The sequence below is a fragment of the Lagopus muta genome, chromosome 3 (genome assembly GCF_023343835.1).
Source record: "Lagopus muta isolate bLagMut1 chromosome 3, bLagMut1 primary, whole genome shotgun sequence".
NCBI classification, from domain to species: Eukaryota; Metazoa; Chordata; class Aves; order Galliformes; family Phasianidae; genus Lagopus; species Lagopus muta.
In genome coordinates, this window is record NC_064435.1 from 79,329,392 (window position 1) to 79,473,570 (window position 144,179).

Here is a 144,179-nt window from a genome sequence, read left to right on the forward strand (position 1 = left end):
TGTGTTTTCATCTCCTTAAGGTTTTTTGGAGCCATTCTGAATGCTCACACTCAATTTTAGCGAGCTGCTGTAAACTAAGAACCACATGATCTTTTCTTGTCTGTGCAAGTCAGTCTGTTGCAGTGCACAGATCTTGATGCCTCCTCAGAAGGAGTTCTTGATACCAACGTGTTACTTATGAGCAAAAGGTAACTCCTGTTAGGGTCAGATATAACACAAAATTTAAATGGCAAGCAGTTATCCAGCAGCCGTTCACACTGGAATAAATTTCATTCTCATTAAATATTGAATAAGCTCAAGAGACAACAGCAGGTACTACTGGTACTGCCAGGCTGAGAGCCTGCTGTCTCAGAGGGACTGCAGCACTCTGCCAGCAGTGGAACTTCTCTGAGGATTTACAGTGCTTGAAACCATTGGTGTGCATTTTGAAGAGGGAGACCAGCAAAGCTGGCTTTAGAAGTGCTCCTACCAGTGTGATTTTCAGATGCCAAACCCCTCCCCAGCTATCAGTCTGGCGTTCATTTCATCTTTCTTCTGACCTTTTCTGTTCTTCTCTGCACACTGTGCTTTGTCCTGGTAATGAGGTAGGTAGGCATTTAATCACAGGTGCTAGCCTTCCAGCTTTTTACAAAAACTGGAACGTCTGAACAGGCAGAAAAAGGAGTCTCACTAAATTTACCTGGGCTTTCTAACTTAGTTTACCTCCATAAAGAGACTTCAGCACACCTTCCTTCCTTAGGTTTTAGCTTGAAATAGGACAGTGCTGAGGATTCTTCCCTCCAAGTCCTTTCAGTCTTCTTTCAGTCTCACAAAATAATCAGGGAAAAAATGGCAGTGCGTGCAGAACTGCGGATTTGCTTGCCTCCTGACTTCTAAAGGAATTTGCAGCCTTGTTCTCTGCTCAGCAGAACTGGAACTAGGAGGACAAAATCTATCGCATTCTTCTGCTGTGGCTTCTTTCAGAAAGCTTCAGGCTGCCTTCTACCACCTTCTCTGTCTTTGAGGATGCAGACATAAGGGCAGATGTTTGTGCGTGTGTGTCTAAATTCTTCTTGGAAGGGATTAAACTACTAACTTGAGGCACTCAATAGCTGGGCATGCATGACAGCACACCTTGCATGCTAGGCTGCAAAATCCCCTCAAGTAGTTGGTTAAGTTCCTAGAGTTAAATACTCATTAACAAATTCAGCTATTATTTTGTACATGAACTACAGCCACAGAAGGTGTGTGACAACATCGGCAAATTAAGGGCCAGTTAAAATGAGCCTTTTAGAGGCAGATTAGCTAAACACCTACCCGTATATAAACAGCACTGTAAAAAACCTTCATCAGTAATGAAAATGCTTAACTTTTTTTTTTCCTCTTCCCTCTTGAGATTTGCTGATATGCTTTTACAGCTCCTTTTTACCAGGATGGAAAGTAGTTCTGTAAAGAAATAGAAGAGTCTCATGGCACTTGTAACAAGACTTTGGAAACATTATATAGAGCAGGTGGCAGCATCCTCAGGTCTTGAGGTATGTTATATACCTGTATACTGCATTTCACACTTAGCAAAGCTGGGTTACTTTATCTTGAAGCACAGAGACCCATGAATGCTAGGGAATACTGATTGATTGTAGCTCTTTCTGGAGTTTTTTTTACTTTCTTGAACCAGTCTAAATGCAGGTCCATGGGGTTTTGTCCTCAGATGTGATATTGGATGCTCTTTTTTGGGATCAAGAGAAGGAAGAAAAGTAGCAACAGATCTTAACTGCCTGCACGAAAGCTAAACCCTGTCCTTTGTTGGCTGCTGACAGTACAGATACTTCCAAAGCATGCCTGTAGTGCATAATTCACATAGTGTTCACAGAAGAAGCCTGCTGGTGCTCTTCCAAGTACTGCCCATAGTAAACCCCGTTTAGAAGTGATTTTGCCCCAAAGTGTCATTTGGAGCTTGCAGTCCTAAGTGAACCTGCCTGAAAGGAGTGACGTGAGCTGACAGACTCACTAAATCTGTGGTTCCAGCCAGCGTGAACTACAGCGAAGGAAAAGACTATGTCAGAGCTGCAGATAATCTCAGCTGAGGTGCTGACTTGCAGCCCTACAGCTCTGAGTGTTGTACTGAGCATGACGGGGTGCTGTGAGAGGGAGTTATAGCTATGAAACATGAAGCACCCGATTAACCAGTCTGCTAATGGTCAAAGCAAGCAGAGAGTTCTTCCATCTTCTGCCATGACAGTCCAGGCAGACCAAGGAACCACCTTAACTACTCCGAATATCAACTCTCCCCCAGCCTTAAGGGCAGCCCCTAGACAGAAGCACGTTAGACCATCAAAGATGAATGTTATAAATACATTCTTGCACATCTATTAAACGTTTTGATATTAGCTTGAAAAATGCCACAGCATTAAAAAAAATAAAAATTTAAAATTTTGCTTATGTGCCTCTGTTGCATAAATCTCAAAGATGTACACTTTGTTTTGTTTTGTTTTGTTTTCCTTTTTAAAGCATCTCTGCTGCCTTGAAGTTTAGCAAGGGTCATGTTTGTTTTTAGGAAAGCTCAAACTCAGTTGCCTTCCCAGTTCCAGGGGGGCTTTACAAAATCATCAGATATCTTAGATTCAGAGAACACATGTGGGTAAGCTGTACTTCAACAATGTCACTGCAGCCTGAAGACGTTAACACAGAGCAGAATGTCAACAGAACAACCAGGAAGGAAACACTACATTTCATTGACAAGACTGCCCTCATAACTATTGGAGCTGTGTTTTATCAACCAATCCTAAACAAGTCCAATGCAAAACAAGTCTTAACTCACAGTGTGCTTTATTATTTTTTCACAATATTAACTAGACAGACATGGAAAGTTTAATGGCAGCATGTTCTTATAACATTTTAAAGACAAAGAACGACATAATCATATTAAATGATGATAAACTGACAAACTACATTACCGTACATACATCATCCAAAGGTACTGGATAAACGATATCTGCTTATGTACATTTATGCTGGTGATAATTAAAATTCAAATATTCAGAAGAAAAAGAAAAAAATACGCTAATTAAATTATAAAAATATACATTTTTTTTTTCCTGTGGAATTCTTAATGCTGTATAACTTGCCAAGAAAGGTTTCATTGTGTGATGAAGCTGCATTAACTTAGTATAGGAGTGTGATTTAAAAGAAATACAGATTAAATTGGCTCTTTGTCTTCCTTTTGTTTAGCCTTGATTGAAAGAGAGAGAGGAATGAAAACCAAAGCTGGGCCTTTGCAGTGAGAAAGAATTTTTATACTCATAAATCAGAAGATGTTTAAATTTTCGAATACTACTGAGCCATTAACTTGTAATACAAATGAATCATTTTGCTAGCTTGTTTAAAGACAGAGAGAGGAAAAAAGACAGGCTTTAAACATGCTACTTCACTACACTTATAATCAATAGGAGTTCTAGGCTGGTGAAGTCAGATGCAGGTGCATGGCTAACCATAGTGTCATGCTTTAGGGTCAAAGCATGCAGTCCTTGTGCGCATCTGACTCCCACAGACTCAGCTGGGGAGACTGTGTGCAAGCAAGGCTTGGGTGTCCTGAATCTGTATTCTTTGAACTGTACCACATCAACGTTTCCTCCGCACATCTGGTTTCAAAGAAACATTTTTCCATTATTGTTCTCAATTAGTGCAATCTTACTCAGGCTGTTTAATCTCAAATCACAGCAGCAAACAAATGAGCTCTTGTAACAAGTGGATACTTTTAGAATAATTTTAAAATAATTCTGTAGCTGAACATTCTCAGTAATTGCAGTCACATCATAGTGCACGGTTTTGTAGCTGGTTTTAGTTAAAAGTCATTTTCAGACCATCACAGGTGGACTCCTGCATCATCTGAAACTTGAGATTTTCGTACACACCAGTGTCATTCTCCATATCTTCCAGCCCCCTTCCCTATCTGTATGTTATTCTCCATTACCTCCAAAGCCCTGTTCCTCCTTTCTTAGATCCAGTGCTTGTTCTATTAAGAAACGTTCTCTGTGTCAGCTCTGATTCCAGAACACTGAACTTGCAGATTATTTCCCTTGTTTTTCTGTTTATTCCCAAGATACTGATCTGTAACAGGTCTTAAGTGACTGTACAGATACTTTTTTTTTTCCAGGGATAAAACGTTTTCCTTCATTATTTTCTTAATAAATGAGGTGGAAAAGAATTAATGACAAATAAATAAAACACAGTCAAATAAAGTATTACTCTCAAATTTCTAAGGATTTTCTGTTATGCAAAAGACTGCCTTCAGCATTAATGAAGTTTTACACTGAAAAATAATTGTGATGAGTCTGTAATGGGTTACTCTGCCCTTGCATCACCCTTTTTCAAGGGAAAGAATGAGAGATGAACCAATTCCTTGTAACAGTCATCTTTAAGCAGGGAGATATTTCAGTGTTCTCTTCACTTCTCTCTACTTCTTGACCTCTTCCTTTGTTGTCCTCTGGTCTTCCACATCTAACCATCTTCAGAAGTCTCCCTCTTCTCTTCACTTTTTGCTTTGACAACCTGGATACACTGGGAACATTCAGGAGCGTGTGTTCACATGGTGACAGAGGATGAATTGTCACTGAAGTGTAGTCTTAGAGCATGCAAGTCTATAAGGCAATTTGTGGGAAAAAAACTCTATGGGAAGATGTAATGAGGAACAGAAAAGACAGGAATTATTGAGAAAGAAATGCAAGAGTGAGAGGAGAGGATTTTATTAAAGAAGTTCAAGCTTTTATATACATTCAACGTTTCTACTATGTTCCTTAATAAATGTATTATCAACTACCATTATACCTAATGCAGCCACAATACTGTACTATTCTGCAGTCAGGATGGGAAAACTCCGTTAACTCTTTAATAAAATAAAATCATCAACAGTCATCGTGACTCTTCTTTTTGCCTGGTATTAACTAATACACTGGGTAGTCCAGTGAGTAGACACAGCAGAACACAAATCCTCAATATTCATTTAAATGTGTCGTCATGTGTCGTCTTCATATTATTTCTAAAGCAGCTTTAAAAAACTTTTGCCATTGGAAGGTATTAAAAATAAAACCCATTCAAATTATCCTGGTAATATAGCAGCACTGGAATTGATAGTTACTCTTTTACTACTTTTGACAATGTAAACCTTTAATAAAATAAACAATTTTGAAACAATTTGAGGTCTAATAGTTCATGAACTTTAATGGGCGTAGGGGCACAAATTGAAACGAAGACTAGATTGTGAAATGAAACATTAGCTTGATAGCAGCCAATTCCAGTTTTGAAATCAGCTTCAGACACGTTCAGCTTCGCAGCTGAAAAAAACAAAGCCCACACTCAATCCGCAATACTTGGTTGCTCCCATTTCAGATATTTCTCATATGAATCCTGCACACATATGCCCACTTCTGACAGAAGCTCTAAAAACAACGCAGGTGTTTCTGGTTCTATGAATTTTTTTCTTTCCTCTTTTTTAAATCAATTCTAGTTTTAGTCACACTTCTGTGATCTTAGAAACACTTCCTTTGTATGTTTCTGTGAAATTGTAAGTAATTTCAAATTGGAAAGGCAAGCTCGTTCCATCTTTGCTCATACAAAGTGTAGGTGCCATGACTAAATAGCAGTAAAAATGCTGAGATGTACAACTCTTAAAACAAACAAACAAACAAAAAAGCAGCTTTGAAGACACAACATCAACTACAGCCTTAACATTGAACACATTACATTCCCAAGTTAATGGAGATATTTTGCGTATAATGCCACAAAGTTATCCATCTGAAATCTTGAGGTTGAATCTACAGTTTATTCACTGCATTTTTTTGTCACCCTTATAGCACTTGTGTTGTACGGTACGTTTCATTCAGAGCTTTAAAACCTTTTCTTTCTATCTCTGAATGTCCATTTACCCACAAATCCCAGGTTTCAAAAGTTTCGTAGAAAAAATAGGAGCGTTTGATTGAAGATGGTGATGTCCATTACACAGAGCAGTCCATGCAACGCACTCGGATTCTTCTGCTTCGTCAGCAATTCCGGCCCCCTCCGAGCACATGGAAAGCCCTGCTCTGACATACATCAACACACCTGGTCTTAGAACACAGGTCTGCTTACAAAACTGTATACCAAGGTATTCTGCACTAACTGTACTTGAGTTGCATTTCTACGAGGGGCAGATGGCTTCACCCTCCCCTTTTTCCTCCACCCTGTTTTCGCTTGAAACGACAGTAGGCACCTGTGCGATCGAGGTGTCAGAGAGTCTCTGTCCAGATAGAGGAGTTGGAGTTTCTTCTTCATCTTTTCTTCAGTAGACAGTCCTAGGAAATTATTAGCATGAAATGACTTTGAGGGCGAGGGGCAGGAGGATAAAGCTCACTTTCTTTTTGTTATGAAAATGAACTTGATTTTGGTGTCTGGTTTGAGAAACAAGGATAGTCAGAGCTAATTTGCAACTCAGCTGAGGTCTGTTTCTTGCCAAATAAAATTAAAATCTTTTTCAACTTTCAGGGATTTGGAGACCGCATTTAATTGGTTTCAAACCCCTGGAGGAACTCCGTAAGTAAACAGGATTAGTTGCAGATATGAGCCCTAAAGTGGGACGCAGGTCAGGTCTTCAGACTCCAGCTCTGCTCTGTAGAAGCAGGCACTTAAGGTCTCCTGATGTTTCTGTGTCAGTAGCCGTGAAAACTTTTTACTGCTAAGAAAATCACTGGAACAGTAACTTCCTGCAAGCCCCAAAGATTTAACTTCACACATCTATAAAGAAAAGTATTTGAGTTGACACATAGTAGGGTATAGGATGATACTACCATGACTATGATGCGATGGCACGACTGGTAACTTGCAAATGCATGTCTACAAGGCAGAGGCAATTGTATTTCAAGCTGTAGGGATAGCCAAGTCTCCTTCAAGAAGTTGCCATTTGGACTGCACACACGTACCATGTTGAGTCGCTTACTCTGACCGCTCTTGCTGGCAGGACAGGATTAGAACTTTGTTCACGTTGACCTCATCTGTCAGAGCACTCCTGGCCATCCAAAAATTGCAAGGAAATCTACACAATTACACAGCCTTTAGCAGCTCAAGTAACTGCCTTCCTAAGTGTAAGCAGGTAGGTCTTTGTCAGTATACTTGCTCTTTGCAGATAAAATAATCCAGACAACTGCATTAATTAAAAAAAGAACCTAAGATACTTTGGGGCTCATTAAAGTTAAGAATAACAACATGATGTGATGACAGATACAACTTGCAGAGTTTCTGAAAATAGCAGGTTAAAATGTAAATATATTTTAATAAATAATTTTCCTGCAATGTAAAAATAAATGATATTTCCTTTGGCAGTAATAGCTGATTTAATCTTTAGCCAGGAAGTTGTTTTGCTCATAAAATACCATTGTGCTACAGAAAAAAAATATTATTTTGCTGTTTTGAAAGACTTTTGTAATCCACGATAAACTGGGTGACTCTACTTATGTCCAAGATAAGCGCCAAGAGTGATGCAAGCTCCCACCAGAACCAGGCTCAGGATGGTCTTCAGAGAGATCCAGGAGAAATCAAACAAAGGCCTCATACTGTTGCCGTACAATTCCACAAAGGCATCCTAGAGAGGGAAATAAAGGAACATCAGAATCACAGTAACTCTCGAAGAGAGGGAGGTGAGCTTCCACATGCAGCAGTCCTCCAGCAATCCCTCCAGTAGAAAAAAACTCACAACACATCAACGTATGAAAATAGCGATTCGGGAGCTATGTTTTTACGTGGTGCTTAGCACAAAGACCTCCTGCCTACTTCTTAACAAATACTGCTGTAATTACTTGCACTCTTGCATCTGTTTTAAGCATGCCCTGTCCAATAGCAAATATAGTAAAAGCATTTTTAAGCATGAGTAACTCCCCTTTGGCTCCTGAATGTGTATACACAAAAACAGACAAAGGAAGGAACGGAAGAGATTGAAACTTCATTCTCCGAAACTTTCACTTCCACTGGAAACTGGGCATCTATTTTGCTCATCAGTATTTAGTGAGTTCCTTAGGGATGGATTCCATGTCGTAGTCACTGAGATGTTTCTTCTGTGTGAGTTGAAGCTGTTAGGGTGCAGTTCTGTGTTACGTCACTGCTGGTCTTTCATGACTCTCACCGAAAGGGGTGACACCTCACTCCTGTGTTCCTCATAGTCATTCCTTTGATGTAACAGTGGTCTGTTTTTGTGCTCCATAAATACAATGGGATTTTGACTGGGTTAGCGATCAGATCGGTAACACTCTGTGCTTAATGTGTTTCTTTCAAACATGAAACCTGAGAACACTCAGAGAGGTAAACCACACTGCATTGCATGAAAGCAATGAATAATGAAGCTGAATGACTTAAAAAAAAAAAAAAAAAAGGGAGAAAAAATAGCAGAGTTTAGGACAACTCTTTCCTTGTGCAACCAATTAAGGTCTGCACCCAAACCACAGAGATAAACCCATCAGACAGCTATCCATTGTAGGGTTTACATCATTCTCTATTATCCTAGGCTTCCAAATTTTTGTAAAAGCAAACATTCTCTATTTCTGTTATGTTGCCTTTAGACATTTTGTCATGTTACTATGCTAGGCGGTAACCTGCCTTCTGCAAATGCATCCATGTCATGGATTACAGCAAGAATGAAGAGTAACAGCTCTCTGCCATTCTCAGAAACCTTTCAACCAGATGCATTTCCCATAAATTACATACATTACATAGCCTTCATCATCAGCCTTTTCTAGATATTGTTAAAATAAGTGCATTTATGGTTATACCACGAGAGGGCGTGTAAGGGTTTTTTATATCGTGCCATTTTGACTCCTGTCCACTAGAGCGAGATGCAAATAAATAAAATGTTTGTAATCTCAACATGTGCTTTTATATTAAGTAATACTGGTGCATGCTGTAGGTAAGAGTGAGTGTGTCAGTAACAGAATAGCTATGGGGTTTGCCCAACAGTTTGACCCAAATCGTCTTCCTCCTGATATTTCTCAATGCTTCTTCCTCCAGGTAATCATTTTCAAACCTGAGTATCCAAGACAATATTGTTAAGTGAAGGCAGTTTAACCTTTGGGGTCAATGTCTTAATGCAAACTGTTCTTCCCTGTAAAAATTCAGCAACTTTTGCATAACTGTGTTGTGTTTGAAATAGACATTGCCAAACCCTGGCCTCAATATTCTGTTGTGCTGATGAAGAGCCGAGAAGTACAGAGTTTGCTGCGGAGTTCTTTGGACGGCTTCCTTTATTTCTCCTTAAGGCTATGAAGTAACACAATATCCTAAAATGTTACAGACCGGGCTAAATCCTGTTGCCGCCAGTGCAGACTCACTGACTTCCATGGGAGCTTTGTCTGGATAGAGAGTTCAAGATCATGCCTTATAAAAATACAAGAAGGGTAAAGTTCAAAACTTGGTGATATCATAATGGGTGGAAAACAGAGGAAATGAAAAAAATAATACCATGGAAATGCAAGTCATGTGAAAATATTTTAATGTTACATTTCCATGGTTTCTTTCTGTGGGCTGAGTCTCACTTCTGTATAGTTATGACAGCCGACGCACACCCAGTACCAACTGCAAAATGAGCACATTTTGTGCCTTCTATCTACCCATGTTTAGCAACGTTCAGCCCAGTTTGCCTGAGAGGCCATTTCTAACAGGTTGGTAGAACCCTTGGAATCGCTGTGAGGATGGATAGAGGGTTACAGTGGAACTTGAAGACAAGGCAAACGTATGCTATAACGTGTGGTTCAAAAGAGGAATGCTAACAAAAAATGTGCAGCATGCAGTACTTTTTTTTCTGAGATTATACAACAATAACATGAACCCAGCCTAATGGTGTCTGCACTATATATTACAAGTAGCTCTTTATGATCATTCTCCCTCCCCTTCTCAAACATCCTGATTAGGCCTATTTCCGAAGCTTGTTTGAACAGCCTGTCACTATTTGTTTAAGTTTCAAACCTGTTTTAAATAAACACATGTCCATTTTATGTACTAAAACAAGGAGAGGGGGAGGGACCCATTACTGAAAATTTTTAGCACAAGGAGAACCCTAAACAGAATCCTGACTGTTTCATAAGGTTTGCCTTCTATAAACCCACGTATTGGTCACTGGATTTTTGTCACCTAAACCAGCCTGTTTAAAATAGGAGCCTCTGCACTAAAACAAATAAGCTTAACAAAATTGCTTGAAACACTTGATGTCGTCTGAAAAGCACTCTTTGTAATGAAAGCAAGGGTCCCCTCGGCAAATGGACCGAGGCAAGTTTTGGCTTGGTCAGTCCTTCTGGAAATCTCACACGGTTGGAAACAAAAGGGTTGTAGGCCTTTATTTTAAGACCTGACTATTTAAAATTTAATGGAATGTTATATCCTGGATGTAAAATTATATCAGGGCAGTTAAAAATTATATGGAAAAGAGCTCTTCATTCGGACCTGTAAGTTGCTCGAAAGTAATTTCTTTAGAAGCTTTTATGAAGTCAAATCAGCCTGTCATTCCTTTATGGCCTGCATTCACGCTGACCGTTTCAACACAGCAAGAAAGATGGAAGTGGTAAAGGGAAGAACGCTCTGCTCAGCTCCTCATGGTCCCCGTGCAGCGAGGTGCATGCCTCACCTGTCTGGGTGCACATGGTGGGCCAGGGCCAAGAGCCCCGCTGCTCACCGAGCTGCCCATGGGGAGGGCAGGTCCCGATCAGACCCTGGTGGAGTTTGGCACCCACAGAGGATAAGGAGGCGTGATGGTGATGATGGTGTCCTGAGTGGTGTCCTGGTTCAGACCAGAGGCTCTCGATTGCACTGCCCCTCTCGCCTGCTGGCCCAAATTTGGCAGTGCTGATCCAAGAAACAAATATCATCCGTAACTGCACAAACGTTTGTTACTTGCATTTGGGTTTTAATTAGTCGAAGTCCTTTTGCAGCTCGGCCTCCATCCCTGCCTGAGAGGCAAGGCCTCGCCTCGAGGCTGCAGAGGAGTCAGTACTTCCCATATGCTGAGCCCAGCACTGCATTACTGGCACGAGTGCTCCCCCCGTCAAGGCCAAGGGAAAAGCCAACCTCAGCGTGGCATTATGCATTTATGGCTGAGGGGGTGGTAGGGAGAGCAAACATGAGGAAGTAAAGACTTCCTTTTTCTACCTGAATCAAACAGCTGTTGAGGAAGTGACTTTATTTCCCTCGTTATCATTGGTTTGACAGGATATCCTCTTGAGCCACATTGTACTGAATGAAGAGCTGGTGAGCCTTCCATTTTACTGAGCGGGAATTGGCTCGCAGCTATTCTCTGCTGCCCTCTCTTTGACTCCAAAACAAACAAACAAATACCAGCTCCAGACTTTTGAAGAAACCTGCCCAGGTCTGAATGACACCGTGCTGCCATCTGTCACGGCGGGAGAGGGAATGACATCCACTCCAGTGCCAAGATTTAGCGGCTGAATGACTTTTCACTCACCCCTGCCTCAATATGAGTGACAAAAATTCTCATTAAAGCCTTCGTTCCTGCACGGTTACTCATTCCAGAGGTGATTTGAGGAGGGAGGGAGCGAACAGAGCTGCTTAAATCGTCTTGTATTTTTTATGCAGTGAAACCTCATTAAAATGTCATCTTGAAGCTAATGAGAAAAGTTCTTGGAACATAAAAAAAAGCAGACAAATCTATCGCTGTTCTTCTCTTGAAGAGCTCACGAGTCCTCTATGGAAACCCAAGTACTGAGGAGATGCAAATCAGGGCAGCTGAGCCCCTAATGGTGTTGTGCCAAGGTGCGGAGTTTCATACGGCTGGTGTCTTTAGACAGGCTGGTGTCTTTGTACGCCCGGAGTGCTGACATGCTGGCACTCCAACCTGGTCTACTTCATCAAATCATAATGTGCAGGAAAGGAACTGTCACCACTGACCACTGGCAGAGATCGCACCCAGGGACTGGCTTCGGCACAGCTACACCTGATCAAATCCCCATCCATGTGGGGCTTTTTAACCCCTCACCTTTTCCTGTGGTAGAAATGGATCCGTTCCGGATTCTCTGTTTTCACAATACAATACATAGTCCTAGAGCTGCAGCTTCAATCAGTTTGTGTCTGCATACCCTTTTTTCTATCCAGTGATATCTGAAGTTTGTGACTGGACAAAACTGGTTCTTGTCACAGCGGTCTCACATATCTTCTTCGTTCCATGTTTTTGTCTTTTGTTTAAATACTTACATGGTGACCCTATGTTCTGGGGCACGTCTTGCAGCTCTTATTGATGCCAGGCTCTCACTGAAGAATATGTAAATTCAAATCAATGGAAATACTATTTGCATAGGGCTGACTAAACACAGCACTCAGATGCAGACATTTATGGGGTAAGGAATAGTCGCGGTTAGATTTCTTCATAGGAACTGATGCATGTGCTTAGAAATGCATAAATAAATCTGACTGGGTATAGCAATGGGGGTGACTGTTCCAGTTCATGCTGCTGGAAAGTGAACCTGTTGGCAGATAGATTTCCTCCAGAGCTGACAGAGATGAAGGATAAACCTACACTATGGGGAATGGTCAAGCTATTTCTCTTTAAATATGGGTTTAGTAAGGTGCGGATCATTCAGCTTGCATGGAAAGCCATGCAGTGTTCAGACAAGGCTGCATTCTTGTTAAACCAAGTCAGCATGAGAAATGTTTCAGCAATTTTGTCTTGGCGTCTCTGCTTAATTCAGTTAGACGTGGCCCTGCAATATGCAAAAGCCCAGACCTAGGGGAGGTTGCCTGGTTTTCTTATTCCTGGAAAGGCCCACACTAAACTGAAGTATTTCTGGCATCAGCTGTGCAACGTCACTGCAGCAGTTCATTGGTGGTATTTAATGGGTGCCACTTATGGAGAAGCAATATTAGCATTAAGGAAAGAATGAAGGCGAGGAGGCAGTCTGGAGAAAATCCTCCATGTTCAAACTGCTCTGCTCCGTCCTTGACAAGTTCTTCTTTTCTGCAAATTGGTGAGCCCATTCAACCAATTTTCTATTTCTTTATATTGATATATAGCAGCCTTAGTTTTAACTTCCGAAGTTACACTACTTGGGCTGAATGGTAGAAGCTGTATATAATTCATACACAGAAAGAAATCGCAATGCATTTTCACCCATCTCAGCTGCACCAAGAACCATTCAATTTTAGGCCACCTTCTTCTTCCAGTCAAATTTATCAAACCATTTTTAAGAAGTTTACATTCACATACAGAGGTAAACTTAGGAAACGCCACAGAGATTTGTGGACCACTGTGGAGAACAGGACAGGCATCACAGAATTGGTAAAGGAGCTCATGCTCTAACATCACAAACTTAATGATCCTTGGGGTTCCTTCCAACCCAAACCATTCTATGATTCTGTGCACACTTTGCAAAGAAACACCGTGCACTGGGACCATTGACACAGCTTTAGAATGATTCTAAAGTAAAAATAATGACAAAATGGGTCTCAAAGATGACAGGCCTGATTCTCTCAAAGTCTTGTCTAAACTCTCAGTAATTTACTTTTAATGTGAGTGACCTTACACTGGAAATAGTCTACCTAATTTAAAACCCCAAATTTGAACATTTGGTTCTGGCAGGTATTTTGCTAGTAATAAAGGGAAATACGTATATGTGCACACCATTATGTTCCCCACATGCTCCAGCTGCCAGCATCTGTCACTCTCAGGATGCAGCATAAGAGTTAAATCATGTAACAGTCTGAGAAATGGGAACTGAAAGTAGCTGCTTGTAGAAATGCTCAAAGTGTTTGGCACAGCTTTTGTCATCAACCCACCGCTTGGGCAATGGAGGGCTTTGTTTAATAAATTTATCCTGCTGTGCCGTGAAAGGGCTCAAGGCACAGGTATTAGCTGAGGTAAACAGGTAAAAAAGAAAGACAGAAGGAGCAAGGGTTTGCCAAGGCAGGGCTCACTCAGAGTGGTCTCTGCCAGGACAGGCAGCGCATGTGAATGTGGAGGGTGGAATCGAACTAGTCTGAGCAGGTTGTGCCATCAGCTGAGCCACGAGGGACCAGCCACGCATTTTCCCTGCTGCTTGTTTTAACATCTCTTAGGGAAATACTCCATCCGCTGTTTGCTGTCTAAACACAGAGTTCTGATCCCCAGGCCCCTTGGCTTGCCTGCCTTGCACTCCGCCTTGAGTGCAGCGCACAGAAGCATTGCTGTGGCCGTAGCACTCCGGCCCCACACCGGCCAACACTGCACTGCTGCAGAACCTCTGGTAAAAGTTCAGGCAAAGCCACTGGCACTGTCTTCAGAAATGCCATGCATTCCTCACATGGCTCAAAGTAGGCTTTTGCTGCTGTTTTTTTTTTTTTTAAGATCTTGTGACAATCATTTGATTTACGAAGGGAAAGAAACGGCGAAGGTTATCTTATGATAAAGTGATCTTATGATATATCTGCAATTTAGCAAGTAAGCACCAAAAAAAAAAAAAAAAAAAAAAAAAAAAGAAAGAAAGAAAAAAGAAAAAGAACGAAAAAAAGCTTGAGCAATATAAAAAATGCTGTAGTCTTAAATGGGCAGGTAGAAGCTACCAGGGACCATGTGGAAAATATGAATGTGCGTGTGTTTTCTTTGGCGAGCAGCACCTCATTAGCAGCCCAGTCCATTTTTGCTCACCTGTGAAAGCCTTATTTGAGGAAGGGACAGGCAGAGATTTTTGGTAGTGGATTTCCCATGCCATTTCCTACACCTACCCTCGTGTGCTGTGCCCCAGCTGGTGCTGTAGGAGCAAGCTGTAAGCCCCCTGCCATTGCCCAGCACACAAGGGGGGGAAGACCTCTGGCATCAGCACACAATGCATTGCTGGATCACCTTGTGGGGCTGCTCTACTCTGTGCTGTTCCTGAAGGCCTCTCAGTGGCTTGTTCTATGTTTTCATCATGTCACAGCCAAGTGGTAATGGGGAATTAACACAATGGGAAGTTCCTGGCCTGCATTGGCTCAGAAGAGATTTTTTTTGGTCCGAGTGCCTCCATTCCACTCCTCCTGTCTATTCTGTTCACCACAAAACCACAGGACCTGGGAGACTAGTGATGGGTGACCAAGCAGGGAAGGAAGCTAGAGGCTGTGCAGACTGAGGAAAGTGGGAATTTAGGCAAAGTCAGCTGCCTGTCACCTGTTGTCAAGGCAGCTTTATGAGTTGCCTGACAGGCACTCATAAGGGCGGGCTGGGAAAACCTCAAGTATTCTGTTCATCCAGAAAGCCGTTTGGCAAGTACTGTCAGGTAAGAGCTAATAGGGACTGTATGAAAAGAACAAGGAAAATCAGGGTGTGAGGATATGGTTCACAAACTGATTGAAGGGCTTTGTTTTGCTATTCAAAACAGCTCTTAAATTAATTTGCATACACAGTTGTAACACATTAACGACAACCATCAGGTTTATTTAAATGCCACCATGCAAAAACAAAGTAAGAAGGCTTAATGAAATGCAAATAATCTCTGTCCCTCCATCTCCAAAACCATCAGCAAGCATCCCACAGGAGAAGTGCTAATAATTCCCTTTCCCAGGACCCACCTGCTCTTTCCTCCTTTCTAATCCTTCCTCCCACCCAGAAGCAAGTACCATAGGGATGTTTGACACAGACACACCTCTGACCCTTACGCATGCTTTAATTCCTCTGTAAAAGGTAATGATGTATAGCTGATACATGAAAGGGCGCGAAGTCTGTGTGTTTCCTCCCAGTGGAAAGCTCTGAAAAATGTCAGACATTGGTAGCAGGAGAAGAAGGGTCATTTTCTACAACAGAAGCTGTGCCAGTGTCACTGCTCTGGCCAAATCCCTTGATGGAGACAAGGCTTACACCATCAAAGGAAGCTCCAGCATGCTTGAAATACCTCCCAGACAACATGAGCTGCACTGACAGAAAGACTCTGCTACCCCGTGTTAAGTCCACATAAGTCTACCTAGTGGGAAGGGGAACCGTGCCAAAAAGTTCTCTCTGCAGACTACCATAGTGATTTTTTCCCCGTGAGATAGTTATGCTGGCCAGACTTCATCAGGTAGTCCTAAGGAACCATTAGTTGCGAAATAAGATTGTAATTTATTTTAACCAGATGTTCAGCACTGATCTGTGTCTGTGCACTTGCTGTGCACTCAACCTCATTTTTACTGTGAAAGAGATATACCTTGGGCACCAGTGAGGTTTTAAAAACTTAATGCTGAAATCTAAGGCTGTAGCGGGTTCTTCTTTTCTTTTAGTGTTTATGCATAGTTCCCAATGAAGTAAGCAGGTGTTCCTGAGCTTTGCTGCTATCAATCGGATCTCCTGCAGGTTTTGCAGGGCAGAAGTCTCAGCTCTCCTGTGTACCAGATGCTCGCATTAATCACTGGAGCAAGTCACGTGCTGCTCCTTACAACCTGGCAGCACTGGCTGCTCAGGGTGAGGGCTGAGGCAATCTAGAATGCCAGCCCTCTGAAACAACAGGTCCCTCGTGGTTTTCTTTGGAGCCCGGTGCTTCTGAGAAGAGACAGAGGCTGTGCTGCTGCAGGATGATGGACACAAGGGTGGTCACACTGCTGTCACCGGAGCCTGAAGCACCGCTATCAACAAGTTACACATACACATCCTTGGGAACAGCTGAAATACAGCTCAGCCTGCATTCCTATGGCCAGTCATTCAAAACAGAAACTAAAGGATTTGGTTAACTGCTTTTTTTTCTTTCCTTTTTTTTTTTTTTTTTTTTAAATGCCTGCATGTCCTTGCAGATCATTCACAAAGAGCTGAGCGTTTTTATTTCCTGTTGACGAACTTTGAAAGGGAGAATGCCATTGGAAATTGGATCTCTTAATGAACGAGTTCTGTGGACAGCAAGTCAGATGCAAATTCATGAAGTATTTAAATGTGTCGTTGTGACCTTGAACTAACACTGCTAGGAAGCAGAAAGCCCTTCACTTAGGCAGGAAAGACTGGTAATTACTTGGTGCGTCGGTGTTTCCAAGGGAGCAGAAATGTCATGCTAAAGTTCAGATACTCAAAGGAAAGACTGAGAAACAAAATCACGAATATCAGCCAAATAAGAAAAGAAAAGAAAGATGCATTACCTATGAAATCAGTGCTTGAAAGCTTTCCCACTTTTTAAGATAAATACGACTTCACAGATTGGAAGCTGCAGATCAAAATGGCTATAGGGTCCAAAAGCAAGCCATTTGCTTTTCTGAAAACTTCTACATGCAGGTGGGCCTATATGGCAGAATGCAGTTCTAAGGAGAAAAGAGGGAGCTGACCTCATGCCAAACAAGCTGGCCCGGGGGCAGGTGTATGGATGCAAGTACTGTAGGTGCATAAGAACAGTGCAGCGAGCAGGCTAACTACTCCTGCTGTGAAACTTGTGCAATTACTGCATAGGCACAGTTCATCTACCAGAAAGAATTGCTGGCTTCATTTGTGCACAAAGAACTACAGCACTGCCTTCTCTGCGTAGCAATGCGCACAGTGACTCCTGCCCAAGCAGCTGCTGCTGCAAGGCCAGGTTCTCTTGCCCAGGCACTTCCAAGTAGCCTCAAGAATTTCATTAAAGCATTCACCTGCCCTCAATGAAATGCCAGAGGAAGTGGTTGCAGGAGCTGAGGGATTCATGTGTGGTGGAGGGAAAAGGGCCAGATCTGGAAGTAGGTTTTGCAGTTATCTAGAGGATTAACCACAAATAACTCTTGTTTGCCACATCTCCTGTGCCTGTCTCTCTTCAGATGATGACCTGTGTCCATCTAGACCCTCTTTGCATCACAGTTCAGCTATTACAGTCACCTTGCTTTTTCTTCATCAAGCCTTCCATCGCAGATGTCTGCTGCTTCTGTCCCAAAGCGGGAAGCCACCAGGTCTGTTTCCACTGGCTTTGCAATAAGAGGAGCTTCCTGCCACAGCAGCAACCCTCAGTTGCTGGCAATGAATGACTGGAATCCAGAGTATAAGTGACATAACCCCCCTCGGGAGATGCCTTCAGAATCTCCTCTAATTAACTGTTGCTGCTATAAGTTTAGACAAATCCAGGAAATCACATGCAAAATGCTGTCTGATTTTCTATCTAATCTTCTTCTATCTAGGTTCTTGTACCACACACATTGCTGTGGTATCTGAGCATCTTGGTGCCTGGATGCAACTCAGTCGAACCCTTTTCAAGCTAAGCTTCTGGCCAAACACTACTCCTACCTGCAGCCAACTGTTTTGCTATGAACAAACGGCGAAGAAGCATCTTCAAAGACTCCCCCAACGTACCAGCTTCTCTTGTCTTCCTTTCCCAGATAATGTAAGATTGGGAACCTTGCCAAGCATCACACTAAACCGAAAGAGACATTCAAATTGCTGCAAGTATAAGAGCCAAGGGAGCCCAGTCTGCCAGAATGTTATTGCAGCAGTCTCAAGGAGCTGACGGCATTAAGACTTCATTTTGTTGTGTGCCTGCCTGTCTAGGAGATGCTTCACTGGAGGCCAGAAAAGCATTGCTTCCTCAATATTAAATACTAGCGACTTGGACAACTGCAAGTCGTTTGTTAGCTTCAAGCTTTTGAATCAGTTTTCTTTCTTTTAAGATTTGGAGGCATCTGATCCTGTGGTTACTGTTGCTTGAAACAGAATAACTGCTTTCAGGGGGGTTTCAAATACACGCCTTTCTGGTGAGCATATAATCAAAGCAGGAACGCAGAAAAGGACCAACAGTCAGAAAGGTGATGAAAAGAAGCTGTGTTATATCTGGATGAGAAATACTAGACATAGGTTTGACTGATTTAAGCCCCAGTAAAGGAAAAGTTCAGAACTTATCTACATTTTAACTGCAAAGAAGCAATCCTCCCCCCAGGATGAACAGTTTATACTGTTTATATATCAAAGAGTATTCTGAGTCATTAACTATGTTGTGCTGGTAGAAGACAGTTATATCAGCAAGATTTTGCCTACATAAGGATTTGCACCAGCATAGTTTATATCCCTAAAAGAAGTCAAATGATGAACCAATACCAGCATAACATACAGTGCAAACAAGGCCTGAAATATGGGGAAAATTTTGCAGGCCAACGTTTAGGCTGTGCGTTTGTCTTTACAATTTGTGTTTTAAAAGTTCCTGTATGTGTATAAAGACAGCAGTTAAAATAAAAAGCAATCACTTAGAGCAACAAGAAACTAAAAGTAATCTAAAATCCCTTCTTTGTTTTGTCTATTTATTCCCACAGCTTTATTTGCAGAGGTGGTGGGAGTCAGCAAAAGAAGCTGAGATGAGCCTATGATCATAGTATTAAGTTGATTTGACTATTAGATAACTTTAATTTAAATGTTCCCCACGGGGTTTCTGGTATTTTTTTTTTCCTTATTTACTTCTCGAGACTATTTAATACTTTGACCTGAAGGAAGAAGATTTTGTACAAGCAAGAGGATTAAAGGTTCAAATTAGTTAAAGATGAAACAAATCTACTGATTCAATAAAGCCCTGTGTTCCCAGTGTCACCAATAATATTATCATACATTAAACTGTTAATGTGCTTGAAATGCTGAAAAAAAGGCATTTAAAGCATAGGCTACAGGTAGCATTTGCTTCAAAAAGAAGTACTGTTCCATTGCACACTTCTTAATCAACTTCTCAGAATCACAGAATCACAGAATGGCCAGGGTTGGAAGGGACCTCAAGGATCATGAATCTCCAACCCCTCTGCCACATGCAGGGCCACCAACCTCCCCATTCAATACTAGACCAGGCTGCCCAGGGCCCCATCCAATCTGGCCTTGAACACCTTCAGGGACGGGGCATCCACAGCCTCTCTGGGCAGCCTGTTCCAGCACCTCACCTCTCTCATAGAAAAGAACTTCCCCCTGACATCCAACCTAAATCTTCCCTTCTTCAGCTTTAAACCATTTCTTCTTGTCCTGCCATTAACAACCCTTGTAAAGAGTTGATTCCCCTCCTCCTGTTTGCAGGCTCTCTTTAGGTATTGGAAGGCTGCAATGAGGTCATCTCGCAGCCTCTTCTTCTCCAGGCTGAACAAGCCCAGCTCCCTCAGCCTGTCTTTGTAGGGAAGGTGCCAGCCCTCTAAACATCTTCGTGCTCTCCTCTGGACCCTCTCCAACAGCTCCTTCTCTTTCTTGTACTGCGGGCTCCAGACCTGGACACAATACTCGAGATGGGGCCTCACAAGAGCAGAGTAGAGGGGGACAATCACCTTCCTGTCCCTGCTGGCCACCCTTCTTCTGATGGGAACCAATGGGAACTTCTATTCCACCCAAGTGGACATCCTATATATCTATAATAACCATGGGATGTTAAATGGGCTCTTGTCATCCCTGTTTCACCTGGTATACTGGTTTTATCATCTTTGCCACTGATATCCACTCCTAAATTGTACCTCTAAAACTTCACTCTTTTTGTATCTTGGGTTGGTTTGGGTGTTTGTTTCTTTTTTTTTTTTTTTTTGCATTTTCTGTCCAGGTACTCACTTTCAATGTGTTTCTTCAGCTATGCCACGTGTGATTCCCTGTTCCCTATGAGGACAGACTGAGAGCTGAGGCTGTTCAGCCTGGAGAAAAGAAGGCTCCAGGGTGACTTGATAGTGGCATTTTAGAATCTAAAGGGGGACTATAAGAAGGAAGGGGACAGTCTCATTAGCAGGCTTTGTTGTGACAGTAGAAGGGGAAATGGTTTCAAAGATTTAGATTTGACATAAGGAGGAAGATTTTTACAGGAGGGGTGGTGAAGTACTGGAACAGGCTGTCCAGAGATGTGATGGATGCCCCATCCCAGGAGACACTCAAGGTCAGGATGCATGGAGCTATGAGCAACCTGATCTCACTGTAGGTGTTCCCTGCAGGGGAGTTGGACTAGGTGGCCTTTAAGGGTCCCTTCCAACACAAACAATTCTATGATTCTATGATTCCTTCCTTCTATGCCTCTGTGACCTTCCTTCCTTCCTTGCCTGTTTTTCTTATTCATTTCCACGCATGCAGTATTGCCTTGCACGGTTTCTGCAAAGTATGCATGCATACAGAAGTTACACCTTTTCATGCTGATATATTGCTCTACAGAGTCGAACTTAGTACAAACACAAGGTTGCCATTGTGCTAGCTAATCGTGCTTAAGCTGTGATCCCATCAGGCTTTAACTGCAGCTGGATGCCACAGTGCTGAGTGCAACTTAGGTGAGCGTAATTGCTAAGTCCCGTGCACTGTGAGGCTGCACAGTTCTAGTGGGACTCTTCAAAGTTGTGTTCTGACACAGACAGGAATTTAACGGGAAGAACAGCCCTGCGTAGTTCTCTGTGAGGCTGCAACATACATTTTGCATCTAGCATAAAGCTAAACTGCAATAAAGATCCTATAAAGGGAGGCAGAGTTGGGCACAAGTGTTTGAAACCAGTTGTAGTTGGTTTGCTGTGAAACCAGCAAAATACCCTGCTGGAAAGCAGGAACATCTGGGCACTGAATAGCTGTAGTCCAGCCCACTCAGTGAATACCCAGCATACAGCAGGTGAAACACAAGTGGTAAGCTTTATCGTTAAGCTGGTAGCCACTGAACTACATGATCTGTCCGAAGGTTTTCAGTCTCCTGGGTAAGGGAACAGCTTCTCAAGTCCTTCTTTTCTGGTCATTTTTTAAGAGTAGACTCAGAAGGAGAAAGATGAAGTTGCTCCTTGTTTGATTTCCTAGGTAGTACAGTATGTTCTTATGTAACAGTTTTCAAAAAAATTGAAGTAATGCCACTTTGAAGAGATGAAAGTTTTGATCTACGTACATAAGAGCTGCTCAACTGAATCAGCCTTGTGATCCATCTGGACAGTCAGACTTATTGAGCCAGCTAATATCAGACTGCGAGTAATATCAGAGTTAAGACTACTTTCTTCCTTTTGGGTTTCACTTTTCCAAGAAGATGTTGCACAAGGTGTCAAGAAATCTCTTCTAATACATGTTCCTCTTGACCTGATCAAGCCTAGGGGAGTAACTGAAGTTCAAGTTACTACAGTTTTGTTAGCAGTTGGAGTTCTACACTGTTCACTGTTTCCTCTTCTTAAGTTGGAGATTATCAACAAAGACCAGCTAAAGTCTTTACTTTCCTAAAGTTGTTAAAATGCTTCTGAATTTCTAGTCTCAAATTTCTTTGTCTTTGGAGATTCAGTTGTGTAGTGCTTGCCACTTAAAGGTCATCTAAATAGTGTGTATGCTATGCTATGCTTCCATACAGAACTATCTCCTCTGCTTCTATGGACCAGCCTTTCCTTCCTCAACACTTTGTAGGTCAATATAAGGTCAATATAATGTTGTAGCACTATATTTCCCTACTGCCCACTATAATTGAAATCATCCTCCATGGCAAACGCTCCGATTGTTCTTTTGCTTTTAAGCTTGTTAAATTTGTTTAAATACTTACACTTACTCAACTCTTACATCCAATACCTTCCCAGTTTTACTGAATTCCCTTTTATGCTTTTACCAAAATTACGACTCTCTGATGATTGTAACTGGCATCATGTTCTCTGAATTCACAAGGTGCTGCCATATACACAGATGTCTTTAATAGACATATCTGACTAATATGTTCCCCAGATCCTCATAACTTCTCTCTTATTTGCCACGTCTACTTCTGTTCTGATTCTCTCCATTTTCTAGGCTCTCCCTTCCCCAGGTTCCCTCATTATCTCTCAGGGTTAAATGCCACCTCGCAAAATCTTTTTGGCCACGCTCAGAAGTGCAGAGCTCCCGCTGCTGTGCCAGGCTTGCAGATGAAATCAGGAACGACTTAGTCAAAGCGCTGTCTTGGACCTAGAGTTTGCCCATCTATCTAGTCAAATTAAATTAGTTCCCAGACAGCCTCCTGTTCTAAGCCAAATTCCTGTTCTTTTGACTGCGTTCCCTGGGATGACTGCGGGTGTTTGCTTTGCTGGTCTCATTTTGACCGATGGGAAACCATCTTCTGTGATAGCATCTTCAGGAAGGTGATCTAACCCTTGGCTCTGGCTTCTTAAAACAAAGTCTTGGCCAGGCTGTATCTAAGGGCCACCCTCCCCTCCCATATGATGTTAATCCTCTGAGCTTCCTCAATTTCTCACAGACATTTCTGGGATTTTAGAATATTTGAAAGCGAAGAAGCAGAAGTGCTATGAGATGTAAGGTCCTTAACAGAAGATAACATGTTTTAAGCAGTTCCCTAGTCAAAATAAGAATTGCTATCTTTTTATCTGTCCCCCTTCAAATAAAATAATTAAAAATAACTAAAAAGTGAGCTTTTGGTTGTGCAAAAAAAAAAAAAGGTCAGTAGCAGCATTTCCCAAGAGAGTTCTTTCTCATTCTCACTGTGATGTATCTCATTTCCTTCAACCTTCAAAAAATAAGCTTTCAAGTTAGATTCCTAAACGCATAAGTAGGCACTTAAATGAACAGACTGGTTTTCCTCTTTTGGTTGCCTGAGGACAGTTAGATGCCAGCCTTTGAAAGTTTTGGATGAAGGAATACATATCAAAGCTACAGTTTGAATGGAGACAACAGAAGCTAAACTCATGGTTCCAATTCTAAAATATTCCGCATTAATAAACATTGCATTGATAATCATGTAATTAAAAATTGTTGAGGCATTAAAAATCCTTTCTGAAAATCATGCTTGCATTTCCTGCACTATTTATTTAGCGGGTACCAGAATGGAGAAATGAGATGATGAGAACAGAAAAAACTTTTCAATGGGAAGAGAGAGGGAACTGGAGCTAGTCCTATTAGTAAGTAACCAAATAACTGAACAAGGAATCCATTGAATAATGAGTGACAGGGAGAGTGAACATAGCTATGGAGTCTCCACACTCCCAGTCCCAGGTATTTCAGTTACATAAAGGAATGACAGAAGTTCAAGACTGGTAAGACAAAGTATTTTTTGCACAGAATCACAATTAGACCATCAGATTCATTGTTACGGGATGCTGAGACAGTGAGTTTAGCAAGCTTCAAAAAATATTACATTTCTTCTAGAGTGAACAAAACCTTGTAAAGATTAGTCTAAAATCATAAAAATTGGGAGTCTTCTGCTTGAAGGATTTCATCAATCTCTGAGTTCCTGGGATGAGTTCTTCATGAGGGCTATGCAGGGCAGAGGAAGGGCTGGGAAAGAGATTACTCTACATCTGCCTCTTGTGTGTACACTGTGGGTACAGCCTGTGCTGGATGGATCACGATTTTGTTGAAGAAGGTATGTATTAATACTTGTGTATTGGCTGGGCAGGGGAAGTTTGTGTTCCTCAGTGTTTAAAGAGTATTTTCCAAACTTTTTAGTATCCATCTGACTAAAAATGGCTCTGGCTGAGACTAAACCCATGGGATCCCTCAGTTAAGATTCATACAGAAATTTTAAAAACTAAGCAACATTGTACTCTTAAGAAAAAAACAATATATATGTTTATCCAGAAAACAAGTATTACTATTTAGTATTAAAAAATTAAAAAAAAAAAAAAAGACTGCTGGAAGTTAAATGCAAGTCATCATAACAGGGTCAAGAGAGATTTTTTTAAATGGAAAAGTTTTTTAATCTTAAAGGGAACACTTTATTAAAATCCATAATGAAAACTAAACAGTTAACAATAATTATTTGTTTTTATCCAAATGGAAGAAATAATAATTAAACATATAATGAAAGTAACAAAAAAAAAAAAAAAAAAAAGAAAAAGAGACTGCAGGAAAAAAAGATAATTATGCTCTTGATTTATTTGAAAACAAAGCTCAGCAACCTGCTAATGGATCTTCAGCCTGTGCCAGGGCATAAAAGCTACTGTTCACATGTGGCTGCCCTCACTTTTTTGGCCATCTACAGCTGGAGGCCACCTAGAGAGGCCTCCCTGCACAGTGTGGGGTCAGAGATAACGTGTGGGTGGAAAGCCCCAATGCCACCAGTTGTCCCCTGGGCAGCCTGGCCAGTGGCATCAGTTAAGGACACTGGAGTACATAAGGCTCCACCAGCCCTTGGAGGGGCAGCCAGACCCTGTGGACCCAAAGCTAGAGGGGAGGCCTGAGTGTGAATCTCTGCCAGGAGCTGGTGCCCTCATGGAGATCATCCATAGGATCAGGACCCTAGACTGCCTGCATGTGATGGTACTGCAGAAAATAACAAAGCCATGTTGAAGTCTACAAGGCTGCTTCAGTCTTATGCTTGCTCTCTACTCTCCCAAGGACCCCTCTGTTTATTTTCATTTTTCAGACTTCCTTGAATCTCCTTCACTTCCTCTCCTTCTCAGCTCCACACTACTCCGTTACGTATTTTTGGAGAGATGCATGTGTGTATTTTTAATGAGATGAGCTATTTCCAGAGAATAGAAAACGGGTGCACAGAACTGTGTCTGCAGTGTGCCAGGGGCAGCACGCTGGTGTCTTTCTCACTGTCGGCAATGCCTCCCCAGCTCCCTTCCTCCCTGTGCAAGCACTTTCACTCCTTTCCTTTCAGACCACTAACCAACCACTGTTGATCACCTCTCAAGCCCCAGCCCACCACTTTCACTCTCAGTCACTTGCCCACTACTGTCTCTCTGCCATGGTGCACCTCACCCAAGCCTAGCAGACGCCCACTCTTTCTTGCTCGCCTCTTGAAGCTTTTCATGCAGGCAGTGATATTTAACCAGAGGTTCAGAGAGAGCTGCTGGCACTGTGGTAGATACAGACAAAATTCAAAGCACAAAAGGAGAACTGAGTGATGGTGGCACCTGGGGACATGGCATAATGGGCATGGTGAGGAGGGACTTGATAATCTCAGAGGTCTTTTCCAACCTATGATTCTAAGTGGAAAATTCCTTATCCAGAAGCTTTGGAAGGTATGGCTGTGTTAGAGGAACTGCAGGGGTTCAGCTGCTTCAAGCACTTCTGCAATGCAACAACTACACCCACAGGAAGATTCCCTCAGGTTCAGTGAATATAATGACAGAGAATGAGGTACTCTTCCAGAAAGTGAGGCTGTTCCAGAGAAGAGGGAGCCTGACATGGGTATCCCCAGCTGCCTTCTGGAGAAACCTCTCCCTCTGTTGACTGTACAGGGAAAGTCCTCGCCTACATACCCGAGTGTGAATGCCGCACGTAATCTCTGTATCTCCGTTCATCATCTGGGGATGGTGGTCATAAAATGCTTGACTGAGGCATGTGGAGGAGTGTTCCTGGAAGGTGAGTGTTACTGCAGCTGTAGATCAGCTCCCACAGTGGGAAATTACAGGTTTCTCTGCATGTGCACAGAGCTGGGAAGTCCCATGCAAAGATGCTGTCCATGCCTGCTTAGACTAATGATACATATGAACTTCTCTGTTAGTATGGCAAAAAATGGTCATCATATTTTCTTTTGCAAGTTATATATCACAGCAAATGTATTTGGTGGTTTTATATTCCTGTATTATTTTGCTCCAGTAAAATAAAGACTTCCATTTGCATTTGCATCTCTCATGATTTTTGCATGTAAAATAATAATGAAAAGAAATTTCTCAACTACTCGTCAATCTGAACACTGCTTATCTTTTCTTTTAGCTTGCCGTTAAATGAAATATCATTTCAAGTTGAGGAAGGCGTTATTTGAAAAAACAATAGCTATCACTCAACACCTGTCAAGTTAAAGAGTAACTGGAAGTTACTACATTCTGATCCATTTATTATGTGTTACGCAGAATCCATATGTACTTTTCCATGTAAATAAATATTTAGACTAAGTACTAGAGATATATGTACATAAATATGTATTTATATATACTTAGTTTTGTAAAACTGTGTCTATATATGTTTACTGCTGAATAGATTGAACAAGTAAGTGAAAAATCAAGATCACTGTAAAGAAATTATTGTGTTACTGTTTTCCCAGCTAATGACCATGCTCTGAAATGGTAGGTTGGTACTGAGCTGAACACGGAGTGCTTATAGATGCAGTATATCCATCTTAGACATTTTAAAGGCTGAGAGCTGAGTTTTAGAGCCTGCACTTTCCTTATGCATTTGTTTCTTCCACAGATTTGATGTCAACAGAAAGAGCTCCCCTGTTTTCACTTGGATTTGGTCAGATCTTCAACAACCTAAACTGAACTTATCCAGAGTTCAAAGAAAACTCTCTCATATATGAAGAAGACCCCAGAACTATGGTTGCTGTGTTAGCAGGGTCTGAGTAGCATCAGCAAAGACAGCAGGCAAATTCTGGGAGAGGTCTGTCTTGGAAAGCTCATGGAGGCTTTCCATTATGAGGTTCACTTGACCAAAAAAGAAAAGATGTTTTCTTAATCTTCCTTGATTCTTCCTATATTTGCAAATATCACAGAGCCATCACACGTAATACTGGTTTATTCGAGCTTCCGCCTGGGACTGTGACCTGACCCCAGACCACTGAAGAATCGATCTCATCCCAGCTAGCAATTGCCTGCGTGAGACCTTACAGTCCTTGTCCTTCACAAACACTTCTTAAAACTACTGTCAATTAAATTTCCCAGAGCGAGGCAAAGAATGATAGCAGCATTTTATATGTTCACACATTCTCCAGACTGATAGAACGCTCAGTATATATTAAAAGGGAGCTCAGTCCATTCACAACACACAATAAGTGCGCAATTCAATTAACTAATGCAATTCATATTTCATTAGGACAGAAGCTGTTTGTGACCTTAAACGGACAACAATTTCATGACAGCATTGTAGAATTTTAATTAGATAGGAAAATAACAAAGAGAAATGAAACAGAGGGAAAAAGAGCTGCCTGGCAGAATTGTTCCAAGGAACTTAAAAACAAAAGATGCATTTGTTCTCCTACGTCCTCCTCCTCCTTCCCCCTTACTAATGATGCAGAGAACAAAACGTTATTGCCTTTATTTGGCTCTGATTAACCATTTGTAGAGAAGGCTGTCATCTCAGCATTGAGGGTATGCACCTGGTGGCACCAAAAGACACAGAAAAGAGAAATGCAAGGTCCTGCCTTTACCTTTTGTTCAAGAGTGTCTAAGTGAACAGCAACTCCCTTAAGAAGAATTTTATACCAGTTTTATACCAGTTTTTCATTTGTGAAGGAAAGTGGTAAACTGGCAAAAACAACAGATGCGATTAATAAAATCAAATGTTAATACGGTTGTTACAAAATAGCACACAATCACTGTGCATGAAGGGCTGTGATTAAAACTGAGATGGATTCCAAAGTTAAGCTGCAATTGCTTCAATATTTCTTTCTGTGATACTCTTAAGAAAATGAGAAGAGATTAATAAGGTTAGTTATTATGACTCTGTAGTAATTTAATATTAAATCTGAAGTATTCCCATCTATGCTGACCCCTATGTGAGAAAAATGGCTTCCTGCAGTCTGTAATTCAGTTTCATTAATTGTATATCGCCAAAACAGTGCCCTGTATTACAGAAACATGTAGGGAAGGTATCCTTTTTGTTTTATACAGTGCATTTAAAAAGATGGTAGAAGAATGAAACTACCAGGTCAGAGTTCATGGTCTGTCGGACATGATCCTCTCCCCTCACCCCTCTCCTGGACAGTGACTTCTGCTTCTAAGATACAATCAGTACAAAAATTCTGTCAGATTTTGCATTAAAGGCAAGATGCTGCAATAGAAAGCCAAAGAATAGCAAGATATGTCTGTTCAATCAGGATATTTGTTGATCTGGGTCAGTAACAAGACGGTTATTTGTCCCCGACCAGTGGGTGGCAATGGCAGCAAATGGCTTAGAGGAGACAAGAACTGATTTTGATAAACATGTCCAGATGGGTATGATTTAAATCAGTAAATATATTGCTCTGTGGAAAGAGAGGTTTTAAAAAGTAATTTTAAACCAGTGTTTACAGTAAGTTGCTTGTATCTATCAGTCACTAAATGCTATAGATACACTCTTAAAATTAAATTTAAGCCAGCAACGTGATCAGCGAAGAAAAAGAAAACAGCTTTGCCTTCTCCGATCCTAGCACCTCCGATGTTTTTTTCTTCATAATGTATTATATCAAAGACCCGTCGTCTGTACCAGGAAGTCACAAATATCAATATTATTTAGTACTGTTTTTCTCAAACTCACTCTGAGCTAAAGCTCATTTTACTGGAATGGACTTAGTTATTTTATTGGCAGTATCGTCAAATAACTTCTTAGTGCAATGAAAGCATCAAAAAGTACAGCTGCTAGATGAGAGAGATCGTGAAAAGGGAGTTTCCAGAGCTCACTGATATTAGCTGCTCACCCATACATTCCCTTCCTCTCAAGTTTCAAGATGAGATTATCATTAAAAAAAGGCCGACTTGCCAAAAAAAAAACAAAAAAAGAAAAAAGAAAGAAAGAAAAGAAGAAAAAAAAAAAAGAAAGAAAGAAAGAAGGAAAGAAACTGTCTGAACAAATCTACAAATAAACCAGCTTGGGGAATTCCCATGTCTGTGCCTGACCTCCGCGATCAAAATAAGGCATCCTCAGTGCGATAAAGCATTGCCGCCATTTGTTGCCCTTAACTCTTCCCCGACGCAGTGTGTGACCAGCACAGCTCGTGCTTCACCAAAGCTGCACCTGAACTGTGGGCAGCCCAGCCTCTACCAGACCCACGGCTGTGTGGGGGTGACACCAGCAGGGCCCAGCTCAGGGACAGAGTGGTAATGCTGGGACCTGTGCAGGAGCCCATCCCAGGCTACTGACTGTAAGGAGAACTGCTGTGCTGCCAGATTGCTCTGTACGCCTTCCTTTTGATCTTTGTTCCTCTTATGTTTTTGGCTTTGCTATTGGAGGAAGTGCATCCCAGCAAAACCATTGTCTGTCAGACCTGCTGGCCACGGCTGACCACGATGGAGACACCACAGAAAGCTGCTGTGTTAGCTGGGTAAGAAGAACCGCATAGGCTCAGCAGTACTATGTCATTCAAGTCTTCTTTTTAATTGTTTTTTGTGCCTTTTGTATGCTGGGATTTACTAATTCAATGTGTAGCTTTTCTTAGAGCGTTGCAAAGCTGGAGTCAGTCCCTGCTGCAGTGTTGGGATCTGCACCGAACAACCACTGATGCCACCGACGGCTTTTAGAGAGAAGGAAACTGAGGCTAAAGAGCAAAGTACTTCTTGCCTTGCATTGTTCTTGGAGACTATTTCTGGTGCACAGGAAGGACTCACAAAATCACTATCATACTTATTTTTGCTAAGCCCGTACGTGACTTGAAGTATTCCAGAGGTGTGTGTCAAGCTCTGAGAACTGATGGCAAATTTCATTCGCTGGTTAGAGGTAGGAAAAGAAGTATGGCACTCCTGGGGCTGGCTGGAAGAGCTCTATTATAAATGGAGGGGAAACAGCCTTCAAGCGCTACACGACAATATTAACGGGAGTAGCTCCAAATATTGTAGTCTAAAACGAACACTTTGATAATCACAACAATGTGGTTTGAAAAGCATCACTTTAAAAGGTCAGCTCTAACACCCTCCGACTGCACATTGAAAGCATAGTGGATATATTGAGTCATACATATTGTTCATTGTCATTTGCATTTGGTGAAATCCCTGTATTTTACCCAATTTAGCAAGCACCGCCTCGGGCTCCCTTGGCAATACTGAGCCTAAATGTTGTTACTGTTTGTTGCTCTTAAACAACATCTTGTCCCAGCCCACTATATATCACTCAGCGTTCTTTTGATAAATTTTTGTCATTTAAAGCACGTGAGTCATCGTGCATAAATGGAAAGAAGGGCAGCGGCACACTAAAGCGAGATGGGTATTTTGGGATTCACCGCTGGGATACTTCCATGCACACTGCTCGGAGCAAAATGGCCATCTATGGCAGCCTGCAGGCAGCCACCAGTATGTGACAACGCAATAACCCAACTTCGCAATTGTGTAGATAAAGACCTTCTGCTTAATTCTACAAACACCACGTAGCTTCAGGCTGTACTTCGAGAAAAGGCTCTTGAATTCAATAAACACTTTATGCATTCCAGCAGTTTTCTTAAAATGTACTCAGGATTTGACCTCACGCTGTTTTCTCCTCATTTTTTGCATATTGCCACGATTAGGGACTGCCTGACTTTCCAGCCATCATGTGAGCAATGTTTCCAACCAGAATACGGCGGAAGCTGTCCTCACCCTTCCGGGGGCTACACCTGAAGAGTAAGCAAATTTTGTGGGTATTTTAAACCTTTTTTTATTTTCTATGAGCAACGTGAAGATGACTCATTCGTGCTTGGGCCGGAATATACAGTTGGTAAACATTGGTGGCGAGAAATCCTATTGCTACATTTGTAAATAAAAACAGTGCTGGCTGCAGTTCTGTTAGTGATGGGAGTTTTGGGTAGGAGAGGCAGGAAACACTGAGTGGCACACACAGCTGGACATGACTGCTAGGGCACACGATCCCAAGCCATCTAGCCCAAGGGAGATAGCAGGGGGAGAGGTGCTCCTCTGTGTCACCACACTGACACGAGCTGTGAAACAGTTCTGAATGAAAAGAAACATAAAAGGCCTTGTGCAGATGAATGCATACAGAGCAATGCAGAGCCTAATGCAAAGGCTGCTGAAGCTAAAGAGAGACTTGCATTCTGCAACGAGCTCTGTGCACTTAGTTTACCCTCCATACACCTTGCCTTAAACTGATGGTTTGAAGAAGACATTAGCCTTTATCATGGAAAAGCACGTGTCATGAAAAAAATGCTCAGGAAAGTAATTGCCTTCAAGTGCATCTGCTCCTGTAAAACATAAGGCTTGTCTATCATGATGTTTGCAAGGATTACATTAATGTTCTCCATACACAAGTCATGTGCCTCAATATGTACAGAAAGACCAGCACTGAGAGAACTTCATGTAGACCCCTAACCCAAGCTGCTCAATCAATATGGAAGGGAAATGTGGAAAGGGAACCTGGTGGTTCGCTCCTTCTCTGCTCGCCAACAGGACTGCACAGGACTCCTACTGTGGCAAGATGCTGAATGCCAGTTGTGGAGCCTTCTCGTTTTCCTGGCTTTGTTGTGTTGGGGCTACTCCAGCGCCGTCCTGCCCAGCAGGCCGAGTCTCCCTGTTCCCACCCAATGACTGCAGCTCTGCATCACTCCACTACTGCCTGGCCATGCAACGCATGTGTGAGACTCAGCACATGCCTCCAGTGACACTAGGTTGGAGTTACCCTGATGAGTAATAGCGTGTAAAAGTCAATTACATTCAGATTCATAGGCGCCTGCTACTTCAAATGCTGAGAGTGGGGAAATCTGCCCTACAGGAATGAGATGGGGGCAAACTTTTATTAGTCTCATGTTGGCTTTATCTATTTTAAATGTTTCATTATCGTAGGGAGAGAAGTGCCATTGTTAACAGCAGTACAGGCAGTCAGCTGGACTCAATTTAAAATTAAAAGGGGAAGAAAAAAGAAATGAAAAGAAAAAAAAAAAAAAGGGTCTGCTTGATGTACTGCAGTATGGCAGGCGATGGTAGCTTGCCCCAGAAACGCTTATTGAATCCAGCTCTTCTGTACAAAAGAATTTGTTAACCTCCTCATGATGCCAAGTTTGCTAAAATTGGCCCAAGTAAGGCTGCTTCCACAAGCCGTAAGGGCTGTGTTCACTGATCAGCATTTAGTGCAGGGTTGCATCTAAAAGTAAATATTGTCAAGCTGTGCACACAACAGAGGTTGTCCTGGCTCTGATGCCCTGCCACTTCCCTGCCCAGGGCAGTGCTGCTGAAGTCAGGAGCAAAGCTCAGCTGAGCTCAAGGCACAGCTATACATGTTGGGTGAAAGGATGGCATTTGGGACTGCAGAAAGGCTACTGGTGAGCTAAGAGACCCTTCTCCTGCCTTGCTCCAGTGCAGCACCAGTGCCTCCTGTGGGCACCTGATCCTGCCAGGCGGGGTGTACCTGCCCTCAGGGATCCTAATGCAGCACAGGTCCACTCCAATGAAGGTAGCTCAGCATAAAGACCAGCAGATCCAGATGTGTTCTGCTTGAAAAGTAATACCGCATGAGTACAATCCTTCTGTTGCTTGGGATCTTTGCTTTTGGAAACGTTCTTTTACTGGGCTTATAAAGCCCTGCTTTACACAGCCCCCGGGTCTGCCTCATCCTGCAGTGCCCATTCAGCTCCCCTGCAGCCTCAGTGTGAATGAAAGAGTCCCTGCAGAGCAAACAGATAAGGGTTTGGAGGAACCGGTCGATATATTTAGATAAGGTGCGACAAGGATACGTGGCAACCCGCGTCTTTGTCAGCTCTCAGTGGTGTAAAGATTACAAGAGTGGAAAATAGAAATCCCCGTGTTAGCTGCTTCAGGCTGAGTCCTTCTCTTCTGCACCGCTGTTAATCGACACCGCTGTAACCATGGAGCCGGCGTACAGTGCGGATAACGCGGTGGCATTATTCGGAAACTCAAACACAGATACAGCCGGAAAGTCCTGAGCCTCCCCAGCAAATGAATCCGCTGAGCCCGGCTCAGCCACCTGCCCCACTGCATACACTGTCCTTACCAAGGAGATGCTGGAAGTTTAAAAATAATTCAGAAGGTGTTAGTCATGCTTGAAATGGCCAAATGAAGATTAGAGCAAAGCAGCAAAAAAAAAAAAAACAAAAAACAAACCAACAACAAAAACCCAACAGCTTAACTAAACATAATGTGACATTAAAGGGTACGTAAATATTTATGTGTAATTTTGTAACAGTAGACTATATTCTGCACTTTTTTTTTTTCTTTTTTTTTTTTTTTGCTCACATTAACTGGAACTTCTTGATGGGGCCAAGAGGGAAAAAAAACCTAGCACAGCATCGAATATGAAACAGCTTTTGAGAGAAGAGCCACTTGCATGACGAAGGCTGTATTCAGTTGCCTCTGCTGCTTTTTTACAGGGAAGCAGCTGAGCAGTTTTAAATAATGGAAGAAAAGGGTCTGTTTACAGAACAAACTGGAAATGAGACTCTACCTGCATCTGCAGAATACATGGCCAAAGTCTCCTCTGGCTACACTTGAGCTTGAGTTTACTACAAACCTAAACCAGACATGTTTCATCCTTGTCTTCTCTCAGCTATGTATATATAAATATGTACACACAGAGGACAAAAAGTGCAAGTCAGTCTATATAAAATCCCCTCTATCTTTAGCAGAAAATTTTTCTGCTGTGTCAAATTCAGAATGCAGTGCAAAACCAAAATCTACAGAAGAGTATTTTGAGACCAATTTAGTTTTGAGGGGATTTTTTTCTCATAGATAAACATGAAATTCAGTCTATAAACTTACCTGTCTTGAGTATAACACTGTGTGTTGTAAGACGATGCATTTAGCATTGGAAATTCACCAATTACACATTATAAAAAAGCTGTTGCTAATCAAATTTTACAGAAAATCTTATCAAAATGCTTATGGGGAAAAAGAAACTACCAACATCCCATAGCATCTGCGCTATGTTCCTGCTGGCAGCTCACACCGCACTATTACCCACTAGCAGAATGCCAGTCAGCCTGCATCCAAGGGCTGATGTGTAAGCACAATGACAGGTGCCTCAATCTACCCAGTTTCCTTAAAAACAATTCATAAAAACTTTCTTGATAGCTTAGGCCAAATGTTCAGCTGTGATTTTCACTTGGGTTTTCATCCGCTGAGTCCACCAGATTTCGAGTGGTGTTTTGGCCTGAGGCACACCTCCCACCCATCTGATGGGAAGGCTTTCCAGTTGCCTCCAATAGGTAACACTGAACCCTTCAACAGCTGGAACAGTTGTGCAGGCACTAAAAGACCCAGGCATCCACACAGATCACTGTTAGGATCAGGCCTTACAAAAAGAGAAGTCTATTATCCTTGTGCTACCACTCACGTTCTGATGAGAACCACAGACCTACAAGGCTACTCTTCAGGAGAATATCCCTCTATTAACGGATCCCCCTTCTGTTGATGTTTTCCTATTAAAAAAAAAAAACAAAACCAAAAAAGCAAAAAAGCCAAACAAACATTTAAAACTAGGCACTGGAAGAGGATGATCCCATCTCTCTCCCATCCCATCTCTCATCCAGTCCAACTCAGTTTGCAGTGGTGTCCAACACAGCCAAACAAAATGGCTTCCAGATGCAGAAGAAACACGGCGTCTGGGGAATCACTACCCATGGGAAGGTGCCTTGAAGGAAGTCATGGCTGCCCTCAGCCAGCTCCCTGTGAAGACCAGCCCAATGCATGTGGTGGTAATGCCTGAAGGTTGCAGGCATTACTCTCAGTGCTTTGCAACCCTAACATTTGGACTGGTACCAGAAAGAAGAAGCTAATGGCCAAGTGCAATTGTAAATGCTGCTTACATTTTGGCAAAGTGTAAGTCAACAGATAGATCCCTACAATCCAGGAAAAGATGAGCTACAATGTCCCTGCTTTGCCTGCAAGAGCCAAGGATACTGTAATAATCATGAGCTTAATGGAAATCAAGTACTTTTTTCCCTGTAACATTTGCTTCAAAGAATCCTGAATTAACTCTAGACATAATAATGATACAAATAGTCCTGTGATCACCTAGGGCAGGCACATGCCAGCTGTCAGAATGTAACACTGTGTACAGGTTTTTCCCCTAGGTAGAAAAAAACCCAACATTTTCCAGCACAAAGTCCTGCAGAGTGATCAACAGCTGCGACGGGGTGGTAGCAATATCACCTGGTTAGCAAAGCCTAATGCCTAGCTTCAGAACTGTTTCCAGCGATCTGGGATTTCTGGTGCACTTCCCACACTGATTTTGATGCACTGGAGCTTTAGATAGGAAAAAAATAGCACGTCGCTTAGCAAATATCAGAGACATGCAAAAGCAAAGATCCTGTGGAGAGGACCAAGTCACCTGCTGTTCCTCTGCCTCACCTAAAGCCCCAAGAGCATCTCTAGACTCTCATGTCCCAAGACAAACACTTGAGGAGAAAGGAGCCCAGCAGCATCCTTAGTTGCATCTGCAGAGCCAAAGGGGCAAACCCTGTTTGGAGAAACAGAGAGTTTAAGCAAGTTCCTCTGTTGGTGGGGCTGCCCAAGTTGTCATGTTACTGCTTGCAGACAGAGAACACCATGCTAAAGTGTGTTTCACCTGCATATCCCAAACACTCTGCATTTGTTCTGCTTGGATGGATTCGGCGGTTCAGTTCACGTAAGCTCAGGCTAGTCTGAACCTGTTAAGTGCTCAATTACGCCTGATTCGCTGCACCTCTTGCTTTAATTTGTGCGTAGCTGGATTCTGCTTTTTTTTCCATGACACAAGCATTTCACCAGTCTCTTGGAAAGGGTGTTTAGCTGAAAAGCACAGAGCGGTAGGAAATTGTTTGCTCTCAGTATGCTTTGACAGAAACATGATAGATTAGTACTGAGCAAGTGGAAGTTACCACTCCCAAGATGTCACACTCACACTTCAGCAAGGAGTGAACTAGAGCTTTGAATAAAGTACCAGCAACATCGCCACAATATACATCACTTAGAGCAAAATAAATGCCACAGAGAAAATTGTTATAAGCTCGTGCTGAGCCATACAAAGCCCAATAAATGTTGCTTGTCACAGAGCAAAGCAAGCAGAGGAAATTATGTCTGCACCGCAAAAGTGTGTGTCTGGATGTAAAACTAGGTGGATGGATCAGTACTTCATCTGGTGTAAGTCAGAAAAGCTGCAGAGATTTCAGTCAGGTTTTAGATCATTATTCCTAACGAGCTCCTGCTCCATAAATTCAGCAGAGACACTTGGTTTACAAGGCCACTGCTTTGAAAATTCATAATCTTCCTCTTAGGTTGCTCCATAAGGAATTCCTTATACAGATTTGTTGTTTGATCCTCCACAGGAGGAAGAAAGCGGAATAACTCCCCTCTCATTTGGCTCCAGCAGACAAATTGACATAGGCACCAAAATTACAATTCTGCTCAATTCAATTTGGAAATGAAGGAAGAACCTGACTAGGGAGGGAGGGAGAAAAAAGCCCCCACAGCAGACTGCCTCTAGCAGCTGTGCCACAGTAAAGCACACCTCCCAAAGCAGGAGTGGTGGGGAAGCTTCCCTTGAGGGCTGTAGCTGCAGCTGATGAACATGCAACTTCATTAGCAGCTGGTGACCCCATTGGATGGGGCTCTTCATGTCTTGGCTGGGACAAAGATCCCCAGGGACTTTTGTGGTTGTGTGCTACATACAGGGACCTGGCAGCTGGAGTGAGGGAGGTGGCTTTCAAAGTCACTTTCAGGAAAGGCTGTGTAATTCGAAGATCATCCTGAGGACTTAGGAAAAGAAAGCATTTTGTTCCGTGTTTTTGTTGTTGTTTTGCTTTGTTTTTAAAATTATGTGTGTGTGAGTGCATCTGAATACAGCTGCCATAACTTGTAGAGATACCTACTCTGCAGAGTGTAACCTCTCAAAGTCCCAGGTGAGGAGCTGACACTGAAAATCACATCAAGCATAACAACGCTCCTCTGTATAATTAAGTTAGATGTACGAGGATCCTTATTTATATCATGACTTCATATCCTTTTTTTTTTACTTTTTTTTTTTTTTTCAGTGAAAAAAACTGAAAAACAAAGAAAGAAAATTAGTAAGCAGCTGATGACCTGATGGCGGTAGATCAGTTACAGAAGAGCAACTGTGTTCTCCTCACAAAGGACTTTTGATACGAAGAGCAGGCAAGCAGTGATTTAAGATGGGCTGGAGCTGAGGGTGGTAATGGCAGGGGACATTTGTGGCAGGCTCGAACTCTTTGGTGATTAACTCAATCCACCACAGATCTTGGAATGGGGCTCTCCAGGGTAGAGGATGTTTGAGAAACTGTGACTGCACCCAGCTAGCTGGGGGATGCTGCTGACACCCAGCTCTGCCACCTCATTCCTTTACAAAGCAGAAGAGAAGGAAGTAATGGTGCTGATGGGATCTTTGGTGACCCTGGTGGGATGGATAGAAAGAACTAAGCACAGTAGGCACCGACTAGCAGGATGGTAGAGGTTCAAACACCTGTTTAGAAGAAAGGAGCTGTAAGTGCAATGGGGAAGGAAGGGTCACACTGAATGTCTCCTTTTTCACTATTCAAATCTGTCAGATTGCAGATGCACTCGAGGAGCCTGTGATGCTTTTTGTTGGCTTGTTCAAATAAGCACTGCCAAAGCTCTGACCTGAGTTTAAAACTTGGTCACAGACATTAGCAATAGAAGTAGCATTCAGCCAAAGCTTACAATGACAAAAAGATGTGGCTAACGCTGTGCTGGCAGTTTCATCAGCATGCTCTGGATGCTTCTGTAAGCTTCCTGCATGCATTTGGGAGAGAAAGGAGATATAGATGTTGTCATTTGTACATGCTGTATCAACTGCTGTTCCTAATGCGTTAGTCTGGCATGATTTTCGGTTTCTTTCCTTCAAATTTCCTTTTATGGCTGCCATGCAGTAGATTTGTTATTTTTAAACTACCGCATTTTTTTCTCCCTTAATACTCATCTGATTGTTCAAAGCCTAACCATGAATTCTCAAAATATACGTCTGTGTTCTTCCACAGTTTCATACTGAGTTCACTCTAGATTTTTATCAGAAGGATTTCAGCCTGGGAGGTTTCACAGCATTCACTCGGTGGCTACAGGTGGGAAGTGTTGATTCAGCCATGAGCAAGTCTGAAGGCTGCAAGACAACCTTCTGCCAAGGCACTGGGGCTAAGCAGTAAGCTAGCTGATGTAATGGAGTTTTCAGTGTATGGTGTGTTTCGGGAAGCATCAGCAGTTTTGTATGGCTGGTAACACTTAAGGGTAGTTTTTAAACAGTCCCAAACTCGCCCCTCTTCCCACTTTTGCACTGATGTTCTATTCTGGAAACTTCTGCTGATTTCTTTGCGTTGATGCTCTCGTGCATGAGAGCTGCTTTCAAGGCAGGGCCATGGCCGAGGTGAAGCGGTTCAACTCCACCGACTTTTGCTGGAGATGTGCCAGTTTGCACCACTTGAGATGGAGCCCTCTGAGCACTTTCAGAATCAGATCTGCTGTATTTAGAAGCAAAAAATCGATTTCAACAGTTTCTTAATCTTGTTAGCTCTATAAAATCACGCAGCAGGGTAGGGAATGGCAGCTGGCAGGCATCTGTTACAGAACAAATTTTACCAGTGAATGGAACATCTCCTTAACCATCTGTTTGTAACACATAGAAAGAGGAATTACCATCAGTGGTGACTTCAGCCTTGGAGATATTTACTGGATATCTTATGTGGTCATTCAAAAATACCTTAGATAGTCATGCACTCAGCATGCTTGAGATAAGTACTGATCTCACTCAGATGGGCAAAAAAAAACGAGCTTACAGCCTTTCGAGTTAGCAGGTGGCTGTGCACAAAGATGACCTTATTAGGATCAGACAGAATGATGCACCAACCAAGGAAATGTATGACAGAAGCTTAAATGGGTTGGTATCTCAAAGCTTGAAGTATTATAGTGATTGGTAGCATGAGTTACAAGTAGAATTACCAAAACACATTTTTATAAAAAGATATCCACAATTCCACAGGGAAGTTCAAAACAAAAACAAAACCAAACACCTAAAGCTATTAGTCTAGACAGAAGGACATTTCTACTTAAAAGAGAGAGATAGAGGCAGTGATAAAGCATACTAAGTGAGGGGACAAGGCCAATTCATATAGAAAAAGCATTTAAAAGTCAGTACAAAGTCTAGTGTGAAAAGTCTAATACCTGTTTCCACAGTCCCAGCCCAACAAATGCATTTAGAATCACAGAATATTCTGAGTTGGAAGAACCCACAAGGATCAGAATCCAGCGCCCAGCTCCCAAAATTCGGACCACATGTCTGAGAATGCTGTCCAAATGCTTCCTGCACTCCGGCACTCGGGGCTGTGCCCACTGCCCTGTGCAGCCCGTTCCGTGCCCACCGCCCTGTGTTGCAGACCCTTTCCCTGACCCCAGCTGCCCTCCCCTGACGCAGCTCCATGCCGTTCCCTCAGGCCCTGTTGCTGTCACACAGAGCAGAGCTCAGCACTGCCCTCCGCTCCCTGTGAGGAGCTGCAGCCGCCATCAGGCCTCCCCTCAGCTGTGCTGAGCAAACCAGGAGCCTCAGCTGCTCTTCATACACCTTGCCCTTCAGACTCTTCACCACCTTTGTAATCCTCCATTGGACACTCTCTAACAGCTTTATGCCCTGCAGTACCCAAAATGAGGCTTACCCAGAGGGGATGCCCCACATTCAGAAGCCACACGTGAGATTGCCCAGGGCAGCACAGGATCATGCTGATAATGGAGCCTTGCTCCAGGACAGGAGTGGTGAACGTCTCTGTCCTGATCTGCTCGTGTTTCTGAACCCACAGTTAGCCTGGAGCTCGCACAGCTGCCCCACACATGCATGATACACAGGCAAGTAGTGTAGATGAGCGTAGCTGCTACATCCCCAGCCAATACAGACCTAAAGAGAAGCGTACTCTTCCCACTGATCAGAAACACATGTAACTGCCCTCCAGCCAGCTCTGTCCTGGGCAGTGTGCAGGTGGCAAGACCTCCTTCTCGTAGCAGAAGTCCCTCAAAACCGCACTGTGGTAAGTTCAATGGCAGAGGAACTGCGTCAAAAAGCCCTGAGGAATGAAGGCTGAAAGGTATTTAAATACATCTGCAGGTATAATGTCATAAGCAGATAACTTTTGTTTGTCTGTGTAGCAAAAACAAAGTCTGGTATTTTCAAAGCGCACGTGAGATAACAAGCTCTGCTACCCCACAGAGTCTCTGCAGGGAAAGGAGACCACATGCTCTTGAGGATAAGCATATGTGGGGCAGAGGAGCTCCTGGAAAGCAGATGAAGATGCTTATCACCATCAGAGTTTACATCAGAAGAACTGTGCCCCTCTACATCCACAAGGAAAAAAGTCAAGGGCTAGAGAGTTTGGTTGTGACATTTCTGTGAGGAAGAAGAGCCTAGCAGATGCTGTAGGAGACTGTGTATAGCTCCTGGGCTGGCCTGGCAGTTTGGTTTGGGGAGGAGGATAGTCATACATTTTAGCATCTGAAGGCTGAAAGGTTTTGCAGTGACAGCCCAAATCCCCATGTCCACTGCTCCAGTGGGGTAGAACCTAGCCAAGCCCACACGGGGTGCCAGTACTCCTCTGCTTAAAGCAGTAGGAGTCCAAAACATGTAAGAAAAGATCAACTGGCTGAGCTAGCCCAGATGAAATGTGGGAGACAAACCATGCCCTCATTCCAAGGCAACAGCTGTGTGAAGTTGAGATTGCAGAGTGATGCCTTCATCCTGGGGATGCTGAGACTCATGCATTTGGAAGCAATTACTTTCCCCCTAGGAAACAAACCCAGAGGCCTGCACACTCCTCTTCCTTACTCTTCTGAGCTAACCAAGAGGCTCTGGGCTCACCCCATGCTGTAAGCTTATGGGAGACCTGAGATCATTCCTCAGCCTGAAGGGACAGCAGCCCACTATTTCACTTTGCTTACAACTCAGCATCATGGGTTATCCTGAGATGATGAGGTAGCAAGCTCCTCCTGCTGAGGTTTCCTCAGCTCACAGCTAATTTAGTGAGACAGAGGAGCAATCCTTGTGATCCAGCAGCAAATGCCCTCATCCAGGAAGAATCAGCACTATTGCAGTAACTTGAGAAAGGTGCTGCACTCCCTACAAATCCTGCCCTCCTCTAACATGAGCATTCACCAGGGTAAGCAGCAAACTCCAGATCTCTGCATGCTCTGCACGGGACCTCAGGCTACAGAAATGTCAAATTATCACTGGACCAGTTCCTTTAGAGGTATGCACAATACATCTTCTTTCCTTTCTTCAAAAGCCAGCATGAACATTTAAAGGAAAATAATCCTTTATTTATTCCACTTTTGAAAACAGAAATCAACTTGTGTGTCTAGAACTTCATGTAAAACAAACACAAGCTCTGATTCCTAACGCTGTGAAGAGGAAGGTAAAGGAATTAAGGGAAATGGAAAACTTTTGAAAAATCAACATTTTTCATGCATCTTTGAGAAAGATCATTTTATGCATTTGTTTCTTTGTGGCATGACAAATGTGCTATGAACCAGTAGATCTGAGCAGCGGGGTTTGCTTGGGTTTTTGATGTTGTTTTTAAAAAAAGAATGTCCTGGATTTGTTAGGTCTCCCCACTTCCTATTGCTTCACTTGGCTTAAAATTAGAGCTATTGCACTTTGACCTAGGACTGATTGGTTTTTCTAGACTGCTGCCCTAGATGTTTGTAATACAACAACCCAGGTTATCCAGTATCTAATTAAACACAGGTGGAGCTTGAATTTCTTAACAGGAAAAGAGCAGAAACCATTTTAAGCAGCCTGTAAGAGTCAAGAATACATTAGTAGAGAAGTGTGGAGAACACAGTGGGGGAAGGCAGATCACTTTCCTACTGAAGTCAGTAACAGTGAATCTAGCCTCTTCCAGAGTGATACACAGAAGATCAACTGTGTCTTCTACTACCAAACATATGCCTATCTATTAAGCTGGTATATATTAAATTGCACATGAACTATTTTTTGTAGTATCTGTTGCATCAAGAATTTCTTTATGGGTGAAGGGCTTCATCCGTAACCTACAAGCGTCCCGCCAGCGCTCACTTAGAAGACAGAGCTAGCTAACCCTCAACAGCACCTGTTTTTTCTGAGCCTTGAATGAACTTTGTATTAGGTTACTGCTCCTTGTAAAAAGCATTATGTTTCCCACCTGCTGCCTGTAACTTCACCATCAGCAAAGTTAATTTTGAGGCCAATGGCTTTCTCTGAGCCCCACTTGAACACACAGCCACCTCGAGGTCAATGGCACGGTGCTGGCCTCCAACAAGCCTGTCCCATGCGAGCAGTTCCACGCTCTACCTCCAGATGCATCACCCACATCAACACATCGTCCGCACATCCTTGCCCTTGCCACGACCCATTCCACAGTCCATTTCACGCCACTTTTGCTGGGACTGCCCCCTCCAGGGCACGGAAGCAGCAAGAGTTGGCCAGTTGGAGGCAGCACTGCTGACAAGTACTCAGCCAGCCAACGGGCTCCCAGCTCGCCTTTTGATGAGAACGGGCAGAACGCCGGTGCCAAGCAGCATGAACGACGGCAGAGGCAAAGTGGTGGCGGTGGCAGCAGAGGTTTCTCCCCTCATGTTTCCCTCTGCCTGCCGCAGGAAGCCTCTCGGATGTGACAGGGACGCGGCGCCCGCCCCCGCTTCTCAGAAGCCCGGCTCTCACCACTACCGGCCTTCTGCGAGGCCGGGCGCCGTGGCTCCGTTGGCGGGTACCCGCCCCTTCTTTTCACTGGAATCCCCTGGTTTTGGCTATTTACAGCTTTTTCTTAGAGAGAGGCAGGAAGCTGAATGAATCAGAGCCATCTACGGTTACCTCCTGCACCACGTGCTTGTGTTATGGGGCTGAAGCAGACTAGAGGGGTGATGTACAGAAGCCTCCTCCATCCTGGGGCTGCAGATCTCTGGGGCAGGGAGAAGCCGGAGAAGCCCGGCTGCCCTCTCGACTCGTGGGAGAGTGGAGCCATGTCAGCCTGTCCAGAGGGAAACAGAGCAGGGATGTAAGCCTGCAGCAAGCTGCAGAGAGGAGAGGTCTCAGGGCAAAGCTGAACATCCTCTCCACTGGTTGCCTGTGCTAATCCTGAGCACATGGGAGTGCAGGTGGGAGGGAGGAAGTGCTTCAGGGTAAGATGGGCTGTTTCCACGGAAAAGGAGAAAGCACACATTCCTCAGAATGAGCGCACTGTATACAAAAACACCGCGTGTCTTGTCAGAGGAAGCGTATCCTTTGCTCTTCTCTCACAACACCTGGTTTACACGCAACACAAAATGCTAGCAAGCCCTGTGGCTTGTTCCCTGGGGACAGGCCTTCTTCGTGCCCAAACCTTGAAGCATAAGTGAAGGAGGCAGCAGCAGCTTAATGCTACTTCTCCCCAGCAAAGACACAAACCCGCAGAGCAAGGACCAAGTTCTTCCTTTGTGCAAGGGAATCAGGGTTACCATCTTTGCTGCCCATCAGATAGAAGAGGCCCCCTCTGAACTGAAATGATGCATTTGTGGGCTTGCTTCTGTCAGCCTTGCTGTCAGACAGATGGGAAAGCAGACAGGGGAAGATGAGATGGCATCTGAGGAGTAGGGAAGCCATGGGTAGCTGTTGTGCTCGGCCCCTGACATGCAAGTGGGCCACACGGAGCTGCCAGGAAGCAGGGAACCAGAAGCCTCCGTGGCCATGCAAGTGCACAAGCTACAAGGAGAGCCAGGTCCTTTGTGCCAACACAAGGAGCTGACGGTTGTGCTGGGAGGACTAGAACAACACGCCCTTTGTGTGTCTCATACGAAGTTGCAAAACAAAGTGCACGTCTTCTCTTTTCCTTAAGGGGAAAAAAGTATCTGTCAGTTACAGCAGCGGGACATCCAAAAATACCTTCTCCAAACAGAAGAACATTACATTTGCGAAGGCCAGTGCACCAAAGATAGAATATGCCAGAACTGAGGCTGCTGTTCAAGCACAGAGGAAATGGGCAATACCAGTGAAGGACAGACACTGTACTTCATCGATGGAGAACTGGATTTGCAGGTCTCCTCTGGCCACTGGGCACTGCTATGGAGTAAAGAACAAATCCAAACGCTTCTTGCAGCAGTAAGGGACCAGTAGGGAGAGGTGAAGGCAAGCAGCACCAATTCAGTGGACCGTGGCCTCTCTTGTACCAAAGTTCCACTTAGTACCAGCAGGAAAAAAAACAAAGCTCAGCAGCCAGTTTGGTATCATTTTAAATCAGTTTTACAGCAGCTCAACTCCACTACTTGAAAGTAGGCAAACACCTCCCCTATGCATCAGATTGCTTTTTCTTTTTTTTTTGGGAAGGGAAAACAGAAAGAGAAAATGAAGTACTCTTCACTGATAACCCACTGTGTGGAGGCATCTTAGGGGAGCTACATTACATAAAATAGAGCACCAAGGCAATATTTTGGTCTTTACTGAACTGATGCAGCAGAAGATGCATTTTATTAGCATCAAAAATATCAAGCTATGTTATTTAGAATTTGCACTCACATATTTTTGCATTGTGAATGCAATCAAAATAGTTTGGGTTGTCAATTGCTTGGCCCCAATACTAATTCTGAAACTAAATATCCGTGCTTACAAACAAACCAAAATATTCTGGCAACCCAAACTCATGCAACTACGCAGAGTGTGCACTCTTTATTTTCTTAATCTAGCCTGCCTCCCAGCAAACAACTGCTTCAATAAAAAGGTGTCTTGTTTGGGAATTCAACATGACCGTCCTTCTGGAAAAGTGTATGCTCCAGATGTGGGTCAAAGTGGGTTGTTTTGAAGTTTCATTTCTGTGGTTTCAGTTTATCACGGGGTGTGATTTATTAGAAAAATACAAACAGTGATAGAAATAAAATATCCGATGACCTTTCACTGCAAGGAACAGCAATTTCACAATGCATTCCTGATTAGAAAAGAACATCAACTGATCCTCATGCTGGTATAGCTGAGCAATCCACAAAAATCACGGGATATTTTTTTTTCACTTTAAAAAAAAATGCACACAAAAACATAAACACAAGTCTACACATGTGTTCCCAAGTGGAAAATGTCTAAGGACCTTATTTACTGACTCAAAAGCAAAGGAAAGATCCCTTAGCCTTGTAGCCAGTTTTAGGAACTTTCAGGTTTTTCTTGGCAAAAGCTCAAATGCAACACCGATGCCTTGCTTTAGTCAACACGATTTCTGTTAGACTTACCTGCTTCGTGAATTGGGCAATTGTTTGGCCTTATTACTACCAAACAGTTATTTTAAATAGTAATCCTTACAGTTAACGAAATGACAGCAGAGGCCTTGGCTTAGATATGCACCAGGAAGAGAGCATTTTCTTAGAAAAGCATAGTTCTCAGTAAATGATAAACCACAGAGCTACTGCTGTGCACATTAAACCACAAAGCTACATTCATATAGAATTAAGGGTCTTAAATCCCACCTCCACCTTTGTTTCCTAGCTTCTGCCATCCAAAAGCATGGATTTGCATCTAGTATTCTAACACCCAACGCAACCTCTCGACCCACCCTATTAAGCACCCACCTTACAGCCACATGGGATGTAAGACCTTTTTCCATATGCCTGTTTAATTTAAGGCATCTGAAATGTCTCCACCACGTATTATTACTGATCTTTTGGGTTACAGTTGAGCCCAGAGGCCCTTCTGTGCCAGAGTCATAGCAAAGTAAGAGTCCCTGCCTGGCAGGGCAACAGCTCAGCGCAACCACAGAGACACCAGGAGTCAGCCAGAGGAAGCAAGTGTTGTGATCCCAAACACATACGGGGAAAATAAATCATTCGCCAAAACAAGAAAGCATCCCAGAACACAGTTCAGGAATACGTTTAAAATGCCCCACATTTGGCCCTGAGCAGAGACCATGAGGACTGGCGATCTCCCCAAGCCGTAGTTTGCCTGGGCCACGTGTTGTGCTGCTGCTAGGCTGGCCAGGACATCGTGGGCTTACTTGGTTTTTTTCCAGTGGAGAAGTACAGTGTGTACAGTGTGCTGGCATCCAAAGCCAGGTCCCTGTGAGCTAAGCGGGTACAAAAAGCATTTGACAAAGCACCTTCTGTCCTGGGTGAAGGGCAAGGCTCATCAAATGGGACAGTAAAACAACCCATGAAGATGTTTTTCTGTGCCTAATGTAACAAACTGCCCGTAATGTTACCTTTGTGGGTTGTTTTCCCTATGTCAGTTAGGCAAGAAGAAATGGGACTTAACAGCCCTGCACCTGTACAGTGTGAACCATATCCAAGCTCTGCACACAGAAACAGTTCTCAAGAGAAAGAGACTTGTGGAGCACAACCCACACTCCTCCAGCCTCACGTATTTCTGAACCCTTCCCATGGAGTATTCAGGGAGGAGAAAAAGGGCACGTGGACCTTGAGTGAGCACAGCCTTCAGACACTGCTGAAGACCTGCTAGCATATGGTAGTGTTTTAAGAGCAATGCAGAGCTTTTCAGGTGCCTTAAAATCCTTTTAGCCAGTCTGGGTTTAAACCTGCTTTCACCTAGGAAAAGTAGCTGAAGGCAAACAGCATCTTTCAATGAAACTATTAGTGGCAGGGCATCTTGGCATGCAAGGGGCACTGTGCTTCATTGAGCACACTCCACTATCAACCTGAAGCTGCAAGGACTTTGTTATCCCCCAGCTGACAAAGGAAAGTCTCAGGATCCCCTGGTTAGAGGAAGAAGATCCAGGTGGTGATAGCTGGATAGTTTCTGGCCTTCACTATTAACTGAGTATCAGGATTTTGCCACAAGTCCAAAAGAATTGAAAACTAAGTACTTCACCAGTAAAAGCCAAGACACTCTTTGCAGAATAAAATGGCCACAGGTTGCACCAAATCCTCAGAAGCACTGCTGGTATTTTCCCTGAATGTATTTGCAATTTTGAGCATTATCTGCCTCAAAGTGACAACTCCCTGAACCTGAACTGGTACAGAGTGATTCAGGATATCCAGGTAGATTGTATCAAATTCATGCAGTTCACAAAGCAAACAATGATTTTCCTCCTCTTAACCCAGCTGATTCATTAGGGCACCTGTTATCAAGTGAAGTCAAACACGAGGGTCTGGGCTGAAGGCAGAAGTGGTTGTTTGACCAAGGTTGAACAGGCCAGAATGCTCCATACTGCAATTTCCAGACTGCAGAGGAGAGAGGCAGTTGTGAACTAAAAGTACTTAAATGTCCCAGTGTGGAAATAAAAAAATATAACTCTGGTACTGATGACTTCTGTATTAATAACGTATTAACTGGCGGGAGGAGAGGAACATTTCTGTCACATATCTAAGGAAAATGGGAATGCATCATTATGCTGGAAATATAAATGCTGCTTGAATAACCCTTGCTACAGTTAAAGGGATTTCTGTTTGGGCTAATTAACTAACTTTTCCCCCCAGGCACTGACTTATGTAAGTGCTTTCAATAACACAGAAGACAATGAGTGAAACAGTCATTGTGCTTTGTAAACTCATGTGCCCTATAACCTCCTACTATGAGACATTTTGGACAAGTTTTATTCCCCGATTTGCACATACAGCTCCCACTGAAGTCAGTGAGAGCCCCGCTTATGCTTCTTAAAGACAATTTTCCCCTATAACGTCTAACTGCAACGAGTGTGAAACAAATCCATTTTTTTTTTTACAAACCTGGTGACTGGAAAAATGCACTAAGTATTTTTAGAAGGCAGTTAGGAGGACGCTCCAAATCTCTGGCTTTACAGTGGCTCAGCTCTAATTTATGAAGCAAGAGTCTGGCGAGGAGAACAAAAGCACGTGGATTTACCTATTGTACATCTCATGATTAGTTTTTAAATGGAAAAACAGGTGAAAGATACTTGATTTTGGAATAAAGCTAGTTCAGTCAAGGGTTTACATAAACTCAATGGATCTTGAAACACTTGAAAGCATTACTTAACATGAAGGCACTGTTTTAACGTTACATTTCTATACACCAGGCAGTTATCATCAAAAAAGGAAATATCTGCCTTTTTGATACTGCACAAGGGAACACGCGCATCCCATTTATTCAAAATAAATTAGAAGAAAGAAAGAAAGCACCAGAAAGAAAACAGCAATTAAAAGGTGGGGAAAGGCAGAACAAGACCTCCCACTTGTGGCTCCTACACTGCATGTTGCACAGAGCAGATCATGGGAGCAGGACTGGCTGTCAACAGCAGCCTCAGATGATGGAGTAACCAATTACTCTGCCACTCTGATGAGCTGGCATCTAGGACAAAAAGTTTAATTGCTGCATCAAATTAGGGGAACTCCCAGATATAAATGTAAGAGTGGCTTACATCTGCAAAAGAGTCAAATGCAAGTGCCTGGGAAAGTGATGGGTTCAGAACGGGTCTTAGACAGAAGATATGTGAAGAAATGTGAAACGGAAAATACCCAATGGAATTGTAATGAAAGCCCTCCTGATAAGATCAAGTTAGCTATAGGAATAAAACCACTACCACTAGATGCATACACACTTTCACTAGACTGTCATAGATGTCCTGCACCCTAGGTCGCAATCATTTCTAGTAAGAGCTTTCTTTGCAATAGATGAGTAGACATGTGGGAGCAAGGTACTGGTACTGAAATGCTCCCACTACCAAAAGTGAATGCATAACATAGCAGAGGAGTTTTATTTCACGCTAGAAGTTTAACAAAAGCCACCACACCATGAGCCTTTTCTGTGAATGGTACTGATTTTGCACAGAGCAAAGGAGGCGATTTCACCTCACTGTTCAGGTATTAATAGAGGAGGTTTCTGGAGGAAGAGCTACCCAGACAATGCTAGAAACCTTAGTGGCTCGGTTCTATTCCATCCAGCACTCCTGGTTCTGAATACTCCTTCCATGCTGCTGGTTGTTTGTCAAAAAGTGCATCTCCTGGAATTGGGGCAACCAAAAGCCCAAATGTTGTATCATTCTCCACTTTGCACTGAGAATACACGGCTTCAAGAGTTTTCATGAAGGGATTTTTTTTCCTCCTCTGGCTTGCACAGTGAATGGCAGAGCTCCGAGTCTGAATAAACAGTGTGGGTGGTGACTGCTCTGTGAGGCCCATGTAAAGGATGCAATCATTTTCTTACTCTGTTCAGCATTAAATCATGTGAAACTAGCTTGATTACCACACATAACATTGACTCTGTTACAGACTATAACATACTGTGTATCCTTTCCTAACTTTGCAGGGAAAAAAATAACAATTAATTCTCCCAGCTTCAAGTGTTTAATTGTGTATAAAGTTCATTGACCTCACTAGTTGCTGTCAGATGATCTTGCTAAGGCCTGTGAAAAACATCCCAGGAATGCAGTGATGTGGGCAGAAACAAAGTGAGTTCATGCCACAAAATGCTTTAAATGGAACAAAATCAGCAACCATCCAGAGAGACTGCACTGAAAACAGAACTTCAGAATAATCACTGGTTTAACCTCACCTAAGCACTGCTAGTCCTTGAAAAAGGGACTGTTATAAATCATACTCTTTGAAAAATAAATCCTTCAGGGATCCTGCATGTGACTACATGAAGTAACCTTGTTTACTGGTGAATCTCTGCAGCTGACTGGGAGTCAATGCTTTGGAATGATTGGGACATGCAGGAGATAAGCTGGGAACAGGGAACCTGTTCTTACACTGCGTCCAATTCCAACCAAATGTGACCACAGATAAGTCACTCGGCCACTGTGTGACTCGATTTCTTCTTCTATAAAAGTGGAAGTAGGACTGCTAATCTACATGCTTGTTTGTGATGCTTTTTTTCTATGCAGGGAAACCACTGTCAACAAGAGGAGTTATCACACATTTGACACGTACGTGAGTTTTCATACTGCATTTTTTTAATGGCTCTGCTGAGTTCTAGCACAGGAAGTCTCTTCCTGAATGGCTCCAAAGCAGCTTGTTGCGATGTCTATTTCATATGTTACTACTCAGGAATAAATAAAATCAGTATGAATTCTGTAGGTCGTACTGATTAAAGTATGCACTACTTCCATTACATAGTTTTCACAGTTGACTTACGCAATTTCAGAAGGATGTCACAGCCTAATTTTCTCAGGAAGCTGTTTATGAACCACTGATTAGATGACAGCTTTCCTTAAGCCCTGAATGTTAGCAAAAGTCAAAAGCACATCTGCTGAATCTCTACTAGTGATGTCTTTGAGACAGAGGCTGGGACTGCCTTTGTGCTTGGATAGAATCCTGGTGGTCTCTGTTGAGCCTTCAAGGTGATGCTGGTGAAGAAGCCTTGCATCCCACCAGGCCTGCCTGTGTGTTGCTCAGTTGAGCGGAGGTCCCTGCTGCAGAGCTCATGATGTTTCTGGTGTTCTTGTTGGCACCTCTTGCAAAGCCTCGTCATGCAAACTGAGTTCAGTGTTCATCCAGCGAGTCTCACAGCGGAGAAATTCTTCAACACTGTCTCCTCATTCTCCTTCCTTCCTCCTCTCCTGTTAGAGACTGTCCAAAGATGGGGAAGGGTCTGGAGGGCAAGGTGTGTGAAAAGCAGCTGAGGTCCCTGTTCAGCCCAGAGCAGAAGAGGCTGAGGGGAGGCCTCATGGCAGCTGCAGCTCCTCACAAAGGGAGTGGAGGTGGAATGGCATGGAGCTGCATAAGGGGAGGGTCAGGAGTGGGGTTAAGAAACGGTTCTTCACCAGAGGGCAGTGGGCATGGAACAGGCTGCCCAGAGCAGTGGTCATGGCTCCGAGTGCCAGAGGTCAAGGAGCGTTTGGACAGTGATCTCAGACATAGGGCTTGATTTTGAGTGGCTCTGTTTGGAGCTGGAAGCTGGACTGTGATCCTTGTGGGTTCCTTCCTCTGGATATTCTATAATCCTCTGACTACACTGCGGTATATTGTCTGGCAGCAGTTGTCTTTAGTTTGCTGGGGAGACTTCTGGGTGCATCGTGGTTCAAATATACTTGTGGTATTTTGCATTTCTGGTGATAGCCACAGAAGATAAGCTCCTGAAGAAATAATTCCAGTGAGATTATTTTCCTTTTGGTTTTTTGGTTCATTTTGGTGATCGTAACAGGCTTGGATTATAACTTCTACCATCTGGAATTTAATCTTCTTCACAGACAGATAAAACCAGATAATAGCCATATTAAATTGTGGATTATGATTTCTCTCGGTATTAAGTTCTAAAGTCTTACCTCGGAGGGGTACAGGATTAAGACAAACTACACTATTAAATGCATTGAAAAAGATGTAGTTCATGATTTCTCAGATCAATTCTATCCACTCATTATCAATGATAATAGTGTCCTTTTAAGAAAATACTCCAATCATACTCTGTAGCCAAAACAAAGTGTATGTGGGAGAAGAGGGTTTAATTAATTTTTGCTTTTCTTTCCTTAGCTGCAAGTGTTTGAGTGGGAGGAGGATGGGGAAAGAGGAATAAAAACCAGAACATGTGATGCAACTTAATGTTTATGGGAAAAATATTCAGAGGACAAGATATCTATGAAATCAATGGGTTCCAGGCCACAGCCAAGTGTTTCATGCTTTTCACAGATGCTGACATATAAGACGACAAAATGGGGTTTCTGCAGCTGCAAATAAGTATGAAAACTGTAACCAAATGCCTCAAAAACCTACAAAATACAAAAGCAATTTTAAAGCACATTTTAGAGAGCATTTGAAAGAAAATGACATACCATCCTTCTGGTTTGCATTTTTTTGTAATAATAAAGCAAAATACCTAAGCAGCAATAATAAGAAATAGGTTTCTGAGCAACACCCACATATTGAAAGGTACCCACAAAGCCTTGGGTTTAGTTCAGTCATTTCCAAAGTTCAAGATAAATATTCTGAACAAAGGACTTAACGTAAGTACAACCCTATTTCATTACTCAGAAAACTATGCCCCACCAGAATAAACTGAGAAAGAATTCCTGGGTTTCACAGTTTGTAAAAAACTGAGATAACATTAAACTTGCTTTAGGGGAAATACACACATGTGGCTGTCCACACACACACACACACACACACAGCGATAGAAGAGCACAGAGATTTCTTCTTACCTGAACATGTCATTCTATTCCATTTGGGCCTGAAAAACACAACAGTAGATATCTACCTCTGAACAGCTGGTGAAAACCAAATAAAGCTAGGAAAAGGTCTGCATATGGATGAAGAAATTCTTGCCATATCACTCCCTTCAGTTAACATTTTTTCAGGAAACCTAACTGGTCCTGGAAGCAAGAGTTTTATCTCAAATAGCAGCGTCCTTCAGTCACATTTGATGCCAAAGAACACTTTGAGGCCTATCATCTTCCCACCTCCTATCTGCTGCAAAATTCCAAAGTGACTTTAGCAGCCCCCTAGTTAAAACTGCCTAGTTCACTGGACTAGGCACTCATTGCTTTGTACCATCTGAACACTACGATTTTGGACTGTATGAAGAACAGGCTGTGATATCTAATTGTTCCTGACAAAAAGGACAGCAAAAGCATGTTAAAATTTGAATTAAGATGACAAATATTATCTGTACATACATAGATAAAGACCTTTATTTGTATAAGTTTAGTACCCTCAGATGTTATAGAGCTAGAATATTGTTTGGATACTGCTGCAACAGTATAATCTTGGCGTTCCCGTGGGATACAGCATGTGTTTCTATCCCGGGTGATTTATGAGCTATTGGACCTTAAAACTCTCACTGCTTCTTTCCTCTAGCAATGTTTTGCTGGCACACGTCCAGCTGTGCATACAGCAAGTCCTCAGCCTTTGACTGTTAAGCATATTCCATGCCTCCTCATTTTGAGGTAATGGACCCGGAAAATCTGCACAAGTGACTCCGTAAGGTCAACTTCTGGATGTGTGTGTGCTGTCACAGCTCCGCCACGTTCAACAGCACTGTACTGGTTAGGATCCCTCCAATGCTGCTCCTTCAACATATTAAGAATAAACAAACATTTCAACTCTGAATTCCCATTAAGATAAAAATGCGAAATCACCATGAAATGAAGGGAGATATTGCTGTCACTTCCCAAAGTGAGGATTAAAGGATTCCTGTCTCATCAGATAAGACTCTGGATTTTCTTGTCTAGCACTCTTGTATTAATCCATTTTCCAGTTCTATATGAAATGAATTACAGAGAGATCTGCGCAGTATTTAAAGACATAAATCTATCCTACCAAGTATTTGAATTTAAAATATACACAGCCTAATATCTTTCATGCCTGAAAAAAATGGAAGCAAAGTCTCAGGGGGAACAGAGCAATTACCTATTTCAGTCAACGTGTGAAGATTAGTCAAATAAATGGGCTAACAGGCCCACCAGCTGGAAAAATTAAACTGAAAGCCTACTTCTGAATATATGCATTATATCACCCTTAGCCAGAATGGCTTTAATTATTCTTAAATTTAGCAGCAGAATGAGAAATAGGAAAATCTTACAGACCTTTTCTCCCAAAATGCAGAAAGAGATTAAAAAAAAAAAAAAAAAAAAGCCATCATAATTTTTATTGCCTTTAGATAGATAGGGTAGTCTTCTCAATCGTGGTAATCCTTCTTGGTTTCATATATCATCTATTTTGCCCAAGGATACATTTTTTAATGCTCATGAATTCAGTCGCTCACCCATCATCTGCTGGGTATGTAAACAGCACTGGACCCATTTTGCAGGTGGGAATAAACACCGCTGTGTCAGCTGCAAAGCATGATCGCTGAGCTGTCAGTGCCAGCTCCCTGCTCTATTAGGCCACTCAGAAAAAATTCAAGAGACATAGGGTAAGATTCATTTTACCTAACCTGGGTTGTCTTAAAACTACAAGTCTAGACTAAACTAATCACATAGATTTCTCCCCTGGATGAATCATCTAGCTTTACCCTACCTATTTTAGGACAAGATGAATCACCTTCTAAAAGCGTCTGCCTGCTGGATGCATAATTTTTAGATACCTCAAATCCATTCTGTGCAGAGAAGCACAATCATCTCTAGCTAGTAAACAGTTAATAAATGCTATAGTGGATCCACCTAGGGCTAATAACATAACGGGCTAACAACATAATGTCTTTTATCTTTTATTCTTTGAATGTAATGACAAAATACAGAGCTCTTAATTTTCATAATCTCAAAAATCTCTCCTGAAAGAAAACAAACAAAAAGCCACTACATTTCAACATAATATACTCAGAAAATGCTACTTTGTCAGGCACACCACACAATTGAAACGAAATATCTCAGTCAAGATGGTGAGGAAGGGAAAACAAACACATTGCCAGACTTCACAGCAGCTTGCCTTCTTCCCTAGTTCTAGCTTTTTTACATAGGTTTCTTCATCCATGTTTAGTGAGGGGCTGAATTTACATTTGTATTTTCTCTGTAGTCATCTGCTAGATAGGCTCATCCTTAAGTACATGTTGCCTTGGGAGCTAGTTTTGCCTGAAACAATACAGAGGAGTTTCTGTGTTGACTACACCTTGATGCGACATCTGGACACAAACTTCTGTTGTCCACAGAAACCCGCGTCTATCATCCATTTACTCTTGGTGTCCAGTACCAAAGAAGAGAGCAGAGCTCAGAACAGATCTCACTGTAGGAATTAATTGCTTTAGGATGACACAGATGACAGTTTCCCCTCTGGAAAACTCCCCAGTGAATTCCCATGTGAGAGCTAAACCCCATTTAAGCCATCAGCTTAAAAATAACAAGTTGGGTTTGGAAAAAATGTAATTCTTGGGGGTTTATGTAGCCTCTGTTTTTGACCCTTTAAGGCTGTACAGGGGCTGAGCTTGCAGAGAATGTCTCTGCAACCAGCTCCAGGAGCAGAGACCTTAAGAAAATTAGTCAGAGCGAGACTCAGACCTTTAAGACGTGGCAATACTGCCAATGTAAATGGCAGCCTGAAAAGGCTCTGAAACCCAAGAGGCCCATCTGAGCAGAATTATAGACACAGCGCGTCTCTGATCCCACAGTAACAAGTGCCTTGGAGAAACCAAAGGCACTTAAAACAGCAAGTCAACAGACAGACTGCATCAAATTCAAACTGGTGAGTCTATTTCACAACTGATTTCACTCTTGCGGGTAATCCCCAGGGTAAAAATTCTCCCCGTTTAATGCCAAACTGTTACCAACGGGTTTTAGGGAGGTTGTGCATAGCTTGGGGATTTTTCTTTAAGTATTTTAAAGCCCTGTATGATGGAAAGACACAGTGACTAAAACTGAAAGCATGGGCATTCTGCACTATGTGCAATTGCCATAGAAAACTTCAGGGTCTTAGGGTTCACAGCTGGTAAATGATGATCTCCTTTGCATGAAGTCGTAAGCATTTAGCACGCTCCCACTACTGCAACATTCATTTTTTGATTTCACAAACAGAGAGAATTGAGGTGTTTTTTTTTCTTCAACCTGTTTCCCTAAAACTTTTTTTAAACCTCTGAGCAGAAATGTATTGAGCGGATGGGCAGAGATCATAGAAGGACATCATGTGTAGTTCCAAAGCATAATTTCCCTGCCTTGAGCAATTAGTCAGCTCTTAGATGTCTCAGTTGCAAAGAAAACCTTCTGAATGTGACCTGATGCAACAGTATTACTCTTGAGCCTACCAGCCTAGTGGTGGAGAAAAGATCAAAGTTTTGGGAATTGCTCCTGGACAACTTAAATGATAACAGCAGCAAATTACATTGCTGATAATATTAATGGAATAATCACCTTTGCACGTGTAAGAGCAGAGAAGTGGTTATGGGTGAGCGTGAATAGAGTTGTACTTTTTCCAGCTGACCTCTAACCTTATATTACCTCCTCTACCCAAACAGCCGACAAAAATAATGAGGATCTCAGATCTTCTTATACTTATGAAATGAAAGCAAGGGAAGAGGTCATGTAAGAAAGGAACTGTTTTACCTTATGATGAGCTAATTCCACCTGAGCGTGTCCATGCCAGCACCAGGCTTCTGAAGTGTACTGTCACCGTTAGAAAAATGGATAGGGATACAGAACATAATTTGCTTCTAAAGAAGTTATTTATCAGAGAAAACAGCAAGAAGGGGGTCAAAGATCCCAAAATACTGTAGCGCAAATTCTTTTAAGATATGTATGGAAGCAAAAAGCAAATAAAGGGTTGTAAAATTGGAGGCACTTTCTCTATTCTGGGTGATGAGATTATTTGGGATTAACTTCTGTATTGGATGGATGACTCTGAGTACACTGTGGGTAAGGAGGAAATAATACACATTTTTGTGGCTAAAAACACTAAACCAAAAAAACTAAACTGTCTGGCTTCAGACTGCTAAAACACAGAGTTGTGGAAACACTGCTAAACTTTTGTTGGTACAGACCATTGTGCTGCTCATTGTACTGTCTCTTTCACAATTTCTTTATCTCATGCCTAATCTTCCACTTACTTTCTGTTTTTTTCCTTTTCCTCTCCCTCCTCCTCTGCCCATTAGCATTTGTTTTCTTTCTTTCTCAGGTAGAGAAAGGTCAGTTAGCAAGGAAATCCTGATGCAATTGTGATGCTTTCCTGTCACCCTTCATTATTCACTATAACTACAAAATCATAATGAACGATATCATGATTACTAAATAATAGTCCCCCTATGGCACCTTCCCCTCTGGCAGGACCCTGGCCATCGAGGTGGGCAGCTGCTTCCTGGAATTCCTTTAGAAGACCTCCTGCATCCTCTGCCTTCCTACACCCACAAGAGGAACAGGAACCACAGCTTCGCTGCCAGCAAGAAGCTGCTGACACTCAACAGAGGTGATGTCCCTGCCCTGGGATGAGAATGGAGACAGGCTTGCTACGTTTCCCTTCCCTTCAGCAAATAACATGGACATAGATAACTCAGACCTTTGAGAGAGCTGCGGGTGGTGGGAAGGGTTTTGAAACTCTATCCTAGGCTTGAAAAGCAGGTCCTAGCTCCTTCTTTCCATCTGCCACCTGTGCAAAGTTGTAGCCACGATAAGATTGGTGAGGTAGAAGAAACGAGGCATAAACAGACTCGGTCTAATGATTCCTCCATGGCAGGCTGGTATGACATCCAACCTCATTTGTGCAAGGAATATGTAAAAACAACGTAAACCCTTGCCAGCTGTGCATATAACCATGAGATTTGAGCTATTCCAATTTTTTCCCCTTTAACCTAAAAAAAGGGAAATTTAGGGGAGATGTTAAGAGGAAATTCTTCACCCATAAAGCAGTGAGGCTGCCCAGAGAAGCTGTGGGTGCCCCATTCCTGAAGGCACTCAAGGCCAGGTTGGCAGCCTGAGCTGGTGGGGGGCAGCCCTGCCAATGGGCATGGGGTTGGGGCTGGATGGGCTTTAAGGTCTCTTCCATCCTCATCCTGGTTCTATTCTTCTATGATTCCCAATTTCAGTCACTACCGACATGCGCAATGTGTTTGCACCTCAGAAGGTGCTGAATTGGAGCCACTATGTGCCGCATGCAGGGGAAACGCAGTCCATCTGTGGCCATGTGCCAGTCCCAGCCAGATAAGATCTGGTATTGTCACCTGATGAAGTCTGCATGGCAGGAAAAAAAACAAACACAGCGAGCAAGTTGTCAATGGCATGTTCAGGCTGTGCATATACTAAAACAGATGAGTCCAAGTTCCCTAAAAGCCTAAAAACATATAAGACAAAGACATGGATGAGAGAAGGCAAAAATTTCAGAGCATCCTTGAGTGCTGAGAGCAGCCAAAGCCTCCAGAACAGTCAAACTTCAATCAAGAACAACTAGATTTCTCTCAGCTCCTCGTATCCCCCCCATAATAATTAATCAACGTCTGTACGGAATGGACAGCACAGAAAACGCACAGAAAGACAAGGCAGCTGTTTCAAATACTTTTTCATGTACAAATCACCAAATGCTTCCACAGCAAATTGTTATGCAGACCGATGCTTGATGGAATTGGGACTAATTAAACAGTCTTATGTCAGAGTTGGACTCACAGAAGAGCCTTATATGGGAACTGAGCATTGCCCTAATGAGCACGCATCCTGCTAGCACTCCACAATTAACGACTGAGGGGGCTTATTAGAAACAGCCAGCAAGGCTTTGGGGTTTGGGGGCTGTTGTACCCCATGGCATGTGGGGAGCAGAGCAGGACACAACACAGGGAAATATTACAGATGTCCTGCGGTGCTCCTGCTGTGTACCGCCACAGTCAGTGCACATTCAGTTAAGTTGTTTTTTGTACACAAAGAGGGTTTCAGCTGCTGCAAGGCAGATGGAAGGCACTTTTGGCTGCACTGAAATGTTTAGTACAGCCCGTGCTCGGAAGCAGGCATGGGGCAGGAACAAAACGCACTACTGTGCAATTTGTCTGGTAAAAATCTAATTCAGCACAGAGCTGATGAACAACAGGAAAACAAGAGAAGCAGTGGCCTGTGCTGCTGCTCTTTGTGAGGCACTGGAACAGGCTGCTCAGGGAGGTGGTGGAGTCACCATCCTTGGGAGTCTTCTAGAAGAGGGCAGATGTGGCACTGAGAGACACGGTTAGTGGGCATGGTGGTGATGGGTTGGCAGCTGGACTACATTACCTCAGTGGTCTTTCCCAACCTTAATGATTGTATGATTCCATGACTCCACTTTTCCCATCCCCCCAGGAGGGAACAGCTCACCTGGTGGGTCAGGAACCAAGGATCACACAGGAAGGTGAGGGCAGTGGCAACATCACATGGACATGGGCTTCAGAAAGTCTGAGAATGTCTTTACTGGAGCAGCAAGCTCATACGGTGAGGGTGATTGCATCACTGAAATATCTGTTTGCTCAGAGTCTTAATTGGGCAAGTGTTTTTCTATTTAAATTTGCAGGTCCCCATGGATTTACCTTCCAGTACCCCTGGCCTGTTAAAAATCTTTCTCCCAGTCCGTTTTTGCATGGTGCTAACATCAACCCACATCAAAGTCCGCAGGAATGCTGCACATGTGAATCCAAGTTTAACCAGGAAAAAAAGGGCTTGGGTTTTTATTACGTGAATTTTATTGGAACATTCCCTTCATGTCCCTACATACAGCAGAGCGTCTGGATCCAGTTACAGCTGCACTCACTCCCACACATCTGCTCGCTCATTGTTATAGTTACCTTTTCTCAGGGGATTTAAGAAACTCCAAAAAAAGCCCTTCACCTTTAGGTTGGCGAGGAGGAAGATCAAACAGCTTCCAGCATTCCTGCACCATGATACTCGGTGTGAATTATGCTTTGAAGCTGTTTAAATATCACTCCTAACTCCTGCCTTCTTAGCTGAGCTGCTGGCATTACTGCTGGCTCTCCACAGACCCACATGGACAGTGGGCCCATGCCACGGGAAGCTCTCCCTTCCGGTCCCCATAAGGGCATGGCTGTCAGTTACACAATGAGCCAGTTTCACCCCGACAGCCGTAACACAAGGTACAGTGCAGTTCCCTAGCAACAAATGCAGAAACACCACAATACACCCTGGAAGTGTGGGGCTCCAATTATTGCACAATTGCTCAGCAGCCTGTCTGATGGAGAGCACTGCAAGGACAGCTCCGACTGGTGCTGGGTCTGCTGTCTGATGTCCATGGGATAACGGGTACTCAGCACATAAAAAACATGAGGAGATGATAGTGGCAAAATCATATTTTAATATATTTTGATCACCAGCTGCTACGGTGTGATGCGAGACTCGTCCCTCCTTTAAACATTGCCCATGCAGCCCCTCCACAAGGTTTCTGTGTCCGTCTCCAGCTGAAGGCACAAGGGAAGCTCTGGTTTATGTCAGCAGTATAAAGAGCGGGCACTGGAGGAAAAGACAAGGAGGATGCCAGGGCCATGGGGCTGCGGCACCACAGCAGCACGCAAAGTGTGTCCCTTGGGACAGGGAGTGGGGCAGGGGGGAGTTCTGAAAGGTGGTGAAAGGATGAACCGCTGAGCTACTGCAGTGATGACAGCAGGCATGGCTGTTACTGACATGGGCACAAAAACATGAAAAACACAGTCTACTCTTGAGTGCTCACATTAGCTCGTTAAGGCCAGCTAGCATGTCCTTGGGGCTGCAGATTGAATGGATCTAGAGACTGGCATTGGCCATGCTTCCCAGGCAGGAAAGCACGATCCAGGTCCCAGCAGCAGTCACTTACACAGGAGGTAGTTTAAAACAATTTTAGCTATGGATGGACATGACTTAGAAGAAGCAAACTGGCGAATTGAGAAACACCTCCATGGCTGGGATAAAAGCTGAAAGGAGGCATCACTTATCCAAATGATCTCCTAATAACTGTTTATGAGGGTAGATAGTGATAGGACAAGGGGGAATGGTTTTAAACTGAGACAGGGGAGGTTTAGATTAGATATTAGGAGGAACTTCTTCACTCAGAGGGTGGTAAAGCACTGGAGCAGGTTGCCCAAGGAGGTTGTGGATGCCCCATCCCTGGAGGCATTCAAGGCCAGGCTGGATGTGGCTCTGGGCAGCCTGGTCTGCTGGTTGGCGACCCTGCACATAGCAGGGGGGTTGAAACAAGATGATCATTGTGGTCCTTTTCAACCCAGGCGGTTCTGTGATTCTATGATGATTCTATGATAATCCCAGCAAGGCTCACCAGGACCCACCATGCCATGCAGTTGTGGTTCTGGCTGCATGCTGCCCCGCTTGCAGGTGCTCTCTGGGACAATGTGCGTGGCCATCCCATTGCCCTGGCTGTACAGTAGCAGTCCAATCTGAGCCCTGTGAGCAAGGAGAAACAGCCCACTCCCCAGCTTGTAAATTAATTTAATTCCTGGAGTGCACTTACAGAGTAATGCCTGAGGCTTACGAGCACAAAATGGAGCGAGAGACAGCACATTAGTCTCCGGAGAGACGCACCAGCTGTTTCACGTCCCAGCCCCTCTGATGGGGGTAGGGTGGAAAACAGGGCTGAGCACAGGCTGCGCCATCCATCTGAATTGAGAGTGTTTTCCCCTTACTTTCCCACACTATTTAATAACCATGAACCCAAATAAATATAGGAAATAAGCAACTTCTTGGAAAAGCATAAAGTCCAAATCGTGCTGTACACTTGTAAAGTAACATGCTGGAATAGGAATGGCAGGCTTCTCCTCTTACAGAACATTACCAAGAAATAATTATTCTCTCTGATGAAGAAACAGATTAAAAAGGAAATTAAACTACAGATTTAATTTCAATAGCAGTGCACCCCAGTCAATCTGAAAATAAGCCAATTGGGCCATCTAAATTAGGCATCAGCAGAGAATTAATGTTGACCTATAGGAAAATTCTAAGCCCTAAAAAAAGTAAAGAGTGGATGGCTGTCCTCTCAAATACAAATCTAACACCAATCCTCAAAAACGGAATGAAAATTATGGCCGGCAAATTAGATTTAAGAAAGCAGATTTAAGAAATATGTAAAGGGTTTCATCTCAACTGAAGGGGCAGGGATGGACCCAACCCTTGGATCTCAACGCTCCGTAATTTTGCACAGTCCTAAATCTGTGTATGGGCACTGCAAGCAGCCCATGCATTGTGAATATGCTTCCCTGAGAGCCTGCATTTAGCCACCTCATCAGGCTGCTGCACCCCAGACACTCGGAGCTCTCCCCAGGCCCTTCCAAACGCTTACATAAACTAAGTGCTGGGGGTTCTCTCTCGGGCATTCTCATTTCTGCCTCCCAGAGGGTGGCAGTTTGCATGACTCTGATTGGAATATCACGACTGCAGCTCAGCTCGAAGCAGCCAGGTAAGGCACAAAGCTGCCAATGGCCTGGAGCACATAATTACAGTGTCCCTGAGCTGCGCACAGGATGCTGGCACTGAGAAAGTGGGAAAGGCTAAAAGCATCATATTAAAATGTCATAAAACATTAATTTTGCATGATTAGAGAAACTGGTAATTAGCATTTTTGTTTTAGCGCTCAACTTTTTATTCCAGCTGCTCTAATCCAGCTTCTTTCTATGGCAATTATTGCCAGGAAAGCTGAATTTGGCATTCTTTCCATGTCCACTTTAAAACTTGCTCTGTAATCTGTCAGCGAGGCAGGCCTCATGCACAGCATTTGAAGAGAAATGAGGGACTTTTTTCCCTAGTCAAATTATGTCCATAGTAAACTTCAATTGTTAAACACTGAATTGTAGGAATACGTCCATACTGCATGAAACAAATTATACAAATAGGTTTATCCTCTGTTAGACTCCATTTGTCTTGCCAAGGCTGAAGTTTTGTGTAAAAGGACTGACCCCAGGAGTGCGTATCTCAAGCTGAATTAAGAAAAAAAAAAAAAAGAGCCATATCTAAACTTCCCAAGAATAATAGGATGTTGATTAAATTGTTAGAAAGTTAAATAAACAAGGGGTTTTTTTTAAACTGACTTTTGAATGCCTGAGACTTTCCGCTTGCCCTGGCTTTCCCTCAGGGTGAAGAGATGACACAGACCATTTCCAGAGGGCAAGCAAGTTTCAGGAGGCAGTTCTCTGCCAAAGCCTTTTGAGTGAAGTTGGGCAACCCACTGCAGCCTGGGGTATTTTGACATCTTATTTCCATCCCCTTAATTCAGTTGTTGTAGGAGTAAACACAGAATGGAGCGGGAGAGGCTAGAAGCAGAATGGCTTCAGCAGGACCTGAGAGCTGCAGTGCTGTTCAGCGCAGGGATGCTCACTGCTTGTGTGCTGTCCTCTTGGAAAGCAAGTGCCAGCACGAACCTGCTAGGAACACAGCTAGAAAAGAAGGGTTGAAAACAGCTGAATAACATGAGCTATTGCGGGGATCTAGCTGTAATATCGCTGCTGCTAGGCATATCAAGAGAAAAAGACAAAAACCAGTACCCATTTATGGTGGCGGCTTCACAGCATGAGACGGCCATGTGCACAGGCTTGGGTAACATTGCCATGTGGGTATCACAGGCTGGGAACCTCTGATCTGAGGTGTGGGGTGGGTATCCCCACAAACTTAAAGCAATCATCCATCTTTCTCCCGCTTCTCAAGGTTCTTCACTTGGGTATCACTTTGGCCAGGTGTTAAGAGAGCAATCCAGCTTCACATTTGCAAACATTTGGCAGGGGATAACTGCAAACCTTAAAAGTTCTTAACCTTTCAGAGAAAAACCTCCTTGTTTTTTTCAATGGCTCCGTCAAGCCCTTAGCATCATGTCTCATGACATAGGTCATGCCTACCTCAGTGGCTTAGGCCACCCATCAGCTGAACTGCCTCCATTCTGTTGAAGAATCATGCAGAATCCTAGAATCATGGGAGGAGTTGGGAGCGACTTTAGAGATCCAGCTCCAACCCCCTGCCACAGGTAGGGCTGCCACCATCAGCTCAGGCTGCCCAGGGCCCCATCCAACCTGGCCTTGAGCACCTCCAAGAACGGGGCACCAAAGCTTCTTCAGACAGCTTGTGCCAGTGCCGCACTGCCCTCTGAGTGAAAAATTTCTTCTTCCACGTGAGAGTGGCACTAAACTCCAGGCTCTCAGCAATCTTGGGGCCAGCCTCACACTCATGTTTTCAAAGGTTTTGGACAGGAACTGGTTTAACCTCCAAGCTGGATGAAGTGAGATTACCGCTGGGTTGTCTGCATCCCCTCACTGCAATCCACAACCTCTTGAAAAACAGAACACATATTTTCTCATAAATGCCTTTTTAGCATACCTCAACTAACACTTTTTATTCTTTCCTGAATCCCTGCAGGGCTATCAATCCCTTTCTGACAACAAGTTTCATTTTTTTCCAGTTCTTGACAAACTGGGCATAAACAGGATTGCATTTCTTGGCTCACTGATAATTTCAGAGAGGTAACCCCATTTCTTCTGCTGCATGATTTACAGTTTGGTTTGTGATTTCATATTACAGAAAGGCATGTTACAGGATGGCATTAGCCAATTTTATTTCCCTAAAATGGCACATGAGATATTTTGTTATATATTCATTATTATTAGATATTAAATTAAAATTCCAATTAAATTGGAATTAAATTAAATTAAATTAAATTCCAATCACCTTCCAGGTGATAAAATTCCTACTAAGAACAGCAAGCAATAAATGCTCTTCTATAAATGCCAATAAGAAGTACCAATATTTTCACACATTGCCAGAGCTCCTTAGTATTGGAGAAACTTAGAAAGTCGCTTTTATTATTTTATCTACAAAAGGATCTCATTAGTATTTGAGAAGGAAAAACATGAAACTCCAGATGTGGAGTTCTTAGTACAGGAGGGGGGAAATGTGGACCTGCTGGAGCACATCCAGAGGACGGCCACAAATATGATCCAAGGAATGGAACACCTTCTCTGTGAGGACAGAGAGCTGGGGTGGTGAAGCACTGGAACAGTTTGCCCAGAGAGGTGGTGGAAGCCCCATCTCTGGGGACACTCAAGGTCAGGCTGGACAGTGCTATGAGCAACCTGATGTAGCTGTAGGTGTCCCTGTTCATTGCAGGGGAGTTGGGCTACATCACAGCCTTTAAGGGTTCCTTCCAACTCTAACAAATCTATGAATCTATGATTCTGTGAAAATCAATACCAAGAAATACAAACACAAACAAGGAAGATATTAAATTAAGCCACACTTGAAAAGTTTCCTACTCCAAAGAGTACATGATGTTCAGCCAGAAACCTATTTACATACTACAAAAATATTTAAGTGAGCACATCAGCAGCGGGCTTCTGTGGGAACACATACTGAGGCTCTTGTTCACAAAATGTATGCAGGTAAGGTCAGATTTAAGCAGCCAATTGAGCACTATGAGACACCCTTGCCTGCTGTCCACATTCCCTGTTACACACAGCTTTGGGAAGGCGATTGAGGCAGACTTGTCAGCATTTTCAACACCTCCATACATACGGCTGTGGATTGTCCTACTTCCTCTCTGCTTTTCCCAGACTGCAATTTCCAGCATACCTGTTTTTTCCCACCAGTTTACCACAGCAGGCAGGCAAGAGTATTTCTTGCTGCCTAACCACACCTTCAGCCTGTCAAGCTTATCTGAAGCCATTCCCTGCCTTTTTGGAAGCCCTCACCTCCCTTTGGCAGGACTGACACAAAGGGCCCTCAGTTAGCAGGCAGCATCTTGACCACAGAAATGACTCTAGTATAGCCAAACATAATGCAGTGCCCATTCTGGGCAGAACCATCTTCTGTCCTCAGACGTAACGGCACAGCACTCTCCTGTATCCAAAGCAAAGTGGAAAGGTGACATCAGACCTCACAGGTGGAACTGGAAGAGCAATACTCTCCTGGGACTTAGGTCTGAGCAAAACCAGCCCTTTCAGTCACTCCTCTCTTCAGCTCACAGAAATGGTGAGCTCTGTAAATGGTTTCAATAGGCTGCTGTTCCTTTTGTGCAATTATAAATATTTTAACGTATGACATCAGTACAGTATGTTTTCATTGTGTTTAGATCTCTTTAATTAGGATGGGGCCTGAGTTCTCCTTGCTGCCTTTGGTACTTAGACTTGGCAACTAAATTTGTTTTGTCTCAACTTACTGATCTTTCTTCCAGTGCGGGAGGAGCAATGTGCACTTCTATTTTATTTATTGTTCTTGATAATTGGCTTCATTTTTAGTCAGAACTGATCTGATCATCATGGAAAAAGAAATAAAACACATAAAAAAACCATTAAGGAATATTTATCTCCAAGTTAGAAGGGCAGTGAAAATAACCAGAAGGATGAGATAAGTGGTATTCCTAATCTAAAGGATAAAATCCCCACTTAAACATCTACAGACGACAATACGGCTTTCAAATGCAAATATTTATGTCCTTTTATTTCTGGACTTTGCACTTAATATGGTGGTTAATTTATAGCGAGCAGAGGCTTAATTTATGGGATTGCAATGAGCCAGAAGCACAACCCTGATATGGAAGAAGTCAACAACATGCCATCCCTTCCCCTTCATCAAAAGGGCAATGGCTGCACACACGGCTACACCTGGGCAATGTCACCAGCCACCATTTAAGGTACAGACCTTGGGGCGCTCCAAGAACCCAGCTCTTCTTCCCTTTGGGCTTTCGTCAAAGAAAAGAGACCCTCCTCCCATCCTCCCTCAACGTGCTCCCAGTGCCAAGTCCTGCTTCCCTGCATCAATGCTGGGAAACACAGGGATTTGTTCACTCCCAAGGCTGGGAGGCTTGTGTGCTGCTTCATAATGCGAGAAGTACCAGCAAAGGGTGCTTTCCATCACTTGTTTAATGTTTACTGGCAATTGCTCGCCATGTAGAAGGGCCAGAGGGGCCCAGAGGCTCAGTGCTGTTGGCTGGTTAGCCGGGGGCTTGGCGAGCGGCGCAGCGCAGGCGGGAAATTTCTGTTTGGGTACATCCAAGTACCAGAATTAGTCTGCAACTTTTGCTTGCTCATTTTGTGGTCATCGAAATTACGCTGCCACACCGCATTATTAGTCAAAGCAGATACTAAAACAACCGAATCGCTAGAACATGGAAATAAGCTAGTTAGAGCGGAAGATTACAAATTACTAAAGTACATGGAGTAAGAATGCAACTCTCTTTGTAAGCCAATATGGCAAGGACAACCGTTTTTTCCCCCTAAGCAAGCTAATAAGGAATGTTAAGCAGGGCTCCATTTTCTCCCAAGAGAGAGTCTTTTTAAGTAGATTTAAATGTATTAACTAACATACCGAGATGCTTTATGAGAAATCCTGGCAATAGAATTACAGAGGTTGACAGCAAATTCGAAGTGAAAAATTAAATCATAACTGGTACGTCCTGTCTAATCCCATTCATTTCAATCAGTGTGAGAGCAAAACTTGTCATCGGAAGAACGAGAACTAAATGAACAAAGTGCTCAGGGACTTTCTGGCTCTTTCCCTGATGTCTGTCAGAGACATGCAGAGTGGGTTTCACCCTATGATTCAGCCAACTGGCTGAAGACTGCAGCATTTAGGTAGAACACAGGCACAGCAGGTCTCTGTGGGGCCCACAGTGAGAATCAGAGAGCCCATGTCAGCTCTCTGGAGCTGGCAGAACTTGCTAGGTCACCACACTTTTATTTTTCAAAGCTGCCCAACCCAAGCAGGTAGGGACCTATTACCCATAGAGCCAAACCAGTAGAACATGCAGAGGTCCAGTTTCTCACACATGATACCGCACCTCTCTTTTCTCTGAGTGCACAGGGCTGCCTCCTCCAGACCAGCAGTGAGCACTTACCAGGAACTGGCTTTCTCAGCCTTTACTCTGAAGGGTTTCAAAGTTTCCACTGACAAAGAAAGCAGCCTAACTACATGAACATGGGCTGTCCTCCTTGGTGGAGGACAGTCTCCCATCCTTCACTGTGAAACTGCCCATCCCAGTGAGCAGGAAGGACAAGGGGAACCAGGAAGACAAGAAGATACGTGGGAATGGGTTTGGGAGTCACACGGGACAACATGTCCAGGTCTCCACACCAGTATCATACTGCTTTGGTTTTTAATCCAAGATCAACTGGAGATACAAAAGCATACGTGGTTCTGGTGACAAGGATCAGGTCCCAGACAATTGAGTTGGCCTCTAAATTTACAGGAGGGTATCCTCAGCATCGGGCCATTTTGTGACAGCAGACATCTCAGTTCATGGGTACATCCGTGTAAAAAACATACCACTGTATAGAGGCATCGAAATGCAATCTAAGAACCAGATTTCAGATGCAGGAGCTTACACTCAGCCTTACACCAGCAAACTGAGCTAGTTTCCTGCACACAAAGAAGGCTCCAAATGCAGAAGCTGAACTTCCAGAGGTACTGTAAATGATGCAGGAAAAATCTTCAGGACTGTGTGTCTTTGAAGTGCTACTGGGAGGATCAATCCTATTACAGTCCTCCCGAGGAAGCGTTAATCTTCCACACAAAGAAACCAAGGCTCACTCCTCATGAAATGACACGTAGTTTTGCTTGATTCTGGCTCACTTTATTTGCTTAATGAAGGCACATCGAACCCAATCTTTTTCCAAACAACTAAGCCTACAGCTCAAGTAAAAGGCAAATGGAAGCTACTAGCCAACATCGGGACACATTTTTTAGGAATTTATGGGCCTATATTTAACCATTATTGTGGAAACGCTGCCCTTGAGGAAACCAGCAAAATACCCCATGGGCAAAAACGGCACTAGGATCTTATTTTTGATTTAGAAATTGTTGGCTATTGTAGAAAGACAAGAAGAGAAAGAGCATGTTTTGAATGTTCAAAAAAAACGATGTAAGAAAAGAGGCAGAATGCTAGGAGATAAGCTACATCGATAAAATGTAATCCTTTTATGTTGGAATTAAAAAGGATTCCAGGTTTATATATCCAGTGCTTCAGACTGCATTTATCATAAATAAGCCTAAGTTAGTACAACATGGTTGCATAGTCTGTTGGGAAAAATTTACAAATCAGCCCCTTTATTAGGATTACCGTTACTACTTTCAGGGCACTCAAATCCAAACTCAGGGCTTTTTTTTTTTTTTTTTTTTTTTTTTAAATCTACCAGAGACAGATGAACAGCTTTTGGTTGGGGATTTTTTTTTTTAAAGTATAAAAACCAATTACTGGTTTTGACTGAAGCTGAATTCAATTCCTTTTTTGATGTTCTGCAGTGTACTTCTGAGCATCTTTTGGAAGCTATGACTAGCGTACAGCACTTGCAGTCCCTCCAAAAAACAGAAAATATATTTGTAAGCTCATTACTAGTGGCACAGACACGATTCGCGCAGTTTGTTCTTGCAGAGGTGATGAAGAAAATTCCTAGTATGAGTAAGGGGAAAATCAGAGCCATCAACTTCTGATTTATTCACTCAGAATTGTTTTTAACACTTAGGTGTAGATTCTTCAGATTGGATGTTTTCCACAACTTGCATCTTCTTGAAGGCAGGTCCCAGAGAGCAGCATCCTACACAAGCCTCCATTTGCTTTTCCATTGTACGGCTCATAGCACATCATTTGCAAGCTGACCCTGGCTCTGGCTGACCAAGGCATGGGTTGCTTATGGCTCGCCTGCTGATCTCCCCTGGGGCCCGTCTCACCCCTGGCCATCAGACCACAGAGAAGGAGAACAATTTGTCATCTCCAGGAGTGCTCCATCTAGTATCCAAGACCAAGACTGGGGTAGAAAATGCAGTACCTGTGTTTGTTGTGGAGACAATGGTGCTCTGCTAATGCATCTGCTCCAGTTGGATATTAAGAGGGAAAAAATGCTCCGTGGAATTGAGTTATTACATTAATTTGATTTTGTTGAACAGAAACGGGAAATAAAAAGAGACGTACTAGAACAGCTTCAGACATAAACAAGGAGTGTATCCCATTTTGGACAGCCTCACACGCAGCGTATGGCACAACATGTAGTTTTCTTCTTCTTGTTTGTTGTTTTCAGTTTAGGTTTTATCCAATTATATATCTATTGTGTGACAGGCCTGGCATGAGAGATTCCATTTACAGGAAATATTTCTGAGATCACGGGCCCTGCAGGCTAAATGCAAACACTGGAGCAGATGGTAACTGATCCAGTAGAGCCGTACCTAGGGGTGCTGGAAGGGGAAAAGACTTGGAAAGTAAAGCTGCTAACAAAATAGCCTCGCGTTATTAAGACTTAAAACCACATTGGTCCAGTGAGCAGCGAGGGACCTCATTAGGGGTGCCTCTCACCACTGCTCGCAGTGAGGGGCCATGCTCTAAGCAGAAGCCCAAGAATCAAGCACAAGCCCACCTTTTCAGGTGGTGGCTCCCAGGCTTTCCCCTGGGCATCCCACAGGATTCTGGGGATCACCCTGCACTGTGGTCTGGGTGTCAGGCATGGACATTCGCTCAAGTGGTGGATGAGCAGTGCATATTCCTCAGGGGGGTGGCACTGGCCAGCTTGTATGGGATGGACTGGGGTGATTCTGAGAGAGGGTGAGGGTGAAGGAAGGAAGCTTCCAGCAATGTACTCCTCACCACTTTCTTGCAGCAAAAACACCCTCTGCGTGATGCTGGGGAGGCTGCAATTATAAAACTGCCACGATGAGAAATCACAGCCCTAAGGAACTATATGGAAGCAGGAAAACAATAACAGAGCAAAAGTAGGTGCTCTGTCTCCCCATGTATGTAAAGTAGCATCTATTACAGTGGATTTCCAACCTTGGTGCTATGACAGCTTCTCTCAGTAAAGATGGTAACTGCAGCTTTTAAACAAACAAGTGGAAGTTCGGAGAGACTGGATGGTACAAGTGAGATTCCAGACCAGTAAACTGGAACAGCTGACCAAAACCCTTGAGAAACAGTGACTCATTCATCATCAGTATTTTAAAGGTTGGTAAAAGTTACATCACTTCAGAAGGCGGAGTGCAAAATATTGGTTGGCTCCAGCAACTTCACCTACTTTTTTTTGCTGCAAAGGAGGGACAAGCTGAGTTAATTTACTTACAAGACTTGTATTGTTTCATTACTAAATATCTCTGCAAGCTTCATTACACTAGAGGGAATGCCTATATCATCTCTGACAATCCTGCTCTTGTATTGTTCTGGCTGTGGAGTTGCCACAAGACTAACCCTATCACCCTTTAGCCCTTCTGCACTTTCACAGACCAAGTGAGCAGAATTTGCTTTGATTTTCCCCATGAACTACATTCCCTGGGGCCATGGGGAAGGCCTTTGGACTCCCTCTCAGATTTTGTCCAAAACTGGACTCAGTCTGCAGCTGAGACCTTACCAGCATGAAGTCTCTGTACCATGGTTTCTCCACACACCCTATATTTCACTCCTGTCTATACATTTCTCCAAGTGACTTCTTCACCCTCTGGGATGCAACAACAGGCCTTCATTTACACTAGCCATCCAGTTTTACCAGGATCCTTTAATACCAGCCCCCGTGCTGCTGCAGTGTCCTGTTTAAATCAAGGGACCTTCACGTAGCTGAAGATGTCTTACAGAAAGATTGGGATGTAACTGTCACAGTTATTATGATTTGGTAACATTTAGCAGCTGCGATTTTTTGCTGTAAACATCAGCATTTTACAGTTGAAACTGCTCCTTTAATTTTTTTGCAAGACTGTTTAGCTATTTTTTTTGGTCTTGTTGTTTCCTGGACTCCTAAATATAGCCAAGTGGAATTACTAGCACCTCTGTAAACTGCTGGTTAAATGCCACGGTAAGTTTCATTTTGCACTCTGGAAGGCCATTTAAAACACATCAGATTTGTACAGCTCAAAATTTAGGAAATTATTTACATTCTGGGAATAGCTTGTAACCATTTCCTCAGGCTTTTCTGCCTTTAATACATGTTAATGCTATTCCCACCAAATAAAAATGTGGCTTGAAAAATATCAGGTGTCAAAATAAACGGCACTTCAAAGTTTAAAAAAACACAACTGAAAAATGAAAAGCGTGAAAGGTTGCTCTGCTGTCACGAGGTGTTTTGTTGCTGTGATGTTAAACAGCAAGCTGATCGCTTTGGACGTCACGGATAATTTCAGGCATAAGAGGCAAACTCACTAGCAGCAAACGAGGCCACTGCTACAGTTAACCCTATGGAGCTGAGTTCATCAGTATTATCGCTTTTTAGTACAAAGACATACTATCTCAAAACTGAAAACATGGAATGAAGTGTCTCATCTCTGCACAAAGAGGAAGTAAGATTTCCATCCGTATAGTGTCTACATGCCACAAGACCTAAGATGGCAAACGACGTGGCTCTGGAGACAAGAGATGAATCCTTTACTCCATCCCCACAAAAACAAAAAAAAAAGCCACACACGCAACATCAAGCTGAGGTACAAGGGTCAGTATCTGAAAGCATGTTAAGTCCTCGATGGGCCAGAAGCCCTTACTACATCCCTTGACTCCTAACACACTTGAATAGAAACTCTGGAGTTCTTTCTAAAATGAGAATGCTTGACCAAAAGAGATTTAAAAATTGCTTATTTGTTCACTCTACTGTCAACATTTCAAAGGAATTGTTATCCCCTTTCTGCAGAAATTAAGCAGCTTGCCCAAGGTCAAAGAATGAATTAACTTTAAACTAGATTACAGAATATCGTGGTTCCCATTCCTGCGGTCAATCAGCTAACATATGATTAGGTCACCCCAGCACATTTAATTTAAAAAGAATGTTGAATCTAACACTCTGCCTAAGTGCTCAGGCCTTCAATAAAAAGTCATGTGAAAGTGAGAGAGGGAACAATAAACAAGAAGGCTGCTTAAGCCTCCGTAACTTGCAAACCCAAGGAGACAAAGAGCAGTGTTAAGTAACCGTACTGAAATACCTACATTTGCTGCACAAAGATCCGCAAATACTCTCAGTCTTTGGGGCACAAATGCATCCTGCAGGATCTGCACCGTTGTGGCACTGGGTAGGCTCAGCTGCTGTTCTCTGCTTAGCTCAAGCAGTCCCATGAAACTACTGCCTCCTCAGCTTCTGCACAGATATCACAACCTGGCCAGGAGGAAGGCATCACGACAATTAGGTGTCATGAATCACCTGTAAATAACTACCTATCCTCACAGACGAGCACCTGTAACCTATACATTTAATATCCTCAGATCAACCTTCAACTGTGAAACTGTACTTTGAAGCAGTGGGGAACTAGCAAAGATTGTGCCAAAAATATATATTCAACATAATTTATTGACAATTTCAAACATCAAATAGCCTTCTGTACCTTTTTGGTTATTTAAACCAAGCTCATTCAGTTTGCAGGCCAAACTAAATGTTTCTGAAGTCCTCTTTCAGACAACCACTAGGTAACATAAACTGTGAAGACAGGTCTTCAGAAAAAATAACCAAAGCATCAGCTGACTGTCAATCCAAACAAATACCATCTAGTCCAAAACCAAGCCTTGCAGCACAACCACAGAGCTAAGTGAAAGAAGAGAGCTTGTATTTTCATGGGATGGCTGAGGAGCAGATATTTCTGAATCCCTCCATGAGCTGACCCTCTTGCTCTACAGTGAGTGGTTTGTTTCTCTTTAGCCGAAACCAACTCCGCAATACTGTAAATACAGGAGCCTCTTTCCAAAAAAAAAAGAAGACTGGTTCACAAAGCTATTCCTTCAGGAACAGCTGCTCCTCCACACCTGTTTCTGAAAAGCACCTCACAGGCAGACAAATCTTGAGAAACCTGTGTCACCAAACATGTGGAACGATGGACTCACGCAACGTTAGCCACCTACATGCAGGTTGTTGGGCACCAAATTTAACAGATGATAGAATCACAAGGTTGGAAATGACCTATAAGATCATCCAGTCCAACCGTCTCCTCATCACCATTGCCACCACTAGTACTAAACTGCATCACGCAGCACGTCGTCCAGATGCCTCTTGAACACTGCCAGGGACGGCGACTCCACCAACTCCCTGGGCAGGCCATTCCAGATATTAAACTAGCCAACTGCCTCGGATCAACGGTATGAAAAGCTGCTTATAAATAGAAGAACAGTCATTATAAAACCTTAGAAATAAAAAAGAAGAGTGTCTGCTGGCAGAACCACTGTGGGTTTTCCAAAAGACTTGTGTGGAGCTGTCCCTGTGGCACCACATTCCAGCTTGAATACAACTACATCTCTGGCGAATTTTATGGCTTATCAATTTGTATACACATAATCCATCTAGAGCATGTCTTTTAAGACATAAAGTGGTATTCTTACATGTAAATTTAGCCTTTTTTTTAGCTAATAACTTCAGCCTTCATGTAAAAAAATGACAGGCAAACAAGCCCATGAAAATTAGTGTCATGTTTTCTAAATTTAATTACAAAAGCACATTGCACAAGAAATAGCAAGAAGACATACCGAAGTACAATTCTCATAGGATACTAATTTCTTTTCCTACTTTTGTCTTTCTAGTGACTTCTCCCGTATCAGTGGAGATAATACACTTTACTTCAAAACATCTGACAAAGGCTTGTGTAATAAATGCACAAGATGTGCTTCCCATAAGTTGCACGAGTGTGGGTAGGGCTTCATTTCAGTGAAAAGAATTGTAATTATGACCTAAAGAAATCTTTCTTTATGAATATGTAGCAGTGAAAAAGAATGTATTCATTCATCTGTGCAAGGAGGTCTCTGTACATGAAAATCCAGTGAGGTCCCTTAGTTGTATAGGGAGGATGTGGGATGCCTTTCTTCCTGTCTGCTTCCCCAGGTTTGCATACCTCTGAAACTACCAACACGGCTCTAGAGCTCTGCTGGTAATTTCACCAACCAGTTTTACCAGCCCTCTCCTTTGACGCCCACACAATAGAAGTATCCAGCTTGCACCCAAATCTTGGATGCTAGCATGGAAGAAAGCCTGAGAGCTACTGCTACACCCACGGCTGTATTCCACGAATCCAAAGAACACCATCAGCCTATTAGTTTCTTTGAAGATAGACCATCCTTTTCCTGTGGCCTAATTTAGACTGAACATTAAAAGTACATAAAGCTAAAGGTGGAAAATCACTCATAGTTGAACTTGTAAAATGTAGACTCCATTTTTTCATGAAACAATTTCACACTCTATTTTTTTCTTATACAGACGGCTCCCTACCTCAAACAGAAAACACTACACCAGTGGCCTACTCCATTACAAACTCCAGCACTTTTGGTCCGTAGCAAGTAGGACACAAAACAAGGTGAAAAAGGATGGCTTCAGATCTGCTTCAAAGTGTCCCAAGGTCAAGTGAGAGTCCTCTGAGAATGGACTCATGCCTGCAAGAACAGCAGGCCGGGACAAAATAAAGTACATGACAGAAGAGCGCAGAGGCAATTGCAGGAGGCCAATAAACCTTTTCCTGAAAGTGAGCAGCTGTTGGGTGTTACAATGAGCCATTACAATAATACTGTTTACTGCCAGTGAGTAAGCAGTTCAGAGTATGCTTACGATCATGGAATGTTATACTAGCAGTGCTAACAATTTTGAAACACAAAGCACCTCCATTCAAGGGGAGAAGCTGAAGATGCGATATACTCAGTAACAAGTTGGTCTCAGGCCTTTGGGTCTGGGTTGTGCCCAGCTGGCAATGCGACCTCCAAACAAGGACTGGTGTGCAAGGAGCCCCCAAAGAACAAGTCTTAATGGGTCCTCACAAATCCCGGGAACTGTGCAACCCATTCTTCAGCACCATCTACTGGTACCGTACCTAGCATCAAACTATTTATTTGCTTGTAGGTCACAGCCAGCTGTCCCTTGCCCATTCCTGTGAGAAAACCAGGAGCCCCATCAGCTCTAGGATCCATCTGTCACTAATAACAGCCTTTCCCTCATGGTGGAAATGCTCCAATTATGCTTCTGGGGCTTACCAGGCTTCTTCCCATACCAATACGCCCACAGCTTAGATTTGATCCAGCTCATATATACCTGGGCCATGCCTTCAGGCTGTTGCTGCTCAAGAAACGAAACAACATATTCCCATAACCAAGGCATTGTGGACTACACTTGCAAGTGTTGGCCTATAAATATCCTTAGATCTGCTGGCCATGGAGTACCATTTGATCTCTGCTCTTTTTCATGCCTCTGCCACCTTCTGCTTCTGTTGTGTCCAAGTGGCATCCTCACTCTGGAGTGCCTCTGACAACACTGTGCAGTCAAGAGTGGCTCAAATGAGACAGAAGACAAAGCAGCATCCCAGAGGATGGTTTGCATGCTAAGCACACACAAATAGGCATGCTTAGCACAAGGGAAGCACAGACAGTCCCAGCTGAGCATCTCTGGAGCAGTAAGGTGTTTGCTTCCCACCACGCGAGCTCTGAGTAGCACTTGCAAAACCAGAACCCAGCAATTACTAGCAATGCAGCTCACAGCTGGTTAGACTGCTTCTGGAAAGCAAAGAAGCTGAAGGACATGCTCTCATTAATAGAAAGAGGCTTTTTTTGAGGTAGTGTGGACAATTCTGGAGACTGGAGGCAACACAATGCCCAGGCTCCCATCCCTGCTTCAGAGTCCTCAAGCCCTATTGGTTTCACTGTTTCAGCTGAAAGTTGGGGAAGTGTTGACAGGGGTTTCAAAGGGAAACTACGAGTCAAAAACACTGCCGAATCCAAGCCTTTGGTAGCTGTTTTGTTGCACAAGAGAAAGGAGGGAAAACATGAAGAAAGAAGCCCATGGCAGGCAGTGTCCCAGGGCACAGGCGCAACCACAGAGAGCTGAGGCTGAGCGCCGGGAGCTGCTGGTTCTGTGCCATGCCCACCCACCATGCCCACCCACCAGCCCCTCAACATCAACACCACCAAACTGGTCAGTGTTGCTTGTTTAAGCTGTAATTGCATGGTAGCTGTGCGGCATTGCCACTCGCCAGGCGGCAGAGCAGACATCCTGCTGCACCTGGAGCCAGCCCTGGTGGCACCGAGCAGCGCATCCCGCACAGAGCTGCACATAACGGCAGGGCGCTGCCAGGGAACTTGGCAGAGCACAGAGCATTGAATCACAGCTGGCAAGAAAAAAAGTCATGAGTCCCAAATGGAATTTTTCACCCTGCTCTGCACGTGCAAGGACAAAAATCATCTTTCTTATCTTCTTTTGCAGGGCAGCACCTGTGAAGATTCAGAATGAATTTGCCAACAGGAGAAAGACCGAAATACAGACGATAGCTACTGATGTTCCATTTAAGCCTAATTTTTAAGTCTGAATGTAGCATTTAAACATATAGTACATACTGTAGGCAAAAATTAATTTCACCCTCTGCTCTCCCCGCTTTTTTCCTTACTTGGCTCAGCTATTTAAAGGGAAAACTTTCCCCTTGAACTCTAATCATTTTCAAATGAATTATTAAAAACTTTACAAGCAGCCTCCCTTTTATATAGAACTGCACACAAATAAAAGAGGAAACTGATTAAACAAGGACCGTGGCAGCATTCACTTGACAGCACACTGTAAAAACCAAATGGTGCACGTGTGGTGTGTGTGCATACATCTGCCTGGGTGACAAGGGGTGGCTTTTTTCTTCAGGCTTCTCATTTAGAATAATCACATTCTGGCATTTTTACTGTGAATACAATGAGCTAATTATGGTTTATTCTTTTTTAAGTCGGTATTGCCTTTTAAAGAGAGTAAATATTTCAGCTTGCATTTTTTTTCCCTTAAATTTATTTCAATTAATGGAGCTTACATTGCATTCTTGAAAGGCTCGTGTTTCAGCTCTAAAAAATCCAAGTGATTTGGGAATACTTCACTTACTTCTTCTAGATTATATTCATCATAAAAAAAAGGGATGCTGCCAGCACTCTTTCTAACAGCCATGGAAATAAGATGTCTACACCTCGCTACTTCGTGTACTTACTCACGACTGACAAAAGACTTCTTTTGAAGTAAATTATAAGCGTGCAGCACCTTGAAGTGATTAAAAAGAAGTAAAATACTCAAATATGCCTATTTTTTGTGAAGATGATAACGCCTCTAACAGTTAGAATGCAGTGCAAATGAGAACAGCTCTCCTGTAGCTCAGCCTGGTGAAGCAAAACCTTTCTGGGGATGGATGGGGCCAGGGGGCTGTGAGCCCCCGCATCGCTCTGCTGTGCTGAAACGCCCATGGGAAGAGAAGCAAGAAGGAAAGATGTACATTTGTGCCCCCCCACCAGCAACTTGGGCGCTTCGCACGCCTGCTGCCCTTCCACCAAAGACCTTGCCAAAAAGAACAAGCGACCCCAGCATGCTGCCCGTGAGCCAGGCAGTGCTCATGTCACTTTGCTCTTGCCCTGCAGTGTGCTTTTCAGATCCTTGCTGCCCATTTCTGTGGAGGAGGTACATACTCACTGATTTGCACATTTGGCTTCTCTGGATACTACTAGCATATGAATCCCATTTAAAAAAACTATATATATATAGGAACATGGACCGAATTAGGTTCATAAATAGGAACAGAAAATTACAAATTCAAGCAAGAATATGACAACAAGATGATTTTGAATTAAAATTGAACCAGAATAGCCTGAGCCTAAGTAATGCCTCCTCTGATACTAACAGCACAGAAAACCAAAGCTGACATTTTGACATTTTCAACTAAACTATGAATCTCAGGCCACGTGGCTACCCAGAATGACACCAGTTACCTCTGCAAACCTCCCCTGCTGTTCAGAGGACAAGCGCAAGCCCACACATCACATGAAGGCCAGCTGAGGCTTCCTAGAGAGGAACCACAGAACTGCTGCTGATGCTGTGCGCCAAATCTCAGCGCTGGGCTGAGTTCTGCCCAGCACAAGTGACTGGAGGGACACATTCCCAAGCGATACACCAGAGAGCAAGCAGCCAGGTCATGCACTCAGTTATGTGCTAACAGCATAGGGGAGACAGCACGTAGCCCCTCCAGCATGTGGCTCCGCAACCTCTGGTGACGCTGACGTCCAGAGCCTCTTTGCCAAGACATTGACTGCTGCACCGGGCCCTTGGGTCATACATCAAATGTTCACATGCACTGACAGATGTTTATGTTGGTCATCCTGATTTAATGCCCATTACATCACTTACCAAGCCGCTGATGGTATCATAAGTGCTAAAACAAGGCAGCAAAGGAGACTCGGATACAAAATTGATTCCCTCATGATATGAGGGTATTACACCCCAGGCTGCATTTTGCTCTTAAACTGGACAACTCTACTGATCCTTTAATTCATTGAGATTTTGTGTGGAAAAGAGCCTTTTGGTTTCAGAAGACTGACTTCATTCATCGTTTGGCCATCACAGGATGAATGAAAGGTACTAAAAGGTAACATGGGAGAGTCAGACCTTGGATCACCATCTACTAAGATAAAACAAAAATCTGTTCTATACTTTAATTCAGGCTGGGATTCACATTAGCTACGTTCACTCCTGACTGCCTACGGCTTAGCACTTCCAGCCACTTCTGTTTTGTGTCTGACCAGACTATTTTAACATACTGAAAATCAACTCAAAGTTGCAAGGGAGCAAAATTAATAAGCACAGGAAGTCCTCAATCTATTGTGCGTGCATGCATAGCACGTTGGCTGCCTACCACAGAAGTACAGCCTTATTATCAAACGTAAGGGGTTAAATTTAAACTCCGTGACAGCCTCTCTGTATGCTTGGTTGTTGTAGATGGGGCGGGGGGGGGGGGGGGGGAATAGGAAACACTTCACACATCTTGTTTTCCGCTTCTAATACATTTTTGAGTTTTCTAGTACAGCCTTTACTTGGATGTGTAATCACTGTGGAATGGCTACTATACCCTCGCTGCACTGCATAATACTTTCCCTTCCTCATTCTGTAGGATTCCTCATGAAAATAGGCACTTTGTGCTTTTGGCCCTAAGGACAGAACATAATGTACTGTCTCTAGGAAAAAAAAAAAAAAATCATTAAAACATTTTCCACTACTTAAAAAGAAAACAACACATGAAGTACTACTGTATTTCTTTTATGCGCATGACCTCATAGATACATGTGTGTGCACACACACACAAATGCATTCAATTTAGCTATTTATAGAGTTGTATAATTTTTCCTGGCTGAAGTTTTAGCAAGCTCCTCCTGATGGGGTTCGGTTCACACGGTTTCCCAGCCCATCCATGTGGATGGAACATCCCCTCCCAATCCCCGCCTCCTCCCAGGATCCTGTTTAGCGTTTTGCCAGTGACACTGGCCACTTGCTTTCTGGACTCATCAGGAAAAACAGAGGGCTTTTTATTTCCCAACAGGCTGCATGTATTTAGTCACTTTTCCTTATAGTCTCCTAGAGGCAAAACTCATGGATGCAGCCTTGGACAACCACCTCTGTTTTGTTGATTCGATATTCAACTTCAAGAGGGTCTTAGACCAGTTGCATGAGTCATTGGGCCTTGATAGGCACCTATGTTGCACTTACTGTTTTCTCACTCCACTTACAGTGAGATGAACGCAGGCATCAAGGCTGGGAAAACTTTCTCATCTTGGAGGTAATCTGCTCTTTGGTTCCCCCTTTTTTCATCAAATGGACTCGCATGGGTGAAGGGTGCCCCTGGCTGATACAGGACAGTGGGTTCTGCAGGGTTCTGCACCAGGGGAGGTTCAGGTTGGACATTAGGAAAAATTTCTTCTCAAAAAGAGTGGTGAGATGCTGGAACAGGCAGTCAGGAAGTCAGTGGTGTCAGCATCCATGGAGCTGTTCGAGAACTATGTAGATGTGGCACTGAGAGACATGGTTAGAGGGCACGGTGAGGATGGGCTGACAGTTGGACTAGATGATCTTAGAGGTCTTTTCCAACCTGAATGATTCTATGATTCTACTTCATCTCTTCCCTTCCCTTCTGGCTCAGCCCAGAGAGGCAAAGCCTGCACTAAGGGCCGAGAGGCACAGCTCAGAAAGTAAAAAGCTATTAAAGCAAAAACCCATGAGGCAGATTACAACTTATGACAGACTTCTCCAAATTTAAGTGTTGATTGTTCAAAATTTATGCCTAGATTTTTCTTAAGAATGCAATTTCCTGGCACATGGTACAAGTTGCTCTAGACCTGCATGTCAGCACCGCAGGCATCCTGTTGCAAAGGTTATTATGGAACTATTGAATGTTTTCATGCCAAATTTGTCCAAATTAAACCGAAGGGAATGGAAACACTTTCCCTGGATAGGTGGTGGTTGTTTTAGGTGGGTTTGTTTATAAGGAGAATGAAAGTTACAGCTAAATATAACAGCAGATATATCATAATATTGTCTGAGAACTTGAATAACATGTCATTCAGCCTGTGTGCTGTGGAAAGAACATTAAGGTCAAGTCTAAAATAAGATCAGTGACTGTTTGACAATAGAAACATGTAGGAGGTAGAACAGGAGAATTTTCCACATTTTTTTAAATGACATTTTTCTGTAGAAAAAAAATTCTTGCCTGTCTTGCTACAGGTCTGATGTAAACCCCATTAAACTCATAGCAAAACACGCAGTTGGATTCAGCATGTTTTTGCTCACCCCCTGACAAACCTGCATTAGTCATTTGTGCCAACTGTTTACTTTTTGCATTATACTCAATTTGGAAATAAGAGGAGGCTTCTCTGTTGCATTTTTGTTTTTAAAGACTTTCACTTTCTGCTTCAGTCCTCTGATCCTGCTCCCCTGGAAGTCGATGACTTCAGCAAGGCTCCTGCTATGTTTTAAAGGTAAGCACATCTGTGTTTGCAACATCGGGGATCTAGCAGAATTCCTGGCAAGGTCAAAAAGAGGGGGAAAGTAGGGAAATAAAAGGCCCAAACTACTCCTTTAATAAGTTATAAAACACAAAGCCTCCTTTTTCACTTAATTCATCCACGCAAACCTGGGTTAAAGGTATGACTTCAGGCACCTGGCATTTCCAAAAGCAAAACACCAGCGGGATGCCAGCTTCTCCAGGAAGTCAAGAGCCCTGGGCCCCAGCCTCCACAGGGACACCCAGCACTCTCCCTTCTCCATCCTACCTCAGTCTATTCACTGTTAAGTACACTTACAGCCATCTACAAAATGAACCTCCCTAACCACCTCACTGACATGAGCCCATGGTTTAGAAGCAAAGGCAGAGCCAGGAATAAATCCAAAGCCAGGGGCTGATAGCAATGCCTGCTGCCACCATCTCACTGCACGGGCTCCTAGGCCTCCAAGAGGAGGGTCTGGGGCACAAGAGGGAGGTGCACAGAGCATAGCATCCTCTCATGTTTCCCGCAAACCACCATGGGCCTGGCTGCAAGGTCCAGCTGCAAGAAACTGCAGGAGCAGGAGAGCAGCGAGGGGCCAGTGGCCACCTCCAGCCTGACCTCTGGGTGGACACAGCCAGAATTAGTATCATGCCGAGGGCTGGCACACGATGGATTTGACCCTTATCTATCCCGTTGGGAGCACAGCATTGTTCTGGCTCTATTAACTATAATTTGCATGTTGTCTAATGGCCCCGGGAGCAAAAAATAAAAATAAAAAGGGTGGTAGGCCTTGAGCGAGGAGAAGAGGAAATGGGAGCGCTGCCACGTTTTTCTGAGAACTGGCAAAATAAGAAGGCTGACTTTCCTACGGAGCCAGAGGTAAAACTAGTCGCTGCAAAGTTATTTCGTATCTAACACATCGCTCACCCTCCATCCCCACAGTACAGGGCACTGAGAACGTGGGTCACTCAGTTGCATGGAAGAGCTCCTGTTCAACCAGACTAGCATGGATCTTGACCACAACAAGCTTATTCCAGAAGGACTCTGAGCCTCTCCCAAGGGCTGACAACGATTCACTCTGAAAAGAAGGGCCTGAGCTACGGGGAGAGAAAAATGAGACCTCTACACACTATGTTCCTCCAGCTCCCTCAAAGCTTTGCTTCTAACAGCAGCCAACAGCACCAAGTTGCCCTGGTTTCGGCTGTTTTTGCTGAAAGGTTTTTCTTTAGGGATCAAAATGTCCTTAAAAATAAATGCTGGCTGTCCGTTGCTTCCAAGGGAACAGGTAGTTTATTCCAGCTGTCAGTGACGGCAAACCAAGCAGCTCCTCTCTCACTGTCAGTTCTAGCTCTAGGCCAGTTATTAAAATTAAAGAGTTTCATTTGTGAGAATGATGTATTTGTGTCTGCAGGGGGCAGAGAAGGCAGCAGAGAGGGGAAAAAGAGAGCAAGCTTTCTAAAACAAACCCTAAGCCCATTTACACAGCATAACGGCATGCCAACGCTGTGTCTTCGCTCAGCCCATTGAACTGTCACAGCAGCCCCAGCCTGCAGGATGTGTTACCATACTCCAAACATCCTTCTCTCTAGGTTGGAAAGATGGGAAAAAAAAAAAAAAAAAAGAAAAAAAAAAGAAAAAAGAAAGCAAAAAAAATTCCCCATTGATTGCAAAATCAATACACAACATCCCAGTGAAACAATCGCCCTTGGAAGATAAGAAGAAAGGAACAGAGATGCCTCAATGGGTTTCCCCCACCACTTGTAGCACATGGAATGGAGGGTCTGCCCACGTGCTGTATGACACTGGACACCACTGTGCCCTGGAGGGAAACTTGGAAAAATGTATCTGTTGGCTGCAATGGGGCCAAGATGCCATGCACTCACTCCAGAGTCAAGAAGGTGATTCTTTTAATGCAGGACTTCTTGCAGATAGCCTTGAGCTACTGCAGGAGCCTGAGTGCACTCCAGGCTTGGTCATTTATTTGCAGTCTGACTGCCACCTGACAATTTGAATGGAGGGTGTCATTTCCCCTCTTCCTGGTGTGCCCTGCTGCTGCATTCTAGCTGGGAATGAGGAAAGCATTTCCCTCTGCAGGCTTCAGAGCTGCACTGCTATTTATTGCTGTGCGTTAGTGGGTCTGGGCAAGGAAGAAGGGAACAGGCCAAGCTAAAATTTGCAATTAATATGTGTGCTAAGTCTCCTTCTGGGTTATACTTGGGACCTTTCGCATCAGTCAGCAATTGGAATTAAGCATTTAGCATAATTTAGTGCAATTTGCTAGATGACTTCAGTCAAGAGTCTTTGGATGTGACTAGCTGAACTTAAATTTGCAGACACTTGGAGCACAAATGCAGGATTTACTTTTGTTATTAATCAGGGAGTTTTCTTACTTCAGTTTTTTCAATGTTGTTTTTTACTTGAGCTGTGCAAATGATCTTGATCAAGAAATGTTACTAATATTCAACACTGATCATCTTATTTTGCTAAGTACAATACTAACACATTTAGTATGTATATGAATCATAGAATGGTCTGGGTTGAAAAGGACCATAACGATCATCTAATTTCAACCCTCCTGCTATGTGCAGGATCACCAACCACCAGAGCAGGCTGCCCAGAACCTCATCCAGCCTGGCCTTGAATGCCTCTAGGGATGGGGCATCCTTCTCCTTTAAGTAATTTTTAATTCTTTTTTTTTTTTTTTTACCTAGAAACAGGGCCCTCTCCTACATTCTATATTACATGCTCTGACTATATGATGAATTTTCTTAGACAAAGTTGACAAAATCTACTCCCTCCTGAAGACACAACACAGGACTCCTGGTACCACAGAAGGAGGCATTTCATCAGCTTCTAGTCCAAGGACCTGTCTTCCCAAGGACTCATGGAGTTCTCCCCAGCACATGCAACAGGAATTCTGTCTCATAAGCTTCAATACAGAAGGACAGTTCTGAGGACAATCCATGGTCAATCCCAAAGGTTTGACCACTTAAAAAAAAAAAGGTTTAAAATTGTTTTTTTCTGACCATATCTGAATGCTTACTAAAGCTTGCAAATGGAAGCAAAAGAACAAGTGTGCACAGAAACACTGTGCATCTCTGTATGCAACATAGCTTATCTGTTTCCTCTGAAGTGCTGTAGCTGCTGTTACATGAAAATTTTGTGGGAATGGAAAAGGGAAGAAAATCTCCTCCATTAAGTGTCTGATGAATTGTGCTGATACGTAGAGGGAAAAACTAAAGTAAAATGCCATTCCCCATGTTGTTTGTCCTTTTCCTGAATACAGGAAACAGCCACAGACCAACAGCTGAAACAGATCTTTTTAATCTGTTTGCCTCACATCCAAACAGCAGATCAGAAAAAGTTTAAGTTCCATTTCATTTTCAATTCTCTCTTCTTCCTTGCCTCTCTGGTTGACCTCATCACCAGGAATTTTCACCACTGGACTCACTTTGGTCTATCCTAGGCTGGAGAGCTCCAGCAATGATGATGTTCAATGTTATCCATTTTGAATACTGGTACCCAAAGTTATCATGGCAGGTATTTTGTTCAACATTGTATTTTGCGTGACTTTCCTTCCCCCAATTAAAAAGCATGAGCCTAACTCATGATACTGTAATGGGCAACGCCATATCTCCCAGACCTGTAACAACATATACCAGCAGGATTGCTCATTTCATAGCTGAGCTGACTGGAAAAAAGAGCCCTTAACGATCTGCCCCAAATCACACAGTTTACTCAGTGCTAGAACCGTGCTGAGTTTTGACTCTCAGCAGCGTTCTCTAATAACCAGGTGACAGCCTCTGAATCACCGCATGGGGAAAACTGGGGCCTCTTCTTCTTGACTGTAGCTGGCACACCTACTTACATGACTCACTGACGTACCCCAAAGCCCTCCAAGTTGGCTTTGCAGATAGCAAAATGGAATCATTCTTTTGGTTCCTCTGGTAAAATAAAATAGCAATTAAATGATGCAGCCACTAAAAGACGTTGACTATTTCCTCTAAATAAGAGATCCTCAGTAAGTCAGTGCAGGAGTAAATCCAGTGGTGTGGCATGCTTAACCAATAGATAACTATGAAATAACACGCTCTGGAGAAAGGCCTACCCTCAGCACTTAGTGATCCAATTTCACCAGGTAATGTTAAATTTATCTCGTTTCATCAAGGTGCACAATTGCCCTTCAAAGCAGTATTATTCAAACTAAAGTTCAGACATTCCTCTTACCCTTATAAATACCCAAACTTTCCTTTAACCCAGCTTAGTACTTCCCCCCAAAAGCTCTTCCATGGAAACAGCTACCAAAGGTTAACCATGCATTGCAGTAAAGGCTATTTTTTTTTCTGTTAGTTGAAAACCTGTGGCTTTTTCATTTGATCTTATTTTTCTTGCCGCATATACAAAGTAAACACAACTACAATTGTCCAATTAAGTGCCTCTTCCTGTTCCTACTGAAGTCAATGGCAACACTTTCTAAAATCAGGTTTGTTTTCTTATTCATTAGCTGTAAGATCCAGAAACCTGCAAAGAACTTTCCAGTGAGGGGAATTTAGCTAACTCTACCAGTACGCAATCATTGTAAAAGCAAACCAGCATTAGTATAAAATAACAGAAAATAAATTCCAGACTTTTAGATGCATTTGGAAAAGTTATCTGGTTACACAGTCTTTCATGAGCCAAAAAAAGAAAAAGCAAACAAAAAGAAAAAAGAAAGAAAAAAAAAAGAGAAAAAAAAAAGAGAAAAGCCATCCGATTGTTAATGAAACTTAAAGCCAGAGTAAAATGAAAATCCCTCAGACCTGTCATCAGCATTCGTGTTTGCCAAGAAGGCCTGGATGCTATCTATCTGCAGAAGAGAAGATTTATGGCACTGCACACCTTCATCCATCCTATTATTATATACAAAATGGAAAATGGAGCAGGCCAGCACTGCCCTCAGAAATAATCAGTATTTTGCTGCAGCTGAGGAACACGTGTTATCATCATTGCCAGGTCACCAGGTACGAGTTGCCGTGAGGCGCTCATACATACATTAAGACAAAACTCAAAGGAGAAGAGCTGTGCTCCACCCTGCCCACACAGCCACAGGCAGGGTCTGGCCCCATGCAGCTCAGTGGGATGGAGAATGAGCAGGAGCTCATTAGCAGCTCTCCTGGAGGCTGCTACAGGATGCTCCTGACAGCACTGCTTGGCCAACAGGGCAGCTTCGTCCAGAGCCAGGTCCAAGCTCTGCTTTCTACCACTGTATGCTTTGGTGACCACCTCATGGGGATCCAGCACTGGTGGAGACGATGGCAAGCACAGCCATAACTTTGCATCATGGCACCAGCAGCACATACAGGAAAGGAAAGGAGTGGAAGGTCTGGGAGAAGCTGAGAACCACCAGCTGCAGATGGAGCAAGAACAACAGAACCGACAAACAATCAGAAATCAGCTGAATGAATCTGTGCAAGGGGAGCAGGGACCTCGTTCTAATAGCTTGTGATCAAGCAGCTGTGCTTTCATCAGCACAGTCACATGCTTCACCTTCACCTGCATTACTAAATGGGATGAAAACAGAACAGCCAAAAGGCTTGGAGATCTTCAAAGTTCACCTGGACATGGCAGCTTGCTCTGAGTAGCCCTGCATCAGCAGGAGTTGGACCTGACATCTTGTGGAGGTGCCTTCCCACCTTAACCACACTGCAATTCTATGACAAGCTGACGTTGCCATTGGAGATTTGTTATTTAACCCCATCCATCATGCCATGTATTAGTCATGAGTCTCCACTGCCAACACACATCATGCTCACCCTTGCCCTAGGCCAGAAGCTGCAGCATATGCCACCACCAGCAGTGGAAGGCCACCAGCAACATGGCCGGACGGCACTGAGGCCAGTAAGGCCAAAGGAGAACAGGGATGCAGAAAAGCTGGCCTGCCTGCATGCCACAGACCAACCATTACACCAGACCAAGCCACAGCAGAGGTTTCTAAATGACACCCAAGCATCGCTTCCATCTCCCCATCCACCACGCTCCACCATCCCAGGTCCAACAGACCTAAGACCAGTGCAAGGACAAGCCACAGGGCTTCATTTTGCTGCTAACACAGCACACGGTCTCTGCATCACATTAGAGAGTCCAGGCCCTGCTGCATGGCTCCTGAGAAAAGGCTCCTGCTCCATACATACATTCACACACTGCTGCTCCAGCCTCGGGCCTCTGCACACTCCTAATTTCAAGAGCAAAATGAAAGAATTTATTTTTCAGCAGAGCCAAGGCAGAATCTCAAGAGAGGCCTGCCCCAGTGCGGACAGAGAACTGTCTTCTATCTCAATACTGAAAGTAAAGCAGAAATTTTTAATAGGATTGCTGTTTGAACTTCAGGGTTCTTTGCAAGATCAAGGCAAATGACATCACCTCCATAACTGAGACCAGTGGCTCTGAAATTTTAAAGGTCACAGTCAATACATTTATGTAAAATAAAGAAAAGACAAAAAAAAGATGAGACTGCTGAAAAAATACGCAACCTGACATTGTCTCAGGTTACACAGAACGCTGTCACAGCGACAAGAGACCAAGAAATACCCATCATTTTCTCTCTCTCTCCTGGTTCTTTCCTCCCTACTGCCACACAGCTTCTCCACAGAATGGATTTCTCTCCAGCAACAGCAAAAAGAAAAATATTTTGATAATATTTTGAGAATTCGATTATAAACCCACAAAGCCACAAAAACTGGCAAAAGGACCTAGAAGGTGCAACACTTGAAACTGCCAATTCATTTACTTCACTCAGTGGATTTCAGATCGCTTCCTTTCGACAGTCAAACAGTGACTTGGGGTTAGCCCCAGTGGGGATTCAGCCGAGGCCTCTCACTGCCACAACCCATGGCATCTGCGTGGCCGCAGGGCCCTGCCACGTGAAAGACGAGGAGACACACAGGAAAAGCAAAGCCAAGGTGCTGAACACCAATGCGGGGTTGGTACTCATGCATGGGCTTCAGATGGTCACCTCAGAAAGCACAGCAGAGCACAGCAGTCAGACATCTGGCCTCTTCCTCCTCCACCACGTGAAATCTCACCCCTGCAGAACAAGGAGCCCTGCTGCCAAATGGGAAGATATAGTGGCAAAACCACCAGTCATCTGGCGGGCGAAGCCTCTTGAGATGCTGGAAACGCAGGAGTTAAATCCCATAGGCTGCAGGAGGACTAACAGGAACATCTTGGGAGAGGGCTCCACTGAAGGGGCCGCTAGGCAAAGCAGTGGCTTATCCACAGCCATGTTTATGAATGATGTTGGCATGCATGCGGTGATGGCTGGGCTCAGAGGACGCCTGCTGGGTTTGGGACATCGTAGGTCATGGGAACCTGTGCTGAGCCAAGTGGTTCCCCTCTCCTGCATGACGCTGGGGCCATTCCCAGCTGGCTCTGGTAAATACTTAAAGGAACATGAGGCACCTAGTGGAAGCATGCCCTTATTGGCCACCCACAGTCCACTTAAGGCATCCATATCCTTCTCTATATCAGCCTTGAACTGCGGAACAGAATAAAGAGCTGCAATCACAGAAAAGAATTGGATGGAAACACACAGCTATCACATCCCTGATTCAAATGACATTATTTTTATTTTAAATGATTTTATTATTATTTTTTTAATTTTCAACGCAACACTGCTTCTCTCACCTGGGCCTCCTTGCATTAGCATCAAAGATTTATCTGCCTAAATGCATGATGGTGCCCATGTCTCCTTCCACAGTTTCTATATTCTATGCTAAGTCCTGCTTTTTGTTGGAAAGCTCGTGGAGGAATCATAAAATAGGTTGGGTTGGAAGGGACATTAAAGATTGTCGAGCTCCAGCCCTGTGCCATGATCAGGGCTGCCCCCACCAGTTCAGGCTGCCCAGGGCTTCATCCAACCTGGCCTCGAGCACCTCCAGGGATGGGGTACCACAGCTTCTCTGGGCAGTTGTGCCAGGGCCTCACTGCCCTCTGAAGGAAGCTGCGCATTAGACTACCCTGAGAAGGGCTAGTGTAACAGTTACGTGCCCAAAGTGGGAACCTTTAACTGCAATAGAATTGCAGTTAGTCCCCACTACACCAGCTGCACCACATTTCATATTCCCTCCATCAACATGAAAGCTACAACATGTGCTAGTCCACTGCAAAGCCTGCAGTACTGCAATTAAGACGTCAGGCAGTACAAAAGAAAATGAAGCCATTAAGGTGTCAGTCAGAAAGCACACATTATACTGGGGACCACAAAATTGCAGAGATGAGCTGGTCCTCTTATTTCTCTTGTAACACAAGGAAGATGTTATTAGGCCAAAGTACAATATTGTGGCATCCTGACCTATGTAAAAATCTTTGAAAGCTGCATTTATTTGCCACCAGAACCACAAGCTCATAACAAAGCCTTCAAGCAGACACTCTCTGTCTGTTGCTTGTTCCATGTTTTGAACAAACCCCAATGCTGTGTGGGCACCATCAATTCCCAGGCACTACCAGCAGTGTATGTCCCGTGATTGCTGAAGTAAGCACTCCAGTTACACCCTCTCCACACCAGTTACATCCTCTCCAACCTGCATTCCAATGTCCTTTTTTTTATTGTCTGTTTTCACAGAATCATAGAACGGCTTGTGTCGGAACGAACCTTAAAGATCACTATAGTTCAAAGTCCCTCTCTAGCTCCTTGTAATAGAAAGGATTCATATTCTTCTAAAAACAATGTCCAGCAAGCAGTCAGAACAGATTCAGACTGGGCAGATTAAGGCCTCAGCCCAGCATCAAAGGTGGTGTAAGCCCCAGGCCCACACAATACCCTAAAAGCACATGCTGTCCAACTTGCTGCATAACACGTGCTCCTGACTAACTGTGACGCTCTCTCCCAAAGTTACATCCTGCTGCCACACAGCCTCAGGACCACACACAACATGCCAAGGGGCCACCCCATGACCACAGCAGGCAGCAATGTTTGCTTCAGGAACCTGGACAACGCAGAGATCTCATGGACACTGAGGTCCTATAAAACACGGTCACCTATTAGGTGAGCTCAAGAGCAGCCACTGATACTCTGTCATGAGGTTTGCATGCAGGGCATGGTGCAAGTGCCAAGCAGAGGACTGAGAGCTTTGTGGAACTGTACTAAAGCATACTTTCCCACTGACGTATCCTGAAAACTAGAAAAAGAAATGATCCATTGCTGTGCCATCCTTGATTTCTTCTGGCTGCGGACAAGATCCTAAAGGCTGTGCTTGGAACTTTGTTTCACTCTTTAACCCCTTGTAATGAACTAGAAGGCTCCGCATGTGCTTAGCAGATTGCTTGACTTGGAGGTACCAACCATTCAGGCAAAAACCACAGCAGGGGAGCAATCTGTACATCTTCCACACGTACACTGCAAGTAACACACAGCAGTAAATGGCATCACATGCATCACCCCGAATAAGGAGCTTTTGTTTATAAGAAACCTCAATAAACAACGAAACGGATAGGAAGCATTGCTGCCTTTTAAAGGCATTTAGTGTTTCCAGTCTGAGTTACTTCTAACCATCCAGAATGAGCTCCAGCATTTGCCTGCTCTGGCCAATGACTCCTGCTAACACCTGTCCTTTCACGGTCTCATTTTTGCTCACCACTGACGTTTCCCCTCACACACTGCACCCACAGGACAACATCTCAGCCTGATCACAGATCGGATCCAGAGCTCACTGCAGTCAGCAGGATGACTTCACTGGCTCTGCAGCGAGCCGAGGGCCCCAGCTCCGTGCACGGGCTTCCAGCCTGGAGTGGGACTTATGCACGAGTAAGGCATCCCAGCCCAGACATGCAAGCTGGAAATCCCTAACCCTTTCACTGCTCGTGCCGTGTCTTAACCAGCAAAGCTCTCTGGCAGACTGAACTCTTCACAGATTTATTTTTGTTTTCCTCCCAGCATCTGCTCCGTGAGAAAAACAGCAAGCAGCAAACCCTCGGCACACTGATGTCCCTGGGCTCCTGTGCCTTGGCTCAGGTGAACTCAGCAGAGGGAAGGCAATGCATTTGATGTTAACAGACAGCCAGCGTGGGCAGCAAGTTGAGCCTAACACCAACCTAGCAAGAAACCAAGCATTCAAAAGTTAACTCTTTGCAACACTGGCCTCATAACCATGCTAACCAGGCCACACGCACTGTATTCCTTCACACGTACTGTGCAATCCATTCCCCTAACTGGCTGTGTTCCACAGGAGAACACCCCTAGAACAAAACACGTCCAGTGCCAGGGGACTGGCACTGACTCCAGCTGTACGCCGAAGGTTCTCCTTCAGTACAGATGTTGCTCATCTCCCTACAAAGGCACTGATAGCACAGCCTTCACATGTACAGCAGACTTAGTTTGTGGGAGAGCAGCTAGGACCACATTTTGTTGCAGTGTATCAATTAATACAGGAAAAAGGAAAGAAATACCCTCTCACTTCCAATGGGGTTGTTTATTTTGGAAAGAGAGAGAGAAAAAGGAAAAGCACTTGATCGACCACAAGCATAAAAGCTGTCCATTTTCCATAAGTGGAAACCCTCGTGTCCTGGAGGATGCTGAAACCAGCCCCAGCCAGAGGTGATTTCTACCCTAGAAACTCCACAACAAACACCATTTTTTCCAGAACAATCCCATGGACACATCTACCAGCACCTTTGTTTGGTGGTGAGACAAAGACAAGTTTTAACACTGGGCACAACCTCCAGCTGCCACTGCAGCACCTATGGTCTAGCATCGGTCCCCACTCTTGCTGCACATTAGTGTGCCGATGAGGAGCACATGCCTGCACACCTGGTTGCCACACCGGGACCCCACCACCCCTGGTGCTATCCCCAGCCATGCTGGAACCGTGCCACGTTGGGACCTCGTTACTGCCCGGCTCACTAACAGGCTGAGAGAGCAGGGAGCTCCGATCTCGTGTCCCCCCACTGAAGTGACCCCAGAGCCCACCAACCACCGGTGGAGGAGAGCGAAGCGCAGGCACGTACCCATCCTCCGTTGTCCTGGATCCAGTTGTGCAGGTGCCTGTTCAGGTACTCGGTCATCCAGGTGGCAATGTTGTCCACCAGCGGCGACATCTCCCGGTTCACACTCTCGACGCACATCACGCCGCCGAACTCAAAGAAGGCGACAATCCGGCCCCAATTGACCCCATCACGGAACAGCTCCTCCACCACGGCCACGAAGCGGCCGTGGGCCGTGAAGGGCGTCAGGTGCAGCTGGCCCGACATCTGGGCAAAGTCCCTCTGGTAGCGGCGTGAGAACTCGTCCCCGGCCTGGCGCAGGGCGAGGTGGACGCCGGGAGGTGCGGGGCGCAGCCCTTCAGCCGGGGGCACCTCACTAGCAGCAGCCGAGCCGGGGGGCTCGGGGCGGTGGTGGGAGGAGGCTCCAGTAGCAGCCACCGCAGCAGGAGCAGCAGTGGGAGCCAGGGCCGGGGGCACGGGCGGCCTGTCCTCGCCGGCGGCCCAGTCGTAGCCCCGCTGCGAGAGTTTATAGTGGATGTACTTCAGCACTATCTCGCGGTTGTCGTAGCCTCTTCTCCCGGGGTGAGCCATGGTTTCCGAGGGGAAGCAGCGAGTGGGAGGGAGAGAGGAAGGAGAGGAGTGGGACGAACCCCCAAAAGTAAAGCAGCCAACGGTAATAAAATTAAGAACAGCAACAATTATAATCCAGTTAAGGTGTGGGGCACGGTTTCATTCATGGTGAGGCGGGGGGCTCTCAGAGCGATGCGCGTCTTCTCGGCGTTGCCTCCTCAGATGGAGATGCACGGCATAAATACGGACTAAAACACGGCGAACGCTTTACTTCCAGACGCACGTTTATTACTTATTATAAATCTACTTGAGCAACGCTTCCTCCTGGCTGTCGGAATACATGTTAGAGGGTGTTACGCCTGCCGGGAACCAGGTGCATGTTCCCCTGTGCTGAGATCCCGCAGACACAAAGGAGCAGGCGGGCGCGCTCCGTCTCAACGCCGACACGGGAACCTCGGCACCGCTCTGTTAAGTTACACAAACTAAATTTCCTCTGAAAAGTACTTACTCGGGGCTATAAATATGTTCCTCTGTCAAGTTTCCTCCGCAAAAAAAAAAACCAAAAAACCAACAGCGACACAAAAACCCAAACATCCCAAGTCTTCAGGAACGCGACACTCTGATGCTTCGGGTCACCGCGGGGATGAGGACGGGACCCAGAGGTGGTCAGCACGCTTCCCAGTGTTTTTCCCCGGGCATCTCCGGCGATCTGTCAGAGCTCAGCGATCCCCGGCCCGCAACCCAGCCGGGCGAGCGGCCCCGCGGCGACGGCAGATCCTGGAGAGCAGATGGGGCGCATCTGAAGGCAGGCTGCGGCCGAAGCGCTCCGCTCGTCCCTCCAGCGCGACGCACCGACAGCTGCATTTACGTAGTTTCATTCAGACCCTGATCGCGGGAGCTCAGCGCTTCCAACACGCACGCACGCACACGCACACACATAAAAAAAAAAAAAAAATACAAAAAAATAGAGATATATTTAAGAAATTAATTGTTTTTCACCGAGAAGAGCCCGCTTAAAAAATAATCAAAATTAAAAGGCAGATCGCTTCCGACTGCGGCTCCGTGCAGCGGTGCCATTTCCCAAGCAGCTTTGTACCGCCGAGCAGGGCCGGCTGCGCTGCCACCGCTGCGCCGGTGGGGACCGCGGCCGCTGCCCGCCCGCCGCCCGCGAAGCCCCGCGCACCGCCGCCTCCGGGCGGCTCCTCCGGGCGCTCCGCGCTGCTGCTGCCGGCGGCGGCTCCGGGCGGCGGCTCCGAGCGGCGGCGGCGGGCGCGGGCGGGAGCTCCCGGCGGCGGCGGCGGCGGCTGCGGGGGGAGCGGAGCGGGGGCGGGGAGAGGCGGGGAGGAGCGGAGCCCGAGGGGGAGGCTCCGGCCCCGCGCGGCGCAGCCGGGCGCGGCGGTTTCCTAGAGCTCCGCCTCACGCTTCATTCAAGAAAAGGGGGAAATGGGGAGGGGGGAAGCAGGGAGGGTGTTCAAAAAAAAAAAAAAAAAAAAAAAAAAAAAAAGGAAAAGAAAAGAAAAGAAAAGGCCAGGGCCCGCCTCCATCGCGGCGCGGGGCGGCCGCCAGCAGCACCCCGAGCAGCCCCCTCCCGCAGCGGGAAACCGGGCGGCGGAGCCGCGGGTGGCACCGAGTGGGACGGGAACGGAGGTACTGAGCACCTCTCTGCGCTTCTCGTGGGGAGAGCAGTCGGGCGGAGGAGTCCGATGAAGGCCACCCGTTTGGCTCTTAAAGCCTGCCTGAAGGCGACGGGGATGGCGATCCCCTCTCCGAACCACGGCGCAGCTCCCCAGGCGCCAGGCCGGGCCCTGCGCACCGGGGCAGCGCCTGCACCTCCTGCTTCCCTTCTCCCCCCGCGGGTGCCGGGTGCTCCGCGGCTCCGCTGAGGCCCGTGCGCTGCTGTTGCCCCCCAGCGGCCGCCGCTCGCCCCCCCCCACGTTCCTTCCCGGGCCGAAGGCTGCGGCCCACCCAAGCACGGGTACAGCAAACTTCACCAGACAGATACTCCCTTTGGAATAGATTGAGTAAGGATGCTTTGTCCTCACTGGCTCAGCGCTTCCCTCTGGCAGTGACAGATCCCGGCCTTGTGAGAGGGCTAATGAGAAAATAGCCGTCACAGTTTGCTAATGCCAAACACAGCTGAGACTGCCTCAAGAGAAAACCCTAGGAACTGCTCACTTGAAGCACAGGCATTAAGGATGAATCATGGGAAACAAACTGTGCCTTGAAGAATGACAAAGTGGACTCTGTAAAAAAAAAGTAGCAAAACATGATGATGTACAGTGCAAGTCCTTTTGTTCTTCATATGGTAAACAGGTTGCATCTGACCTGCCTTAAAAGCGCTGACAATGCCACCAGACTGGGCGATGAGCATCCACTAAAGTTTCACAGGTTTGCATTATTGTGCTGGCTCTTACCTTGTCTGCTGGATAAAGCAACAGCAAAACTACAGCAAAACTACAGCCAAAGACAGTACGCAGAGTAAATCATCATGAGAGGCTCAGGATTTAACAAGGAAAGTGGAACAAATACATAAAGTCAGTCAGGGAATCACTGCTGTGTTTTTAGGTATCCCAGAGGCAGAAGCACCCACACCAGGCCTCAGCCAGGGCAGAGCAATGGTGAGGTACCTTTCTTACCTGCACTTGGGCAGGATCCTGCAAAGCTGTGCTGTTCCCTGAGAGCCTCCCAGAAATATATCTAAGGACTGTAAAAAAGAAAGCTCTTGTTGTGAAGAGTGGTGAAGCACAAGAACAGGTTGCCCAGAGAGGTGGTAGATGGTCTCTGGAGACACTCAAGGTCAGGCTGGATGGGGCTCTGAGCAACCTGACTCATTGTAGGCGTTCCTGTTCATTGCAGAGGAGCTGGACTAGATGGCCTTTAAGGGTCTCTTCCAACAAAACAATTCCATGATTTCTTAATGGCCAATTTCTTAATGGCAGGGCCATTGCCTGACTATCTGCAAGAGGACACCTTTTCCCATCATGCTCGTATTACATCAGCAGGACCTGAGCAGCAGCTCCAGTTCCTGGTAACCTGCCACCTCTTATTCCCTTTGCTTGTGGGCAACCAAGTTGCACAGAAGCGAGCAAATGCTGAAAGGACTGCCCAGGATGCGTGTCATGGGCATGAATGGGGTGATACATTGCTCTATGACAGGACTCAACATGAATAAGGACACTGCAACATCTCCCACTGTGAATCTGCAGACTTTCTATTCACAGACAGATGATAACTTATGGAAGAAAAAAAAATATATATATGAGTAACCCCAAGGTAGAATTCAGTGTGGTAAAGGTAAATACAATGAAGACAACCAGAGAGGTCCTTTACTTCATGGTGTTCTAGCACAGCTTAAATATGTCTTTCTCCCAGTAGAGCCCACTTGGAATTCACAAGCAGTCTGCACCTATGAAAACCACTGGGCTGCTCCTCACAGTCAGGGGCACCGTAAATGCTACCAGTGGTACCTGTGCCACCCACAGCCTCACCTGTGCTCTGTTCAAGGCATTCAGTGCTTCTCCTCATGCCAGCCTGTTCACTCTACATGCCCTTGTGCTTGCAAGAACTGCTTGTTCTACCACACAAACCTGCCCTGACTCAAAGTAGTTATTGACCTAAGTATCTATTGACTAATGTACGCGACCTCACATATTTGTTTCTGTCCACAAGACCACGACATCCACAGGCCTATGATACCTTCACCAAACTGAAAAAAATGCCTTGAAAAGAATGCTCTTTTAGTGCCTGGCATACATGCATTTGCCCGCTCTCAGTGTCACACCATTTATTATACTGATGCCTCATCTATTTGGCTCCAAGTGTTGCCTTAACAGCATCAGCCAGCAGCAGCCAGGATTTACAGTATAAAATGCTTTCTGAAAAAAGTATACAAAAAAAAAAAAAGCATTGACAAAACTTAGATGTGTTTTCCTCATTCTTAACCAGGACAGGGGCAGGTTAACTGGAACAAATGAGCACTTCTTCAGAGCACATTCCTGAAACAGGAGATTGTCTTTCATCCTCCCGGTCTTGCAAATGCTACAGGTGTGGAGTGGATCCTTCTTGCCTGAAGTGCTTGCAAAGCACAGAATGCTACTGTAAGAAGTTTGAAGCCTGCTCAACCTACAATTAGGGTTTACTTCATGGGGCCTTAATTGTGCTTTCCAGGAAGGGCAGCAGCACGAGACGTTTAGATAGCACCCAGCAGATCCAAATAGCAAACAGCTCCTGACTTTCAGCTCCTTTTACTGTACTTATCCCTCAGCCACCCTTCCTTCTGTTCAAGATTAAAGGCAAGAGGGAAACAGAATGGCTGCACCCAGCTCAAGCTGACAGGCACCATGAGCACCTGTGGAAAACCTCCTCCTTGACACCTGCCCTTCATACACAGCAGCAGGGTCTTGTCTTAACAATATCAGAGCCATCCCCCCACCTGGTGCAAACTGCCAAAAACATTCTTGCCACTTCTCTTTCCACTGTGGAAAGAGAATCAAAAAGCAATCTGCCCAGTCAAAACAGTAGAAGCATTTCTCCGTTTCAGCACAAAGCTTTGGGAAATGAGAAGAACGTGCCGGACAAATGGGGACTTTCATCTCATTAACTTTTTAATTACTTTTACAATTTTCTCAAAGCTCAAACAAACAAACAAAGAATTGATTACTTGATTAAATATCTTGGAAAAGAAAAAAAAAAAAAAAAGACCAACTCACCTCATTTTTGTTACTTTCTTCAAATCAGCTTTAAAAAGCATATTTCCCTAGCAAGTAAACTGCAAGCTGCCTAAAGCATTTCCATTTCTTTTGAGACTTGTTGTTAAACACTGTTTACAGCTGTTATCTTTACAGATTTAACTCCTTACTTTGACCAAAGAAATCGCTTCTCAGTGCTTGGGAGCATGATAGTATTAGGCATTTTGTTTTACCCCCTTGCATTTATTTATATTTCTCTAGCAGCACAGAATGCGCTCCTAGATAGAACTAACTCAAAAGGTTTAAAATTAACTTGGGGATTTCCCCCTCAGCTGAAAACAATCTTGTTTTCAGCTTTGAAAAATAAAATCTCAGACTGCCTTGGTGGCACTGCACCATGAAGCAGGTTTGATGCTACAATCCTCATTCAGGATTCCATCAAAAACAAGACTTCCCAAGCTAGCTTTGCAAAATGCTCTTCTTTTTCCCTTTTAACTCTGACAAGCAATATTTGGATTAAAAAAACACCACCACTTTATTTCTGTGCAAGCTTCTGTTCAAGAAGCAAATAGCATTACTTCACCTCCTCCCAGCCCACAACATGCAGATGACCAAAGTCTTCTTTCACCACTTTAGTGCATTGGGGTTGAGAAGCAAGGAAATAAAATAGGATGGGAGGTGTGGCTCCAAAGGAGACACCTCATTTAAAAGGTTCTGGTCTCATGAGAGTCTCCCCCAAGTGACAGAGGAAAGCAAGCGACTGAAGGTTTTGCTGTCAGCTCTGGAAGGACACCCACCTACTTGAGTGTGCCTGGTACTATCCCTGTGTAAAAGCAAACCAAAAAACAACCCTACCCAGGTAGTTTAGCCTCTTAGCTGAAATCAGTTTTTGTCTGCTGTTTTATTTAATTTTTAAAAAATGCTATGTATTTTTGTTTCAAAAAATGCCTACAGGAATGAAGAGCAATCTACTTTGCCTGCTAATTCTACTGAAAAGGAAAAACATCAGCAGCTCCCAATGCAATATGGCTGCCTCCTATTACAAAACTTCCCATTATCTAACGAACACCAGGCCCCTCAGCTTTAAAACATTTTACATAGCATACCTCCCTTTACCCATTATTGATTTTGGAGGATAAATCAGCAAGAATGGCTTTCTGAAAGACTGAATTTCTGTGATCCTGGATTTGACAGTAGCCATCTTCAGGGTATTTCCCCATGACTAGTATTATCTTGGAGTTAGCCTTTCTCTCAAGCTGAAAGAGAGTACAATAATTTTATACACAGGATCATGTTCAACAGTGTCTCAGAAGGACAGCCACCCTAACCTTGTTCATTCCTGTTGTTTCCCACTAGAAAGAACGAGCACCACTTGGCTCATCAGAATTCACGGTCGCTTCCAGAAAGCACAAGTACTAGTTAAGTTCTGGAAGCAATCCTACAATAAAAGCAGATTTTATCAATTTAATGCCACTTTCCAATATCAATTTAGTGTCATACCTATGTTTGATGACACTACTGAATGGAGCACCTTACATCTTCCCCCATTTGCTGCACACCTCTGCCTGGGCTGCCAAAGCAAGGGGGAGATGTATTGCCCCCCTGCTCTTCTACAAAATTAACAGGATCCTGCTGAATTAATCCCAGATTAAAAAAAGAAAACCACCAAGCCTTGCAAATGAGTGTACCTACTGCTCTTCATCCCTTCAAAGAACTTCAGAGCTACAGGTTTTGTTGATCCTCCGTTTATTTTGAGAAATATAAAATCTGAAAACTAGTTTACAGTTCTGGCACAAAATAGATGAAGCAATAAGCACATTTTTATTTTTTATTTTTTTAAACAAATGGTACTATGTATTTTTACCACTTAAAAGTGCCTCAAGTTTTTCACAGCAAATAAAGTTTACCCTATATCTTTTGTCTTAGTAAAATATTAAATCCATTTAAATTGCACATGAACACCTTGGTAAAGTTATAATAAATCTGTGTTTAAAGCAGACGGTCATGAGAAACTACACAGAATAGAGAAGACTATCAAAGTCCAAAGTGAATCTTAAAGACTGACCAGGAAAACAAGAGACAAGACACTGCCTGATATGGCACAAGTGATTAAATTACTGACAGCTTTACAAAACAGTAGTTGCATCTATTTGAAGTTCCTGGTGGATTTAATACACTGCTAAAATGCTTCGATGCAGAGGTTCTGTAACATTTAAAGTAGCAAAAAAAAAATATATATATATATATATGTATTTTTTACTCAAACATTATTCCACAAGATTACAAGGCATCTCCTTCACTTAATATTGGACCTTAAAATGAGTATGATCGTAGATTTAGAATGGAGATAAGAAAAAGTTTACATTAAAGGCTGCTGCATTTGACAACATACTCCATTTTGACAGTAAAACAGCTGGAAAGTTTATCAGTTAAAATGAACCATATGAATGTGCAACAACAGAAGCTGGAACATTCACAAAGATTATTCTTTACTTGTTTCTTTTCAAAGTTTGCCTGCTTCACATTTCTAGAATTGCTGAGGGGATGCAACCTACAATTTTACAGCCAATACAACTTCTTGCAATAGGCAAAAACAGGTGTGAACTGAAGCACCTTTACCTCCAGGCCCTAACTTTCACCCAGTATTCCTCTTCACAAACAGTCCTGCTGAACTACAATCAGTCATTATTTGGAGCATTCTTCAGTCAAGATTTTCAGAAAAGTGACTGGTGATTTAAGATGCCCAACCCGAAATATTCTTAAGAGGCCCAGTTATCAGAGTACGTGCACTCTAATCTTCTCAATTATTTCTTAAATGCAAGCCTTTTAATATCCCAAGTTGAAGATCCTATAAAATTCAAGTATCTGAAGTCTTATTGGTTTCAAGACTTGACCTTCAAAGCTTGTGTTGCTCTGAAGTCATTTGCAGAAGCAAATATCTTCCAAACTACCGCATAACCAATTCACCCACTTTGGTATCATTTTGCAAATGATCAAAGGAATGTTTGATTTTTGCACCAGGATAACAACTAACGTAGATAACTGGGTCCAAATAGCATTGTTATGTTGCTTTAAGAAACATGGCAATATTGACAATGTATGAGAAATGCTCCACTATGTGTCATTCACATTAAGCAGCACAGAAAACACAAATGCAGACTAGATTTCTCTGCACTGAAGCCCAGCTGATTAAAAAATGCAGGAATATAGTGTACTCTCAAAATTAACTGTATAATATAGGCATGCACAACTTCACATATCTAAAGAAAATTAAGAGCCAGGACCTAAAACACAGGCTTTAGGAAGTATTCTGCAACGCCTTAACGTTTGCAATCCAATGAAATTCTAACCACTGTGAATGAGAGCACCAGTGTGACTCCTCCAAATACATTTGTAAAACAGACATTAAAGCAAGTTTAGCCTACGTGAACAAAAGTTTTTGAAGTGACCAACTGAAATCAGAGGGAGAACAACCAAGTTACATTTCTAAGACTTTCCCCTGTTAACCACCTATTCTTTCTCATCTCAGCTTAACTGAATACCTGTTCTTAAATAGGTATACAGAACATCTTAAAAACAATCAATTTTGCTTGCTTTGCTCTTAAATACTACTTTCAAGGAAGTGAAAACGCCAAGTCTTAACAGTAGTTTTAGGTTCAGAGTACTGACTGAAAACAGCAGATCTGACATTTACAACACACTGGCGCTAATAAATACAAAATACACAGCTTTTGGGAAAAAAAGCTCACAAGGCACTTGCTATAGTGGTCCATTAAATAAACAGTGTATATAGTGCACCCTTAAAACATCACTGTTATGCATCAAGCTTTTCCAGTGTTAAACTTGCAATTTATTAGAAAAAAACATTGTGTTCTGTGTATTCTGAAGCAGTTATGGAGCAGTCTTGATTCATATGTAATGTAAATCAAGCAAATGAGGAGAGGGACAGAGGAGAGAATTTTAAATAATTTCTTGTTGTGTTAGAAGTTTTTCTGTGTAACAAACAAATTAAGCACAGATACCATTCTGATTCTCCTCCCTGCCCCCTGTCCCAAAAGCTACATTCCTGCTACCCTAAGAGCCCAGTGTCCGAGTCTATCATCACCTACTGGTGTGGCTCATCATTTGTGGCTTTGAAAAATAATGTGCATGACAGTAGCATGAAGCTACTTCCCTTTCCAGAGCAAAAACTGGCAGATAAGAAGAGTGTATAACTTTGACAAATACTTTTCCAATGATTTAAAATGTTGAAAGACATAATCACTCTTGAAAATGGTTTGATTTTTTTTTTTTGTTCACAGCATACTTCAAGGGCCAGTTACACCTCTTAGCATTTCTCTGTAGGAATGGGTTCTTCATCTCCCTTTAGAAAGTATGCATACATTAAGTCATACTTTTTAATTACTCCCAGACTGAGAAAGCTTAGATTAACCAAAAAAAAAATAATCTGTCATCTTGAGGTTTCCACAAGTGTGTGCTGAACAGAATAAAGAAAGCTGTCTTTGACTGAAATATCTGTAGATTGGCCATCAAAGCAAAAGTTAACATTCCAAATTAAAAACAGTCCCAAAACACTAGCAAGAGTACTGACTTGTTCAGGGGACTTTAATCTACTTCAGCCCAGTCTGTCGTGGTATAGTTATTTTTTTTCCACATAAGCACCAAAGTGAGAAAACTTAAGCATTTGTCCAGAATTACCACACATGGTCCATTCTCAAGTTCTACCCTACAGATGACTTACATGTTCCCAAATTCTCTCCAGCTCAAATCACCAAAGGAAAAAAAAAAAAAAAAAGCTAATCCTCAATCTCTCTTTTGCATAGCTTGGCATTTTCTGGAGTTAAGCTTCTGTTTTCTTTCATTGCTTTTGAGAGGACTCATCTATCACATAACCAAGTACCTTCAGTCTACATCCTTCAACAGAGAAGCTGAGTCCCACTTGAGCAGCAAGCTGTCCAGGACTGTTTGACATTCTTCTTTCAATTCAATTCAAGATTATTCAGTCTTATCTGTATTTTCAGATTTTTCTCTTTGCATCATGCAGCGTCGAACTATGCTGTCAAAGCTTCCTAGGTAAAAGAGGCCAATGATGCGAAAAATGCCCATGCAAACAACCTGGAAACAGAGAAACATCTTTCAATTCACTTATGATCCTGGATTGTAGCGTGTTATTTACTCATGAAGTAAAAGTTCCAGACAGGTAATGTAATCAAGAAAAAAAACATATGAAGACATTCTTAACTAAGTTCCAGTCCAGGACTGAGCAGTGTGTAGTTATCTCTGCTTTCTTGCCACATTGCTGCTTCAGCTCAAGAACATTGCTCCAGTTTCCTAAATCCAAGCCTCCATGGTATTGACAGCTACTTGATGAAAAAATAATCAATGTTTGCATAACGTTCTACATATTTTAAACTGCAAGGAATTGTGACTAAGAGGCCTTTGCAAACCTTACCTGCTGAAGACCTTCAGTGATAGAAGTGACTGGTGACATTCCACTTGTCAATATTGATAGCATGTAACCATCTGATCCAACAAAGCTGTTAAAGTTCCCTTGCTGAATGGAAGGAAAACAGTAATTAAGGAAAATGTAATTTACCCAGTTGTGGCAAAACATGACATGCCTTAATTTTACAGCTATTTATAATAATCATACTTAATTTTATGTCACTATGAATGAATACCTCAATGTAAAAAAATATGACCACAATTAAGAGCCTATGTTTTAAGAAGTATTTTGTACTATACAGCAACATTCTGGAAGACACTCCCTAAAAATAGAGGTGTGATAGATTTCTAAGAATTTCTTTGTATGCTAGAAAGGCTCTATGTTTCTTCTTGAAGTATGCTTACTGATAGAGAAAATGCACAACATTCTTCCTGTGAACATGTTTCAGAGAGAATTACACCCTGTTTCTGTCAGATCACCAATCACTGCTGTACTCAAAGAATAAAACACTGCTAAACCTTTTTTTTTTTTTCCTCCAAATCAGGTTACTACTGTGTGAGACTTAATGGAGGAGGTGTCCTTCAAACACTGTGCAAAAGGCTCACCTTCACTTATATCAACGGCTTTGATTGGCTGCCCTCAAAACTGCCAAATACACTGCATACTAAGAGATTCAACTAACAGCAGAAGGGGAGGCTCCCCAGGAGAAAAAGGTGTGGATTTTTTTTGTTGGGGGGGGACTACTCATCAGAAAAGACTGCAACTCTGTAACTCTGACTCCTGGGCTTCTCCCACTTCATTTATTTTTTTCTCCTAGCAGGTTATGCTGGAAAACAGACTTACTGACACACTGCACGATGACTGTGGAGCGCAGAAGTGAAAGGGGGGGGGGAAGGGGATGTTCCTGAATCACAATTATCTATTTAGAGCAGTAGAAGAGATGATATGTGAGTGAAGTACTACCCAACACACACCTGAGAGAACTGAGTTCCTACAGTCCAAGAACGACCTTTTAGTTTCAATTTTAGTCTCTCAGCTGAGGTTTTGACGGCATAAAGACCACACCTCAACTAATAGACCACCACTGGAAGGCACGGAATAAAAAGATCAGATGCTTATGATTAGAAACCTGATTGGTTGTCCTTAACTACCAATGCAGAATACCACGTGAGGACGTACTGCATTTTGAAACTCACCACCCCAAATCCAGGCATGGCTTTGCACTTATCTGCTGCATTTGTGAAGCTATTGTAAAAGTTGCTCAAAACCATGTTAAAAGTATTCAGAATTGTAAAATAATAACAGACAGGATTCAATTGCTGTACTCTAAGGATATTAAATTCTAGTTTTATTTCCACCTCAAATGTCCTTGGTGTTTGCTTCTTCTTATTTTGTTAAGAAGCAATCTTCAGCACAAATCTCTACAATTTCTAAAAATGCAATGCTCCTTTATAACTAAGAACATCTTACTGTATTCTAATCACTCATAAATCAGACACTTTAGACATTTATAGCCAAAAAGGCTAGACATCTTCCATTTAGTTTAAAATCATTTTGATCTAAGCTCATATTCAAGAAAAATTAGACTGTCAAAGAAGCTTTTGAGGTTAGACAAATGGTATTTGATACATAAAAAGCCAATATAGTTCAGTGCTTTGAAACACAGCCATAACCTGCTTTTGAGACATTGTATCATCCCAAGGCAGCCTTTTATTCTAAGGGACAACTTTGGATACATTTTAGTTCAAAAAGATGGCACAAAATCATTTGTGGGCACAGCCGCAAAAGAGGAATAGAAAAAAACTTCCTGCTCAAACTAAGGAGAGACCACCACTTCTTGTAAATTGATCTTATTTTTAGCTCAATCCTGCTCTTAAACAAGCATTACAAGCCATCTTGGTCTCTCCTTTGAAGGTCATACTTTAAGAAATGATTTACTTACTATGGCATCTTTGACTATAACTCTGGCAACTTGTTCCGCTTGGCAAACAGATGAGGTTTCAGAAATGAGCTTCGTCTCTAAGGGCTTTAATAGAGAAACGTCATTAGAAGTTGGACTCAGAACACACAGGAGAGAAAACACGAAGGACACATTTTGGTTTTGGGTCTTTCAGTGCAGGTGGTGGTGCTGCTTATAAGTGGTACCGTTCTGCCACTTAAAACATCCACTGAAAAGAAAAAGCACCTTCACAAGTAGCAGTTTTACAAAGAGAGCTGCCAGCTTCTAGGCAGTACTTTCCCCCTTGGAATTTATTACCAACAAAAAAGGAGATGGTGTTCTTTCCAAGTATTTGATTTTCTGAAGGCAGAAAAATGCTTAAGCTATGTCTCCTCAATGCCTCTATTTTTTCTTTTAATGAATTAAATAATTAAATGCCTTATGAATTTGTTTTGTAATATTTTACTTAATTTTTTTTTGTCTGTTTCTCAAACACCACACAGGGTACCCACCGAAATCCAACACTGTATTTCACTTTGTGTTTTAGAGCATTTATGTCATTTTACCTTACTAGAAGAAAGCAGCCACAGCAATTTGATCAGTCACAATTTCTTTTACAAAAATAAGTCTGATCTGTTTTAAGAACAAGCAGTAAAAAGGTTTGAGAAGTATTCAGAAGCTTGTTTGTCATTTATTTGCTTCTATAATGCTGGAGCTAAATGCATGGCAAGCTGTTTGAATGATAAATATATGAAGATAAATGGTTCTGTTGATAAAGAACAAACTGCACTACATTAGGAAAAGAAGAGCGGTTACAAGTAGATTTGTTATAGAGAAGAATTGAATTAGATTTAATGAAGTTGAATGGAAGCATTCAACCTTAGTCAAATACTTAGTATCCATAAAGCATTTTAAGATTAATCCTTTGAAACACACACACTTCTTGAAAATCCCACACTTCTAGGGAAGAAAATTACAGGCTTCTCTCTCAATGTCAATCTGAAGTATCTGTGAAATTGTGAATTCCGATGCGCTGACCAGGCTCACTGATTTATTTTTTAAATGTGTATTGAGAAAAAAGAAAGTCAGTGTCTTTGTCAGAGGAAATCACACACAAACACCTTTCACCTGCTCTCCTACAGTGGTATGGCCTGTGTCACTAGATCTCCATTTCATAAACCATGCAAAATTTAATTCACTGGCCAGTGTCAACAAAATCCACGAGAGATACAGATGTCGAAAATCAGCTACAGTACTTTAAGTTTTGGAAAAATCAGCAGCTATTCGAGGGCGTCTCACTAAAGTTAATGACGTGCTGAGAAAAAGGCAGGCAGAGCTCAACCACCAAATACTTCATCTGATTAGCCAGTCAAAGCACTGTTACAATTTGTCATGCAGTTATCTCAGAAAAAGAGCTTAGTGATTAAACACAAGGAAGAAGCATCCTTGCAGCTGACTTTTTTTTTTTTTTTTGCTTAAACTATGGGCAATGATTACAGAATAAAACAGCTTAGCCTTAATGAGATGCAAACCACAGAAACAGATGTTCTAAACTCAGCAGTACTAAATAAATGCAACCAAAATGAATGACATTCTGAACTGTTAAATGACAGAATACTGCAGTGATTTAAGGTATCAAGGTAGTCACACAACAAAAAGAGTTCATGTGTACTAAAACGATGCATAAACGTGTTTAAAAGACAATGCCTTTTTGATATAAAAAAGCCATATATATGTACACACATCACTGATTCCCCATAAACAGAAATCTGAGATCAACAGAACATTTTGCTGGAGAATATATTTCCCCGCAGTAGGCTATTATGAAGAAAAGACAAAGAATGTGCAAACTACACAAGTATCTGCAGATGTGTAATTCTTTATGTGGATGTGTGGAAGTATGTTTAATACAGAAGATCTATTACCAAGAAGTTACAAAGAACTGTGTTACACAGTCCCTACTGATTCCTATAGAAAGGGTGAAAGACAAAACAAAACTTAAGCTCAATTTCCACATATTATATTAGATGAAGCATCTTAAACGTGGCTAATCTACAGATACCACTGTATGGTTAGCAGATATATCAGTGCAAACAGGGGCTCAAAAGTAGCACTGCCAGCACCCGCTTTTGATATTCCATTTTATGCATAGGAATTTGCCAAGTGATGAGAAGCAACTAAATTTCTGAAGGTCAAAACCTGCTTTAAGCTAAGCTAATGAAATGAAAAAGGCAACCACTGATACACCTCTCTGAAAAAGCAGTAGTGCCAAACAGAATGACAAAGCTTCCTTTCTACATTAATAGTGGTTGTTCTTGCATATGAAATTGTGCCATAACACATATTCACACGGAACAGTTGGCTTGCACATCTCAGTGAAGAACTGGAGTTTTCCTTTCACCTGTCAGGACCATCCTAACAGCACAATATCAAAAGGTGCAAGAAAGGTACACTATTGTGGCTCATCAAGCTTTTATAACAAAACAAGTTAGAGTGGCTTTAGTTTGCTATTTTGCAACATTCAGATTGCATGCAGAAAAGCTTATTAGTGTTTCAGCTATTAAAGTTAAGCAGTTCTTCCATTTAAAGCCAGAGTAAACTACACTGGACAGCGAAGTTGATAAAAACCAAAGTGTTTAAGCATCTTAAACATTTTAATATGCACTGTTTCGAGAAGTACTACAGAAGTGAATGATACCTGAAATGCATTCTTTATTATAAAGTATACATTTACAACCATTTACCTTTATAACCATTACAGTGTTGCTGAAGGATGATTTACCTTTGTTTTACTTTCTTCTGCAAAGCCTGGTGTGTCAGTATCTGGAGGATAGGCCACTGTTACATAGATATTATAAGGCTTGACCTGCAGTTCACAAAAAAAGAAGTGTTATCTTATTACTGACAGCCTTTACATTTCTCTCATAATTTTGTTAATTTCTCTTAAATTCATGCTTGCTTTATTTCTTCAGATTGCTTGTGGTGTTAAATCATCCACGCACTCAACACCTGTAAGACTCGGAGCTTTGTCAAATTAAGAAGAAAACACAGATTTTAAAGATATGGTTGTGTTGCCTTGTTTGGTAAACACCTTTAAAAATTCAACAAAAAAATATATCACCACTTTGAAGACAGACTCAGCAGTCCCACTGCTCTGCAGGCCACAACTCTCTAATCCTGACCGACACCATCCACTACACTGAAGGACAACAACAGTGATCATGCAAGGTCTAGAACCAAACAGATTAAGGAAAATCACTTCCCAATCAATTTTACCTGTCTTACTGCAGTGACATACTTCCAAGTCTCATCAAATAATGAAAACAGTGATGTTTTTGCTTTTTGTCTCAACTTAAGATGTAGGCTTAGAACATTGCAATATATAAAGCTCACATATACCAATGTCTAGAAGAGTGAACCACTTTGAACAGAGGATTTGGTTATTAATTCAAGCTTGCAAGTTTTACTGTCTCATATGGCTCACATACCATTCATTTAGCATTGCCTTGCAATCAGCTTGGGAATCACAGGCCTACACACCAACCCCTCACACAACCATGGGATCTTCAATACCATTCTGCTTAAAATTCAAGTCCTTTTCATTAAAAATAGAAGATATTTAGACATAAGATAAATAGAACATATAAGTTTGTACGCGGTCATCTTCAGTTCTAGAAACAAACTGAGTTTCTTCTCTCTTGTGCAACTGAAAGCTCAGTTTCCACAGCCCTGCACAGAGCAATATGGTTGTACTGCTCCCAAAGAAGCATCAACACAACAGGTATCAGCAGAGCTGCATAAGACTACTGAAATAAAAACATGCTTAGCAGCTAGTGAAAATATATGTTCTTGTTTACAAGCAAGAATACTTCAATCATTTCACACACCTCCATTTGCAGGGCTTCGGCCAATCCTCGAAGAGCAAACTTGGTTGGAGAATAGGCTGTATAACCAAAAAGGCCCAGTTGCCCAGCCTGAGATGATACAAACACAATCCTTCCCATCCGCCGTTCTTTCATGGTAGAGATCACTGCACGACTCGGGTAAACACTACCCAGATAATTGACTGCCATTAATCTCTGTAAAAAAGGATATTGAAATGGTATCTGAGTCACAGATTCAGAATTCTTCAGATGCTTAGCATTATTTCTCCAAAATCCCTACTGAGGCTTGCTTTAACATCAAACTCCACTACATTTCTATTTCTATCAGCTAGCAAAGTAAACAACTGTTTTCTCCTGTATTAGTTTCATAAACCATTCTATAGCTAAGAATCTCACCGTAAGATAAAAAGGAAATGCACTGCATAGACAAGTGTTGATGGCATTCAGGATACTGATAATGTGAATTACTATGGCCTTCACAAAGAAAAAAGGGCAAATTACAAAAAAAACTGACTTGAACAGTGTCTAGAAAGCAATGCATTTATACACAATGTACAAAAACATACTGAAAGTTTAAAGGGCTTCCTAAAAAAGAAGCAGAAAAAAAAAAATCCTTGTACATATGCACAAGCTCTCATTGTAGACAAGTAAGATGAATTTTTCTGTTTCATTCTCCTGAGGACCTGGAGTCTCCTCCTCTGGAGATGTTCAAGACCTGCCTGGATTGTGTGATCTGGTGTAGGGAACTTGCTTTGGCAGGGAGGTTGGACTTGATGATCTCTGGAAGACCCTTCCAACCCCTACAATTCTGTGATTCTGTGACCTAAAACACAACTGGTGGCCTGTACAAACAACAAAACAGATTATTTACACTTACTGTTACACTTACTATAATATTATGCCTATTTAGTATCAAGCCTAATTAGCATTTTCACATGGCTCAGTGATGAGGTGGGAATCAAAGTAACCAAAAAGTAGAGAGGATGTTTTTGTTTTTTTAAATATACATTTTGGTTTGGGTTTTATTGTTGTTTTATTGTTTGTTTGTTTGTTTGTTTTCTTTCCATCAAGCTGCATAAAGTTACTAACAATTCGTGCACCTCAGAGTTGAATGCTGGCAAGATGGATTCCTCTTAAACAGATTCAAAATATGGGAAAAAGACCCACACATCTTCATCAGGAAAAAAAGAGACCATATGAAATTCAGTGTCTTTCACAGTGTGTTAAATAAAAGCATACATCAACCTTCCTTGCCATCTTGAGGTCCTTCCCTATTCCAGGTGCAAAATTCACTGTTCTGAACTAGCCATGGACCAATAATCAGGTGAAAAAAAATAAGTTGCAATCCTTGCAAATCTATAAATGCATACAAAAACCATCACTAATGAAATATATGGCTACTTATACAGTCTGGAAAGACACAGTAAAATAATCTATTCCTTAGAACAGGGGAATGACTAATTACTTGCAATGAAATAAAGCATGATCACTCACTTCAAAAGAATTCACTTCAATATCCTCAAATTTTCCTGTAACTGATGTTCCTGCACAGTTTACAAGCAGGTCAACTGGCCCCAGCTTTTCCTGAGCCTGCAAGAGGACAGAAGTTAAGCTCTCTAGCAGGAAAAAGCATTCATATAGTACAGTGCCATTATAAGTTATGTTACCACTTGGAACACATCACACAGAAATGACATTTATATATATATACACACATGTATACACACACACACACACACAGGTAAAACAGTTGCCTTACCTGTTTTAGAACATTCTCCACCTGTTCATAGTCTTTAGATACATCAACAGAAATACACAGCACAACCTAAAAAAGGAAAATGAAAGAAATTTTATAATTTAAGTCCAAGAATGGTTGGCCCCCCATTACAAAAGAAACTGCACACTGCTTAATTAGGTCATATGAGGAACAAAATTAGAAAAATCAAGACTAAGAAGAACTGACTAGTGGCACAGTGCTACACATGCCTAAAACGTGATTTAACATTTACTCCTTGTCTGGGAACAAGAGATTATGGATTTTAGTTTGAATGACACAAGAAAATGAAAATAGACACTGGCCCAGGGGAGGATATGTAAATAAACAACAAAAATTAAAAAAGAGACAGCAATGCCTTAAGTTTTGTTGCAGCTGGAAGTTAGGTATTGCTTTTCTTTAAAAGTGCTGGTTACATTTAGCAACATCATCTCAGAATCTAAGTTTTGGAGGCACCGTCCAGTCAACTTCCAGCCAAAGGAAGCACTGACTTTGGGGTATCACCAACTATAAGATCACTGCCAACTCCAGCTTGGCCAGGGATTTACAAAGAGACTATCCTCTCTGCTAAACAATCAGCAAAATTCAGGGGCAACTCAGTATCTTGAAATGAGAAGCAATCACATACCATAATAAAAGTAGAGACTGCTATATTCTCATCCTGATTTCTACGCCTTACTTTACTTTGTTCAATTCATTTAAAGCTGGTTTCAGGTGAAATAAAGTCATTGCCAGTTTCTAACGAGTGTCATCAGGGTCACTTGTCATGAAGCATGCCAACAAAAATGAAGAAAAGCTTACCAAAGTGTAACTAACTGCTTTGGCAGCCAGTCATTTGTCAGTTTTGCCTCTGGTCAGACTGCAACACTTCCCAGCTACATAAACAGAATCTGCTTGCCATTCCTGTGCAGCAGGTTGGCTATTCCTGCCTTCCAGCACTGTGCATAGCTGGACGTCGGAGTAAACTTGTGGTGCAAGCTATTGGTTGGCCAGCAAGCATCTCCCCTCAGGGCATTTGTAGATTTTAGAAATATTTATCTTTACCGTAAGTTTGAGAAGAACAAACAGCTGAGCTAAGATAACACTGATTTACTATCTGGATGCCTTCACAAGATCAGCAAGGTTAAAAAAAAATTATCACAGTTCCATATGAAAATTGGACATCGGGCCACAGATCAGTTAATCGTACTGTGAACAATATACTCAGGAACTAGCAATGCTTGTATTGGCTAACACCACGTTATACAATTCATCTTTTTGCTTCTATTATTGTATTTCCTTTCTGCTACATTAAGTTGATTATCTCCAGTCCAGAGCATGCACTGTGAATGTGGTCCTAATAAACAGATTATGCTGCCAGGAAGTCCAATATCCTCATTCCAGTTCCTCATCTTTTGTTCTAACAGAGCATTGTCTGATCATTCCTGAAGCATTTATTTCTTAATAAAAGCTAAATTCCACTCCCAGTGAAGCAGCTAGGAACATTCCATACTAGGAAAGGGATTTTAAAAATTTCCCCCCAAAAATTATGGGCAAGTGTTTCATTCCACTGCACACCTTTATTTGTACAGGCTGCACTGTCAGCATTCTAAATAAATCACATATAAATGTCTTTCAGAGAAAACACGCCAAATCAAACACCTAAAGGTATGTAAACACCACAATCCTGGTTCTCAATGCAACTTAGTATTACATATACATGCGTGAGCAGAATGCATACAGCATATAATCAGGTAAAAACTGGTATTTCCTCTGGATTTTTGCTCCCTAGCTTGACATCTTGCAAATGTAACAGCCTTTGTGGTCTGCCAATCCGTCCCAGACAACACCATGCTTTCAGCAATCTTCTTGTACAGCCTCTGTCTGTTCAGCTGCCCTCATTTGTCAGCTTCTTATCTGCTGTTCCAGACACCCTGCTTTTTCTGTTTGTATTCTTTGAATTTAGCAGTCTTCCCTGTGACAATGACTACAACTCAACAATAGGTATACGAGGGCACTCCCACTACAGCCAGTGGAAGTACAGACAAGTCTAAATTTGCTAGTGTTAAAACAATCCTGTTTAGCCCACACTGAAGCTTGTTCAGTCTTGAACTTAGTGAAATTTGAACTGATACTCTTGAGGGTATACCTAGTATTCTTCAGAAAATAAAAGTGTAAGCCCACATCTGTCAAGCTTGGACAGGTTTTTAACAAGTGCATTTTGACAGTGTTTGACAAAATTCATCACAACCCTGGGAAAAGACCAGAGCATGGAACCATAGAATGGCCTGGGTTGAAAAGGGCCACAATGATCATCTTGTTTCAGCCCCCCGCTATGTGCAGGGTTGCCAACCAAGCAGCTAAAGGAAAACTGTTACCGGGATTTATTTGTTCTAAAAGGGGACAAAACGCTGCTCCTCCTCACCTCACATGACTTCATATTTCAAAATAAATTCGATCTGAGTAAGGCAACATGCACAGAAAGATCACCTTGAGCCATTTGACAGGAATGAGCAAAGACAGAATCAGAGTTTGCTTGATACCTTCATTTATATCAGCTAGTACTAGCATTATTGTACCACAGTACTATTGTATTATAGTACTAGCTCCCCAGTGTTCATCTTCCTCCTCTGCTTCTTTTCAAGAGAATATCAAACTTCCTAATTTACCAGACTAAACAAGTGACTTATTACATCCAATAGACACCAAATTCCTTATCACAAACAAATTGCTTGCATTTGTAACAATGAAAGTAAGAATCAGCTTCTGGAACACGAGAAAGAGGAAATCAAAGATGCAATGTTCTCAATGCTGTTTCCCTTTTCCTTTCAATTATGAGTATCAAGAAAAAAAACATGGTAATATTTCATCTTGAAATTGTGCTTTTTGAACACAGAAAGTTGCCCCTACTTTAACAGCTAGTAGTCCAGCAAGCATTAATGCATTAAAACAGTGCATTAAGCATAAGTACACTATTTATTTACTAAAGAACCTTCAGTGTTTAGAAACCTCAGTGCTTTGCCAGGGAAACAGCAATACACAGCACAACATAGGGAACAAAATCTGAAAACAAATACCTAGATTTATTCCCCATTACAATTGCTGCATTTATGATCTCTCGAAGAGAGACTTGAAAAAAGTAGGTTATTCTCCTCAATCTTGAACAATACAAACATTTATCAAGTGACAGCAAACTGCAGCTATCAAAAAAATTCTGTTACACCTACAGCTGAAGATACCAATCTTTTTCTCTGAGGAAAAAAAAAGTTAGTGTACTAACCAGGCAACATCAAATGTAGCAGAGTTTGGAACATCACACGTAGACAGATTGGAATTGTTTGAATTCAAGTGAGGCCTCACCTATTTGTAATCAAACAGCTTGGTTTTAAAAACCAGACTACTAGAGTTATGCTGAAGTGACTATCTTGAAACACAACGGTTACGGGTAACAGTGACCTTACCTGCTTGTCATTAACAGAGTACTTTTCTATTTCCTTCTTTGTCTGTAACAGCTTGTTCTGAAATGGATAACAAGAACAGCTAAAGCAGCTCAGTTATGAGAACATATTAGTCTTCAGTATTTCAAGAAGCCCTAGAAACTTTCTCTAAAAACAAGAACATTATCATCAGCTAATGATAACACTTTTCTATATTCATCTTAGAGATTTATGAATATACAATCAAAACATCAACTCCAAGTGATAGCAATGGAAGAGTTTTAATGCAAGCCCATCACAAATCTTATGTCTGGATACACTTCTTAAAAAGGCAGCCATCTCTGCCCTGAAAATACATTAATTTAAATTATTAGGACCATCTTATAGCATACAGTGAAAAAAAGAATGAGTAATTATCAATTTCCAAATTATCCTCAGCCATACCAATTTCATTAATATAGTGTAGCCAGCAAAAATACAAATGTGCTTACCTCATCTCTTGCAATCAGTGTTATGAAAGCACCTTGCTTATAACATTCAATAGCAATACATTTTCCAATTCCACTGGAGCCTCCAGTTACCTAGAAGTTATTTGAAAGTCAGTTAGTCCATTATTGTCATCCCTACTCCTATACCACAATAAAAATCAAATCAAAACTCTAACAGTGTACTGAGATTCAAATATTATCCAGTGAAGTAAGAATACACAAGATATACAGAAGTTAGTTTTCTTACTGAGTATGAATGAAAAAACAAAATCTCACCGCCCTGTCAGGCGACTCTTTCTGCCCCAAATATCAGCTTTACCTTGGTGGTATTTCTTCATGTTTCTTATGTCAGGCTCACTCAGACCACTCTCACTTGCCTTTGATTAACTTATTTTTGAAGTACAGTAATAGTTACAAGTTTGAAATCACTATTAAGAATGCAATTACACACCGCTCCTCCAAAAATTCATAAAGCGAGCAATCACAGCCAGTCTGCCAAAAACATCATGTAAACAAACACAATTTAAAAAGTTATCTTCTTTTTTATTAAATAAACATCCTTGATTTGACAGCTGATCTGCTGTAGAGCATGTCTCACAGTTCACATCTGGATACTGAACTGCCTGTGCCATCCCTCAATGCCTTTCTGTGGGGATCCCAGTTTTAAGCCTCCACAAGCCTTTCCTTCTTCCTCTAAACCATAATTCTCAGTGGTCTTCCATGCAAGCAGGAAATAGCCAGTTTGACTGCAGAAAACGCAAGGTGATGGCTACAGCCCCACACTAATAAACAGGTTAAAGTCACCTTAACATCCCCTCACTGTCCTCCAGAAAAATCTATTTGCAAACTCCATTAAAAACAAAACACAGATGGTGACCCAACTGCTCTTCTTGACAAAGATAAAAGCCTCTGCCTGATATGACTTCCAGGTGATTTGTTCATTTAAACCCAGTGTCTGCACATGCCTTCGGTCCTTAAATACAGAGTTGTATTTTCCTTGTATGGCAAAATTTGTTGAATCTTCTTCTAAGAGCATATCACTGAGAAAATACCAAACGCTTTATTGATGAAGTGAGTTCTGAAATACAGGCTTAAATATTTGAAAAAGAGATTCATATTCCTCTGGAAGTTGTTACTTCTGTTCTTTATCAAGACTTCAGAGAAAATAAGGTATCACCTCTATTTCAACTATGAGAAATGGAACGCGCTGAGCCAATCAGTGGAAGAGCAAAGGCTCCCAGTCTCATCTGCACATGCCTCAGTTTTGTTTTCAGACTTACTACCTTCAAAATTCTTTCATATTCCTGGAGGCAGTAAAGCCAAAAGAGTTAGAAGTACGCTCCCATGAGTCACCAAACTCTTCTTTCTTATGAGTGTCTCATCACAAACCTTCAAACAAAACATCTCAGTACACCAAGGGTGATCATGTAACTTCAGAAAACTTATTTTCAACATAGTCTACAGTTTTTGTCTAGTTTGTCTGCTGTAATGGGTCAAGAACTTACAAAGACTAATTTCAGCTTAAACAGAGCTTCATAGACTTCCTCTATTAGAGAAAGTCACTTCAAATCATCTTCCAATCGACTCTTCACTACACCAACCTTTGTGGGTGACTTCAAGATGCTTGTTCTGTTCTGCAGATCATAGAATGTCCTAGGTTGAAAAGGACCACAATGATCATCTCTTTTCAACCCCCTGCTACGTGCAGGGTCTTCAATCATCAGACCAGGCTGCCCAGATCCACATCCAACCTGGCCTTGAATGCCTCCAGGGATGGGGCATCCACAACCTCCTTGGGCAACCTGTTCCAGTGCATCACCACCCTCTGAGTGAAAAACTTCCTCCTGCATTCTGAATAAAGGATGACTGTTAATGTTTGGGGACTCCAGCAGAATCCCAGCATCATTTAATTCTTCACAAGAAAAGAGTTAAATTTTTTTTTCTTCCCAAAGCATCTTTCAAGAGTCCAGTACGTCTCTAGAAGGATTAAGAGATTCAGTTTGATGTATTCGAGCAAACCTCAGTTCCACAGATGATCTTTTACAGATTTTCAGCAGCATTTGATACATCAGCACAGGAACTAATGAATGCATGTGGAAGATTGCTCCAATTCTCACTTCTGGCACAGCACTGAGGCACAGCTGATTGCCACCTGTACAAATTGCTAAGTGTCATGAACTGGTCAACTACACCAGTGTTTGAGGAATTCTTTGAAGGTATAAAGCCTCTGGCTTGTCAGACAACACTAACGTTCACTTCAGAAAGATGAGGTCTGAAGTCGAGCAAGAAAAGGAAGTTTTTATTTACAGTCATACTCAAGAATGCTGGATAGGGCTCATGTCAGATAGGTCAGAGACAAAAGGCAGAATCAGTTAGCTGGGAACTTCAGTGTTTAGGTGGAAGGCTGTTACTAATACGTTGGAGGTTGTTACTAGCATGCACCATGAGGCGCAATGTATCAGTAAGGAAACAGAACAACTCAATGATCAATGAATAAGTGCAATTCCAAATTACCACAACTATCATCAGAAGCAATCAAAATGAAGACCTGATATGCTCTTTCCAGCAGGGCTTGTTAGCTTTCACTTAGCAGCAGCACAGGATGAAAGCTGGCTTCGTGCTTCTAGACAGTGCTCTAACAGCAGGTATTTAGTTCCACTGAAACAGAACATCCCTGTAACCTGCTCCGATTGCCCGGTGTGCCTGACTGGACTCCAAATGACCTCTTGCTGAACCTCTTGATGCATCCAAGCCACAGGTCACAGTGCTCCCAATGCAAGAGCTACAAAGCTGAGACACAGAGATGGGTCAACTCCTGAACACCCAGAGCCTGCTGCCGTTATCTGATGGGCTCTGCACAGAAATGCTAAAACTACTCCTTGTCCTGAGATGCCCTTACACCTTTAGCTCAGGTATGCTGAAGCTCAACTAAGTCCAAGTTAAAGGCTCTGCTCAAAGTGAAAGGAAGACAATCACAAGCAGCAAACATCCTTACATTCCTGCCATAGTTAGCCCACAAAAGCAAATGTACATATAAAAGCATTTTGTTTTACTACATAGCAAAACCTGATGCTCGAATCAACCTAATAGCTGCAAAGTCCTTTCTATTTAACAGTGCCCTCTGAGGTTACCAAAACACACAGTAGATATGGAACAGAAAACCCTCCCCATAAGATGAGATCAGTAATTTGGAGTTCTGTGGAGTTCCATTCCTCACTAACTAGAAGAGACTACTGTGGTCACAATCCCCCTCTAAAGCACAGCTCATGTTACACAGCAAGCACTTCCATCACACAAGTGACTCCAGGACAGGACAAGAGGGAAAAAAACCCCAACAACAACAACAACAGAAAACAACCACACATTTTCTGCCTCAGATTCCTGTCCTCATAGCTCAAACACCTAGCTATATTAACCACTACAACTGTTAGGAGCACAGAGAAACAGCCTCTACAAATGATTGACTGCGAAAAAAAAATGCTGATTTAAATTGAGAATTCAACAAGTAACTGCTAGGAAACAATATACACAATAGTGTCCAAACACATCCAATGACCTTCTTTAAGAAATACTACAGCTATTCTCTTGCACATGCAAAGGAGGAATTACATATACAGATCACATAAACGGATCTTGACCCCTTCTGTGAAAACACTTCAAGGAAGTCTTGGAACAGTGCTGGAGTCCTGAATATTTTTCATGAAATCTTCTGATAATCTCAGTAGCAGAGAGCACTCACTCCCATTATACAATGCAAGAATTCACATTGCACATGTGATGTGTAAAGCCTCCATGAGCACAGTTTCAAATTTACAGAACTATCATCCAGTATTTTTCCTTACACAATTCACCCAAACATTTGAAATCCAAACATACAAGTTTAACAGCATCAGGGTTAACAGCATCAGGGTTATTAGCAGCACCTCTATATCCAAAAACCAAAATTCTGAAACAACTGCTCCACATTTCATTTCTTTGCATGAATGTTTTCAGAGTATAACTGAAGCCAAAGTCAAACAAGTGCTTCTCCCAGCAGCAATGCCACTGAAGCTCATCACCCACAGATTTGTAACGTTGTCAATGGTTTGCACAAAACCATGAGAAAGGTGATGCTGATAAATACCTACAGTCTTTCTTCTATTGGTGTATCAATACAGTTAATCCTCCAGAGGGTGGTGATGCACTGGAGCAGGTTGCCCAAGGAGGTTGTGGATGCTCCATCCACGGAGGCATTCAAGGCCAGGCTGGATGTGGCTCTGGGCAGCCTGGTCTGGTGGTTGGCGACCCTGCATGTAGCAGGGGGATTGAAACTAGTTGGATCACTGATATCCTTTTCAACCCAGACCATTCTATAGTCCTATGAATAGTCATTTTGAGACCTTCACTTGTGTCAAATTCAGCTTACGTGGCTAATATAATTAGCAGTAGCTGTTGTGAGGGAAGGTTTCTCCCACGAGATTATTCTTTGTCGTTTTCTCTGTGAGCCAACTGAAGTGGTTCTTTGAAAACAGAAGAACCAGCAGAGTAGCTTTGAAAAAAGCGTAATGACATAAAGAAAAGACATTTGGGATAATCAGGTTAAAAACAAACAAGTGAACAATATTCTGGAATGGAATACACCAAACACTTTATTGTTTATTATTCTATTTTCATGTGAGCACTGCAGAAGACCCTTATCCTGTTTCACCTTTGCTTTTACGCAGTACAGAAGGATTCCTGCTTAGCAAGCATTACTGCTGTGGGAAGAGACTCAAAGAGAGAGCCTTCACTCACGGTCTAATATCTCATGATGCTGTAAAGCCAGTTACAGTACCCAGCAATACCCACTGCACCAAGTAACTCAGGAACACTGTCGTAACTTGGACAGCTCAAAGCGGGGACAGCTCTACCTGCAAAGAGCAGTCCTAAAACAAATAGGCAGACAAAAATGCAAACAAAAAAACAAGGCACTGCAGGGAGCTAAAATATATAAATATATATATACACATACCCCCAAAGCCGAGCAGCTGTCAATCCCTTCGCACCTCAAAGGTCTAACTGCTGCATTACCCCAAGCCCTGCTGTAAGGAGGGCAATCCGCAAGCAGATTCAACAAGCAAACAGCACAGCTGCTCTACGCAGAGCACACCCGGGCGAACTACAGCTAGTCCCGCCATCCGACTGATGGAGCACCGCTGCCCCGACTCGCTCTCACGCACCCACGTGCCGCACCCGCAGGCCCCCGGCTGTCGCTCCCCATCCCGCAGCCGACCAGCTTTCGGCGGTACGCTCCTGGGGAACTGTTCAAACGCTACATTTTCCCGGATAACTTCCCCCCCCCTCCCCCTCAAAGGCTCGCTCCCACCACGCTGATTACAGGCAAGCAAAACATTGCTCGTGGACACGGATACCCGCGCTGCGTGCCGTCTGCCCGCTTCCCTTCGAGTCAGCCCGCCCGTTTCCTCGCCCCGGCTCTCCTTTCAGCCTGCGCCTTCCCCCTCCCGCGGAGGGCCGCGCTCCAGCACCCCGGCAGACGCAGCCGGGCCTTTGCCGGGACACGGCGGCCGCGGCCTCCCCGCTCCCTCATCCCGCCCCGCCGGACCGCTCCCCCGCGGTCGGTCGGCCAGCAGCGGCCGGGATCGGGGCGGAGAGAGGCGTCGCTCGACTCACCACGACGTGCGCGCCGGGCAGCTTGAGGGGCTTGGGGCTGATGAGCGGAGACACCATGTAGAGGAGAAGGACGACGGCCACGATGAAGGCGGCCGCCAGGAGCAGCATGGCTCGGGCCGGGCTTGCCGCTGGGGAGGGGGGCGGCGGGCGGTGACGCGGCCCCCGGGGCTGCGGGAGGCGCCGAGCGCGGCGCGGCCCGGCGCGGACAGCGGGAGCACAGCCGGTACCCGCCTGCGCCGCGGCGCCACGGGGCCAGGGAGGAGGAGGGAGGAGGAGGAGAACGCGGCCACCACTCCGCGCCCTGATTGGCCGATGGGCGGGGCGGGCGCGGCCTCGAGCGCGGGGATTGGCCAGTGAGCCAGGGGAAGGAACTCGCGGATTGGCCGAGGGGCGGGACGGTGCTCGGAGATTGGAGCCGCAGGCTGTTTGCGGGGTCACCGTTGGAGGCAAAGGGCGGCGGAGAAGAGAAAGTTCCTACGGAGACGATGGGGTGCGGGAGGGCGCCCCCTACGGTCCCCGCCTAGGGCGGGTGAGGCGAGGCGTGAGGTAGGCCCCGCCCCTTCTCGTCACGTGGGGCTTCCCGCCGAAAGGAGGGGGCGTGGCTCCATGAGGAGAGGGCGGGCGTCTGTGGGTGGCGTTTGTAGAGTGACAGAGTCGCAGAATGGCCAGGGTTGGGAGGGACCTCAAGGATCACGAATCTCCAACCGCCCTGCCACGAGCAGGGTCACCAACCTCTCCATTTAATACTAGACCAGGCTGCCCAGGGCCCCATCCAGTCTGGCCTTGAAGACTGGCCTAGGAATGGGGCATCCACAACCTCTCTGGGCAGCCTGTTCCAGCACCTCTCCACTCTCATGGTAAAGAAGTAAAGGGCATTCGTGCTCTGATACCTGAGGGCAGCTCTTCATGGGGAAAAAAAATATATATGTGTAAAAGTTGTGGTTTCAAAGCATAATAATAAAAGATAAATTAAAACAAAAACATCCTGGAGCTCAAATAAAATGGTTCCATGCCTTTGACTTAGTATGTCTGCTTACGTTCAATATTTCCTTCGCTGTTTATGACTGAAAGGAATTCCCTGAAATGATTTACGTTGCAAATGCTGTGCAGCCTCTGACCTGTAGAGAGGAGTTTGCAGCGTACACAGCGTTATGGCCTTGGAGAGATTAGGATCAGACAAAAGCGCTGGGCAAGAGGGCATGCAGAAGGGTGTGAAGATAATGCAGGAGATGAGATTGGAGCGAGGAGTAGGCGGAAATGGGAGCAGGGCTGCGGGCAGGGATTAGGCAGCCGTCAAAGGGAGAGCAAAGAATCTGTAACAAAAGAATCCAGAAATTAGTTCTGGAATGGGATTGAGTCGGGATCGGGCTTTGGTGACACTTTGACTGTGGTGCTGCGGAGTGAAGGTGTGAGGACATGAGAAGAAAGTGTGCGTGCTGAGCAAACAGCTGCCACAGCACGGATGGGGAGAGAGCTGACAAGTGGCGTGTCCGAGGAAAGGCAGTGTGGAATCACAGGCATCCTTAAGGTTGGAAGAGGCCACCAAGTCCAACCAGCAGAAGTTGGTGCAGGATGTGGACTAAAAATGCAGCAAGCAGAGACATCGACTTCATTCTTTACATACAGGGCGGTGTATGTGTTATCTTTTGTAGAATATTAATTAAACACAGAAGAGGAGATTGATAATGTAATAGAGCCTATTTATAGATATCTACTGCAGAATATGGCAAAGCTTGAAAAGCTCAAATGTCAGCAGCATGGAGATAAAGCAGACAGAGATAAATCCGTCTTTCACAATGCGGTATCACTCTCAGAATCAACATGGGGCGAGGGCATGGATGAAAACAATCATCTGAGGCTAATGTCTAGTAAAATGAAGGTTAAACACGTTGGTAGGGGGCCTTTAAAAACCTCAAACACTTGATATGCTCCTGATTGGTCACGGTTACGATCACATATTACTAAACATTTGAAAAACCCTTGCCAATTAATGAGGAATCCCCTCGGTAAATTGTATGGAGAAATCTGTACTGCCTTTTCCTTTCGGCTAAGTGGCCACTTTACAGCCTTGTGATTGACAATCCAGGTAGCATCTGCTCTGGTTTTGTTCCTGGGGCAGTGAAGTGTCATGAATTTATCTCTGAGAAAAAACATTTGAAAGTGAAGACCCTGCGAACTGATTATAACTCAGCAAAGTATTGCCACAGCAGTAGGTTTTGATTCCTTTAAAGTATGCCGGCAGGCACTGAAGTTTGCCCTCCTGAGCTGTTTGCTGTTTGGTTTGTATTTGTCTCATGTGATCTCATCCACTAAGGAAGTGCGTTCCTGACACACGGGAATGGTTTGCTATGAAACTGTTTTCTCGGTGACTGTGGAACTGGAAATTGAACACTGAAAAAAAATGTTGAAGCTCTCCAGTCCAAATTTTGGTTGTATGTAAAGCAGTATTTAATTAATCTGACCTTGACAAAACAACATCAAAAAGTGTAATTTTGAAGCACAAACTGACCAAGGTACGTATGTCCTTAGGGATGGGTAAGTAAACAGAAAGGTTAAAACATGCTAATTGCTTTGCTAATTAATCCTTAGAAGAAGCATCAACACAACAGTGATGTGTTTAGAGAAGAAAATCAAATACAAGTAGATTAAAGTGTCCAAACTATAGGACCAGCTGTGGTTTTCTGCTTCCTCAATTGTTCATTTAAATCTTTCAACAGACGTTTGCAATAACAATATTGTGGGTTGAGATAACTCAGTATGAACAAAGCGCGGAACCAAATTGTGAAAGTAGTCATTTAAACACGGAAACAAATGTATGAATTGGTAATATTGCAATGCAAGTGACTGATATTAGAGGTGTCCTTTTGATCTTCTTGAAAGATAATTGTTCCCAAAGCATACAAGGTACACACAAAAGAGATACAGGCTGTTTTAGGAGAAGGCATAAAGCCATTAAGAGAAGGCATAAAGCTTTAGCGGAGCAGATAGCGAGGCTGCAGCCTGGACAGACTTTCTTACTGTGCTTGAGTACTCATTTGCTGGATTTTCTGGTTGTGTCATATTCACCTTAGGGAGAGAGGAGGGAAGAGGATGCGTAGGCTACGCAGTGATTAAAAAAAAATCTGGAGACTTCTTCATGTGATTTCCATTCAGTCAGTCCTTCTGCTTTTACAGAAAGCAGCAGGAAGGAAAAACTTCAATAGCCAAGGAGAACAACTTTTTCCTTCTGTTATTCTGAATTATTTTCTTCTCCAACCTTCCCCCTTTTTATGTAGCAAGCATAGGTGTTCTATGTTCATTTCTTAAGAGGTCTGTTGCAGTAATCATTATAAGACATGAAAGGCATGTTGGCAGTTCTTGGATTCCTGCAAAGCTTCAAGCTTCGGGATAATGGCAGTCTAGGTGAGTGGTTCCTGGTCAACAAGCTGTCTTGATCCCCTGTGTCCCAGATGAGAAGAGCTAGTAGGGACATACAAACTGAAATCAGGAAGGGATTTACATAACATGCTGGCAGTAGAGGAGAATTGGGAAAGAAATAATGATCTGCACATGGTAGTGACTAAAGCAGCGTGACTGAAATACTTATCACACCCAGCTGCCTGCCTTGCTGTTCTTCCCCAAACAAACAAGCAAACCCCCTGTAGCTGAACAATAGCTTCTTTACTAGTCCCTTGTGCTGGAGAGATCATCAGCTACCCCATGTATAGCAGGGTGAAACAGCTCCCAGAGCACTGTGCAGGTCAAAATACCACATGTACTCTGTCTGCTGGAGTGCTATCGCAGTGATCTTCTGGGTATTCCTAGAAGGAGATTTCCTGCACTCCTGAGCTCAGCATATCCTCCAGAAACGCTCGCCTGCAGCAGGGACGGGTTCTGGCGATCTCTGCAGCTTCCAGCTATGCCTCATGCCCTTATCGCGATGAACTCAGGCTGGGCTGATGGCCCAGGTGCTGGAGGCTGCCAGCACACAGGCAGGGGTGGCTGTAGCAGCTCAGTTCAGATCAAACCAAGGCTGCTTGCTGGGGCAGAGAAGGCTGACTGTGGTGCAAAAGCAGGTAGTATATGCATACGTAGCCCAGCTACTAGCCAAGAGTCCCAAGGCTGCTGCAGTAATTTTGCCCTGAGCACGCAGGAAACAAGAAGATCACTGAAAACACTGCTGAAATCAGATTTTTGTCTTCACACAGGTCAAGCTGATTTAACTGTTTAATGTAATTGCTGTAGTTATTTGGAAAAAAAAAATAATAGTAAAACCACATCCAAAATGAACCATTCATAACTGGTGGCCCATTACGTGTCACAACTGATTTTGCCCTGAATAAATAACTGTTCGCAAATCAAACAACATATTTTTTGAAATAAAAATATTTTACTCAAACCAGTGGTAAAAGGAAGTCTTTGCTGTCTAATTTAAATAGATATGAGTTAAACTTGGGACCAAGAGGATCTTGGATTTCATTTAGTACCCACAGTTCTTTTTATGTGGTACATGTGCTTACACTAACCATCACTCTGGAGCAGCTTGCTCTTCACTCTCAGATGTCAGAACTGCTATAGATTTACAATAGCCTTGAGGGTGCTGTAGGTTGGAAGGCTGAGGCCTCCCTCTCATCAAGTGCCATGGAAAACACCCTCAAGTGAGCATGACTGAAAGCAGGCAGGATGAGGGAATGGGCTGCCATTTCCTTTGCACTGGAACGATCAGTGCTAAAACTTGTAAATATCTGTTAGAAACAAACAGGGATGTCCACTTCGTCTTGTGATGCAAGAACACCCATTCTAAATTTTCATCTCCTGAAAAGTTGTATTGAAGCTGATGTTTACCATGGAAGTTCATGTTACAAGATAACCTTTGATACTAGGGGTAACAAGTCCTCCTCTTTGATGAAGTGAAGCTACAATCACAAAGCATGCACTTGTCTGACCCTTTGCCTGGCTGCCTGTCCAACCATGTTGCACCATTGCACCCAGCCCCAGATCTGCTCCAGGGCCAGGGAATGGAACTCTTAAGGGAAGATGCTTCATACAAGAATGTTGTGCTTGTGAGTTGGAAAATGTAGTTCCACCAAAACCTCCTCCGATGCAATGAATGTATTTTTTCTCTGCTACTTACTGCACTTTGAATAATAATTAAGAGTACGTTTTGATTTCTAATGAAACTATTTTTTCTTCTAATAGTAGGCACGCTCCAGTCCTAATTCCTGAAAGCTTACTCCTTGAATTTTGAAGGTCTTATCCTGAAAATGGGATGCAGAGCCATTCTGAAAATGACAGACTTTTAAGTATTTCAAGACTTTTCTGAACTTACTCTGGCATTCCACATACCTTCCTCCTGCAACCTTCCACCTCCCAGCACTGCAGTACAGCCTTTCCTCCTCTGCCAGAAAACCCGATACCACAGCCCTATCCCACACCTCCCACCTCACGGCAGCTGCCCTCTTTCCCAGGCCCTCTATGGAGGAGCAGAACTGCTGAGTGCACAAGGCAAAGATCTGCTGTTCCGAGAAAGCAGAGAAGGGTTGCTCAGGAATCACCGCACTGCTCCAGCACTGTTATATTTTGCCTTTATTCAGAGGCAGTCCTTCACCTGTAAGTAGCATTACTACCTTACTGAATATGCGTTTTCAGGAATATTTTCACTTTTTAGCCAGATAGGGAGCATTTTTTGTAATTACACTTCCAGCAACTTACGGCCAATTACTGTTTCTCCTTCTGATTCCTGTCCAGCAATGTGGTTGCAGTTATCGTTTCTCCAGAGCAGGCAAAATTTCTTGCTTTAGGAAATGTACACCTCGAGGTAATCTTTGAAGACTGATAGGTTCTAAAGTTCACAAGTTTGATCTGCTTTGGGATTAAGCTACCTGTTAAACCACCACACATCATCCAGTCAAGCCATTTCTATTATGTGTGTATGACTGATTCTTATCACAAAAGATCAAGTTAATGATTTGCAGTCTTCGGCAAGCCTCTGGTTTCTTTGAACTTGCTTTTCGTAAGCGATATTCTCAGGTAGTTTCAGTGCTTGTGAAGCTACTGCAGTACTCTGGAGATTTTCTTTGTGCTTCTGGCTGTCAGAGTTGTCGACCTGCTTGGCCAACCCCACAGCACAGGGAGATCTGTACTCTCCCATTGCCCTGTACCTGCACTTGTAAAAATACTAGAGGCACTGAAACTACTTCCAGGTCATGCCATGTTGTTTTTCAAAGCAATTCTAAGAACTTTGCTCAATCTTTTCACCAGAGTTAAATCTGTTTCTAGTTGCAGGTAACACACTTATCATACACAGCACTGGCAAGAGACTGCTGTTTATTTCTTGGATGCAATTCCACAGCATGTGCCCTTGTTATCAGTCCCTGATACATTATCTTTGGCATTTACTGCAAAGAAGCCGCTGTTATGCAATGGAAATTTAGATCTCTTTTGCTTAGCTTACTTCTCCTCTAACCCAAGAAATGAGTACAATATAGCCTGCTGAATGCAAGGAAACCTGCACCTGCAAACTTTTCTCCCCACTGTGTTACTACCAAATACATCAGATTTGCTTGCACTTCTTAAGTCTGTTTCCATCCTCTAATGGCATGAACCATTGCCCTCCTGTTGTCAGCCTGCAAAAAGGCCAGCGTGTACAGATTTGCCCTGTAGGTTTGAATGGAAAAAGGGAAAAATCAGAGAAACCACCAGCTTTTGTTCTACTGCTTGTAAGCTTGCTTTGGTAGAAAAGTTGAAGAAATAGGAACATGCTTTGAAATGGGATTTTAAAGGAATCAGCTTTTTATCTTTCCTTTGGGAAAAAATAGTGTGAAGGACAGAATAAATGAGACAAAAAAAGAAACTGACATGAGAGAACTGGTTGGGCAGAAAGAAAGAGGTGGAAAATACCCAAAAGCAGCAGGAAAGAGGGAGGCACAGATTGCCAATTAACGCTTCGATCAAAGGAAAAGCCCGATCAAAACCTTTTTCCTCCTTCAAGAAACATCACCCCTTTTTACTATATACTGCAATCAAGTGAGTGCGCCTCAGACTAAGACTCAAGAGAATAATCCCAATACCAGTAAAGCCTGCAGAAATCTTTTTTTTTTGTTTCCACAGCTGACACCCCAGGCAAAATAAATAAATAAATGAATAGTGGTGCAGAACATCAGCTCTGTGGCAGTCATTCCAGCAGTCACTCTTCCTCTGTGCCAGCTATAGGAGTGCTACAACACAGACCAGCATCTCCCAACCTGTGCACTTCTTCATGGACAGATTTGCATCACACAGACCCTCAGATTGCCCAGGAAAACAAAACTGCTATGCCCAGAAAGAGCATGGAATCTCTCAGAAGTTAGCTGCCTGCTGGACATAGCCCAGCTACACCTGGAACAAGCAGGCACTTCTCTGTGCTGCTAATGCTGGATGAAGAGAGCTGTGCAGCAGCTCCTCCCTGAACACTGGCTAGGTTGTGACACCAGCCCTGTGGTTCCTGTGGCAGCTCCTGCAGTTCTGCAACTACATGAGCCTGGCTGGCAGGCCACCTGTTTGTTTCCATATCAGCAACGGCCACACGCACCGTGGGCAGGAGGCCTCCAGGCGGGTTAAAAAAACCAAACAAAAACATTTCTTAATTACAGAGGCAGAGCAAGGCTGGATATGAACAAACAAAACCATACCAAAACATGCACACGTGTAAAGAGGGGGAAAAAAAAAAATCACAGCTTTGCAGTTTATGTTCAGAGCAAATCAAGGCTGTGATTAACTCATTACACATCAGAACTCCAAGCCACTGCAACTGGCATTATGAATGGCACGCTTGAAAATCAGCCAGGTAGGTTTCCAGATTTACAGAATAGAATAATAGAAGGGCCTGGGTTGAAAAGAACCACAACGATCATCTGATTTCAACCCCCCTGCTATGTGCAGGGTCACCAGCCAAACAGACCAGGCTGCCCAGAGCCTCATCCAGCCTGGCCTTGAATGCCCCCAGGGATGGGGCATCCACAGCCTCCTTGGGCAACCTGTTTCAATATGTCAGACTCTCTAACATCTTACCACAACATCATAATGAAAAAATATTTTAAAAATCTTTGACAGGCAGGAACTTCCTGGCTGCAGCCCATGCTCCAGCCTTCAGGTGGTAGAGGGAAATGATCATTTCTAGTTGGAATTTTCATTTTTTCCCCCTACCTATCAAGTAGGCAGATAATTCACTTGTCTCTTCCAGAGATTAAATCACTGCTGTAAGTTTCCATTTGCCATTTTTATCTCCTCTGTGAGATGGTGATATTTATAGCAACTTTCTCGGCCCCTTACTTGGTTGACTCGTGATTGCTAGGGTTCTTGCAACCTCATTACCAGAACAGCAGCAATAGACAACTGCTCCAGCACCGGTTTTTGTAACCCATTACCTGTAGACACTCATCTGCCTACAGTAGTATGAGTCAGTGGAAATTACTGTTTATAGTTTACAGACCACATGTGACATTGAGCATGTTTGAAAGCAAAGTTCCTGCCTTGAATAGCTGAGATGTAAATTAGCTGAGGCAGCAGAGGATGAAGGAGGGCAAGCAAAAGCAGGTCTTGCCAATCCATGGCACGGTGCCTGGTGATAGGTCACCAAGCAGGAAAGAAAACCCAACCCTGGCTTCATTATCAACATCAGGCCTATGCTCAGGTGCCCATGACTTATTTCCTGGAGAAGTCTCAAAACATGACCAACACCTGTTTGGACTAATATGAGAGAGCTTAGTGCCTGCTATGATGCAGGTAGGATATTGATATTTATTTTCATGACTAGTGCCTGAGACATCCAAATAAATTAGCTGTAAAATGTCTAGTATCCCTGCAAAAGAACATAGCAGATTCTGCACGTGGCAGGTACCCTGCACAGACAGCGCCAGCGGATGGATGCTGGCTTCCTCACATTGAGCTGCTGTGGAGTTGCTCTGATGAAGGGGAGAAGCATTTGTGAGCATTCATTCATGGAGCTGGAGTCACCTATGCAGGATAACAAATGCAAAGGTGGGAGTGTTCAGGTGACCTAGACAGGCCTGAGCAGGTGAACCTCATGAAGTCCAGCAGACCCAAGTGCAAGATCTGGCACCTGGGTTGAGGCAGCTCCCACTACCACTACAAGCTGGGGCACGGAAGGACTGAGTGCAGCCCTTGCTGAAAAAGACCTGGAGATACTGGTGGATGGGAAGCTGGACATGAGCCAGCAACGTGCCCTCACAGCCCAGAAAGCCAACCGTGTCCTGGGCTGCATCAAAAGAAGCGTGGCCAGCAGGTTGAGGGAGGTGCTCCTGCCCCTCTGCTCTGTGATGGCGAGGCCTCACATGCAGTACCGTATCCAGATGCAGAGTCCTCAGTGCAGGAGAGACGTGGATCTGTTGGAGTGTGTCCAGAGGAGGGCCACAGAAACGATCCATGGAATGGAACAGCTCTCCTAGGAGGACAGGTTGAGAGAGCTGGGGCTGTTCAGCCTGGAGAGGAGAAGGCTGTGAGGTGACCTGATAGCAACCTTGCAGTATCTAAACAGGAGCTATAGGAAAGAAGGGGACAGACTTTTTCACAGGGTCTGGTGTGAAAGAAGGGAAATGGTTTCAAGCTCAAAGAAGGAAGATTTAGGTTGGATATAAGGATAAATTTTTTTACAGTGAGGGTGATGAGGCACTGAAACCCAGTACTGTGGTTGAAGCCCCCATCCTGAGACTTCAAGGCGGAGCTGGATCAGGCCGTGGGCAACCTGATCTAGCTGTGGTGTCCCTGTGCACTGCAGGGCAGTTGGACTAGATGACCGTCAGAGGTCCCTTCCAACTTCAAGGATTCTGTGATACGAGTAAACAGAAAATGTACAAAACAGTGACCTAGTCAAAAATTGACTATCAGAAGGGCGTGTGGGTAGAGGTAGGCAGGCAAAACTGTAATTAGGTCAAAGAAAAATAACAGCACAAGCTTATCTGATACCTGGGCTGTCAGTACACAAATGCCAGGACAGAGGATGAACAGGAACAATTAAGAATTTTTACACAGGTAATTATGACGACAGAGGGTTTGTGAAATAATAATGGAAATATTATTAATAAAAAGGTATTTTTAAAGAAAAATTAAGGTGAACATAGACTACCTGCTCAAGAATAAAAGGAGCAATGTTTTGATAATAATAAAGTATCTGTTGGAAAAGCAGCACAACTGGAAGCAAACTGCCCATCAAGTGCTTGCAATAGTTTATGGAAGTTGTGTGAATGGCTCTAAGTCAGCTGTGATTACTAGGATGAATCTGGTTAAGACAAACACGTCTGGAAGCCAACCATGAAACCACGGCCATCATTCTGGAGGAAGAAAGGAGTATGCAGCAAAATCAAGGTGTTCCTGCATATTTCAACAATTCAGAGCCATTAAAAAGCTTCCTGTCGTGATAATCTTCAGAAATAATGTGAAAAAATACATAGTGGAGCAGATTTTCATTAGGAAGAAGACTAAATGAACACAAAAAGTAGATCAAACAGTGCCTAAGCAGAGTATTTAAACAGTTTCTTTACTTCAGCTGCCAAAGAGCAAACTATGATCAGGCATACCTTACTGATAGGAGCACAAGCAAAAGCTGATTCAAGGGTATCTGCCCAATGTGTTCTGCTCCACTCCTTGTATCAAAAGCAATCAACTCACCTCTGAAGAATAGTAGTTGAATAATAATAATAATAAAATCAAAACCAAACAAACCTTACCAGTTTCTAAGACAGACAAAACCAACGCTTAAATCAGGGAAGGAGCAGAACTCTGGATTAAGAGGTTAATCATGGGCCATGGGAAAAGATACAACCAGAGAATTTAATGAGTTTTTCTAACTCAATGAATATATGTGTTGAGATACGTAACGAGTGACAGAAAATCCAGTGTTAGTCAATGGGAAGAAACATCTGTGGAGAACAAAGCATGCACAGATACAACTGATTTAAAAACTGTTTTACCCATTGGAAATATTTTTTCATATTACAGTCAGAGGTAGCAATTGCACTAGAAGTTAGGAAAAAAATGTAGGCCAAGTAGTCAAAGACTAGTCACAGCTGACAGCATGAAAGATATACAAGTCGTTTATCCACTGCTTAGAGGTTCTGGTTATGTAAAGCAAATACAACCTTTAATCATCTATAAACCGAGCAGCACTGTTCAGAGTACAGAGGTTGCTCTGAAAGTAACGCCTCCTATTTATTTCCACAGAAACTACAACTGATACAAAGAGCACAGTGACACTGTTTGATAGAGCATATTCTCAGCTACAGAACATTACTTTTCAACTTAGTCATCACAATTAGCTCCGCATTTTCACCAGCAATGAGCGAGAGCCCGCATGCTGTGCTCACAGAAACCTGCACCAGTGGAGGTGCCCCACTGCCACTGCTGCTGAAACGCACCACCCACTGCCTCACTGTGCTCACATCCATTGCTTGGCCTCCATAAATATTCAGCAAGCATCGATGAATGTCAACAGGTGTAATTTTTTCTGTGTGGAGGAATTCCATGACACACCTCTGCTTCATTTACACTCCTATGCCAAATGCCATTCTGTCAGACTGCCCCTCTGCTGCCATCTGTCGCACGGCAAGAGCACATCATGGAATACTGGTAGGAAGTTGAACACTACTGCCATACCACCAACATCTGCCTCTGACACCATGGGCTGATATACTAAAATAGGAGGCATTACCTTTGGAGTAGAACTCGTAGTTTAGATTAACCCTGAAAACTGAAGTAAATGACAGCTCCCCCCTGCCTCCTGCAGCTGTTCAGCTACATCTTCTGGGATAACTTAGCTGGGAATCTGTGATAATATATCAACTTATTCTCATTGTACAAAAACAGCAAACCAAAAAGTTACCCTTGGAGCTGCAGTTCTAACCAGCACTGTTTATTTGGAATATTTCTAAAAACAACTTTGAAACACCAAACAATGTTTCCATTACAGATGTCGCCCCACAACCGAGCAAGCAGCAAGATGCAGGTTTAAAACATACAGTATACTTTTCTACGTTAAAGATAAGGGATTACACAGTTAGGTTTAGGGAAACCCATCAGACAAACAGACCTACAACAACAAAGAAACACGTTTCCTGAGAATTTTAAGATTGCCATAAGGACTGTCATTTAAAAGGTCAATTAACAAGTAATTCAGACAGTAGCTTCAAACCTCCAGGTGAGAACCCTGCCAGCGTGTGGCTCACTTCTCAAGCAGAGGCAACTGAGAACAAACCTGCTGCAACTAAGATTAAGTTTACAAATCACAGTAGCTTGCATCTACACTGGAATTTCCCTGCTTGCCCACAAAAAGGTCTGCAGCCCACTGAATCACATTCACATTTTCCAGTGCGAGACCAAAGTAAAGCTGTGTGAAACTGAATGCCTTTGGAAAGAACATTTCATTGTTAGTAAACAAAAGCTCAGCACCTTGCAGATGAAAGAATCTGTCTGAGTATTTTGCTTAGCTGTCAAACGTAGAAACAAAAATCTAAACAAAAGTGATAAATCCTTGAAAGTAACATGGAAGGAATAATCACAGAACATAACTGATGTTGTACATTTTACTTCATTTAAGCACAGCAAATTTCACCCATCCTATGATTTATCGAGTACACAAAATATGTACACAGAGGAAACCCAAACCCATAAAAAGACAATCATCCATGTGCCTATGTACATATGACATCTGCACGTGAAATGTGCAATTTTCCTTTAATGCAAGTTAAACAAAGCGTATGCACAACAGAGTTGCACAGCCATGACAGAACAGAGCGTTCTGGGTATCCTCATGATGTTTCGCATCTACAGCCAGTGCAAACTTACAAGGCACAAACTCAATGCTGTGACACTGTAGTGTTGTAAGTTCAGGCACATTTCGATTTGTAGTTCTTCAGAATAATAATCAGCAGAAGTGCTACTTCGGTACTAAAGTGCCAGCCTCTTCCCAAAGATTAAGCATGAAGTTGATGTAACCTGTATCAATAATGATCAGCGGGGTTCTGAATTAACCTAACCTATCACTGCAAAGTCTGTGGCTATATCATACTCTGTGCTCCTCACCTCTGACACTATGCTGCTTCCCAAAATGCCTCCCTTACGCTCTTCAATGACTACCCATACTTTGCTAGCCTTGACACACGGAATCTTGCAAGTACTACTCAATGCTTTTTTCTAACTGTAGCCAAACCTCTGATAAAACCAGATTTAAAAACCCAGCCATCAGGAGATCTTTCACATACTTGCATTTAACGAACCTTTGTTCAGTTGCATAGTGGGATGTGTATCAGCTAGTAAGGAGTTTAAAACAAAAGCCTGCTGCTTAAGGCAAAATTTTTAACGCAGCACAGCAGAAAAAGCCGAATACCGGGTTCATCAGTGTTTAAACAAAGCACTGGCTCATACAGTCTTCTCCTCACAGTGTTTTCTTTCTTACTTCAACTGCAAACACACACAGTATGCTCAATTAGCCAACCTTGTTGCATTTTTCTAAATGACAGAAGTAATTAACACATAGGCTGACTGCTGCTGAAAACACCTGACCAATCAGAACTCTTGCACCCTCAAAAAAGGGTTTCTTCTTGAGCCTACCAGAAGTTCAAAACTCGCTTGTGCCCAGGTCTAATGTAATAGCTAAAACTGATCATTTAAAAATTACAAATATTTAATGAGTTGCCACATCACTTTGCTAAAATTGTATTTTCGGTATTATTTTTCAATAGAAGACATTTAATAGACATCTGAAGAAACAATATAAAAAGCATAAGGGTCTTTGCAAACAGATCTTCTATTCCTTCTGCAAAGTAAGAAAGGAGAGTTTATTGGCATTTATTTGGAGTGCCATCGATAAAGATGAGAATACTAAGGAAGTAAAAGTTCTAATGACCCACAGACATCTTTGGCTTAGCCTTCCTGACCAAAGTCTTCTGTAAATTTCTTTAACTTCTCCAGGTCCTGCTCATTCACTGTTGGCTTTGTACTAGCTAGTGAGCTGAGCATATCGGCCTGTGGGAGAGAAAGCAAGAAAACATGCATTCAGAAAACATACCACTGCTAACAATATTGCTGTGAAGTAAGCTTTAAAAAGCCTTTTAAAACAAGTTGACTATAGGAACTCTTATTTAAACAAAACTTCAATTAAGCCTGAACATTTCTGTACACGGGCCACTTTTTAACTTCCTGAAGACAGACAATCAGTGAGTTTTTCAGGAATTAAGCCACAATCTGAGGTTTAGCTTTAAAACAATTCATCCATTCAACAGGTGTTATTCACCACTGCCTACTGCAACAAACTGAGCTTCCCATCTTTCAGATACACATTTCAATACACTTTCAAGGATATCAGTTTAAAGTGGAAAACAATCACGTGTTCCCACATATTCTTCATTGTTCTCCGACACAGAATATTTCATCACTGATCTCCAGCAAAGATTCACTGCTCATGACTGGTAACTTCTGTTTCTTCAGCTCAGCCAGTTTCTTATGTTTACGTTTGACTACTAGAAAATGGAGGAGTTCAGAAAAAAAAATCACAGAGGTGTGAACTAAAAGTCAGCAGTTAAGAAACCTTGTTAAAAAAATTTTATAAGAAAAGTCCTGGCCAAAGGCAAATTAAATGAGGAGATGCTCAACATCTCATATTACCATAAAAGCACAGGTTAAGCTGAAAGTCAACAATGTGATTTTCTAGACTTTCTCATCTCATCACACAACAGATACCCTGCTTAGAAAGAACTGAAGTCCAATCTTTTTAACAAGGACTGAGTTGGGACTCTGAAACAAGCCCCTGTGCAACGTAGTACATCGGAGCCTACATTCCATTAGGAGCACTGAAGGAATTGTATTTAATTCCAGGAAAGACTGATGAAAAATCCACCTAGTTTACGCAGGCAGAAGTTTTAAGGCAGGCCTGCACTTGTTCACATCTTTTTGTGCTTCCTTCTGTGTGCAAATACACATGGATATTTCTCTCCTCAAACAAATGACGGTTACAGGTACAAAGCAGTGCATTCTATTTAGAGGTTTGTGATCCTTATGCAACACCTTCCTTTCATTCATTACAGAATCGTTTGCTCACAGGAGCAGACATCAGCACAAATTTGACATCAAGTGTTTCCTTCAAACTATGCACTTATATTCAGAATCTTTTGCTGCTTGGGGATAAAACACAGAACAAGTGCTCAGCAATTTGTCATTTTTTAAGCAATAAATTTCAATTTGTCTCAAATATGATGTTTCATTCTTTAAACAAAAGCAAATATTTTAACACAAAAAAAATCCAGCTGAAAGCTAGTGAGAGCTGGCTACGTTATCTGTGATGAAGTATAATCCAAACTACCATTACATCCACCAGCATTTTACATTGTATTGGTTACGCTTGCATTTCTTTTGTGGGCAACATTTACCTACAGCACATTATTCCTAATTTACACTGAACATAATTTCCCACTTCTCAGTGTCAATAGTAATGCTACAGAGCAATAGAAAGAAACATATAATGGGGCAGGAATTCTGAAGGTTTTAAATGAATAAAAGAAAAATTAAAGAAGGGAGGAAGGGTCAGGTGCTGTCTATACTGCATGCCACTAGAAAATAATGAATGCTTATCAGGAATGTAGAGCTGGCTAGCTGATAAATGTATTGTATTGTCATGCTGTGTGTTGGGATTGAAATATCATCTGGTATGTCCAAGCATGTCTGAAAACAAAGGGCTGAGCCAACTGCCTTGCATGCTGGCTCCAAAATATCTTCAGTATTTTCAGGATCCTGCAAAGCAAGAAATGCCACACACACACACACACACACACACACACACACACACACACAAAAAGCAACCTACCATGGAAACTTTAGGCTCCAGTAATTTATCCCCTGGAACATCCATCCATGTCATTTCTTCAGCTTCGGGATCACCTGGAGAGCAAGGGGTGAACAAATCTACCATGGTATTTGGATTCGACACTGATGGTCCTTTTACCTAATAAATAAATACATAAATAAATAAACAAACTGAAGCTGAACATCTTTAGAGCAAAAGCATTCCCTGCATTGCCTGTAGATGCCTCACCCATACGGAAGTCTTATCCAGTGAAGTGGAATTGTGTAAAGGTGCTGGCATCATTCACTCGAGAACACACAGCAGTAGTCAGATACTTGACCTCATATCACATCAGAACCAATAAGCCTTTAAGGTAGGAATGTCACTAGAAAGCTAACGTGTCAGGACTACCCTTTGGAGAAGACCACTCTCTTCTTAGTCCCAGCTCACTTTGGGAGCCCATTCACCACTGGTGAGCATTTCTAAAAAATTCTCAGCAGTTATTGCTGAGTGTCCCTCAAGTTAGGCAGCCATGGATGCCCTTTTAAGCTTTTACTTACTGTACTGCAAAGTTGCGGGCACCTTTTTGGACACAATCTCAAACAGCACTTGATAGAAAATGGGGCCATCTAGTGGGAGAACAGAAACCATCCTTTTTTTCCAGATAGATGGACAGAAACTCAATAGCTGCACCAGCTGCCTCTTATCCTCTCACAGTGCATATCTAGGAGCTGTAGTTCTACCATCCTTTGTCAGACAGTGAAGTATCACACATCTCCATGAACACAGAACATACACAAAGATCAAAAATAACTGTTTTTAACAGCAGAGAATTGGATTTGCTGTTCCAGTCTGCTTTTAAAGCACAGCGAGGAAAAGCACGGATTATAACATTAAAAACTCACTTGGACAACCCAATATCAATGAGCTGCAACAAGCAATGGTTTACAAGGAGTTACAAAAACGGAGCAAAGTGCTAGAAAAGGAAGCAGATTTGACTTTTTTTACAGGGGCAGACAACGATTAGGACAAGGAATAGTTTTAAACTAAAAGAGAACATATTTAGGTGAGATGTTAGGAGGAAACTTCTTACTCAGAGGGCAGCGAGGCAGTGGCACAGCCGTCCAGAGAAGCTGTGGTGCCCCAATCCTGCAGGTGCTCAAGGCCAGGTTGGATGGGGCCTTGTGCAGCTGAGCTGGTGCTGGCAGCCCTGCCCATGGCATGGGGTTGGAGCTGGTTGGGCCTTGAGGTCCCTTCCAACCCAAACCATCCCATGATTCTATTTAACTGGGAAAAATTGCTATTATGGAAATAGTTAATAAAGCAAAGATTTTCCTTGTAAAAATAAAAGTCTGCATCCAATTAAAGTACAAACAAAACACGTGGAATAGACTTGCATCAGAACACTCAAAGCACTGTAGTTTTTGTTTTGTTTTTCTTGTTTGGCAAAAGAGGTAAGAATTGCCTTTGGCTGCTCTGCAAACTGTGGTAACTGAGATTATTTCATTGTTCTGTGGTAGTCTGAGACACGCCTCAGATGTCTGCAAATGTCCATGAAAGGCTGAACTGTGACAACCCATTGGCCAGAAATGTCATCATCGTTTAAAGACAACAATGGATAAATACTTCAGGCATCACTGCTTAAGGGAAGGAATAATCCAGAAATTCCCTGATATATCAAAACAGCTGCTTATTCTTTAAGCAAATGCAGTTTACAACAGCATCACAGCTTCAAAATACTGTTTCAAAATATTCTTTGATTTTAAACTGGAAAAAGTTCCTCAAAAAACCTATCAAATATTTCTCCCCACCACCAAAATTACAGACTGCTGGCATATTTTAACAAGTTGATAATGTTTCCTCACTACAAGCACTGGAATTTCAATAGATCTCTTATATTCTGAACCATATTGTATTTAAGCATTCTTTTCCCTTGGTGTCTTATGTGTTCCTTATAACTATGTGGAGAAAAGTGCCCACCTTCAGTTCACACTAACTCTAGCTGTTCAGTTTAGGGCCCTGGATGAGTTACTGGTAAAACAAACAAACAAACAAACACAAAAAACAGCCATCATAAGTGATGAGCAAGAAATGCTGCCAATACAAATTGCATGTATGACACAAAGAGCAACAAAATTAAAGCTTTGGAAGCTTCCCTTTACAGAGTCAAAAGTCTCTACAGATAACAAGAATCCACTCTCACCTGAAATACATGAATTTCTATAAAAAACAAAGTCTGCAGTAAAAATGTAAGCGGAGATTATTTTAGTTTGGATCTCTAAAAACCAAAACAACAGCAAGAAAAGACTAGACAAGAAAAATAGTATCATGCTATTTATACAATGTAGGTGTAACTGCTAGATAAGCAAAAAAAAGTCTTTTTTTTTTTATAGTTTCAACACCCTTTTTAGACAGCAACTAAGTGTAAAGCAGTTTTCACTTCACAGCAGCATCCATAAGATGCTCCTTGCTGCCCCAGCAATGACAGACCTTGCTCAGCCATCTTGCATCTTTACTACTGTCACAAGTAACATTAGGGGACTTGATGCTTTTACTGGAATCTTACAAGAATCTGAATTTTACAGTGTGAAGGACATCCCAAGCAAGCAGCTGTGCACTTGTAATTCATCTGTTCCCATGTAGATAAGGAATACATTTACACACACACGAAAAACAATTGCATAACTTAATATAGAAGAAGAGCACAACTCTAACACTCTGATTTAAGTTGAACTTCAAACCGAATGCTTTTAACAGAGGTGAAGATTCATTAGAGCTTGGATTACACAGCACGAATACCCAGAAACTTATGGCAGGACTTAGAAGTACTCCTTTGGTAGGTAAGAACAGCGTACACACATCTGTAAGCACATGGTATTACCCCAAACCAAACTTGGCTTACTTACAAGAAGTTTTCAGATCAAGTTAATTCTCAGAGGCGAAGCAATATGAAAAACATTTGATCTTTACTTACTTTTTTAAAGTGAGTAGCTGACTGCACTTTTCTAACAGGCTGCATCAGCGCGTCGCGTACAATGATGCTTATATCTGCACCAGAATAGCCATCGGTTCTCTTCCCAAGCTCCCGATAATCTGCTTCTGTTAGGACATTTGGAGTTGACCCGAGGTGCAGTTTGAACATCGCAGCCCTGGCGTGGTCTTCAGGTAAAGGAATATAAATGCGCTTCTCGAACCTGGTTTCAGAAAGATCAAAGCAGAACGCTCCACAGACACTGGCTCACGCAGGTGCACAATGGAAAGAAGTTTATGCAAATCAGCACATACTTCGGTCCTAAATGAAACTGCTTCTTTCTAAGGTTGTATTATAAATGTTTTAAAAATACATCTCTGATATTCTGCAGCCTGTTCTCATTAGTACCACTATAGCTATCATAAGCTACAATTGAACAACTACTTCCTTTTTATGACAAAAAGTCTCTTCAGACTGTAGGTTCACTCCAGCAAAGTTTGTGCTTTAAAAGAAAATAACTGAAGGAGTCTTTTAATGTTTAAGTATATCTGAACAGTTTTCACACTCAAAGAGCTGCCTGATAACATGTTCACACAACCAGTTTCTACAGAGAATGCTGTAGTTGGAAACAGATTTGAAGTCTTAATAAAGCTGTTGATAGGAATGGTTAATAACTGCAGTGCTTCCTTTGAAGCACCTGTTCTCAAAGAGAGGACGGATTCCCACCAGGGAAGTAAGACCGACTCCGAGTTCTGTAGAACACCATTAACTTCCTATATGTAACAAAGTGAGCCAAAACCATGACAACTTAATTCTGTTATTGCCATGCTCAACCAGCTCCTTTAAGTTTTATGGACAACAATGAGAGATACTCATTCACACTGCAAAGAATGAGTACCACGTTCACTTCTTATTCTTTCTATGAAACTGCATTCGCACAGGATGGAAGCGACCTCTGGAGGCCACATGGTTTAAACTCACCAGTCAAAGCATGGTCAAGTTGAATTAAGTATATAGGTAAAATGACATTGCCACGAAAAAGCAATGTTTCTTTAGCCTACAAAAATTACCATTCTAAAGGTTGTATTTTCATCACAACGTAATCACATCTGGCACATGACTGCATTTGCCCTTTGCTGCTCTGCAGCTGGAAGATCCAGCTCATCAGATAAGGATACAAACATCATCCCATTACAGAAATGCAGCTGAAACACACACTGAAAGATCACACATTGTGTGACCAGTACAGCAAAAATGATGCTTCTGTGTTACATAAAATTCTGTGAAATTACTCAAGCTATTCAACAGTTTGCTACAGTTGAAAATGGTGGCTCTGCCCTCTCTTACCCTTCTGACCTGCTTATGTTGTACCTGGCCCCCCATACTCACCAGGAAACCAGTCAGCAAAGAAGCAGGAATTCTTTGCTCAGTCAAATGGAATTAGCTGACTAAGAAATCACATTAATTACAGGACAAACATAAGAGTGAACAATCCACTTCTTAAATGAAGGGGAGATCTTACTCAGTCCACCTCATGAGCCATGTCTGCAAGGATCAAGTAAATCACTTGCTCCAACAGCCTCACAATGAACCCTCACAACAGTTGTAAATTTCTGACCATAAGCACAAATACATCAATCATAGGCCAACATACCTTCTCCTGATAGCAGAATCCAAAACCCAGGGTATGTTTGTTGCTCCCAAGACCAATATTCCCTCATTATCAACACCAACCCCTATACCAAGAAATAATTTCACCATTTAGAAAATAAACAGAGACTGCCTGATATTTTAGAACATTTACAAAATGTAATGGAGTAAAGCTGCAGATTTTTTCACATGTAAGCTATGTATTTCATGCATAGCTGAACTCCTTTGATTCTGAAAACTATTCAACTTACCTTGCATCTGGACTAAAAATTCTGTTTTAATCCGTCTAGCAGCCTCGCTTTCATTTTCACTTCTTGACCCACACAGTGAATCTATCTCATCAATGAAGATAATAGAGGGCTTGTTTTCTCTGGCAAGCTGGAACAGGTTTTTCACTAATCTTAAAAAAGGAAACAGCTGCAGTTATCTTAGTGTGCAAACCAGCAAGAACACGTAACTTTGGATTATGATGCAGTGATTTTGTTAAGAAAAAACTAAAACTAAAAAATAAAATGAATCCCACATAAGACATTAACAAAGCTACTCAAAGATACAACACCCTTTCAGCTCCAATAACTGCATTACGCTGAGATGCTGAGTGAGATACCACAGAATAAAGTAACTTTAGGCTTCCTGGTCTTATTAACATGTTGCATTGTAACAAACATGCAGAATGAATGAGTGAGTGGTCACCATTTCCAACCCACATATGCCTATATTTTATGTCTTCGAGATTTTGTCTGAAAACAGAAAGTAGAAAAAAAAAAAAGCCCTTCACACAGAGAAGGAAACATCATGTGTTATACACAGGGCTACTGCAACAGAGCCAGAAAGGGACAAGAATCAAAGTATCCCAACACTTCAGACCACTTCATTGTACAATCACAGCTGGGTTCAGAAGGGCATTGATCACCATCGTGCTCCTGATACTTTTGTCTGAACTAGTTTTAAAAACAGTCTTGAGTACTGAAGAGCAGTCCAGCTGCTGCAGCACAATGTACAGTGCATTATGGTACCTTCATCTGACACTGCTCTGAAGCACAGAAAAATCTAAGGTTTACATTAACAAGGCACATAACTTTCCTTCAAATTTACTTTCTTTAGAGTATCCTATCTAGCTCTGAAAATTTAATTTCCTCTTGATGATATTTTCCTGGAATACTGGAAACTCCAACTTACTTTTCACTCTCTCCTAACCACTTTGAGACCAGGTCAGAAGAGGATACTGAAAAGAAAGTGGAATTGTTTGCTTCTGTTGCAACAGCTTTTGCTAGATAAGACTTCCCTGTTCCCGGTGGTCCAAATAGAAGAATTCCTCTCCAGGGTGTTCTCTTTCCTGCAAGAAAGGAATCAGCAATCATCAAAACACTGTACCAAGAACAAGTCTATCTTCCTCATGAAGCCTCCCTACTTTACTGTTTCCTGTGTGTACCTGAGAAACATCTATCAGACAGATGATTAACAGCTCAGCTTGAGCCGCTGATGTATCAGCATAACGCTCTTCTCAGACCCTGCTCACACTACTCTCTTCAACATGGTATTTAGAATAGGAAATAAATGCTGTAATACTGACCTGTGAACAAGTGTGGAAATTTAATGGGCAAGATCACTGCTTCTTTAAGTGCTTCTTTGGCACCTTCAAGGCCAGCAACATCACTCCATTTTACATTTGGTCGCTCCATAACAATGGCACCTATAAGAAAAGATTGTATAAATCAGTGAGGCATGTTCTTCCACTGCTTGATACCATACATCTGAAAAAAGAAACCTACACATATGTTTGCATAAAATAAAAACAAGCCATTTCCACACAGATTTAAACATCAAACAACTCTAGGCAAACAGACAGCATTTCTACAGAGATTTGGCACTTTTTTTCTTTTACTCCAATAAACCATCAATAAGCAGAGAGTTGTTAGAAGTTTTGCAATGTGCAAAGCTACTCTGTAACTGATCAGCAAACATACCAACAGCAGTTACAGAAGAGCACACCTCCTAAAAGGAGATCAACAAGATGTACACCATGACGAAGCACGCTCCCTAGAGTACATAGCACAGGAAAGCACAAAAGAAACCTGCTGCGATCACTCAGAATTAAAAGGAAGCCTGGAGTAGAGACCAACATCAATTTGTTTTGCATCAAAACCAGAAGAGGCAAAGAAGGATCTAAGTTGCAGAAAATGTGAACAGTTCACAGAAGATGGATTATTGCAGAGAGAGTAAATACATGCAATTTTTATTTCCCCAAATGTATCACCATTACAAAAAAAACAAACCAAAAACACAGAATGATGGAGGCTCTGGCTGGGGCCCCAACACACACAGCAATGGCTGGTGAGGTCACCAACCAAGGGGTGGCGGTGTCAGCCCTTCCTGTATAGATCTGGGCTCTGGCAGAGGCCAGCGTGCACTCGTGCCTGGACTCCAGTTGAGCATAGCTGCGAGACTTGGAGCACTGAGCGAGTTGGTTGCGTTGAGCTGTGGGGCTGCTGGCACCAGTTCTTGGTGCCCGTCCCACAGTATCAGCAGCGTTTCCCTCAGCCCTGCCTGCCTCGGGCAGCTGGGGCCGCACAGGGTGCGCTTGTAGCGGCAGAGGTGAGTGGTGCAGGACATCACGGCCCCTGCAGCAGCTGGTGGGGAACAGGGACCGGGAGGGTTTGCTGCTGAGGGACCGGGGCAGCGAGTGACCGCGGGCTCTCTCTCTCTTTTGCAGTTCGTAACACCTTCTGCTTGCTGCAGCACCAGCGAGGGGAGCAGCTTCCCGACCTCAGCTCTCCCCAGCCCACCGCACAGCCCGGGGCCATGGACGTGGCATCCGACTGGGTCTGCCCCATCTGTGGGCAAATTCGGGAGGATGTCACCTACGTGACCCCCTGCCAACACCAGCTGTGCTACGGCTGTGCCATCTGGTGGGCCTACAAGAAGCCGAGTTGTGCCGTATGCGGGCACGAAATTACAACTATCCGATACTCGGTGAGGTCGGATGATGACTTCCTCGAGTGTGCTGTCCCGCAGCCCGCAGCGCACTCAGACCAAGATCAAGGCCTGCAGGAGGAGCAGGGGCCTGCAGAGCCAGTGCTCATCCCACCTGAGCACAACTTTCCAGCCGAGGTCTGGGCTGCATTTTTCAGAGAACATCAGGGAGACCTCGAACCCCTGCTGCAGGAGATCCAGCAGCAGTCCAGCAATGACTGGTGGGAAGTGGAACTGGGGATGTGGTCCACCATGAACTTCTTCTGTGAGCATGGACTGGACGAGGAGGCCTTGCTGCAGGCGCTGCAGCCAATCACCGACGGCGATGTGGTGCCCTTCGTGAGAAGGCTCATCAGCACCGCAGCAGCCCTGTACGGCCCCACGATCCGCCACGAGCTGGACCACCGGGACAGCCACGCTGCTGGAGGACGGCCCTGCAGCCAGCGCCATCACCAGCACCTCCCATCAGCTGGAAGACTAAGCAACAGAGTGCAAAAAGGCAAAAGGCCTTTAAAGTTCTGAGAATGAATGACAATAAAATGACAACTATGTTCCAGTTTCAATTTTAGTTGCCACTACTCCCACAGTGAGTCAAGTTGCTGTTATAATCAAAATGTTGATAAATAACCATAGGTGTGGAAGGTTCCTTAAGACCAAGTCAGGTAAGAGTAAGAAGGCAGTAAAACTGAATACAGGGCATATCTAT

At 43.2% G+C, this 144,179-nt stretch overlaps 3 protein-coding genes across 3 annotated transcripts in view; all 3 read right to left on the reverse strand.

Annotated features, from left to right (window-relative positions):
- Positions 1-2,788: 2,788 nt before the first annotated feature.
- On the reverse strand, positions 2,789-93,969 carry BCL2 (BCL2 apoptosis regulator). Its single transcript, XM_048939270.1, has 2 exons — positions 92,242-93,969; positions 2,789-7,588 (listed from the first exon to the last, which is right to left on the reverse strand). Exons 1-2 carry the CDS (start codon positions 92,806-92,808, stop codon positions 7,454-7,456), a joined length of 702 nt encoding a protein of 233 aa, XP_048795227.1. The 5' UTR covers positions 92,809-93,969; the 3' UTR covers positions 2,789-7,453.
- A 5,323-nt stretch (positions 93,970-99,292) lies between these two features.
- On the reverse strand, positions 99,293-120,275 carry KDSR (3-ketodihydrosphingosine reductase). The gene is made up of 10 exons (XM_048939551.1): positions 120,072-120,275; positions 114,426-114,515; positions 113,959-114,015; positions 110,504-110,569; positions 110,239-110,334; positions 108,748-108,939; positions 107,643-107,726; positions 104,864-104,947; positions 102,928-103,029; positions 99,293-102,590 (listed from the first exon to the last, which is right to left on the reverse strand). Exons 1-10 carry the CDS (start codon positions 120,177-120,179, stop codon positions 102,471-102,473), a joined length of 999 nt encoding a protein of 332 aa, XP_048795508.1. The 5' UTR covers positions 120,180-120,275; the 3' UTR covers positions 99,293-102,470.
- A 10,722-nt stretch (positions 120,276-130,997) lies between these two features.
- VPS4B (vacuolar protein sorting 4 homolog B) overlaps positions 130,998-144,179 on the reverse strand; it is a 19,630-nt gene continuing 6,448 nt past the window's right edge. Inside the window, exons 5-11 of the mRNA XM_048939655.1 lie at positions 142,074-142,193; positions 141,680-141,836; positions 140,752-140,900; positions 140,505-140,586; positions 138,854-139,073; positions 135,901-136,038; positions 130,998-134,066 (exon numbers count right to left, since the gene is read on the reverse strand). Of these exons, the coding sequence (XP_048795612.1) occupies positions 133,965-134,066; positions 135,901-136,038; positions 138,854-139,073; positions 140,505-140,586; positions 140,752-140,900; positions 141,680-141,836; positions 142,074-142,193 (968 nt within the window). The 3' untranslated portion in view covers positions 130,998-133,964. The remainder of the gene's footprint in view (positions 134,067-135,900; positions 136,039-138,853; positions 139,074-140,504; positions 140,587-140,751; positions 140,901-141,679; positions 141,837-142,073; positions 142,194-144,179) is intronic.

Excerpts from the sequence above, each read along its gene's own strand:
- KDSR (XM_048939551.1), bottom strand. The coding sequence starts at position 120,179 with ATGCTGCTCCTGGCGGCCGCCTTCATCGTGGCCGTCGTCCTTCTCCTC. Across the intron at positions 114,516-120,071 it reads TGCCCGGCGCGCACGTCGTG|GTAACTGGAGGCTCCAGTGG; the intron begins GTGAGTCGAGCG and ends AATAACTTCTAG. Across the intron at positions 107,727-108,747 it reads CCGAAGCCCTGCAAATGGAG|GTCAAGCCTTATAATATCTA; the intron begins GTGTGTGAAATG and ends TGTGAACTGCAG.
- BCL2 (XM_048939270.1), bottom strand. The coding sequence starts at position 92,808 with ATGGCTCACCCCGGGAGAAGAGGCTACGACAACCGCGAGATAGTGCTG. Across the intron at positions 7,589-92,241 it reads TCCAGGACAACGGAGGATGG|GATGCCTTTGTGGAATTGTA; the intron begins GTACGTGCCTGC and ends TTCCCTCTCTAG.